At 39.9% G+C, this 144179-nt stretch overlaps 1 protein-coding gene across 1 annotated transcript; it reads right to left on the bottom strand.

Moving 5' to 3' along the window:
- Nucleotides 1–446: 446 nt before the first annotated feature.
- galnt9 (polypeptide N-acetylgalactosaminyltransferase 9) lies at nucleotides 447–77060 on the bottom strand. Its single transcript, XM_034541872.1, has 11 exons — nucleotides 76820–77060; nucleotides 67207–67387; nucleotides 55957–56123; nucleotides 49074–49248; nucleotides 39432–39629; nucleotides 29609–29726; nucleotides 11597–11782; nucleotides 9846–9983; nucleotides 7418–7513; nucleotides 745–912; nucleotides 447–593 (listed from the first exon to the last, which is right to left on the bottom strand). The coding sequence occupies exons 1-11, from the start codon at nucleotides 77058–77060 to the stop codon at nucleotides 447–449; spliced, it is 1815 nt and encodes a 604-aa protein (XP_034397763.1).
- Nucleotides 77061–144179: the final 67119 nt, after the last annotated feature.

Below are 144179 nucleotides of genomic sequence, written 5' to 3' on the forward strand. Positions count from 1 at the left end.
ATCATAACTTTTGATTTGCTCAGATGCACTCAGAAAAAAAAAAAAAAAAAAACTCTCTCATCTTCAAAGATACTGATCGCTTTACAGTAGAAACAACATAATTACAAGGATCTTGAACCACCTTTAAGATCTGCACTCAGGTGTTTTGTTACTCAGTTCTGTACATGAAGCTGAATGTAAGAAATGTGGGCCATTTAAAACAATTCAGCTTGCCATAAGGTCTTTGTGAACACGCAGCTCGGTGCAACACATGAATTGATCAGATTCTTCTTTAGGACTTAATGATGGAAAGCTCTGTGGCCGGAGAGGAGCTCAGTGTGCTGTGCAGTCTGCATAGTGTGAAATACCACACACTAGCACCACTGGTCGCCGCTCCTCTCTGAACCGTCCACATTTTGAGATCCAACTGCGACTTGAAACACTGTCTCAGAGGTGGTTCTCTGGCTTCAATGCCTGGGGTGCTTAATCCAGTTCCGTATCATCCACTTCTGACCGGAGCATCTCTGGACCACCAAGCGAAGGCCAAAGTTGGCATCCTTGGACATTTCAACCTCCAAGCATCGACCGCTGTCCCTGCTTATGATCGGGCCATTCTGCAACAAAAACACATGAGAATATGACCAAATTTGCACAATAACTCTCATATTATAATGCCTGTTGTTAGGGTATGTCGGGTATATTGTTGGTGTGTCTGAAATTAACTAGTGAAGATCAGTGTCAAAAGATCACATGTTTTCTCTTTACCTGTGTAAAGTCCCAAAGCCTCTGGGAAACCCTTGAAACAGTGTCACATTTTTTCAGTCTGGGAGTGCGTCCTCTGCCATCATCAACGAGGCATTTTGTGTCAGGCAGGAAGGTGGTCGACCCCAGGGGTCCTAGCTGGAGAAGCCCCTCAGTAGCGTAGCGGGCGAGCTACAACACAGAGAAAACCACTATGTCACACTGCTGGACTCACGTACTGTGGTATCAATCACAGCTTAAAGAAACACTTGACACCTTAGAGAGCACCTCAACATCTGTGGAAAGTAAATGAGTAGAGAGGAAGTGGTTTGAAGTGATGGTGTTTAGCTGTTCTCTAAAAGCAGCAGGGTTTTGAGTTGTCAGGCCGGTTGGCAGTGTGCATGACAGATAGAAAATATTAAATTCATAGACCTATGAAAATACATACATATTTTGAGACTGCACTCTGTTTTTGGATGATCGTCGCAGAATGTTAGAGAGAAACGCTATCGTCAAGCATCAACATGTGTTCTTTCAGATTCCTTGACCATTTCAAGTTTGTTAAAAAAATAAAATAAAACATTTTTTTTGATTATTTACATTTTCATTTTTTCTAGGTGTTCATTTTAAAATATATTATTAATAATAGGAAGTTTATTTTGAAAAGGGACTGGGCCGAAACTGATCCACCATGCCTGACAGTTCCTACAGGGGTACCTAGAGTTTAAGTCATAGTTTTTAAGTGGAGGGGCACTCACACTTCAGTATTGGATGAGTTGGGAGTGAGAATGTTCTTGTGCAAAGTGCAAATTTAAAAAAGCTAAATATTGCACCACATTTTTGTGGTGCAATATTTGTATATACTAGATGTCAAAGTCAGGTTTAGGTCTTAACTCAATTTAACCAAACATGTAGTTATATTTTACCATAACATTTACATTTTAGACTAGAAAACTTAATATATTAAAAACGCAAGACTGTTCTTCATCACACGTGGTATTGTAGAATATTTCAGTGTACAGCACTTCACAGAAACAACTGTGAACAGCTTATTAATGCCACAATATTTCCCAAAACAAAACATGATCCCTGACTGTTTCATCCTGCACATGAAAGGCTCTGTGGTGATATGTATCTATTACGTAAGGATACAATAGCGATAGCATTTATTATTTATGGGAGTGACTCTATCTGAAAGTTGAGATGCCAAAGATAGGGAGGTCTTCAGTACTTGCTTCAAGGGGAATGCATATACATGACAGAATCACACACACCTGTCTTCTACTAAAGCACAGGGTATGTATGTTATGTTATTCACAGTCCTGGATTTAGTCAGTTCAACAGAATGCCACAGAATCCAGAATAAACAGTGTGTTTTACAATGCAAAAACAATGGCAAACAAGAGAAATTCTTTAAAAACTGATTTGTGGGTTTGACTATAATCACGTTAGACCCATTGCAAAAGCAGGTTCTTTTAACTACTACCTGTAAACACTTCTGTTGAAGTTCGAAATGCAATGGTATGCTATTATTGTGTTCATTTCCTGTTCAAGTATCTTTTCAATCGTTTTTTAGTTAACATCTCTCCAAACTGATCTTTTCTGAGTGGAGGAATTCTGGAGCATGGATGGAGGAACTGGAGGGAGTGGCCTGTGTGGATGTTGCTCCTTGTGAGAAGAGAGACTGCAGGTGGTTTCATTCAGATGTTCTGCCTTGAAGAGCCACTTTGAACAAATTTAAAAATTATGACGAACCACAGTTCACATATTTCAAACTCTCAATCTAATGCGAGACACATAATGCAGTGAACTTGTGCTCCTTTTCTCCAGATGACAGCCTAAAGGTCAGTTTGAGAATTCTTTGTGGAATTTGGGATTTCTGTCTTGGGTCTTTCAGGGTTGTTACAGTGTAACGCTCTCATCCGATTTATCCATGCTGTAAACTATGACTGGGCAGAAGGAAAACCTCATATAATCCCCACTAATACCTGTTTACAGCTCAGTATGGCAGCAGTTTATATGCTAATACATTTAAAATGGGACCATAACAAATAATTAATGCAAGAAAATTATTATTCTACTAAGCCAATTAACCTGTTTCCTCATGCTGCAACATTAGCTGCTCCATTGCCTTCGTGCCATTGTAAAAGTTCAGCAGCCACTTTCTGGAGGTCAAGCTAATCTCAAATGTCTTAATTAGCTCATTAATGGTGCAACGCTGTGTCAATACAATATTCAGTGTTTGTACATTGCTTTCCTGTACCTTGTTTCACAAGGAAGTTAGGCACTGCCTTGGCACTGTACCTACGGTAGCACATTACTCTCCATATGTGACTATTGTTAGGCATGGAAATCTGAGTGAGCTTCCGACTTCAACACAAACTTCTAAAGGGAGCTTTGAGAGGCCCCACAGCATAAGCGGTGCAGAGGGTGTTCATCAGCACCATGCACATCCAAGTACATAGCAGGGATTCCTTGTGGGAGAAAGGAAGATTGCTTTTCAGTCAGAGGGCCCTGTTTTCATGGCGGCACAACAACTAGTACAAGCAGTGCTCCATTGTAGGTATTTGTTTTGGTGAACATTGCACTGGGAATAGATGTGTCAATAACAGCACACTAACTACTTGATGCTGGCCCAGTGTGATTATGCAGTATCCACTGTGTTTACTTTCATTAAATGACACAAGGTTGCTACAAAATACACACGACTCTAGACGCATCAGACTGATCGGCACTCTGGGTATTTATGCGGAAAATGCAAGATAGTGGACCTCACTAATTCAGTTGCAGCCTTTTTTCAAACATTTATAATATTTCTTTATTCATGCTGCATTTCTGTTTTATCGTTGAAATGCTTTATGGCACACATGATGCTCAATTGTGCTATGATGATATCATTTACAATGTGTGAAAGAATTATGACTGAAATAGTTTAGGATTGCCCAACATTTTTTTAAACTTGTATCTCAATTGTGTTCACATTGTACAAGTGGCACTGAGAGCTATGGGAAAGAGCAGATTATGACACAAAAATACCCCATCTGTCCTACATAGGCACATCACACAGATTTTATGATGTTTTTAACTCTTTTTTTATTGTTTTGCGTGTCTTTGATAGTCGTTACTAATCTCTTTGTGTTATTTGGTCTCTTTGAGGTCATTTTGTGTCTTTGTAGTCAATTATTTGGCTGACTCTTGGGGTCCTTGAGCCTTTGCCCAGCAGGCCAGTTCAGTAATTCATCCACGACTATGAGACCAGTGATGTGACCTGCAGAGAGTGTATTTATTAATCACCACTGCGTCTGATCTATTATCCACCTCTCCCAGTCCTTCGACACTTTGCGCTGCTGCACATACAATACTAATCAATATTTGTTACCTTGAATATGAATAGCCAAAAGGCTAAACAGACAAAGGCAAGAGCTCCACTCAAACAGAAAATCTATGGTAGTAACATGACTTACTTTAACAGACTGCTACTACTACTGCCGTGTGTGTGTGTGTGTGTGTGTGTGTGTGTGTGTGTGTGTGTGGGCGTGTGCGTGTACGTGTGTGTGTGTGTGTGTGTGTGTGTGTGTGTGTGTGTGTGTGTGTGTGTGTGTGTGTGTGAGATGCAGGCTTTGAAGCCCCTCCACCATGCATTCATTGCATTACATTACTGGACAAAGGTGTGTGTGTGTGTGTGTGTGTGTGTGTGTGTGTGTGGGCGTGTGCGTGTACGTGTGTGTGTGTGTGTGTGTGTGTGTGTGTGTGTGTGTGTGTGTGTGTGTGTGTGTGTGAGATGCAGGCTTTGAAGCCCCTCCACCATGCATTCATTGCATTACATTACCGGACAAAGGTGAAGCATTGTCCATGATTTAGATTTCCACTGGGAGAGCCGGCAGAGAGAGACCCATTCATAAGAAGCACAATGAAGAATTATTTTGGCCAATTATATTGTGTCCTAAGTAAACAGAGCAATGGTTAAAAGGAATGCAAAAAAATCACCAAATTGAATTCTGTCCAGCTCATAGTAATGTCGGTCATCACTATAATCAAATGATACAAAGACACAAAATGAATATCTATTTGTTTATTTCCCCCGGGGATCAGGATTAAAAAAGTCAGTGAAGCTTTACATTACTGGACCCCACTGAGCTCTCAGTAGAGGAAAAGAGGAGAGGCTGGTGAGCTGCCGGCCTCCTTACAATACCCCCTCCCATGACAGATAATGAACATGTCACTCACCAGCAAGAGAAGCAGTTTGGAAAGATGGGAAATGTAAGCAATATGCATGAATAGCATTTGCATGATTTGTCTTCAGGAATAGCTTTTGTTTCTGAGCTCAACAACAGGACAACAGCATCCCACCCCCAGTGTCATTTGTCCTGGTATCTAGTAAAGGTCATACTGAGCACACGTTCTTTTTATCAGCAGCATCTGCCTGCATATTCATAGAGCTACATGCAATCACACCTGGGAGTGGCCCAGTATTTTATACTGAGCGCTCAGAGAGCTGTTGGTGATGCCTTGTACTCAACAACAGTGTCTGTAATACGTTTTTCAAATACATACTGACATCATACAGTGTTATTAAAAACACATTTGAACTAATCATGATGCCGTGTGCAGAATTGGTTCATTGTAATACTTGACTCCCACAAGCCTCATCATCTGATTATTTTACTATGAAAGAAAAACAAATACAGATCTCAAGGAAGGTCTATACTGCTAAACATAGTGTGTCATTTGGGCTTTACATTGTCTGTGTTTCAAAGCAATATGTCCATATTTTCATGTGTCAACAAAAATGAATTGGTCTTCCTGTTAGCTGTTGTGAAAGCATGAGTGTTATGAACTTTAGATAATAGATATTTGTTTATGTTTTGAGCTTGAGTTTTGTTTATTTTCACAGGTTAAACTTAAACAAATAAGAATGAATGGACGGGGAGCCTTGACAGACTTATGGTTTCCTCCAGCTGAATAATATAAAACAGTCAAATATGAGGCAGAGATGAAGGTATGCTTTAGGACATTCTCACTGAATGATAAAAAGAGTTGCATACGTTTCCTTATTCAAATTGCATCATACACATACAACTCTATAATGGAAAGTATAAATACCCTGAATTGTAAAAAGTTTAATTCACAAGAAAAGAAAAGGACACAATGTGGTGCAAGAATTTAAGTGGGTTACGATTCTCCCAAAGTGTTTTTGAAACATGATTTTATGTAGAATTGTGTATAATATACTTGCCCACATTAGGTTGCAGCATGAGAAATAAGGAAGGATTAAACTATAAAAAAAGGGCATGAGGACAATGTCCACTAAATAACTTTCCAATTATACTAATATATTTGATTGATTTTTACTGACAGAATATACTCAAACTCAAGTTGATGTTAATGGTAATAAAATATGTTTTAGTATTTTGCACGTAGACCCAGCACACACTGGAGGGATAACATATCTCATCTGGCCTGGTAAAGCCTCGGGATCCCCCAGGAAGAGCTGGAAAATGTGGGTGGGGAGAGGGACATCTGGAATACCCTCCTAAGCCCGGTGCCATTGCAACCCAGCCCCAGATAATCTGAAGAAAATGGATGGTTAAGGCAGCCAGATTTCTTTTCTATTTACTTGGACCCCGAAAGCCATCCATAATTGCACTTCATCTTTCACACGATGTTCAGGTTTTATGAATGAAATTCAATTGAGATCTGCAGGGTTTGCTAATGCATTGCAGCTTTTATTACAGCATTTCATATTCTATATATCACTTTCTATGTATTTCTTTCTTATATTGTTATATACAGTATATATATATATATATATATATATATATATATATATATATATACACATTTTTATGGACGGTTTATTGGCGCCCGTTGATATTTAGTCACCTTCAGTCCAAACTGGCAGAGAAGTACGCTGCGCATTGTATACATTCTGAGACTCGAGTTGAGAGGCAACCTGATTGTTTTAGAAATAGTAAGTTAACAGGCTAATTTTCAGCAAATAAAAAGCCTAAACATGGTCAGACAATAACCGGTGGGTTCCGAGATTGCATTTCGGGCAACACTTTACCTGCATTCAACCATAGCATGCTCACATGTGATTGGTTACCAAGACATGTGACAGTAATCCCACATTTAACTTGTTGTCCATGAATGAGCATCCTGACATATATCTTTGGTAGTTACTATTCAACCAGAATTGACTATGTTTACAATGTATTGTTACCACTTCACTGGTGATTTGGTAGATAATGTTTGCCCTCAGTGTATCTTGGGCGTGTCCGAGCTCTTCATTTAAAAGCTTCAATGGGGAGGTGTGGAAGTCAATAGCTCTGTATTATGAGAAGTCGTCAGTCTATAGCACTGTTGCTACTAACTTATTGAGCAAAACTATATTGTACTTATATGGAACTTGAAGAGGAGAGTAATTACACCACATCATCCTGTGCAGAGTCCGCAATCGTTGAACTAGAGAATGATTCATACTTTTAAGAATGAATGTTTACATTTTCCAGGAGGGCAATACGAGGAAACCCAATATAAAAATCAGACATGTAATGCTAATTTGGAAGAATCTATACAATACATGGACTGACAGCTTAACTTATTGCATTATTGAATGGTTGCCTGATGAACATGGCTGCTTAATGAAAACAATAGTGGACATGGACACACACACAGTTCATGACTCTGGTCTGACCTGCGAAGACATGCCGTGGCATGGGTAGAGGATGGCTTTGTCATCGTCCTCAGAGCCCTGGTCCAGGCAGTAGCCGCTAGCTTTGCTGTTCCTCACCTAAAAGTCAACACAGAAGGTGCAGGTAGTGTATACATGGTTTTTAAAGGAGAGAGTATGGGTGGAGTTAGGAAGAGACAAGAGAGAAGGTTATTGTCTGTTAGATAAGAGATCTATTGGAATGACCTGTTGGAAATGTTGGAAAATGTGCTTATTCGTCTTGCTGAGAGTTAAATGAGAAAAGTTAGACCACTCTCCTATCTGTTAATTAAATACTGTATACATCTACAACCTACCAGCACCTCGCAAGCTCATTACATAAACACATCTTTTTTTTTTTTTTTTTTTTTTTGTTATATAACAGATACGACGTGTTAGAGATGCTAATAGGGGGATTTTGTTATTGTTGGAGAGAGACAGCCTAGCAGTTTTCCCTTGTTCAGTTTGTCTCCCTTGTTCGTTCTTGAGACTAAGCAATGAGAGTGTATTGATCTTCTCACCTAGTCTCAGCAAGAAAGTAAGGAAGCAGATTCATCAAAATGGTGCACTCTTGCATTAATTATAAAACGGACAATAATTGTTACAAATGATGATCAAGGCTTTTTAATTATTTTATTTAATTGATGTTGATGTGTTATGTTAGTTGTTTGCCTGTGTATATACCGTGTGATGCATGGTGTGCTGTATGTTGTTGTCACTGTTTGATACTATTTGAAAAAACGAATAAAAGTCAGAGGCCTCTGGACATTAGGCGAAAATGTTACATTAACATGGTGTTGAGGATAACAGCTCCTTCATGCCTACTGGCTGCTGTGGTTACATTTGCAACAATATCTAATCTGAAAGTAAACAAATTGGCAATTATTTATTTGTTTATTACCCTTGAATCGTTTTATTCTTGTCAACATTTTACACCGCCTCCTGTCTATCAGATCTACTGCAGCTTGTTCACACAGTCTTATATCATCTCAAAGTGATTGCCCGGCCATGACAGGATATTAACATGCTGTGACCGGTCCCTGTCTGTCTCTCCCTCTCCTCCAGGCTTCCAGATGGTGGTGTGCGTTGAGCATGAGCTTTAGTTCTGTGTGATTTGAATGCGTGTGGCTTCATTTCCAGGTTGTGACACATCCATCATGTGCTGTTGTCAGGGAAGGTTCCACTCGGCTGGTCTGGTCAGCGTGCCCGAGCGCGGCGCTGATGCTCAGTGACAGATGAGACTCACTTCTGCTGCGGCGGCGGTGTGGCAACACAAGGCTTGTCGACAGATCTGAAATAGTGCCACTTAAGTGGCTGCCGCTCTGAGGAATCCATTAGCTTGGTGCCAGAGCCAAAACAGGCGGCAAGGGTAGCACATTCACATAGTTTTGATGAGTCTAGAGTTTAATTTTGATGTATTCTGACATTGCTTTTGCAGAGCATATTGATTTGTCACTGTTTTCTATTGTTGAAATTGATATGACGAAAAGTGGTGCGTTTCAGCAAACCTCCAAATAGTGTCGGACTCTGGAGTGTGTTCAATTCTTCAACCTGCCATAATCCTGTTTTTCTTCTCCCACTGTGCTGGGTACAGAGCCAAGCCCAAAACAATCAAGTTGGAATGGAAAACTAATAAGTGTTTAATTAAAACTCATTCTGAGGAAATTGCATCTAATCCTGCGTGGTGATGCTATGTTGGTTATAGCAATAAGACACCTTTACCTTAGACTGGCTACAGTGAATTCAGAATTATTTTGTTTAATGTGGATGCTTCGAGCCTGTCAATGTTTTTTTATCTGCTCATATCAGTTTGTGTTTGACCACCACTTTTTTGCAAAGGTTTTCCTTTTACAACACATGGTAAATAGACCTGCACTTGTACAGCGCTTTTATAGTCTTCCGACCAATCAAAGCGCTTTAACACAACATCATTCACCCATTAACACCCATTCATACACTGATAAGAGAAGCCAAGCCACCTGTCCATCAGGACTAACTAACATTCACCCACATTCACACACCGTAGGCACAGCTACGGGAGCAATTTTGCCCAGTGTCTTGCCCAAGGACACATCGACATGGGCTAGCGGAGCCGGGGATCGAAACAACGATCCTCTGATTGAAGGACGACCCCTGCTCACCACTGAGCCACAGTCGCCCCGAATCAGATAGATAGACAACATCAAACAACATAAAAAAAGACACAAAAGTCACAGAACAGGTCCTTACATCTCATAAATGAATACATTCCAAGCAACTAACGCTCTGTATTTATCATTTGTGGAATCAAATGAGTTGTCTCAGTGTATGCTTCTCTTCAAACCCCAGCTCTGTAATATAATTACAGAAGACGATGATATAGCAAAACTAACGTACAGAGTATTTCAAATAATCCTGTTAGCAAGTATCTCACCTCGCCGTATGTGATGGTGTTGTTGTAGATCCGCATCTCTGGGTAGACGTGTTCAAGGTACCAGCGAAAACTCCGACATTGCAACCTCTTCCTCAAAGCCAAGCGCTCCGAGACATCCCCGAAATCAACCCCAGGGTTCTGTCAACAAATGGTACAAAACAAAAAGAAAGAAAAGCTCTTAGCCAGCGGGCACTTTACTTAAGAACCAAGAGAGAATACTAGCTGCTGGAGAAATGAAAGACGCAAGAGTGCTGAGAGGACGCAACAAGCATTTAGTTAAGAGATGGATAGATGTGCCTGTCATGTGGGACCATTATTGTTCTTTCATTAGACATGATCTGTGCTGAGCAAATTCTAATCAGCTGCTTAATTATGAGCCCTCCCGGCCCAGCCTGCCTTATGGAGGTGGCTTCCCCAATTGATTAGGGGGAAGCCTAATAACTGCACTGCCTGGCATGGAGGCCTGATCCTGATGCACGCACACGCGCACACACGCACACACGCACACACACACACACACACACACACAGCATTATGTGCATGTATAGTGCATGACTTAAATGTTTATATGCAAATAAAAAGATATTCTCTATTGCCATAGAAAATATACACATGCATATAAAACAGTCGTCTAAGTGCCATACACTGTTTCCAGGCATATTCTCATCAGTTTCCCCTCGCTGTAGGAATCTACAGCCAGCTGCTGAGTTTGCTTTCAACATCTGTTAATAATGAATTCCAGTTGGAAATGTCCACTTTTTTTTTTTTTTTTTTTTTTTACAATAAAGTGACATTAACAAATGCATTCAATTTCAGTGAGATGTTGTTTGGTGTTTGGACTTGGGGCTGGACACTGTGGTGAATCATGAAGCCTCGCCCACCAAAGTAATTCTGCTCTCAGCAGGAACCTCAGACAATAACAAGAATCTGGGATTGTGTGTATGGGGGTTAGGAAGGAGGGGCGTATATGGAATAATCGTAGCGTTAGGTCTTTGTACTGTACACAGAATCACTCTTAGCCACAGGACAGCTCAGGTAATAATGTGCCATGCCACTGTGTTTGTAATTATACTGGAGAAGGGATGTGGTCTGATTGGCTAGTTTGTCAAAGTCTGCCTCCCTCTACATGTTCTCAATGCTGCACTCAATGGTTACAACATTTCCCCAGCTGGTACTCTGCCTGCACTTAGTGAGTTCTCATATAATGATGTTTGTGCCAGATTTCCAGATGACATGCAGGCATCCGCAGTGTTTCAGACTTGTATGACTGCTCCACAGACAGTTATTGTTTGGTTATGAACAGCAGTGTGGTTGTTTTGGACAGTGCTAAGAGGCTTTCATTGACGCCCTTCACTGACAATCAACTCATGCATGGCTGAAGAGGCAATTAGGACTCATTATTAAAATCTTTATTAATAAAAGTGGCTGTTTATGATTTTGCAGCACATCTTTAAAGACTCTTGAAAGCAATTAAACTAAACTGATGTGTATGAAAATAGACTGATTAGACATGAGGCTCATCTCATTCACTTGGTGCTCTTCTCTCATCGGTTTAGAGTGAGACTCCACTGCTTCCTCGCTCTAGCTTTCCTCTGCTGCCAGTTTGAAGGTCAAATGGGATGAAATCTGAATTTTGAATTTCTATTGACTCGTGCCTGGCTGCATGTCTGAATGAGTAAGTGAGAAAAGAGGGAGCAAAGGGAGCTCAGGGCTTAAGAGAGGGAGTAATTTTAGATGGAGAAAAAACCTACGTTCATGGGGATGTTCCAAGCCATGTAGACGTGGGATTTGTATTCATCCATCCACACCTCAGCGGCCCTCAGGGCATTGCGCTTAGCGTAGTAATCTATGTCATTGTTGTAGGGCTTCTTGGTGCGCTCGATGTGAGCCACTCTGGCACATGGCAGGACTTCCATACTCCCTCCACACTGCCACACCTGGACAATAGCAGAAAAGAGACTTCATGTTTTTATCAAATGTGATTAGCACAGGTAAAGCTTTACTTTTCAAATACACATTAACATAGTGGAAATAGAAGATGCTTTATTTCAACAGTCTTGGAGCAGTGGAAATTAAACTCTTACCGGAAGTGTCACTCAACTCAAGTCACAAATCTAATAATTTAAACTCAACATCGCAAAGTTAAAAGAAGTCTTGCATTCAGGACTGAGGACTTCAATTGGACTCAAAATCCACCTTCCAAATATGAAACATGATGCCACTCATTTTTCTGGCTTATGAGGCATTCAATGACTTAGCAAGAAGGCTTTAGAACAGTATTTCTTTAAAAGGACAAACAATTACAGTCCCCTTAAGAAGAAACCAGAAGATCTGTCAGTTTGGTTGATTGAAGGATAATTATGGTTCATTACAAATTGGTTCTTACTTTCATAGTTTTGGCCATTACTCCTATCGGTCATGATAACATTGAACCTACATAGTGAGATCATGGAACACAGCAACAGTGCTGTTACTCACAACAAGAACAGCTGTTAGAAAGTCTGATAAATTGCAAACAAGCCTACAGTTTATGTAGATTTTATCAACTACTGTATTTTGAGGCCAGACCAAAAGTAGATACAGCCTTGCACAGGATGTGCAAGTGCTGAAGGTCAGTATTGACTCCAGAGCTTGATCTGTGAACAGTGATGGATGTTTGCAGCCTTTTTAAACAACCTCATCACATTTCAAGATCTTAGCAATTTACTCAGTGAGTACAATCTAATTATTACTAATGGGAAGGGTGTTTAAAACCACTAAAATGCAAACAATATAAGGCTGTTCAACCAACGTGTTCATATAAACTTAAACTGTAAAGCCTTTTTACAACACAACTCTCCTATCCTCTGTCCATCTGCATGGTTTTAATGATCTATTTAAAATAAATTCACATTTGCATAAGATTCTAAAATAAATAAGTCTTGCTTTAAGATTGACATGTTAACTACTCATCTTTGCGGCTCTGACGCTGAAGCCCAGGAGTTAAAGGAGGAAAATACACACACATTTTAATACAGGGATAAAAGGTCAAACATGCGTTTTCATTAATGTGTCAGTTGCATCCTTTTATAAATGGATTTGCTGTTGTCATCTGCTTTTTTATGCAGCCTACTGATTAACATATATGATGTATGCATGGACACACACAAATCTGCTACTAAATAATCCATTGAATACACAAAAAGGGAGCAGAGTGCAGCATGCACAACAACCAATACATGGAATGAAAATAATAAGAAAAAAAGCATTATTTACAGTAACATTTTACATTATTTTATCTTACCATCTTCCTTTTCGCTCGCTAGTCTTTCGTTAACATGACACACATGTGCTTGATGCTGAAACTAGGTGTTTCTGTCCACTATTTCCTGCTGAAGCTAGTAAAGAGTGGGTGATAAATGGCTCTGCGAGCTTATGGACCATAAATATAGAGTCCTCAGAGAGTTGAGAAAACCCTGATGCCATAAGTGCTGTGCGTATCGCATAGGGACAGAGTGATATATAAAGCCATGAGGTACATATTTGTCATATTGAACTGCATCCATTACAGCAAAAAGTATTGATTGATTGCAGATTTAGAGATGGTGTGACAATCGTCCAACCTACCCAAGGTAAGAAAATAAGTCACATGGTAGTAAAATGTGTATTTCTTGCAGCAAAATATCTAAATGTTAAAAAAAAGCTCTCTCCCAAATAACACCCTTCCAATGATATACAATATGCAAATCTGCAAATCTATACCATGCTGTGGGAGAATGGCCCAGAAGTCGCACGCTCGCGCAGCGCCATCAGAATGCCCCAGCATATGGTAATGTCCTTCGAGCTGTACAAACCGCAGAGCCACCACCACCACCCACAGTAACTTAATGATGATCACCACGATGTGTAACAGATGTTCTGAACCATTAACATCTCTCTGAACCCAAAATGGTACCCCCTGCATGGTGTTAAAGGAGGCTACTGCTACAAAACAATTTTCTGCCATTAAGTCCATCGCAGGGGTGAAGACTGTGTTGAGCTGACCATGTTTATTTATTGTCATGCAAGTAAATACAGCTTCTTCTGCTTTATAGGGCATGTGCACAATAATCAGGATTGTTCTACCATAGTTTGATACCCTTTGCCAGGCTAGAACAGTATCGTTGGACTTAGAGCAACACATCGCAACCTCAGGTGTGAGCCTTCTCATCCTCCTACTTTGCATCTATGTAGTTCAATTCAATTCAATTCAAACTTTTATTTCAGACTGAAGGTCCAGATAGTACAAAACATTAAATACATACAAAATCAAAAGTAAAATACATATACCTACGAATGCCTTATAAATAGACAGCTGTACCAATGTCTCCACAGCTGGGACTGGTAGTGCTTAGAACTGAACTTTATGTTTGATAAAACCATGATTATTTAATTTTACATTTATACATTTCTTAAAACAGCTTGTAAAATATTAACTCCTGCAGCCACAAACATTTCCCTGGCACTACTCCATCTCAGTCTCTTCAATAATATTCTCATGGTATCATTATAAACTATTTGAAGTCTCTGTAAGCTTGCTTTTTTGTAATTAGACCACAAGTGTGCAGTGTAGAGAGGTGTACAATGTGCTCTGAGCAGAGACATCTTCACTCCATCTGTACACATACTAAACAAGCCTGAGAGAATGTTTGCTTGTGCATACATCCTACGGCATTGCCTATAGATATCTTCCATCATCGGTCATCTGTTCTGTAATAAGATATTGAGTCTGGTAATAAGCCATGCGTCACAAAGCTGGTAAAACAAAGGGCAAGAACAGGAGCTATCCTTGGTCTAGCATGTTAAGGTGTTCCCCAGTAATATGGTCTAAACCACTTGCTTTGCCATCAGCCAGCTTATTTATAGCTTGGTACACCTCGTGTGACATGATCGTCATTGGCACATTACTCTTCTTTTTGGCCGAAGGACAGTGTATGGTACCTGTCTCATGTTTATGGCATTGAAGGAACATGTCATCCAGGGACAGTGTCCTTGACTCAGAGTTTTTAAGAATCTACTTTTTAGCAATTCCCCAGATGTAAAAGGTCTTTCCTAATTAATTTCTAACTCAGTCTTTGGTAACTATTAGGCACTCTCTGTTTTTCCTGTTATCGTGAAGTGGCGTGGCAGATTTGCAAAAGACTAAGGAAAATGTCCACAATTATTAGAAATTACAGAGGTCCCCAGGTAAGACTAATCCCCTGCAAAATAGGGCTTTAGATTTATCTGTTACTGCAGTGTAGAAACTAGCTGAACAAAAGACAGCACAAAGCCCAATATAATCACAAGTAAGATCCAGTGGGCAGGCAAGATGTCTGACTCAGTGCATGGAGCCATATTGCCAAGTGTGGTGCATTCATGTAAATGAGACACTATCAAACGTTTACCCAAGTTCCACTTTCCATAATTTACATGTTTCTGTAATGCTTAAGGCTGTATGAAAGTGTTTAATTAAAAGTTAATAAAGGCATCCACCCACTAGTATTCTCTTGTACCCTGAAGCACTTAATTGCCCCGGCTGTATTACTGGTGGAGTACACCGGGATGAACACCTCCACTGACTGGCTGACCCCTCATCTTGACTGCCAATGATCCATAGTGACCCTGGCCTAAAAAATCCATTTGTACTCTGGAGAAGGCTTTACCTGCTTTGCTGCTGCCCATGACAAGTGCTGCCTTTCCACAATAGTCTTTATGGATGGTGCATTCATGTGGGTGGAAGTGCAATACCAATTAAATGGTAAGTCTTTAGTCCTTGGAGATTTTCCCTAGCACCTTTTGTGTAATGCCGTCTTTTCTATGGTTTCCTTATCCAGGTTTACTGTTTAAAATCAATATGGAATGTACTGTATGTGTGTGAAATAAATAGATGTGTGTTCAGTGCTTGTGCACTCATGGATAATTGAAAATGTGTATATGTGTAACTGCAGTTAGCAGTTTGCCTGGCACTAAAAGCAAATTGAAGATCGATATTTTCTCCACCACCATTTCCAGAAGGTCACAAAACTAATAGCTAACTCGGCTTGTAAAACAAGCTTTAGCTTCTTTGCATCACATTAGATTTCTGTCAATGTACATAAGCAACACACAGTGTTTTCTCAGTAATGATGATTATTTTTTCTACTTTTTTTCACATGGCAGGTGTTCACTGCGCATCTGTACCTCAAGTCAGCTGATGATAATACTGTGTAAATGTAATCGTCTCAATAAGCATAATTTATTTTGATTATATATCACAACATGGTGTAAGACCAATTACATGCTCAGTAAATTGCGAGAAAACATTTAATGTATTATCCAATGTAACAAAATGCAATATCATCTGCCAATTAGGGTAGCTGTAGGTGTTAGTAGATCCATAAATGTTTAGGGCAGAAAAAGAAGAGTTATTCCAAGAGTATTCCAGTGCTGAATAAATTGAGCTGCTGTAGCTTTGTACATATACATACTAAGCTCTATTTGCCTCTGGGAAGAGGATGTAAGAGACTGTATATAAGCAAACTGTGTTTAATCTATCGGGTGTACCTTGTTAGTCAATATCCCTCAGTATAATTGGAGTGACTGATTATACAATATGTTCGTCCAGTGTGCAAGTTTCGGGTGAAACTTGCAGGTTCACCAGAAACTCCTTCATGTCAGACTCCAGCAGGGACCTGCCCACTGTGGCCTGATCCACAAGCGGCTTCACTGCCGCCTTCGACCTGCAGTCTGAAGCTCCAGCTAGAGGAGGAGCGCTCCATGCCCAGCAGCAGCATCTCCTCTTCCAGCCAGGAGCAGGTCCCAGCTGGGAGCCACCACCGAAATCACGCTGCTGGAGGCCGAATCGCTGGTCATGTTGGAGGGAAGGGAGGCACAAGAGACCCAGAACCAGGGCTGGACGGGGCAGAAAGGGGCAGACAGTCAGACCCTGCTGCAGTAAAAGGAGACGTTTTGTGAAGGGACTCTGGTGCTTGGAAATACTACCACTATTTGGGACTGCCCAATTTAAAACAAAATGAAAGTGTAGCTTTAAGAAAATAATCTGAGTAAGGGGAGAGTTTGGGAGATGGTTAGTCAATTCCTTCTTTGATATAACAACGAACAACCTGCTCCAAGACATCTGCAGGGAGCCAACTCTGCCTTTGAGGATCTTCAGTGCTGACGTGATCTTTCTCAACATGTGAGAGAATCACAGATCTGATGATTTGAAGGAAAAACAAGACAGCAGATTGTTGGCTCCAATAGTATGAGTTGCATTCCAGGACTGCTCATGACTATCATACAGCATGTATCTTCATAACCAGGGCTTCAAAGCATGAGCAAAACAAATCAAACCAAATGTTTGATATGTTTTTCCCTCGCTATAAATAGACACAGTATGGAGGCATGTGCTTTTGTGCTCACACTGCAAAACATATTAATGCCAAGCTGAGACCATCTCTGCTAAAGACACGGCACTTTTTATGTTGCTATAATGAAAATTATCAAACAATCAAACAATATCAAACAATATGTGCTAAATAATTTGAGTCGTTCTATACTAAGCCAAATGGGTATCTGCTGCACTTACTTAGAAATAATATTGGAATTAGCATACAATAAGAATCCCCAAACACTTTGAAACACATTGAAAACAAATGTGGAACAAAATCAATATGATGCTCTTGTACTGAGGAAACAGAGCTGAATATATGCTGCAGTTACAGTTGTTTCATTAAATAATGTAACATTATGTAAATATAATGAAATCTAAATACCAAATAAGATTGTTTTATTCTTTTACCTCTTAAGACATCCCACACACACTCACAGAACCTCAGGACTGCATTTTGCATAAGTTCATTTGGCACTGACCCTTCATAGAATTGCAGCCTGCATCATTAAGAGGAAGCACTTAACACAGAGCACTTTGATGTAGTGGTAATGTAATTGCTAATTTAATTTAATTGTCTCTGTACATGCAGTTAGTTAATTGCAGCTGGACCATTTGCGTGATAAGCTCCATGGGGCTACGGAAAAACATCAAACATAAAAAGCATCAAAGCTATTAACAGCAGTAAACAGGTTTCCATCAGCGCCATTACACAATACAATCAATAAACTGTGAAAATGCAGCATGTAGAGGCTTATAATGGGCATTCAGAAAGGCTTCAGATTTCAGATTTCGGCCATTTTAATGGCAAAAAAACAATTTCCACATGTGAGTAAAAAAAGCCACTGGAATAGTACTTACTCCATCATGGGCCATGAAAACTCTCCATTGAAACTGGATATTATTCCAAACTAAAAATGACGCATCATCAGTGTGTCATTGAAACCACTTTTTCAGGGATTGAATTAACCTTTAACCTGTCCATTTACTTTCAAAATACACTATAATAATACATACCTTGGCACACCTGGCCAGTCTGATACAGCTGGTATGCTGTCAGAAAGGTGAGGAGGGATGAGATTTCAGGTGTTTTTTCCTTTACTGGAACTGCAAGGATGATTTTACCATTTAGGCCTTTTTTCACCGTGAGTGGTCAAAATGGAAAATAGGGCAGAGGAGATGGAGCCACTGTGTAGCTCAGAACCCAGATTGAGATGATGAAAGGGAGTGCTAAGGTCATGCAGACTTAATATAATCCCTCATCTTGCCAGACAGCTGACATATTTGACCGACAGGGAGGAAAATTACCCTACAGCAACAAATACAGGACTACCCAGATACATGTAGCCATGTCCCGGGGTCAACCAGAGTGCATCTCCTTTTTTCAGCTATCCTGTGTATCACTAAAGCAGCTTGGATACAAACAGATAATAATTGGTGGGAAGATATACAGATTTCTAATTTTAAAGGTAGCGGAGAGAACCATTTTTTTTACTGCTCTCTGATGGACTGATTGACGGTTTCACTGTGTAGTGATCTTTTAAAAACAATGGAGACGCCACTTTCTGCCACACTGCTTAGTAAATCTACCAATGGACAATCTTACACAACAAAGTATTGACATTTTGGAGTCATTATGCTGGAGACACATGAGACATCAGTGTTAATGTCTTTGATGGACACGTATCAGTATACCTCTGCATCAATCCATTTATTGTACTTCTGGCACTACTGACAAACTCGGCCCACTTTACCAACAGTAATTATGAAAAGATGCTTGCTATTCAAAAAAGAAAAAAACATACTGAATGAAACTTTACATATTCTAGTGAGAAAACTTTTACAATTTCACAAAAGAACAAAGCTCTGAATAGTAGATGTCAAATTACAAAGTGAAATGTTGAAGCAGATCTTCTCTGGGGGGCATTAAATTGACTGGCAATCAACCTGCTTCTTCAAAAAACATCTTGAAAATAAATTAACTTCTCTTGTCATTTTTTTTCCTCCTTATGGAGCAGGAGATAATTACTACTGTGCCATAACAACATTGTTAGCAGGACTCCGGGAATTAACATTATATAACTCATCTCTTTAATTTCAAGCAGTTTCATTTATTTAGCATTGCTCTCGGCTAATGAGGTGTCCTGTGATTTAAGGAAACTTTAAGGAACTACACTGTCTCTGTTTCTGTCAATTCCAAAGCATTAATAATGTCCCTATGAGTGAATACATCTAAATATAAATATTCCGTATTATATTGAGGATATTCAACAGGCTCAGTTTGCAGGCAAGTGACATTTCAGAACCTCAACAGATGACCTTCCCGCAGTGTGACTGCTGCATTCGAAATTGATTGTGCGCATGCATTAATCTAGCAGCTCTCAGTGCTGGTACTTGAGTTCACATCCAAGCTGGTGTCCTATCAACCACTTAATATCATTCATCTAAAATCCCAGGTGTTGAATCAATGCCTGACGAGATGGGACGAAAACCAGAAGGGCTGTAAGACTTGAGGATTAAGATCGAAAGCCATTATACCAACAACATCAAAGACTACCTTGGAATTATAAATATTCTCTTATGTTGTCTGTCACAAATATGAGCATACAGTCTGTATTCTTAATCGGTTTTCTTTGGTAAACTCAAACAAAAAATAGATTAAACATTAAAACTATGTCTGCATGTCCACAAGCAAATAGTTTTCTCTATATAAATAAAAAACACACACATAGTTATGAACTGATATAGCCCATTCTGGTAGCTTTATATTATTGTTTAGTACATAATAAATGATGTAAAAAGGGGGATTGATAATATAAATTCTTATATATTGTCATAATGTTATGCTTTTGTCAGGTTACTCAAGTTCAGAAAAACACATAGAAGGTGAAATTTGTGTCTGGGAATGTCTGCTTCTCGAGAATAGCTAGCGCCTTATCACAACACACCCATATGTCATCGAATAGTCTAATCAAAACGTGGACTGGCCTTGCAAGGGCTCAGTCCTGTGAAGAGAGAGGATGAGATGGACTTATCCCCCTCCTTGTTCAGCACCAATTAGAAGTTAGGATGATGCCTATGAACCTGTGACGAAATCTGTGTATGTAAGGGCCGAACTTCCGGTTCTAGGAGAGAGTTGTTGGGATTCCGCTGCGATCGTGCGATTCTTCCAAAGGCTCTTCAGGCATACGATTCTGAACGACGCTAACAACATCCAACAACCAACAATAGCATTCATTTGAAGTGATGTTTCTATCAGATGAATGTAAGTCCAACGTTCACTCTACTTCCAGCTCTGGTTTGCTCTCCACTAGCTCCTAAACCCAAATATTCAAGTTGTGGGTCAGACAACCAAAACAATTAGCTGAAAGTTGATAAAATCCTCCCTAGACCGAGGGGCACTGCAGATTTGGGTGATATTTTTTCTGTATTTGTCACTAAGAGAGACCATTTTCACTCATCTATTCCATTTTTAGTAGAACACATATTGACTAAAGCAGCTTTGGGTTATATGTGCAGTGCATGCACCAGGATCCAGTGACTCTATACAAAAAAGGCTTTGCAGTATGTATTCTGATTAAATTTGATGGATTCATAAGCAGAACATTGTCACTGGACTACCTCAAAGTTCACACGGATATTTTCACAATTAACCTGGAAGAAAGCCATCCACAGACTTGATGTATCCATTTGTTTTTTATCTCATGTATAATAACTTTGAGCCACCTGTTCGCATGGAAGGCCTTAAAGTAGCATTATATTTAAGGACATTTCACAAGTCATGTATTTAAGGCTTTATTTTGCTTGTCATTTTATGTCACTTTACCGTGAAACGGATGCAGATGGGTTTCGGCAACAAAACCACTGGGTAAATTTAAAATTTGCAGTAAGTTCTGGCTTTTATTAAAAAGATAATAATTAATTCACACTTGTACAAAAACACAAACAAGCAAGCAAATTACTGTAGAACAGAGCCACAACAGCCTAACATATAGTAAAGAGTTTAAGAAGTATTAAAAAAAACTGTGCAGTAATAACCTTTTCTTTGAACATTAATGTGAAAGGCCGCAATCTGAGCAGCTAGCAAAGTATCTGTGTGTTAGGGGACATGGTGCCTGCACTTTATACATCTTATTTTATGCACTGATATGTTGCAGCCTGAATGAGCCTTCAATAGCCATATGACCTGCTTTTAACTGTTCAATTTAAAATAAAGACAGAGAAAGGAATCATTTTAAATTTTGGGAATTAAGCTAGTTTGATTTTTTTGCTGAGAAGAGATGCAAAGATGCATACCTCTGTCATGTCTGTCTGTATGCTAAATATGAAGCTTTAGTCTGGTTCTGCCAAATGTAACTAAATCTGCCTTCCAGCACCTCAACGCTCATTAGTTAAGATGTCATATCTTCTTTGTCCAGGAAGTGCAGCACAGACTTGTGCAGTTTGTGAAATTACAATAGATTACATAAAATGTAATCCATTGGTTTTCTTTACAGGAACAAAAACTGTCTGTATGTTTTGTGTTGCTTGCAATGAGTAAATTTAGACAACAAAACCACAACCACAAATCCACAATGCGCTGCTGAACACGTGGTTAAAAGTCCTGTTTGTTGACCCCATCACCTTCCGTCCCGCCCACCATACGCAGTCTTTTTGGATATTAAATACTACATCACTTGCTTTAAATTACTGCTGTTGTCATGTGAATGCATTTCATTTGTGTGTTCACCAGGAAAAGGGAAAATAGATGGAATGTCATGACTATATACTGGGCTGGAAGGTCACTGTGCAATTTTACTCCTGCACTTAGCCACTTGCAAAACCACAATGTAATGTTTTTACACTTTTTCTATGGATTAAAAACATATATTTTATGTTTTAATTAGTGAGCCTTCGATGTTCTGCTAGGTGTGTTTTGTTGTACCTTTGGATAGAGCCAAGCTTGCTGTTTCTCCCCATTTCAAGTCTTTCTGCCAAGCTGCACTACCTAGCTAGTGTTGGTAGCTACATCAGAGTACACTGAGACCTCTGTGATTTTTCTTTATGCTTTTCTACACCAATTGTTAATATGTCACACTGGACATAATCATTGTCATGCTAGCCTTCCCCATTCCCTTCCTCTCAAGTCTTGTGTAATGAACAGAGATGTTTTAAAGCGTTGGGAACTGAACGCTCCGTCATCCATTGAGCGGCTGGATATGAGCCACTCCCCACGGCCCATCACTTCAATGCATGCCTTATTTTCCCTCCTCTCCCGCTCATACATCCATAAAATGGAGGATGTTGATGGAGAGATACTCGATGGATGGAGAGGCCGTTTTAACTGTGCCTGTCTAAAGCTAATTTCATCCAGTTGCTGCCCTTCATCTTTGATATGTTGCCAATTTGCTGGTGCGACCAAATCACTGCTTGCTAGTACTCTTCAAATACGTCGGCCTTGTCAGATCATTTTAAAAATTAAACTTGCATCTGAGACATCTAAGAGAATTACGTGAACAGATTAACTAATGTTCAGATAATGAATGAACCAATCTGTGCTTGCTAAGTGTTACTGTATGTATCTCCTGGTAATGACACAGAGAGCTTTTGATGCTTTTCTATATCAATTGTAAAGCTTTTCTATATCAATTGTAGAGCAGAAGGATGTGAAATGCTCAGTTGATCTGAAATGATCTTAATTACCTTGTCAAAATGTGCTCAAATTAAGGTGGGAGTATCTGCAGTCACTCTTGAAAGAGGTTTTTAATGAAGTTTATGATTCGCATGGATAATAGGCAAGCTGACAAGGTCTGTCTAATTACTTATCCATTTGGCCCTGAACACCAAAGCAGCAACTCTCTGATGTATGCTGGTGCTCAGAAAGCCATGTCATCTTCCCAAAGCCATTACAGTAGTATGCTACATGTCAATGTTTAAGGGAAAACTTAAAGTATACTTTCCAAACACAGACTCCCTTAAGGCTTAAATTACAGCTAAAGCCTGGATGAGCAGGATCTGAAGTAAGAGCATGACAATACAAGTCCTGAATTATCTATGTATGGAACACACAGATTAATGAATGCAAATCACAAAAAACATTGTATAATGTCAGTTGATTGAATGACAACCTTACGTTAAAATCCACAACAACACAAAGCATATGCAGAGCAGCTCCAGTTTGCCATATGTCGGCAGCAAGTCCTTCAATAGCTGCAGTAATTCCTCTAAAACAATATCTCATCTGAGTCTTGTACACACAACTTTTACAGCTGCATCAGACTGGAACATACATTAATGAACCATGGAGTAAGTAAACCTGAGTCCATTAAGCCCCAACGGATGGATTCAGACACTAAATAATGCAGGCATGAAAAAGAAAAATGCCCAATCAATATCCAATGCTATTGTTACCTTTATGCGGGCTGTATTGATGGAGAGTAGATGGTTCCTCCCATGTTATAGTTTGACTGTGTTGTGAGAAAATTATCAGTCATGTCATAAAGACTACCAACTGGAAGTTAAGGCAAAAGTAGGACTGAGACCAAATAAGCTCTGGACCAAGTCTAGAACTAGACTGTGAGAAATTGAGTGTTCTCCCAACTTGAACTAGTCTCAACCAGCAGCCATTAAATTGAGTTTTTTCCATTCTGAGAGGTTAGAAAACACTTAAAAATTAGACCAGACAATGAGTTATATGCAGAGGTCAATAAAGGATATGTTGCGGCACCATATGTAACTACCAGATGGTTATACAGTCCCTTGTCCACAGGCTCCTATAGCATTCCTGATAATGGCATGCACCCAATAGTTCTCCTCATTTGTCTTCTACATTTGACAAGGTTTAATATCAGGATTCCTCAGAGGACTAAGATTTGTTCTCATCTTTGGAATGACTGACTCAGTTTATTGGAGAGGGCTGACATATGGTCAGCACCCAATGTCATTTGCTGCTTAATGGACGTGGGCATTCCAGTAATTTTGAAGCGACCAGAATGACTGGTGTCCACAGATGGCTGGGGATTAATGCCACCTCAAAACGACGTTCCTGCCCTTTTCAAGGTGATTTATTTTGCTGTGAAGGGCTGCGGCTTGTAGGAGTTGCAGAGGTTTTGGTCAGATGTTCTAAAAGAGCGCATGTCAAAAATGTAAATGTTGAAGTTACAAACTGTATGATCTGAATGGCCCTGTTTGCAATACAAAAGACGACCCACCAAAGCACACAGACAAACTCATACCAGCACAAGATAATTTGTGGTGCGGTATGCTATGAATGGGGGCAGAGAGAGTGCAGATAGCTTTGCTGTTCCCCAAAGGAACCGGGCTTATCAGGAAGTAACCTGCTCTGGGCTTATCATAGCAGCCCCTGATAACTCATTGTAGCCTGCAGATGAGATTAACATTAACTCTGTTAGTCCTGGTAAAGGATCAGTGTCACACCCTGTATTACCTTCATGTTGCAGCATCCTTTCAGAAAGTTGACAGCAGACCACAACAACAAAACACCCCAATGTCCGAGTTACTTTCTGAATCTCATGGTTCTGTATTTGAGATGTATGGGCTTGGCAGACTGAATGAATATGATTTAACCACTGCAATGAACAGCAGTACATCAACTCTCTAGGTTTCACTATCTTTGAAAAGCAGAGCCATTGTGTATTTGATGGTGTTAAGAGTTACTATATGTGTCCCGTTGATTCTTAATATATCGTTGATATATAATATTCTTAATATTCTACTTGATGCAAAATCTAATTGGAGTCGCAACCTAGACCTTTTTGTTAAGCTATTTTTCAGGCTGAACATTTGTTTACGAGAAGGCGCATGTCAGAGATTGTCATAAATGTAAATGTGAAAATGCTTTAGTTGACTTTAGCTTGTAATACTTTTTTTTTTTTTTTTTTAACAAAAGCTCTAGTTACTAATAAGAAGATGATGACCTTTTTTCATCATGCGTCAAGTTGTACTCACTCTGTTCAATGAGCTATCAGCATCAGTAGTATCTCAGCTACAGTGTAGCCTACGGCATAGCTTCAGAGCCTTCATATAAAGCCGCCACAGGGACAACATGAAAGGTATAAATTCAGCTTGTGTACCAACTCACTGCTCACCTCCTTTCCCCCTGCCCAACTCTTACTCATGCATTAGAACAAAACACAACATCAAATGAAAGTCACGCCCAAAAATTACAGACTGTACTTTTAAGGTAGTGAAGAGCCAATTTCAAAATGTATCGGTTTCACTCAAAAAATCATGTTTAAATGTAATATGACATCAACGCTTGTATCCCAGATTCATGAGTATCAGAAAGATTCAAGTAAAATGTTGAACAAACAGTAAATTGTATATAGACATGAGGTTGTTAGAGTACACTGTATTGTCACCACACATTTACCAAAGCAAAACATTTGGAATGTGCCAACTTCCTTTGAATCCATTTGTATCTGGATATCCAGGTGGCTTGTGAGGTTGAAAGTGTCCTGTGGGGCAGATGTTGAAAAGAACATCTGACTGTGTCTACCAACTGCTTTAAAGCAGCACCTGTTATTGTGCCGACTGAAATCATCCTTACTGGTTTCACTTCAGTTTGTTTATTAATTAATCTATTTTTTCCAGTCAGCAACATTACCATCTGAAAAAAATAGATGGACTGTGAAAAGGAGTGGGTGGTATAAGATGCAGCATACCGTAAAATAGGCTCTTGGGTTTATTCTGTGGTTGATAATTGATGGATCTTAGTCAACAGAAAATCTATCTTTTAGGTAAAGGTTGATGGAGTTAAACAATAATCAACAAGAATTGATTGTGAATAAATGTTCTCTACGACATACTCTATCACAATAGAGTGCCCCGTATGTGAGTCTGAATTTTTGTTTCAGTTCACTCATCTTTAAGTAGATTAAGTAGATACTTTTTTTTAAAGTAGGTTTTTGGTTCGAATTAAGGTCTGAGGGTAACACAAGCTGAAGATATTTCAAGGTTTTGTTCTAATATATGAAATATGTCAATATGTAGCCCTCTTGAAAATTGTTATGTAAGCATCATAAACTTATGCTTGCCACAGAACTTAATTTTTCCAATAATATGCCTGACCGGAAGTCTGGCATATTATACTCAAAGGTGGTTATGTCAAATACCTTGACAAAGGTATGTTTTAAAGAAGGACAACTTCTTTTGACGCAAATTGTGGGAATTAGATACTAAGGGTTTTAAAGTACCTTCACTGGCTCCATGGGCTGCAGCTTCCTGTTATTCAGAACAGTTCAGAAATCTGTCATGCACCTTTCTCTTTCATCTTTGCAGTATCTCTTTCTTGCCCCCCTTGGGAGGCATCTCTCACAGTTTCAAAACCCCTGCTCAATAGACACTGTACTCTTGAAATGATTAATTATGTACAGTGGTCAAGCTCTGTTTAATATATAAAACTGATGGAACATGCGAACTGTTGTACCATAAACGGTCATCCCACTGTAATAACTCTCCTTTGGATGCAGAGGGGACCAAGTGAAGTGTAATTATGTCCCACTCCTGTCTAGCTGTTGGTACCGCTTGACTTTAATTAGCTCCATTCTCCTGACAACAGAGAGATTATGACCAGATGCCTCGAGGCCCAGCCCAAGTGGTTATGAAGATGAGACTTCAATGAAAAGAAAAAAATATAATTTTTGGTTCATTACTTTTGAAAGGAGTTCCTGGTTAAATAAATGTCATTGAAACAAGCAGACAATGGCATGAGATCACACTTCTGTTTCTTGTAATTGGACTTAACTTATTGTTCTGAGAAAGAGACAGATTTCATCAAGCTGTTTGGATGGTGACCACATTGGAATATCGTGTGAGGTAAAGCCATCCAGACTCAAACCAAACCAAATTAGTACACGTCATACAGTAGTGTTAAGATTTTGTGATTATGAACAGATAATTGAAAAACGTGACAGAAACAGCTGTGGAGACAAACCTTTTCTGCAAATAATTGTTTTGATATTGAAGGATGTAGTTCTTATTTCTTCTTCTGTCGCGATTCAACATATACGATTTGGTAGATTTGTGCTTCTTTAATGGAAAGAAATTGAAAATGATCATACTGAGAAAAATCAAAAACTTTATTATTCCCTCTGCCAAAGAGATTATGTTTTATAAGGGGCCTGAATGCGTATTTAGAGGTGCATTGACATTCTCTCATCTATGCATAAATGTTAAATTGATAATATTAAGAACATTAAAATATATGTTGGATGGTTTCAGTCCACAAATTTACCACAGGATAAAACTCGTTGAAATGAAAGGCAAAGTCCCGGTCTCCTGAGAGGCTATATCAGCAAAGACTCAGCATTTCAGGAGGGGTGGGAGACACATTACAAGATAAACTCATATTGACACTTCTGGCAGAATTAATCATTTCAGTCCCTGACCATTTTTCTCTGTTTGCGAACGAAGCCATTTGGGGAAACAAAAACGTTTGTGTTCACACATTTATGATTATTTGAACGGTGGCGATATTACATGTCATTTAGCGATATCAAATTCCCATGTTAATAGACAGGAACAATTTGTTTTAAGAAACATTATTAGTGATTTGGCCACTACAGCATGCTGAAAGCTTCTTTTACATATCCATTTCCATTATTTGTAGTTTCATCTTGTCTCTTTTTATTTACAGGACCTACCCTAAATAAGTTTACATGTGAACAAACAGAAAACTTCAGTGAGGTCTATGATTTATTTCCCCTTCCCTTGGTTTTATTTTATTCTTTACCTCACGGAAACACCACATGCAGTACTAAGTACTGTATAATCCGCCCTAGCACATCCTAGCCTTTGTTCTGCCTACAAAGAGGCTAGTTCTTTAGATCCTGGAAGTCTTTTTACCCTGAGCAATCTACAGAAGCCGGGAACTCACAGTAAATAATAAATACGCCATAACCTTTCTGTGTGAACTCTGGGTTTCATCACCCCCTAGAGTCAGATTGTCCCAGGCAGGTTCAGCTATTGTGAGCTGCCCTGACTAATTGTTAAATATGTTCTTGTCAATCAAGCCTATATAAAAATGGCAACTCCTGAGGCGGCAGTACAATGAGCTTTGTAAGCTGCAGTAGCGCTAGAGGAGTAATTGCTGTCCACAAGCCAGAAGCCCATCTCCATTCCTTTTGTACAATATGGATGGTTGAAGCTGGTTGTTAACTGCAGCCCAATTCAAGCTGAATAGACCATTTTTATGTGGCATGTGTTTAATTTTCACACAGATAGGAGGAGAGGTAATTGCACCGGTGGTGGCATTGTGTTCACAGACAGAGAATATTCTCTTCACTTCATGAATCAAAAGGTTCCAGTAAATATTCATTGTGATAACAATCAATGAGCAGCTTGTGTGTGAGAGCCAACATAAGTTGACTGTTACACCATATTGCACTGTTCAATAGAGTTGTTCTAACTTTATTTAGCTGCTGCAGCTGAATTCATCTTCCTGACAAACTTCATCTAATCAGCTGCATGGTTTGTAAGGTAACTTATAAGCAGCTCTGCTGAATGAGAAAACACTGTAATCTGTGGGAGGCTTTTGGCAGTTGTCACATTATACATAATGCTGAGTTATCACTCTTTGATAATGACAAAAAAATAATCAGAGAAAGACCCAACAAGCTAGATGAAAAAAAGACATGCTCTTGATGTCAGGGAAAAGCCACTGTATGTGAAATAATGAGACGTTTTGAAATGGTCACCAACAACTGTGAACGTCTCAGGCTTCAATAAAGCACGGCAGCAAAAACTGTAAACCAAGATCCATTCTTTAGCCTCCGCTCAAGTGCTGTTTCAAAGGTGCCCATCACTTCAGAGGTGTTATTGAAGCTGTCTCGAGATTTTTAAATGGATGTGGGTATGACGTTAAATGAAGGAGTGAGATCTTTCAAGCATATCTCATTCCAATAAGCGGAAGGAGTGCTTTTGGATTCGGAATGGTTCCACTTGACTGGAGAGAAACATTTTCTGAATTTAAACGCTAAACAATTCTTCAGCAAGCCCTTCGCTCACATGAAGCGTTAAATTCAACTCAAAGCAGCAGCAAAATATATTTACATTTTACGTATACAGGCTCTAGAGCCTTTGGGTTGGTTGAAGATTAGCATTAAGGGGATTTTTCTCCTCCACTCCCATCTAAGAAACTTTGCAAAGTTTAATCATGGTTTCTGTTGACGCCCCTGGGTTTTGAATCTTTAGCTGTTCCCCCCTAGCTGGGAAACATTAAAAAACAACTTTTCTTGCAGCAATTCTCTGAGCAATTTTATCTTCTGTTGAACATAGGTGACTTTTAGTTGAGTTTAAAAAAGAAAAAAGGCTACATTTCATATTATTATTAAAAATCTCATTCCAATTTGAATGCAATTAAAAAGCAGCAACAGTGACAGTCTGTGGTCCTTACCCGCATGCCGAGCTCGATGTTCTCGCCTCCGTAGACCTCCATGCCAGGATCCAGTAGACCAATATCGCCAAAGTATTCCCGATCCACCACAAAGGAGCATCCAATCATAGCTGGAGTTCTGGATGAGCAAAGAGAGACAACATCGCTTGATTATTATCCAGCCACTAAACTAAAGGGCTACTAGAAGTACGTGCCTCTCATGCCAAGATGTGGTGCAGCTTTAAATCAGCAATACGTTATCATTTGGCAAACATCCATTTGGAAATGGGTCATGTCAAATATCCATCCCATTTTCTGCTCTGGTTTAGTCTCCACTAACTTCTGAGAGCTACTAAATGCTTAATTATATTGTCTGACTGGTGCTAGGTAGGTAGTGTAGAGTGGTAGATGGGTTTATCAGAGCTTTTTACTGAAAACATCACTTTCATTATGGAAAGGATGTTGACAAAAATAGAGAGAATTAACCAAAACATTGACGTAAAACCAAAACAATGAACTCCAATATGATGAAATACTGTACATCACTGAGGGAAAATTGCAGAGTTAGTGGATTATTGTCTGTGGGTTCATCTTCATGTGCTACACCCTTCATGTTGCATATAGTATTTTGATATATGGTTAATACAAAAATATTAATCGGTGTAGTTATAATAAATATAATACATTCAAAAGTATTATTGCTGTTCAATCAATCCAGGATGACTGCAATTGTTAGACTTCATTATATGAATTACAAATGTTTTAGTATAAAAACCTAAACAATACTGTCAGAACTAGCACAACTTAAAAACAAGTTCAGCTGGTAGAGCAAGACACGGAGAGTGTTTTTTTTTTACAAAACAAAGTGGTTACTTTCTACCTTTAGTCAAATAAATGCCCCCCCCCCCCCTTTTAGCTGATGTCCCCCCAGGGCTGTCAGGTCTTAAGTGCTCTGGGAAAAAGACTCACAAAAAGCAGGGCATTCATACCGAGTACTGAGCTGCAATATTTTTTACTCAAAGTGAATCTGGATTCGACGCCCGGGGTAAGTTCACCATATATTCTGACACTCATACTGTATAAAAGAGGCAGATGTGTGTCTGCCCCTTCAGTTTGAGAGACGTGGCAGCAGAAAGTACGAGTAGGAGAAAGCTGCATTATGATTCACTGACTCTGTATTTAAAGAATGCACTGAGCCATACCATGCGTGAGCCAAAGAGAAAGGTGCTTTTAGGTTTAGACCTCATATCTGTCTAGGCCTAGGGCATCATCATGGAGTGCTATTTTGAAAATCTCTGAAGCAGGGGTGGATGAAAACCAACTTGTACATTTGATTTCCATGAAACACTTTCCTACCGTTTTGCTGACAGAAATCACAGTGACATTCACAGTACATTGGGTAGTGCCAAATTATTATAAGTTGCTTAAAAATAAATAAATGTAAAGAAACATCAGTGTGACAGCATTATATATAGTTTTGACAAATACTTCATTGTGAAAAATATATATGCCAAATATATACGCCCATTAATGCTGAGAATGCTATCATTCTCAATACCGTTGCTCCAAACTGAACTTTTGTTACAACAACCCATGCTTGCTGACTTCTAAACTCTCATTGCCTGACGTAACCTTGTACACTCTCTGTTTTAATTCTAAGGTGGTGACAGGGAGGCTTTCAAGTGCCATTATTTGCACTCACTGTGCAGATAAAAAGACAGCCACAGCACATACTCAGCCTCGTTCACCTCATCCTTTCTCCTCTCTTGACAAGTGACCTACCTTGCTTGTCTGCTCAGTACAAACTTTGCGCAGCTCTCTTTGAGTGTTCTCTTTAGAATAAGCTTCCTGGCAATGTGAACACTGTCCTGTGTTTGTGTAGAGACTCAGCACCTTAAGTCAGATGCATGTGATGATGAAGCTATAACCTCTGGATGACCATATTTGTTGTGTTTCAACACAACACAAGAAACATCCTCACATTGATAATAGTCAAGGCTTAATTGGGTTATGTATTAGCTATGTTTATGTAGAAGATGTGTTGGCTCTCTCATTTGTCTGGTGTGCAAGGGGATCAAACATGCAATATAAAAGGCATGAAAAAGTAGTTCCCCAACTAGAGCCAATTAACTGTTAACTGAGGCTGAATACCCTCCATGTCCACTGTAGGTTTCAAGAATCAAACAGGCAGAGTTTCATTCCTGACCAGAGATTAGTATTAAAGATCTGTCAATCAAAGCCACAATTATTTTACATAACCATGACTGATATATAATGACAGGACTTAATCGAGACTTAAACAATTGCTTGTCATATATTTGTTGTTAAGTCTGTGTGCTCATTGTATTAGTTGTGTGTGTGCATAATTTATGGATACACTTATGTAAAGTGCAGGGGTGTCTTAGAACAAGTAATTTGCTGGTTCATATTGAACTTTGTTTTATCCATGTAAACTTACAATATACTCATATTTACCTGTTCATGCACTGCAATTTTTTTAATCTTTTTTAAAGTATATGTTTGAGAAAGATGCTTGGATTTATGTATTTTGTTGAAGTATCCTTTCAACAGTAATTGCAAGAGTATATATGTTGCTTCCTCATATTCTCACATTTTCTTTGCTTAAAAGTACCAGCCTCAAGAAATTACACAGATTTCTAGAGTGAGTCTTCCGATAAAGCACTACTCCTATCCAAATAGATGGCTTTCCACTTTGGAAACAAACATCTCTGTGTGATTTTTGTTGAAGATTTCAGGTTTTGTCCATATATCCAAACCCCTTGGTGGCCATTTCCACTACCTTTCTAGTTTGTACCGTCAATAATCGCTGTAGTTGCAGAAGAAACATATTTTTTGTCAGACTACAAAAATGGTTGCAATACTGTGGCAGTGTTGTGCCCATTTACACGCGTTGTGGTTGAATGTGTCCAAACAGCCAGAAAAGGCTTTGAGACTGAGCTCTGAATGGCCACAAGGCTTCTGTTGTTGATGGGCAGAAACCTTCAGGAAACAAGTGGGAGAATGATTTCCAATAGAAATCCACACAGCCGACACACTTCAGCTGGCCCTTGAGGCAATCTGTCCATTTGCAAGTGTAAATGGGGAAACGTGAACGCTCTCCTATCTTTCATCCATCTCAAGTCTAGCACTTTATGCTCAATAATACATGATTTTCATGAAGCTTTGATAAGACATCCAATATTTAGGTTTGCAGTATAAACTGTTATTACATTGTTTGTTTGTATGAGACCAACTGCATCAAATGAAACCGTTATTGCTTGGCCTACGCTGGACTGCGAGGTAATGAAACTCTGCTGTGGAATTTTGTTTTTATTGCCCTTGGTCAAAATCTGACAGTATGTGAGAATGTCTTTAGCTTTAGTTGTTTGAGATATCTGATGATATTCTGGCAGTAAGTACCAGTAGGTTTCATATTTGAACTATAGTTTTTTATTTATATCAGTGTAGCTTCGTTAAAATGCAGAAGCAAAGGCTTTCAGTCGTTTGATCTTTTGATCTAGAACAACCTGGTAGAGAAGATTATCCTACAGCAGCTACTTTACTGAAGTGAATGCTTTTACTTTTATTTTTGGTATGTCTCTTTATGCAATACTTCACCTTAATCATTATATTTTAACTAATTAATTCACCTTCTTGTACTATTATTTCACCTTTTGCTGAATGAATACACCAAATTCACAGAATCAGGGACCTTTTGATGATGTGTATTTGTGGCCCTGTTGGCAGGTTCCACAATTCACTGCAATAGCCTGGTACTCAGACAGTCTTTCCTTTAACAGGGCTATGATCACTATTCCTATAATATTGCAATGCATCGAAAGACAATTGGAAAAAGGTGCACCCACAGAGAATTATCATCTGAATCTGCAGCTCCCTTGCTTTAAATTTAGTTTCAGCAAACTGTTCTGCCCACAGCTGTTTTCAGAGAAAAAGCTCTAAAAACCTACAGTGCTCCTAAACTAACCTGCTCATCACCTAACAGCAGACAGACACAGTTGGAGACTAGCTGTTGAATGAAATGGAGCAAATAGCTGCTAACGTGCCAGATATTTCCCTCAGGAGTTGGTAGAGGCCATAAATATATGGACATAAACAACGCTGTAACTACTGGATGTGTAAATAAGCAATTTTTGTCGTTGCTGGTTGAATGGGCATCACTCGCACTTATATCTCGCACCAAGTATCAAATAAAGGTTTTGCATGTTTCTATTTCTCTTAAGAAGTTACCTTAGGTAACTTTTCATATGCCTTTATGTTTTAACTTGAGATCTGACCTCAAGATTTTACAAGACTAAAACTGCAGGGGCAATGCACCAAGATTCCAGCTAATTTGCAATCCATCAGTGCCATGAATATGGAAGAGATTAAAAACAATAGCTTAGCTACTTCATGCTGGCTCTGGCTCAACATCGTACAGTTGGCTCCTGCACCAGCTTTGGCCTCGCTACATTCAAACAAAGAACTACAGTTTCAGCTCCTCCATTGAACATATGACATGTTCAATGCGTCCTCCAATAGTTCCTAAATGCCAATATCATTCATCATATTTTCTCAGGGTGAATTGTTTCTTTGCATGATCCACTGAGATCCATACATTTATTCATGTCAGTCATCAGAGCTCAGGGGCAGCTTGTCGTGTTAACCCTACACCTGGGAGGCTGCAACAATGTTTAGTTCAAGGAACTTTTAATAGTCATAACCACATTGGCTTTGTGCATACCTGCAATTGTTTTCTCGAAGATCATAATGCAGCATGGGTTTTCTGGTAGATTTTTTATATGAAACATTTCCAGAAGGCATTGAGTTTCATTGAAGGTAGCTTAACAGCAATCAGAATGTTAGTATAAGCATTTTTTATTCATCAATGATTGTTAAAAAGCTAATTCAAATAGATGTGAAATTGGCATTGTGGACAAATACAGTCAAATCAAACAGCACAACAAACCATCCTTTCATGATTGCATTATGGTTGGATTTCAACAGCAAACATAAAGGATTAGGTCATCCGACGCTAACTCAACAGAAGCGCTGCGAAGTTTGTAATGATTGCCTAAATCTATCTTGGTGTACGGCAGATATAAAAGGGGAACAAGTTTGTGTTAATTTTCCCCAGTGCTGTCTCTGTGCTGTGGTGTTTTCTAAATCCTGACTGAAACTCCTCATTAAACTATTATGATGTAGAAAGTCACACAACTGATTTGCTATTACTTTCTCAAGGATCATAGAGAGGAAGGGGAGGTTAGAGATTGGTCTGTAAGTAGCCAACACCTCTGGATCAAGACTGGGCTTCTTCAGGAGAGGTATAATTATAGCTACTTTGAAGGAATGTGGTACATGGCCTAGCATAGCAAAGACCATCCAAATATACACCAGGTTATACAGCCATTCTCAAGGCCACAGCCGTTCTCAAGGCCTCTAATAGTTAAAATATTTTCATTGAAGAAGTTCATGAAGTCATTACTAGTGAGGTCTATAGGAATACACGGCTCCACAGAGCTGTGACTCTCTGTCAGCCTGGCTACAGTGCTAATGGGAAACCTGGGGTTGTTCTTATTTTTCTCTATTACTGATGAGTAATAGGCTGCTCTGGCATTACTAAGGGCTTCCTTGTATGGTTTAAGACAATCTCGCCAAACTAAGCGTGTTTCTTCCAAATTGGTGGAACGCCATATGCTTTCAAGCTTCCGTGATCTTTGCTTTAGTTTGCAGGTCTGAGGGTTATACCAGGGAGCAAACCTCCTTTGCCTCACTGTCTTTTTCTTCAGTGGGGCTATCGAGTATAGTGTCTTTCTCAGTGAGCCTGTAGCACTATCGACAAGATGATCAATCTGGGACGGACTAAAGTTAGCACAGGAGTCCTCTGTCACATTGAGACGTGGTATTGAATCAAATGCAGAAGGAATCACTTGTTTAAATTTAGCTACAGCACTGTCAGTTAGACATCTGGTGTAGAAACTTTTGACTAACGGTGCACACTCCAGTAGTATAAACTCAAAAGTTATGAGGTAATGGTCTGACAGAAGAGGGTTCTGTGGGAAGACCACCAAATTATCAATGTCAATGCCACATGCAAGAACAAGGTTGAGTGTGTGGCCAAAGCAGTGAGTGGGTTTCTGTACTCTCTGACAGAAGCCAATCGAGTCCAACAATGAGATCAATGCAGCACTAAGGCTATTATTATCAACAACCACATGAAAATTAAAATCTCCTACAATAATAACCTTATCAGTTTTTTTTGGATGTGAAAGACTAAGAACAAGGCTTTCAAATGAATTGTAGTTTAATTTAGGTCTAGGATTTATCAATAGGCTTGAGTCAAAGATGGCTGCTACTCCACCTCATTGGCCGGTGCCTTGAGTACCATATTAATATGACTTGGAGGAGTTGATTAATTCATTTAGGCTGACATATTCTTCATGACTCAGCCAGGTTTCAGTAAGACAACATAAATCAATGTGATTGTCTGATATTAAATAATTTAGTAAAACAGCTTTAGATCCACATTTAATTCTCCTGTTTTGTTGCACTGCTGAAATAGTAGTGTTAACCTTTATGAGGTTATTTTGTATGACTCCTCTTCTGGTTACTTTCCAATTAATTAATTTAAGTGGCCGTGGGACTAGGGTTGCAAAGGGGCGGAAAGTTTCCGGTAAATATCCGGAAAGTTTCCGGAAAGTTTCCACGGGAATTTTGTCTCGGGAATTTTGAAAAAAAAAGTTTTTTTGCAAAAGCATATAACAGGGAACTTAAATGTAGTTGAGAACAAGACTATGCACGCCTACCTCAGTTGGACCCTTAATGCAGCTGGTTGGGAACATTGTCTGCCAGAAACATAAACGTTTTTGAACGTCTTTGTCATCAGTGTTGTCTGAACGTTTCAGCCCATATATGCCTGCTAAGTGTGAGAGCGCCGAGTTGTGTAGAGGCCAAGAGCGGTATTGCAGACAGATAGTGATTTCAATTATAGCTCGCAACATATTGAAAAAAATAACTGAACTCAAAATTTTGAATTATGAACTGAACTAGTTCATGTAGAAAGTGAACTTTCCCAACACTGTTTGTCATTACCTAGCATATTAATTACTTGGTAAACTCAAGCCATGTTCATTTTAATACCAAGTTTATTTGTATACAGTAGACTAACTTTTTACAGCAGTGAGGAGGACGTTGATGAGGTCCAGGAAGAAAGCATTTAGACCTGAAAGGATTCAGGGAAAAACACACCAAAAAAAATTGGGTTGGGGGGTGGTGATCATAGGGAATACACCTTTTTTATTCAACGTTCATGTTTTGTTTGTTCGATGAAAGAATAAAGTTCTACTCACAAAATGTCAAAAAAGTAACAAATTTCATTTTTAAAAGGTGTATTACAAATGTTTGCATGCATGTCTGCTTATCACAAGGTAAATACAGTTAAATAACCCCCAAATTTCCAGTTTATTCCCGTTAATTCCGGTTAATTCCCGTATATTCCCGTGGAAAGTTTCCAACTTTGAATATTCCCGGAATTTTGCAACCCTGCGTGGGACAGACTCAGTCTCTATAGAGTTATGGGTGGGTAACTGCTCGAATGGAAGTATAGAGAAGGGTGTAAGACTTCAACTCTGCTTCTGCTTCCTGAACTCTTGGTTGTCAAGAGTTGGCAATAACACGCTCCTGTAGGTACATGCTGTACAACATCAGGAGAATACAACCCCTTCTCACTCAGAAGGCGGCACAGGTTCTGGTCCAGGCTCTGGTCATCTCACGGCTAGACTATTGCAACTCCCTCCTGGCAGGTCTACCTGCTAATGCCATTCGACCTCTACAGCTCATCCAGAATGCAGCTGCTCGACTGGTCTTCAACCTTTCGAAATTTACCCACACAACTCCGCTCCTCCGCGACCTTCACTGGTTACCGGTGGCCGCCCGCATCCGCTTCAAAACATTGGTACTTGCGTACCGTGCTACGAACAGATCGGGTCCGGTCTACATCCAGGACATGGTCAAACCGTACACCCCAGTCCGTTCACTTCGCTCGGCTTCTGCCAATCGGCTTGTAGCTCCTTCACTTCGAGCTAAACACTCAACAAAATCACGACTGTTTGCTGTGCTGGCTCCTCATTGGTGGAACAAGCTTCCCATTGACATCAGGACAGCAGAAAGTCTCTACAGCTTCCGCCGCAAACTAAAAACACATATTTTTCGACAATACCTTGAATAGGGAAGGTAGAGCCGTAGTAGCACTCTAGTAGCACTTAAATGTCTCTTACTGATAGCACTTTATTGAAGAAATTGTACTTGCTTGATTCTTGTTGTTCTGAGTTTGGACTCATGGTTTAATGCACTTATTGTAAGTCGCTTTGGATAAAAGCGTCAGCTAAATGACATGTAATGTAATGTAATTAAGTCCGTCAATCAACTTGGTCATATTTGCAAAAATGAGATCCAAAGTGGGATGAATGCCGTCTCTCCTCATCAGATCAGGTTTTGCCCAGAAAGTCTGTCAATTATCTACGAAGTCCACATAGTTTGCTGAATGACATGTGGTTATACATGTCATCATTGATCAAATTGGGGAGAGGGCCAGACAAAATTACGATAATTAAGACTTATTATAAACCCATAAATTAGTGGACAAAATGAATGGAACGAATGAAGAATATAATGAACAGTCCAATCAATAACGATAAACTGCCACTAAATGAAAAGGAATAAATGGTACCAGGCTGAATCAGTGACTCATATCATTAATGAGGTCATCATGTCATTGATTGATATGAGTCAGGTTACTGTTCAGCCACTGAGGGTGTTCAGATGATTCAACAAACTAAAATCATCCAACCAGTTGCATGTCCGAACAGGAACAGCCGCCCGCCATTGCATCCAGCGAAACCTCCCATTTGCCCATCAGAGCCATTAGGTGAAAAAATACCATTTCCAGATGTAAATGAGTTTGATGTAGACATTTCAGTTTTATAATTTCTACAGCGGGCTCAAAGAGTGGGATTTCCAGACAAATGTATAGCAAAGGATCAGAATCAAACTTTGTGGATTATAAATCGTGAAACTTCACTGGACTAGTGCAAGAAAAGACCCACCAACCAAACGGACTGTGGTGAGATAGCGTGTGTTCTACAGTTTACTGAACTCACGGTTTGGGGTATCATTTGTGAAAGTTCGGACATGAAAATATTTGATTTACACTAACATATGGTGTTATATGCAACAAACAGTGTGTCTTTTGTATACATATAATTTTTACTGACATAGTGGAAAAAAAGGGAGAACCTTTCACACATATGAGGGAGTCAGATTGCATTGTCTGTCCACACCAGGCATCAGATTCGCCGGTTCCCTTTAAATTAAAGTATATTCTTTTTCCTCTTCGGTTTTTTTGTGAATTGTTTTAAGTTTAGTGGAGGTTAAAGATAGTAGGGAAGGGAGAAACAACGCTCCACCTGAGTAAATTAAAGTCCAATATGGCCAAGGGCATATGTAATCAATTCTAGGATTATACAGAAACATGATATAGCCAGTATGTCCTCCAATCAGCGGTGTATATAATGGAAAGCCTGCTCATATTCAACACACAATTACACTAATGACACAGTATCGCTGTGGCCTCATGATCCTGCATCAAAATAAAGACATTCATTATATCATGGTAATTAGACAGCTTTGTACAGGTAGGCTTTATTTGTGTGCTAGGGGTGGCACAGCACCACTACAGAGCACCTTAATTTGATGGTTCCACACATGAATAAGTCATATCCTGAGCCTATCCATATTTCATCAAACATCTCATCTATAATGTACGCTGTATGCCAGCCGAGGACCTCACCTGATAGGGGCTGTCTCATCGCCCTTGTCCAGCCACTCTTGTGGTGGGATGATGTACATACACCACAGCCCCCAGTTGTAGCCATGGGCGGCATTGGCATATTGCTGAACCTCAAACGTGTTGTACTTGATGTTGTCTATGGCGGGCAGGATGATGCGGGTGTGATCCTCCTTCATCCGGGTCAGAATAGGTTCAGCCCTTTGGAGAAGAACAGAGGCAGAAGTTAAGAGCGGACCTTCTGAGTTAAGTATGCAGGAGCTCAGTTGCATAATTACCAAAGATGAAGAAAGACAGTGAGAGGAGAACAGGCTGCCGCAGGGAAGAAATAAAGCTGTGCATATTTTTATTCTGCCCTGTAGAGGTTTCAAGTACTAATATTGCAATGTTAGAATGAATATTTCTGGTCAAGGATGACCAGATGGGTCACGTAACAGAATGTAAACGTGAAGTAGTTGTGAATGTGTTTTTTTCACAGAAACTGAAAATAAACCCAAATATTTTTTAAACATGCTGAACACAGCGGGGTTCACTGTAGATCCTGATTCCATAAAACAATACCAGGAGCAGCTATGGATGACTGCAAATATCATCTAAACTTTCACTCCAGCATTACATTTACATGGATTTTCAGTCTGTCGAATCAGCATTTTTTTTAACATTCAAACCCGACTGCCAGGATGCGTTTCCTTCCACTGTTAATGAGAAGGTCATGCAACATTTCTTTTTTTTTGCGACACAACCAATAATATCCTAATATTTTAAACTGACTGTCCTGCTCATGAAAACGAAATGTCAACATTTGACAGTCATCCCAGTGAGACTTGATAAGAGGTCAACCCTGATAAGGTGAAAAGAGAGGCTTTAGTCTGCTCCTAGAAATCTACCCACTCCACTTTCCTCTATGTGAAGTTAGTTTCTGAAAAGGCCTTGCTCTGAGTGCTCACCAGATTCTTCATCTCATGGCTTTTTCTCAGAGGCAGCTTTGGCTGGCACATATTATTTTAGAGCACATCGTGAGGAGAGCAGAGGCCATATTAACAACACATCTGAAGGCTGTGAGTAGCTCTTAACAGGCCAACTTGGGAGAATCAGCTCTCGTCTTTAATGAAGGTTTTTGTCTCAGTTCATGGAGCATTTTAGCACCAGCGCCTAAGCCTGTGCAAGGTTAAGAGAAGTCAAGAGGATGACAAGTCACTGAGAACAAGTAACTCACAGGCCTGAAAGTGGCTGCTGCTGGTAGTCCATCCAGTAACTGGATCAATAGTATTGAAAGATTAAAGACATTGACGTGTTGAAAATACATGTATTTGACTATATGGATGAGAACAGAAATACAGTATGCTCTAGCCATTATTCGAATTAGAATTTAGAGCTTTGACGATTATTAGTTGACAACTAATAAATCATTCAGCAACTACTTTGATAATCGATTGATCGGTTTGAGGTTGTTTTTTTTCAAAAAGTAAACATTTGAAAAGTTAACTAAATATCAATATTGGACAAACCAAAACATATGAGGACGTCATCTTTGTCTTTGGACAACTGATTGACCAAACAACTGTGGCAATCTGTGTGCAACTGTGTGAATATCTACTTTAAAAACAGTAAACATTGATTTCTTTTGAAGTAAAACGTCAACATGTTTGGTAATATACACCTTCAAATCAAAATGATGCCAACCTCTTTCTATTCATTTAAAAGTTAACCTCCCTTCCCAAAGTAAAATCTGCTCTCAGAAGTTTTGTTAAAAGGTTTAATAGGCAACAGGAACTTTAATAGTAGGTCTTCTACTGGGAAGAACAAATAGTTGTTGGTGCCTGTGTCTCTTGGTGACTGGAATGGTTTTTCATCAATGACACTCTCCCTCTGCTATTTAAAGCCTTGGCCAAGGGCAACATGGTCTTGAGAACCATATGGCAGTTCTACAGCACAATGTCACAGTGCTGCTGGCACTGGCTGCATTTGTACAATCTTATAATGCTGAAAAGATGATCTCCACCAGATCTTCCAAAACTCGTAAAAAAAAGAGTCCAGTTATGAAATGATAACTGTATCTCTCCAGAACACTCGCTCACTTGCTTTCCATCTCCACAACCACTGACTTTTTTTCTCTCTCCGGCTTTACCCTTTACCTCTAAACACCCACACACATAACTACTATTACTTCTTATCACATGAAGGTAGAGGACAGAGCAGAGGGGAATGTGGAACCACATTGAACATTATGGAATGTCAGTAAAATATAAAGCAGTGCTGAGAAAAGGCATGGTAAAAGTACCACAGCAGTCATTCTGAGAAGCTGACAGATGGCTCTTTCTGTCTTTACTTTAAAGAATATGCTCGTCCTGGCTAACTGTTTTCAGTTTTTTTGCTAAGCTAACCAAACTCATCTAACTCTCTACAAAAGAAGGAATACACCTTCAAACTATTTCCTTAAAGTTATGCAGTGAAAGACTTGCTTTTTAATGGTCTTTGACCAGCTTTGATAAGAAATATGACCTTGTAAAATCTATTTCATAATAAAACTACACTTAGCAGGCACTTTATAGGGTTCACACGTACAATGTAATGCAATCATTACAGCTCTGCCATAATTCTATTTACAAAGGTTATAATGTTCAGTTTCTGTTGATATTGTCATAATGTGTAAATTCAACATGTGGTATAGCACTATATTGAGGTGTGTATCAGTTTGTGTCTCTACATTTGCACACATGACAACTCTGAATATACTGCAGGCCATTAAACCATCACCAACCATCACGATCTGAAACATTTATTAACTTGACAGTGTGAAAAAAATGGACTTAATAATGGAAGACAACCTTTATTGGATTGCATCAGATTGTGAAGGTGTGCCTAATAAAGTGGCTGGATGTATTCTACTGCCAATCACCAAAACTACACTGACTGCTTTGTGCGGTTATCAGCTGCTTACAACAAAACTCTGCTCCATATTATGGAATTCACTTTAATTTATTTTCAATAACTGATCACGTTTGCACTCCGAATGGAAGCGGCAACAATGATCAAAGCCAGAGAACTGCCTGCAGTGTGTGCCCCGTGCTGCATCTCGTGCTCCTGCAGCTGTCCAACACATTCTCATCCCAACATACTGATGCTTGATCAGGACCCATTGGTGTGTCTTTGTGACCACAAATCAAGAATGATAAACAAATGTTTCCCATTTCCTCTTTTTTCAAAATATTTGTTCAACATTACCTGTGAAATAAAACATTTAACTATATCAATTAACAAAATACTACTAAAGGATAAAAGGTTGACCAAATAAAATGATGTGCATTGATAAGGGGATGGATGTAGATGCAGTCATAAGAACTGGATATTGAACTTTAAAATGGCACTCATTCACTGTTAATAAAAAACTGCTCTTTAGGCTTAAAAAAAAGAAGCCCGCTCCCTGGATTGTTTCTGTGTTGTTTCCCACTGAACATTGTGGCATCACAAGGGGACAGGTAGTGGAGGGGCGCTACGTTCATGATCGGCTGCCACACCACAAAATGGCTCATCACTCACTCAGCTGCAGGTGCTTAAGACACCTAATTGAGGCAGGGCTGGGACACTTCATAAAGGGCATGAGGGAGCGCACATGGTGGAGAGGAGCTGGCCAAGCAGTATAGGAACAGAGACTGATGTGAAAAATATGAAAACATAGCCAATAAAAAAAATATATATATATAGCCTTTTTCACAAAACATACAGAAGATGTGCTGATGTCTGCCAGATACTCTCTTTTATAGAAAACAATCAAATTGATCTGACAGACAGACTTCATTCAGAAAATACGTTTATGAATATTTTTGTACGCATTTTTACTGCTGCCGGTTGCAATATAATAAATTGTGTTTTAATCCTTTTGGTTTTTCTTAGCTGACGGCAAATAGTTATGTAAATCAATGAGTAATTGTGTTTACCTGCTGAAATATAGAATTGTTTAATGTTGTGTTACTGACGTGGTTCGCTGATGTGTTGCTGCTACTAAATCTGCTTTTACACTCCCTAACCTCAAGGTGCTCTTTCTGCCATCACAGCATCTTCCATTCATAACCCTGAATCCTTGAGAACCCCCAAACATCCCGGAGCCAGCCAGCCGCTCCTGTACCTCAGGGATCCATGAGGCTGATAAGATAGAGACGTTTTGGAAATGAGGACACATCTGGCTTTGACAGACGAGCCTATGTCATTCCTCCTCCTGTATCTGCCATTTCATCTGCATAACACCGAGATGGTAATTCGTCCACATCAGCCCAAATCATTCTCTGTTCCATATTACAGGATTTTCCCCCCTTCCAGCAATGACTCATCCAATATTATGAATACATGTTGAGAACCTCCATTGCCGTCCTCCTCACCATAATATTTTTGTGTAAAGGTTCATATTGAAGCATGAGGTCCTTTGATTTACTAACTCTTTATGGCTGACTGTTTGTCTTTCATAATATCTGGTACCTTTGTTGAGACTCGCATCAGGCTGTGCACACATTTCACAGAATTAAACCAACAGAACCAGACAGTATAAATATCACTGTACAATTGCAATTCATATCTGTTTTACTCAGAATATTTCACTATCTGTCATACCTTTGTACAATGCTGATGTCAAAATCCTGTAGCTGTCCCTTTGGAGATTACATTTTTAGTTTGAATGTCCAGATCAACAGATACACAGTTATTGATTCTGAAGCAGGTAATTATCAGATAATGAATCTAACTGTGGTAGGAATTATACCCCAGAGAGCATGAGGTCCATCAGCATTTAAAATAAGATCTCTTAAAGCAACAGAAAGTGTGAGCTACTCATGCAGGGGGAACTAGTAGCTTTCATGGATGACTCAAACAATTTATGTGAGAGCATGCAATCGTGCTTGCTTCAATTTGTTCCAGCTGGTTGTATTGTGGTTGAACGTGTCTCTTTCATTCTTTCTTCCACTTCAGGAAGTTGTTCAATGTATTGCTTCAATAAGGAAGCAAGAAAAAACAATGCTCTCTTAACTCCGACAAATACCAAAGATACAGTGTAAGAGATACAGTATAAGAGATATTTAGTGCTTAAAGCTAACTTGCTCTAAATATACTCTAATGTATACAGGTGGTTGGCGGCCAAAGCAGAGTTTGAAGAAAGATTTTAAGGACTATGGAGCAATAAATTCAACAAATTAACCATTAATCACATCACGCATTGCATGAAGTAAATTACTATTGACTGTTTCAAAACAAGATGGGTTAAATTGTTGAGCTGCGTAAAGTGAAATCATGGAGGCAATGAATAAAATGAATCCTGGAGATTTAATTTGGGTGGATTTGTATTAAGGCTATTCTCGATTTTTTTTTTATTAATGCTCATACAGATTTATATCTTTATACAATAAGTAAAGTTAATAACACATTTTTACTTCTCCTTTCTCTTTATTTCTCTAAATTAGTAATTTATGTTTTCACACAGACACTTCACAACAATGCGTTTCAATTCAATTAACTTATACACCTTACAGTTTAATATGGAAGCTATACCTGTACGGTCCACAATGATATTGTTGCGGAGCTCATTTCTAAATGCACCCTAGTGTTGAGAACAATAAGACATGTTGACATTTACATGTAGAGCACATATTGCAAAATCTAAAGAAAGTAAAACATATCAGCGCAGAATCTCCATTCATCATGGAGTAGAGATGCAGAAGCATGAACTAGAAAAGGGGTCCACACTACTTCTAAATGCATTTGCTGATGCATGATGCAGTTGATACGATACAAATGTAAAGACGGTATAAATCTCTGCCTGCCTGGCCTGCGCTCTCTGAAGCACTAAGTATGGCTGCAGCCTTCTTTCTCCTCTCCAGACAAACATAAACACTGAGCCACCGCCAGACACAGGGAGCGAAAGCTATATCACTTACTTTTGCTAAAAAGTATTTCCTCAGCCTTCAAGAACTCGGGAAGTTACATACCAATTGTATTTATAATATTAATTTGTCTGCAGAGCATTACAAGTCAATGATATTTTAACAATATTAAATAACTGGTAAATACTATATGGATATTGCAGATATTATATATTTCATAATTACAGGAGGCAGAGGTTGGTTGGAACTGTTAAGCCTTGTTCTTAGATAAACTCACCATGGTCAGCAGCTGAACATTCAAAATGCATTAAAGTGTTGTTTTCTGGAGCATGTATTTCATTACCACCGGCCTGCAATGACAATCTTATCTCCAGCGTACACTCAGCAGGGAGCAGCCGCTACACTTCTAATCATTATGTGTTAATAACCTGAGATTGAAACTGTGCAGAACAAATACATATAAATGTCCTGCTCGTCCCACTGCAGGTGTATGGTAGAATACAATAGGTCCCGATTACAAAAAGCTCCCATTTCCTGTCATTAATCCTGTTTATTTACAGAGCATGCAGAAGGAAACGGGTCCTGTTTGGAGCAGAATGAACAGCCGTTGTCTCAAGGATGGATGGATACAAAGCATTAGAGGAGATGGATTATGAACATTTAGCTGATGCAATACTGCCTTAATAATCGGCAATGATTTCTAATCCTCATATTAAAACAGCAAAGCCGTGGAAATCTGATTACATTACTCCTCTGGTGGAAACGCTTCTCACTTATTTACTCCTCATAAACCAACATGGTGATAGGAAATGAGAAACATCTGTCAAGTGCACTGTACAGTGTGGTACAATTATGTCTGCTTTTACAGGAATGCCAACCAGCAATACATTTCAGCTGCAAATGTACAGCATACCAGGTGGAATGCCTTGCCAATAAATCACAGCACTGCAGCTGAGTGTTGGCAGCGTTGTCTCTGGCTCAGTATACACAAGCAGTGTGTCCAAGGTCATTGTGGGAGACTCACCTCAACATCAAGAGGAACCATCCATCTCACTTATCACTGGATGTGCAATGGTGAATAATCATTGTATGATAAATGGGGAGCTTCCTCCATTCAAGCAAATAGATAGCGTAGATACCACGAGTGAATGGTATCTGGAGTAAAGGAGCAGCACAGAATGTTTTCAGACATACAGTAGATAATAAACACACACACACTCACAAAAGATACTTAAGCAGCACAAAGGAGATTCTTGAAGATGCCCGTCATCTCCTACGTTGCAATATCGCTTCACCCAGTATCTAAAGATCACAGAGATTCTGCTCTACTTTACATTGACTCCTGTAAATAAAACCTCACACAAAAGCAAATCTGAAGCAGAATAACAACAAAAAATAAAGTCAGTCGGTTATCAAAGGAAAATGGAGGCGCTTCAGTGGGTGAGGGTGTGTGTGTGTGGGGGGGGCAGGAATGGCAGCATGTGAACTAACTCGAAGGAAATTCACCAACACGGCCTCAACATGTAGAACATTGGGGGGGATGGCATAGCAAGAACGCTGTGGAGGAGGAATCTGAAGCAGAGGTGAATGGGTTATGTGGGGGTATGAAAGGTACGTCTATTTTTGAGCAAGAACAGATGGGAAAACAGATGAGGTATCCACAGGGTATCAATTATCCTCAGTATTGCACCTAGGCAATGATGCTACCTTCTCCCTGAGTGCCTACAGTTGACTGGGCTGCTCGACTTGCACATCCTTCGGGCCTCAAGTTTGTATTCATGCTACAAAACAGTGCTGAGAGACAATGATCAAAGGACATTAAATCCCTACAAGGGTTAAGAGGTCAATGTGTTTGGTGGTGAATGGCTGAAAGAAGCTTGTTTTTACCTGGCATGTTAGTACCCTGTTTTCATGTCAGCATGGTAGTATGACATTATCCTACTATCTGTGTCTGTTTATTTCACATAAATATCTATATTATTATTGTATTTGTATTTATACAAGACGTGAGCAAAGCCTACACCAGGAAATTGTTCAAAATCATCCAGACTGCATGCTTTTCTATGGGAATGGCTTATAATTCAATTCAATTCAATTCAGTTTATTTTGTATAGCCCAATATCACAAATTTGCCTCAGAGGGCTTTACAATCTGTACACATACGACATCCCCGTCCCAGGACCTCACATCAAATCAGGAAAAACTCCCCAAAAATAACCTTTCACAGGGAAAAAAGGGAAGAAACCTTCAGGAGAGCAACAGAGGAGGATCCCTCTCCCCGGATGGACAGAAGCAATAGATGTCATGTGTACAGAATGCCATTTGTACTCTTCATACCGGCCTGGTATCACAGAAATATGTGAAAGGACCACAACCTCGTAATGTAAAATGATATACCTCCACCACGGAAACAATGCTGATGGAAAGTCAATTAGGATTTCTCTTTCCTAAACCTAACCAAGTTGTTGTGTTGCCCAAAGCAAAATGAATTATCTAAAGCTGAGCCCAGTCACCTTACAGAGGAAGCTCATCTTGCCCACTTGTATCTGTGATTTCTTTCTTTCGTTTACTACCTAAAGCTCATGACCATAGGTGATGGGGTCATACATAGATGGACTAGCAAATCGAGAGCTTTGCCTTCCAGCTCAGCTTCTTCTTCCCAACAACAGTATGTTACAATGCCTCACAGCTTCACTGTGGACACCACAGGAAAACACAATCTCAAGCTCCATTTTACCCTCCCTCGTGAACAAGACCCTGAGATATTTTAACTTCCTCGCTTGGGGCAGTGACTCACTCCTAACCTGGAGAGGTGATCAGTTGGCAGTTCCGGTGCACTCTTCATCTGAGTGTCCAAAACATACAGACGCAGATATGACCACACAGTTGATCATCAGTCTTTGGACCACGTTGTTCTGGTACCAATTACACCAATGAACTGCTCTATGTATGAACACGGTGTTCGTTATGGACAATCTATGACTAGCACATGACTAACTCTCCAGGAGTTTGGTTCCAGAACTAGTGCTACGTGGAGGTGAGCCCAACTATAACTAGTTTGTATTGCTCCATACAGCTCTAGTAGAAAAAGTATAATTAACCATTTCTCTCTGCTGTTCTCCTCCATCCCTCCTGTTCTTCCTTCAACCCTCCTTGTGAACCAGGGAACAACAGCTACACTTCATCTTCAAACACTGACAGCACGGCACTCTAATTAGGTGCCAATTACATCTATTTGAGTGACTTGTTTGCTGTTAAATTTAAGCAGCAAGCAGCATTGGACTGAGACCCCCAGAAGTAATTTCATATCTCAAAATAAGTCCACAGCCTGCAGTTACAATGATGTCAAAATGCTCAACATTTATTCTCTTTAATTACACTCACTTTTGCCTTTCATATTGTTGTGCTCTCTGTTATCATAAGTGTGTATTTGTTGGACAGGTAGTGTCATTTAAATCTTAAATCTTTAAGTCTTTTTATTCAGTTCTAACCAAAGCCATTATTCACAATTTAAAAGGAAATGCCAGAGAGGAAAGCTTATTAATGATAAACCCTTACTAATAATAGGGGTCATTCTGCTAAAAATGCTGTATCAGTTAGAATTGACCTGGCACTATATCAAAATGCTTAGGGCAGAGAAAGCTGCATATTCCAACGATAATAATCTTACTTAACATCCTTCTGTACCGAAAATATGAAAAGCAAACCACAACGCAAAGGTGACAAAGGACAGAAAAACAGCTCAGACCTTCTAATGTTAAATAAGACTTTTTCTTACCATCCAGGATTGAACTCGACGTGGGCATCAAAGAAGCCAACGACAGGAGCCGTGGCCGCGTTCCAGCCATGTATTCTGGCTCGGATCAGGCCCTCCCGCTTGCTGTTCCTCACAATCTTTACCAGGCCTGGGTAGCGTTGGTTCACATACTGGTCCAAGTTGAATTTCAGATCCACTGAAAGAGGGCAGATAGAGAAATTCTTCCTTAAAATTCCATCCAAATAAATGTGTAAGGACAGCAAGTGAAAATATGTTTCCAAGATGGTTTTGATCAAACTTGCCATGAGTCTTGAGACTGCAGTGAAAATTAGTGTAATTTTTTTTCTCTAATTTTTTTATTTTTGTATTGCATAATGCTTGTAACTTGTGCCAGGCACTGGCAAGTTACTCATTAAACATTTCGCATAACTTTACCATAGAGCTGAGCCTCGTCAAAGGCACCTTTATACTCCAACTCCAAAGCTTCGAAACCCACACAACACCTCTTTGGTAACACGTGTAGCAATATAATGTGAGTCATAATGGTTTAACAAGCATAATGGTTTAACAAGCAGCCACTCTAAGGTTAAGTCAGTATTTACTGACTATCAACGTTATCTACCTTAACGTTAGTCCTGCATGCAGTCTTGTCTTCACAGTAAAGCCGTTAACTGATAACACCGACACATCCTCCAATTCCGAGTGATTCCTATGTGTAGGCTTATGAGTGGCTTATGTTAGCAAGCCAGCTAAGTCAACAGAACATGTAATAGCCTTTTTCAGTGCAGACATTTTGACAAGTCATGGTAGGAAAAGCTTAGATGTATTTAATAACATTAATAATCATGACATACCACTTGGGGTGGGGGGAGGTATTGCGTATGCCTATCGTTGAGTTTTACTAGGTAAGTATAGTCACATGCTATTTGGCAATAGTTCAAACTACAAGTAGTGACTAGTAGTATAGTCAGAATGTGTAGGGAGTAGATTATGGTGGATGACAGGGTCAAACTCAGAATTTATACCTGAAAGACTTGGGATTGAGTCCAACGAAAAGCCTAATCAGCAACACCGGGGCCTGGACAGCTTTGCTTCAGGCTAACCAGGGTTAAGACTTTTGTATTTTCACTACTTTAGGCCATAATCTATGCATGTCCAACCAAAATAAATTGAGCCCCAGGTTAGCCCCGGGGTTGCTGGAGCCGATCCCAGCTGACATTGGGCACATATAACATCTTTGGCAACTTTTATTAATAAAGTAAAATCCAACTAAATCAAGAGCAGTGATCATTTGTCACAACTGAGACAATCTTCACTGTAGAGGTTGCGGTACAGAGTGACTGTCTAATGCATTCCACCAATTACATCTTTATTCTAGCTGGATTACAACATATCTCCTCCTCTGCTCTCACAGACAAGTTTGGCTGTCATTACTGGAAAAATTTTGCACGATAAACAGCCAGTTGCACAAATTGCTGTCTGCATTTCATTGGAGGATAGATGGCTGTTTGAGCTTCTCCTCTGGGTTTCTGCTGAGCGTTCCACTTTCTGAGGGAGAGATTAATAAGGACGCTTGTGGCACACTGGCTCTGAACAGCATCCACACCTAGTTTGTGACTGTAACTCGCAACATAAATCAGCCAGTGAAAGTAGAGAAATGGTAGACAAATCCTCTGTCTGTGTGACTGAGGAGACACAGTGGATGGATTGTCAGGAGTCTGTTTCTAGGTTATGGTCTTCAACCTTTTTCAGGCCAAGGACTCCCAAACTGAAAGTGATGGAGCAGGGACTCAACATTTTCTGTCAATTGCATGATAATCATGCTTACGAACTATTCAAATTTACGTTATTGTTTTTCAACATAAATGTGGAAACGAAAATTAGCGATGGCCTATTACTGCCACTGACATTCATAAACATACCTGTTATCTTCATACAATACTGAACTATTCAAATAATAGACAGATTCATGTTATTTTCTTTTATAAACATAGGCCAACTTATCTATTCTTGGATGGATGGAGGTTGCCAGGCAGAGGGCCATATCAGCCACAGGCTAGTCTCGCACTGTGAGTGAACTGTTACCCAGCTTGAGAGAGCGTCAGTGTGTCGCTAAATGTGTGCATTTCTGGAGAATTGTTGGAAATAAATATGAACAATGGTCTAAATCAACCAAAACTTCCATGACCCCTTTTCATGATTAAAGCAAACATTCATGGGAACTTTCTCAGTTTGTGACTGTCCCTGTCTGTGGATTTCTTGTTTTCCATTTCAATAGTACTCTTAAGTTTAACATCGACACATGTCCAGCAGTAGGTAGTAGATTTCATCTCCAGCATTTCCACGTGGTCTTTCCATGTTCTCTGTATGTCCATCTCTCTCCGTCTGTTGGATTTGTTCTCCTCAATGTAGGTGTCTAATATCACTGATGGAGAGTAATTATTACATTATATACAAGTACTATACTATGCTTTAACTCTATTATATTTCAGGAAAGTAGCTATTCACTTTCCTGATTTAGTTTTCTTTTGCTATACTCCAAGTACATTTTGCACATAATTCTTCTGTAATTTTACTTTTAGTAAAGTTGAAGTAAGTACTTCAACTACAATCTGATAAGATATAATTTTAGCGCATTTCGATGGCCAAAGTGCAAAACCTCCTGCAAAATGATCCAGCAAAAGTGGAGAAAACCCTCCTATGTGCACTTTGTTTTTTTTTGGGTTTTTTTGTATTATGCATTTGGTATTCATTTTTCAGATAGGAGGTTTTGCTCTTCGGCCATCGATTTCATTCTCACGAACTGAGACAACCTTTCCTATTTCATCTTTGCTATAAAGCGTCTCAGAGCAGCGGATACAAATGAGCTTGCTGTTAGCATTTAGTACATGTCACATAAGCTTATTTAGGAATAACGAGGTTCATCTTTACTGCCTTCCAATTTGGATCAGTCACTGTCAGAAGCTGCATTGCTCCTCTTTGAAGGTCCAGAGACCTTTTCAGTTTGGTGCTGTTTGCACTGTTGAATATTTCTAACCTATGCATTGGGTCTCCTTTATCATCGACCTGCTCTGCAGCTACAATATGATAAAAGCTATTAGAGTGCAATAATTACTGGGCTTTGCTGGGAAGGAGAAAATATATGGGCCTCCCCTTGATCCTAGCAAATAAAACATTGAACTGCATCCATGGGAGGAGAGTTATGGAGCAGGGAATACATTTTAAAGGAGTAGCAGTGAAACATAACTGGGGATAAATAACTATCCATCATACCATGAATTTAAAATGAACGCATGGTGTACTGCGCAAGGAGCACCATGAATTCCTTTGGCGATATGGGAGATTATGGAAGCTGTTGTGTTGAGGATAGATGGTAGAGAGTTATTGAACCTGCCTTTGATTATTTAAACTGGGGCAAAGCCTTAGAGTTCACTTACAAGCTGCAAAGCCTGCATTATATCCTTCCACATACTGCCTCCTTTGTGCCCACTAAAGACAGGTACACCCACATTCAAAATAAGCCACAGGACTTTTTGGTTTCCGATCCAGTAAGACCAGCCTCAGAACAGGCATCAGTTGAGTTTCTTTGTGCGTTTACAAAGGTCTGGTCTCTGACAGACCTTATTCTTCTAACAGTGGATTGATCGACTTGTATTAGACACAGAAACAGAAACGGGTCACAATCGATCACAAGCAGACTAGTGGAGTTGGTAAACTGAATCACCACAAGTAATTTGTTGTTCATTAAATATTCAAAAACACCATTGCCAAAAGTAAAATGATACTCCTCATCCTGGGGTAACATCTAAATGCAGTGAGACAGTATAAGCCCTTCACTAAAGTGGGGAACGTTTTGACAGTCGGCCTGTGCATTGTGGAAATAATCTGTGCGTCAGCAATTTGGAGGTTATCCACCTCTGACAGAAACAACACAATGGTAACTTGGTTCATGTGTTAGTGACTCTTCACACATCCACCTCATTTAAAATTCTTCCCCGGCAACATTAGGCTGTTTTTTTTGACAGATAAATTCTGAAAAAAACATTTGCTCTGCTTTCTGTCTTTTCATCACCTCTCCTCTTTGTTTTTATTACGATGCTCGGTGATTGCATTACCTGCTCTATATATGCACCATATAGTAGTGACTGAGTGCAGTATGCGAGTGTCGTAGTTAGAGTGCGAGAAACTCTTTCCCATTAATAGTTTTTTTGCAACTGGCTTTCAATTAAACGTAAAGTCATGGAACTGAGCCCTTTCAAACCAAATTAAGATCATTATATAGGAATTAAACAGTGTCTTTTTTTAAATTGTTTTTTGCAAGTGTCACAATGTGTCAGACAAAAATTCTGTTGCGGGGTAATTTGAAAATCCTCCAATCTTTAATCAGATTTAATGAATGTAATGTTAAAAGTAATTCAGCTTCACTTGAAATTAATACTACAAGCTGTACTCTACTGGTCCTCAGTTTATACTCTGTTTTTATTATATGAATCATTAAGTTATCAATGTGATGGTGGTATTTGCTGGGATTAAATTATATAAGGCTCATTAAGCCTTTCCATGCTGGTACGCTGCTAACATGGCGAACAACAATACATTTGAGTCCTCCTGCCTATTACACACACACAGCCAAAGCTCATCAATTGGAATGTGAGTTTAGTTTGGACCAGTGCTGTGAATAAACCTTTCAGCCTCAAGGCAAACATGCTTCCGGTGCTTAATTTATTATGCCAGAAGTGAGTGTGTCTGTACCTCCACTCATCTCACTGAGCCTTGTTTACATGAGAGGGGACAGACAGAGCCATCCAGAAAAGGTCAAGCACACCAGCCTGCATATTAATTGTCTAATGTCACAGCAGAGCGCCTCCCGAGAAACAGCTCACACTTCTGCACAAATCATCATCACCGTTGGTAAACATACAGTAAGAGCCACTGATGGACGTGTCGGTTTGCAGGCAGTGACCTGGATTTGACCTCATAGATGTACACGGACACCAAAAACATCAACACCTGGTAGTCATGTAACGTGATGTCAGTGAACTGCACACAGCACACTGATGTTAAACACCAGTCTTCAATGCTTTATAGCAAAGGTTACTAAACAAGTGACAGAAGCCATAAGTTTAGCCTTGGGTTTTGCTCCTTGCTGTTTTGGACAGTGCTTGTACATCAGTTTTAATCTGTCTCCTCCTCTGGCTGGAGACAACTTCATTCTAACAGCTCTGATGAGTTTTCATGCCAGAGGTATTATTGTGGCAAATTAGGGGACTCTATAGGGATTAATTAGTTGGAATGCGTTGGGAACTTTGTGGTTTAAATATCTGGATATCAGACATGTAATTTGCTGACAAAGATGTACTCATTGTCAAATCCATTTTAAAACTTTAAAAAACTAATTTAAATGTTGTTGTTCTTCTCTTACAATAATAAATAGATTATTTGGAAAGCTACATGATAAAGAATCTATTCTTTAAAAACAAAACTCCTGTTGTTTACCATAAAATGCCATATTTCTCATGTTTAAGTACTGTTTCAATGTTACGAAGGAGGTGGACAAAAATATATATAATATATACATCATTCCATATTGATGCATCATTACAACCCTACATAACACATAATCTGTCCATATGTAAATATATTAATTAAAGCTGTCTTAAAGTATTCTAGAGTTTCTGCTGGTAGATAAGTCATAATATTATTAATTATTATAATATAATTAATATGGAGTTACTCCAGAGCCTTTGTGATCATGAGAGTCTAAATGCGGTTTCTTTTCCACCCTTGCTATAATAACATTTCATGGGAGGGAGTAGACGTGAAATGCAATACATTTAAATGCTGTCAGAAATGTTGCAGTCTTCATAGTAAAAATAGGGTTGTCCTCGAAAATGTATTCCAGGAAAACCTTTGCGAGAGTCAAAATGCGTGGGGCAGACCGACATGATGAGAGGAGGGGTCGACTTCCATTTGTATCTGTTCATTGGCTGTTAACGGCTGCCTGTTTAATTGTAGGCAGTTAGAGCCTCAGCGGGGAGCAGAGATGTGCCAGAGTTGAGTCCTGCTCGGCCTTCTTTCAGTATGTTACTCATGCGCCCTTTTCCACTGCCAGCCTGAGGGAGGCAGGCCTGTTACGCTGTGCCAAGTGAAGGAGGGCCAAGTGTCGTCTGGAATCTAGTTCATTGTCCCTCCCTCTCCAAACGGAAAAGCTTTTGGGATGTGGAGCCGAGCATCGTCAGCTGCTGTTGGCGTCATGGTGTGGAGGCAACTGAAGCATTTGCCCACATCGCCATGGAGACAGTAGTAAGCAACAGCAGTTTAGCAAAGGACGAGACCAATCCCATCCCTTCTCTTCCCTCTTTTTTTAAGCTATTTTTAAAACATGGTGTGCAAGAGCCCACCCTCAGGGGTTCTCTATCCCTTCAACTGTTACTCACAAAACCAAACACCCAGAAAACTGACTCTGACACACACACACACACACACACCAACACACATAAGAACCTGTAGCATTAGAAGACTGATCATTCTGGCTGGAGTCCAAAAACATCACGCTAACTCAGTTGTGTATGACGCCTTAAGTTTGCGTTCCACCAGCAACGACAAGAGATGATGAATAGGGTGACTGTCTCAACTGAATAGCCGAACCTTACGCATTAGACAATGACAAACTGCAGGTTCTACAGGTTTCATGATTTTAAGTCTGAGCACTTGTAAATGAGGAACAATTAAATGTGCTGCAAAAAGGAATGATCAGAACGATATTGGATCAAACCACAGCAACTGACAACATCTCAGTGACTAACATAAATGAATTCCCTGCAGAGCATATACATTAAGTCACCAGGGGTTAAAGACTTTTTTATTTTTTTAATCCAACTAATGAAGCTGTCAAAGGTCTTACCACTGTCACTGTTGTCGTCCACCAGGATGATCTCCTTGAGCACATGTGCTGGTGTGTGGTTGACAACACTGTGGACGGAGCGCAGGATCACTGACAGGGCCTCGTTCACAAAGATGAAGACCACGGAGATCTGAGGAAGGTCTTCTGGGTACGTCAACAGCTTACACCTGTTAAGATACATTTAAGATTATTAGCCAGAGCTAAAATTGCCTGCACTTTGTTTGCATGTCATTCCCTGAGAAATACATACGACTTTCATATCCAGGTGTAATATCTATCTTTTGTCTCGGCAAAACCTATTTAGGTGTTTAAAGACCTTCTATACAAAAGGATTATTGGAAAGCTCTGGCTATATAAAGCAGAGCAATTATACAATTTAAAAAACTCAGTCATAAGAAATAGCTAATTCATTATTTAAATAAAAGAATAATGGTGTGTAATTCTGACAGAAGCTTTAAAATAGACAATGTAAAATAGGCATTTTGACTTTGCAGAAAGATGTAGTGACAGTGAGCATGTGCAGTAGCAGGGCCCTGGAACCGGCACACCTGCGGTAAATTGGATGCAGACATGATTAATGTGATTACACCTGTGGTTCACCTACACCTACACACCCACACTAACGTATTATGTGTTGAGAAATCAGCCTCTTCTTTCTACTGGTTGGAGAAGCTTTTACCTCTTTGAAATGTAATTAAATGTGCAGTACAATAGATATGTGTATCCAGCTTCATATTTCTGTTAAAAAATAAAGGGATAACTTAATAAAGAGATAACCTTGTTCTAAGTGAATCAAACGAACAATGACAAAAATAGCACTCTTCTAAGATATAATTTGAAGCATCACATCCATTTGATGGTGAAGCTGCAGCTCCCAGACCCGGATCCTCTATAGTGTACTGTGACTAATGCTACAGTATAGCTGCCATACTCTTCAAACCTGAATATGCTGACTGGAGTTCTCTTTTTGAAACCCAGATTCTTCGGCATGCTAACAGGCTCAAATTGCAGGCATAATGTTTACCATGTTCACCATTTTATTTTAACATGGTAGCATTCTAACATTTTCTAATTTGCACATAGCAAAAAGTGCTGCTGAGGCTTGTTATTAATTGTGTCTGTATTTTGTCATATTCCAAAGTATTGGACAAATTAAAATGCTGTGACGTGATGATGGTTAGATGATGGCTTTAATCTAGATTAAAGGTGAGAGGATCTCTAAAGTGATTACAGTTCATCCTGAGGGGGACAGACCAACACGTCCTCCCCTTGAAACAAACAATACTAATTGACGTAATGATGATATACAAGCTTAAATAAAGTGTGACTTTGGCAATGTCATGGATAGACTGCATCGCCTTGCATTAATGGTTACACATACTGTGTGTGGAGCAGACCAAACCGGACTCCTTAGTTATTGTCCTTGGAGACTTTAACAAAGGAAACCTCAGCCATGAACTCCCTAAATACAAACAGTTTATCAAACTGCTCAACCAGAGAGGGGAACACTCTAGTCTAGATCATTGTTACACAACAATAAGTGGAGCCTTTCACGCCGTTCCTCGCGCTGCACTGGGACACTCTGACCACGTTGTGGTCCATCTGATTCCTGCATACAGGCAGAAATTAAAGCCTGTTGTCAGGAAATCAAAGCAGTGGACCAGTGAAGCTATTCAGGGTCTTCGGGCATGCTTGGACTGCACAGACTGGGATGTTTTCAGGACTTCTACCAACAGTCTGGATAAGTACACAGAGGCTGTAACCTCATACATCAGCTTCTGTAAAGATGGCTGGATACCATCACGCATCAGGGTGAGTTATAACAATGACAAACCCTGGTTCACAGCGAAACTCCATCAGCTAAGGTTGAAAAGGAACAGGCGTTTAGGAGTGTGGACAAGGACTTGTATAAAGAGTCAAATACAGGTTTAGCAAGGCGGTGAGAGACGCTAAACGACTGTACTCTGAGAAACTGCAACACCCGCTCTCAGCAAGTGACTCTTCTTCTGTCTGGAGAGGTCTCAGACAAATCACCAACTACAAACCTAAAGCCCCCCCCACCCCATGAATGACCTACAAACCATCTGAACCAGTTCTACTGTCGCTTTGAAACACAATAGAGCAGTCCCATGACCACCAGCTCCCCCTCCCTCAGCTCAAACACCAATCCCTATGTATCTATTAGTGCACAATGTTTATTTTTTAAATTATATTTGTATTATTTTATTTTATCCTATGTCTGTTTATTTGTATGCACCTTGCTTGTATGTGCAACGCACTTGGCCAATAAATGATTCTGATTCTGATAGAGAAGCCAAATCTTGTCTGAGACTTCTGGCAGCTAAACTGGGTTCATCCTCAAATGCTGTGGGAATTCATTCAGTACAGAAATAACAGAGTGTGGCTGGATGTGGAGAAGGCAATCACATGCCTCTATTGACAAAGACAATCAGAAGCCTGGATAATGTCAGAATTACCGATAGAGGGAGGTGAATAACCAAGTATCTCTATGTAACATGAGCCCAAATATGATCAAAACCAGTGAAACGCAAAACTGGGTTACAAGTATCCTTTTAAATGTGGTCAATGTCCTCCATCTCTTAACCTGTTAGCTGTCACACCACCCGTCATGCCTCAATGTCCAAATCTCAAACATTACATTGACTCCATGGTTACCTCTTTTGAACATCTGTGAACACTTACACTAGTATAATTAATAAAATGTACTGTACTCTCACACAACAACAGCCCAGTTACTATGCTTTGCTGATACTCTCAAGACTGTCACCACCAGAAAAAAATTGTATTTTCTCACAAGCATGCTGTGGTTTTGAAGTCAGAAATAACCGTGTTGACTGGACTGACACACTTAGATGATTCCTATGGCAACTGTGATCACACACACACACACACACACACACACACACACACACACACACACACAGTCAACATCTTGTGAATCTTGCCACTTCGCAAAAACTAAGCTCCAAACGCAACAGCTGACAAACCCAATTCACTCGCTCCATTTGTTGCTCCATGTTTTCACATATCTTATTCAGCAGTGTTGTCTCATTAAGTAGGGATAGTGACGTGGCTATTGTAAGGTTGAATTATTTATAAAAGATTTTGACTCCAATGAATTTTATATTATTCCATATTGGAATATCAAATTGACATGAATCAAATATAATGTAAACAAATCTATGAGTTTTGTTTAGCTTCAGCAAATCTTGCTCAGCTTGAAGTCTTTTGCCAAACATTCCCACCAGGATTGTGTTAAAGACAGTGAAGTATTGCACAATGTATCAGCCTCACATGCTACCACAGATCATTGGATGTGATAGAGGCAACGAGTGAGGTCGAAATTCAGTCAGGTTAGGGCGTTATTTTAAAATAATTGTCTCATCGTCCTGAAACACAAATTAAGGCTGCTAGAAAAGAGATCTATTATCTCAACTAATAAGACACAGTGAGATTATGGAGCTGCATACAATCACTTGTGTGGTGTTATACTGTGTTATTTCTGCATACTGAAAAACACATCAAATTAAAACCTCATCGTTATCACAATGTAACCGCTTATGACACTGCTAATGTTTTTCCTTGTTCACTGTGTGGTCGTATTTTTAGATATAAAACTTGGTAATGTTGGTATCAAAGTCAAAATGCTGCTACCTTGAGCGTGTTTTGTTCAAAGACAGCACGTTCCCTGATCTTCCACCCTTACTGTGAGCCATCTGAGCTCTACTGGAGCTCGGCGCACTGATACCCCGGTGAACTGCGATGTCAGCCTGAGTCAGCAGCATCCGTGGGGTCAGTCCGCTGGGGCACGGCCACACAGCAGATGGATCCCAGCATGATGCTATAGTTACATCCTCTTTTCTCCACCCATTGGAACCCTCCTTGTCCTCTACAGCCGCTAGTTTGTGTGAGTATTTGTGTGTGTGTGTGTGTGTGTGTGTGTGCGTGTGTCTGTCAGGCATGTGTTTGCAACTTCTAACCTTTCAACAATGAGATTTGGCAAGAGAGCAACTAGCAATTATGTAGAAAGACACAACAGATGGTATCTTTTTAGGGCCCGAGCACTGACAACGGTGGGCCAGCGAAGGCCCCATTGAAACTGTAGTGTTTCTTCTTTTTCTTATTGTGCCAAATTAATTGGCTTTTTGGGGGCTTCATCATATCCCAAAACTCCCCCAAGTTGACATGCATATCAGGACTGGTGAAACATTATATATTTTAGGGGTCTTGAATGTTGTTTTTTAAGGTAGAAAGGCCACACCAATCGCCTCCTATGACCGATTGACTTGAAATTCAACACGCCATCATTCCTTTTCTGCTGCAGAACAAGCTCTCCCAGATGCACGTGCCCGACTCCACCTGCAAACGGATCACAGAGTTCCTTTCTGACAGGATGCAGCACATGAAGCTGGGTCCATCAGCACTGGTTCCCCCCAAGGCTTCGTTCTCTCCCCTGTGTATATACCAACACTTGCACCTCCAGTCACCAGTCCGCCAAGCTTCTGAGGTTTGTGGATGACACCACCCTCTTTGGACTCATCTCTGGTGGGGATGAGTCCGCCGACAGGTGGGAGACTGACCATCTGGTGTCCTGGTGCAGCGAAAACAACCTTGAGCTCAACGCTCTAAAGACAGCAAAGATGGTTGTTTGATTTACAGAAGAACGCAGCTCCACCCGCAGCCATCACCCTGTGTGACGCCCCCCCCCCCCCCCCCCCGTCAACGCTGTGGAGTCCTTCCGCTTCCTGGGCTGCACCGTAATCAAATGGGAGCAGAACCTCAGCTCCATCACCTCTGCTCAGCAGAGAATGTTCTTCCTGAGGCAGCTGAAGAAGTTGACCATGATGGTGCACTTCTACACAGCCATCATATGAGTCCATCCTCTGCTCCTCCATCTGGTACGCTGCAGCCTGCCCTTGTCCTTGGCAGTGGCTGCAGCGTATCATCCGCTCTGTTGAGAGGGTGATTGGCTGCAATCTGCCGGCCCTCTGTGACTTGTTCGCCTCCAGGACCCTGAAGCGGGCAAGTATGAATGTAGCCACTCTCACCCTGGACACAAAGTGTTCCGAGTCCCTTCCCTCTGGCAGGAGGCTGCAGTCCATCAGGACCAAGACCTCACGCCACAAGAACAGTTTCATTCCAGCTGCAGTCGGGTTCATCAACAAAGCCCGGCACCCCCACTGACTTGACTTGTTTTATTCTATGTCTATGTTTAATTGTTATGCATTTTTTTCCCCGAGTCAAATTCCTTGTATGTGCAATGACTCTGATTCTGATTCTGATTTATACATCGTGGGTAAAGTACACTTGTCACATTAACTTCTATTGTTAATGATTACCTTGCAATTTGAGCTGGTTGCTTTGAACATAACTTCTTCTCATGCATTCTGGTGTACTCTATTTTGGAGTAAACAGACAACATATATTGGTACAGTGTGTTTCTTACAGGTACTGGCATACAGAGAGCACATAATTAATCAGACAATATTTCTTGTTTTGTCTTTTGTCCCAAATAATTCTTGTTATGTCAAATTTATTTTAGACAAAAGGAAAAAGAAAAAGACATAGACGTACAATTCCAAGCAAAATAGCAGTTTGGGAAAGTGTTGGAGCAGATAATGCAGTTGCATTTAAAAAACAATGAAAGTCAAAGTAATAACAAAATTAAGAGATATAATATATATATATATATATGTATATTTTAATTAACTTACAACTTACTTTTTAGCAAAACCTTTTCCGACATCTAACAGATACGAACGTTAGATGTTATGTGTTAGTTTACTAGTAATTTGTCATAGTCGTGTTTGTCACCACCTGATGAATGTACGAACATCTGCCTGAGTCTTACTTTGTGTGACACTACTGCAACAGTGTAAGGTTCATCCTTAGCTATTGCCACAATGTTTAAGGTGGTTGTATTATAATACAGGAGCTTGAGACGCACTGAAACATCGTGATCCTTTTTATTTACTTACGTGACTCTTGAACCTAATACTGGCATCGATTGGTGCATCGGAATGACAATCTACTGCCAATAGTCTCACTGTGCAAGTAGACTAGGGCTCGCTGTTCTGGACTGGGAAAGTTTAATTTCATGCACTGTTATCAATCACTTTCATTACCGCATGCAGTCCACATGCATTTGACAGCAGAGGTTATAAAAGGAAAACTAAAGCACAGAGTGTTTATGATGGAGCACGTTGCGTACACCTATTTGTACTTCAAGCCCTTCTCTTGTGCTTTATTCCTAAGTGCAGAAGTGTTTTGATTGATAACCCCTCTACTGTATCATTTCAGTCCTTCCCTGAGCATTTATGCTCTCCCTCAGCAACTCCTTTGTTCCCTTCCACAGCTTTCTCTATTACCTCTCTCAATCAGCCTTGCCAGGTCTATAAATACTATGACAAATCTGGCAGTGAGTTTGAATGGAGATTTTTTAATTTTTTTTGCACCGCGGCACTCCTTTACACAGCCACAACCTGGCCAGTGTGCAAAACAACTGGAGAGGCTGCGTTTAATATACATTACCACGGTAATTTCTCGAAAAATGTCAGAGGGGGCAACGCAGCCTCATCGCTTCTAGTTGAGATGTGGAGGGAAGCTGGATTTCAGTGTTGAGATCCTAAAGTGATATTGTAGTTCCATTGCCCTAGTTACTGGATCCAATTTAGGGCATTGCTCAGACTTAAATTTGTACCTGTCTGCGGTAGCGGGGGAAGCCTTGTAAAGCCGTAACAGGATGAGCGATCGACTCATCTGTTTGTAATGGGACTGAACTCACTGGCCAGCGCTCATAATTTGACCCGGAACAAGCTTTGACAGAAACAGAGCGCCTGATTAAGATGTATTCCAATCACACCTCCCCCTTCTCCTCCTCCGCCAGCCGGGTGGCTCAGTGCTCCCTCTGACTTGTTCCCCACTGGCGGCTCTTATTTGCTGTGAAATTTCACATTAACCTCCTGCAACCCGTGCAGTGCAAGCAACACCAAAGCAACTTTCCAATCCGCAAGCACTTCTCTCAGAAAGATAATCGTTTGCCTTGTCATTCCTCCAACCCCCTCCGCCCCCCCCCCCCCCCCCCCCCCCCCAACCAGGAGATAAACTGTGGCACTGGAAAGAGCAACAATTTGCAGCAGAAGATCCTGCATCGTGGAGACCTTGCGATCCCATTCTGCAGTATCAGAGGCTAAAGAGATGAGGTAAGCCTGTTTCTTCAGCACCCCTCTCTGGTTATCACCATCCCACAGGCAGACACACACAAGACAAGGGTCCTTGGTGTTTTGGGTTTAACTATTTTGACAAAATATAAATAAACCTTTTGACAATGTGAGATTGGAGATACAGGTGCGTTTGAAGTAATTGAATCTGAATTCCTTTGCAGGAGAAAAACTGGAGGGTAAAAAAAACAGGTAGAATGCGGTGAATAGCATTTTTCTATTTTCGAGTGACACTAGTCACATTTAACATATTTGTGTTTGTTTTGTGGGCATCAGTTATCTTTCTAGCTAGTATGCCTTTTATTATTTTTCACTCCACAGCCCAATGAGATGTTATCATACCTAAACCAAGGACAATGAATAACCATAACACAGAACCTACTTAAGTCCCTTGGTATCTCAGTTAAGAACGTCAAATGCAAGAAGTGAGGGGCAGAAGAGAGAAATTCAGGCTGGTGGGCAGTGAAAGAGGATTACTGTTTTGTTTTTTTTGTCCGAGAGACAATTGCGACTGTAATATTATGAATTGATTTTGCAGCAGACTGGCAGGTTTGAAAAGTGAGCGACTTGAGAACGAGTGGCTCGTTCAGTAATGGGCCATGGTGATGGACTTTGCTTCCCTGTAGTCATCATAGTCCTCTGCTTAATGACTCCTGTTCAATTAAAAGCCCATTAAACAGGAGGTGACTGGTTCCCACTTTTAACCTCAGGACATTAGAATTAAAAATCAGAAATTCCTAACAGTTTTTTATGCTGCATGAGGCATATATTTGCTTCAAACTGAACCAAACAGGTTACTGTAAGTGTGAAAGCACCCTAAAAGTACTCACTTGTGCACATGAATCCATTTTCTTTTTCTTGCAGTTCTTTGATGTTTCTCTTTAAAGTACTGCTTTGGTGATGTAACCAGAAAAGATATGTTTGCACATTGCACTGTATTGATTTCCATTGAGCCTCACAACAAATGGACTAAGTCGTTATCATAGAGTGTACCTATTGGATAGCTGTCATGGGCTGAAGTTTTACCTTGTTTAACACAACATGTTTTCTTAGCGCTCATAGAGACGATGTGCTTGTGGATATGTGTGAAAAAAATATTCTGGACACGGAGACACAGATCAAGAAGTGTACTGTATACACTGCAGAATTATTTCACAATCTGTGAAACGAGTACTAAATCTATACACAAACACACCGCGACGATATCAAACCAGAAACACCTCAGCAAACCCCCAACACTCACTCCCCTTTCATCTTACTTTCAATTTATTTAAAAGTATAAATAGTATACTAGTAAAAGTATTTATAACAAGTTGATTGAAACAAATTTCATTTCCTAAAACCCCTCCATTCCAGAGGCCCTCAGCTGACATTATTAATTAGCAAACTCCTTTTAGCTTGGCCCCTCCTCCCCGTTCCACTCTTGTCTTATTTTTCTGGGCGTGAAAAGAGCTGTGAACAAAGCAGCGTGGATCAAATGAATTGTTATCCCTGCTAAAGCCCTCAGAAACCTCTCTTGGCCGTCAGATTTCCGCTCAGTGTGTCCGCCTGTCGCCATTGTTCTTTGACACTGTGTGATACGAGCGCCACTGGCAGCCCTGATTACACACACACACACACACACACACACACACACACAGCTGTAGTTCATTGGTTTAAAGGACCGTTTAGGGTGCTTTCTGGGTGTCCACTCAGCGTCTTTCGTTAAAAAAAATTAACTAATTCCCAATTCCTTTGAGTGCAACATTACAACACAACTCTTCAACTGTCACTATCATCTTCCCTTTTATGGGATTAGGCGTGACACAAGTCATTTTATATTGTGTAACTCCCCATGGCAGAGGCCTCAAGATGCTCTGTGGCTAATCTAACTGTACTGCAGTGACAGAAGAGACAAGGAAGGATTAAGTGGAGTCAAGCAAAGAAGATGAAAAGTATCAAACAGGAAGTAAGGATGGCTTTTGCAGTGGGGAGGCACGCTGCCATGTGACAGCAGGATACAGCTGTAGGTGTCATTACTGTAGGCTTCTTGCTCGCTTGCTTGACTTGTAAGAGGATGTTAAGTCAAGAAACCCCTGACACAACTGTTCTCGAAAATGTTGTAGAACTCAGCAAAGGAAGTAAATGCTGTACGGCTTGTTAATCAGCTCATTTTACTCTTCTTTCGTCTCTTTTTGGTTTTTGAGGCAGTACCTTATTACTGGGATTCAGATGTAATGAAAGCGTTGCCATTCATTATTCACTTCAACATAACTTTTACAGTTACTGTATTTTCACAAAAAAATCTGTCACCGATCTCTGCTCAAAATGTCTCTGACTGAAGAAATAACAGAAATTGAAGAAGGTACAGGTCGATGCCTTTGTTGGAAAATAGACAACGTCGGATTCAAAAGAAATATTCTTACTGCAATATGTCTCCTTGTATAAGTTATAACAACAGCCAGTGTTGGCAAAAGGATAACGCTGGAGTTGTGCAAGAACATTAGCTTGCTAGCAGACCAACAACTTGCCGGTCGTAGCCATCCCCTGAGAATCTCCCTAATGAGGAGGCCCAGAGGAGGAGCAATGTCTGTGAAGTGAATATACATACGCACATTTCATCTGGGATATTGGAGCCCAAAGGCTGCTCTATAGAACACTGCAGGGGTCACAAACTATTTCAGCGTATGAAAATACTGACGTCACCTGCTAACAACATTAATGCCGACAATTGGGAAATGAATGCCAAGCAAGTGTAGTTGTTTTTTACCATGAATCTAATAATTCATATTTGTACTGACTTTGGGTTGGTGCAAATTAACAACGTGCCATTGGGAAACTGGAGCGGCCAGTGCAAATGTTCAGAAACCGGAATTGTCCCCCACTGGAAGCCAACACATTTACACGGATGACATTCGCATGTTTCTTTTCAATATGGAAACCAACGAGAGGCCGTTTTTGATCAAAATTACATTCCATAAATCTCATCAGCACCGGGTCCAGTGTTTTAGTCGTTAGTCTTGAATAATATGAAAAAATACAACTGTAGATTAAACTAGAAGTAGAAACGCTACGTTGGTATTGAATGCCCTTAAATCCCTCTACTTTCACAAGATTTATGTTTAAAAAAAAAACTTTTTGCACCACCGCTCTACTTCTGTTTTGCAGAGCCAGTAAGCCCAAAGTTTCTGAAACCAATCGGTCAAGAGTAATGCCAGATCAAAGCAATGCAAGGGCTGCAAGTGTCTGCTATTGTTAGGATGTGATCTGTGAAGTCATTGTGAATTGCACAGTATTCAGATAAAAATAGTAATTTGCTTGATAATATTATCACCTTGCACAATTACATTATCCTTTCAAATGACTTCCTTTAATCATTGTAGCGTAAATATAACTACGGGTTCTGTCACTGCAAGAGTTGGGCACTTAAAAGGGCTTTTTTTAACATAAATATTCTGTATATAGAGACATGTAATGTCACTTTTAGCTGTCCATATGTTGCTGATGCCATATTGCTAAAGTCCTAAGAGATCCATCCACCAGTCGGTCCCTGGCATCCATAGAGGACACATTAAACTCACAAATTAAGTCTAATTTACAGCATGCTATAAGAATAAAAGCATAGAAATAACATGAGTATTCAAGGCACTTTTGACCTTGTCTTAAATTGCAGGACATTGTTGTACATTATAATAATCCTCAACACCACCATCTAACTACACAGCTTCTAATGAACCGTGTGATGCAAATCTGCTTTTTTTTTTTTTTGGCAAAATATTTGTTCTGGAATTTCAGCAAAACACAAATAAATACCAAAAAGAAGAAAAAGAGAAGAAGAAAAATTAAAATGCTAGTTTCCTGGCAAAAGGTCCTGCCGTATATTTCAGCAGGGATTAAAATGGCAAACCATCCAGTTACAAGTCTGTCGAACATTACACGACCCAGCCAGGAGGAAAAACACTTGTAGAGCTCCAGTTGGAAAGAGAACAGTACATGACAGAAAATTAGAACGAACAGAAGGTGGACATACTTTTTAGGCCTGTAGTCTGGGATGCTCCTGTCCAGGGAGATACGATCACTGAGCTGAGCGTTGTAGCCATACTCTTCATATTTCCCCTCTGCATCATGGCTGTCCTCTCCCAGAGTGGCAGCAGCTCCCCCCTGGCCAAGGCCTCCGGGTCCCTCAACTAGCCCCATGGGCTTCGCCAAACCTGCCAAGAAAATGACACAACAGAGAGACAGTCATACAGATGTACATGGCCATGCGTAGTGAGAAGAGAGACGATGCGGAGGGTGATTAAGATGTGTTTAGCAGTGTGGGGAGACAGATCTATGGTCTCGGAGCTGCTATACACCAATCAATGAAAAAGCTGCGAAACACCCAGTGGACACAGACGTCATAGAGGTGAGCAGAGCAGACCAGAAGCTAAGAGACACAGCTGTACAATATCTACAATAGAGATTAGAGAGAATTCATATTGCACAGCTGTAAGCAGTGGTGGAAGTAATTACGTGTTACTAGAACAACAGTGTTTTTTGTGTACCTGTAATTTGTTGTTATACCTATTTTTTTAAATGTTTTAATATTACGACGACTTAAGTACATTTTTTTTTTTCAGGTATTGTACTTTAATACATATCACGTCGCATTCATTACAGAGTAAGAAAGTCACATGAAAAAGTGAAACTGCGTGAGAATGAAGCTAGAGAGGGAATGCTCTTCTTACCTCCACCAAGTAGGTTATGTTTTCTAAACGGATTGTTTGTCTCTTGTCAGCAGGATGTCAGAAAAACTACTGGCCCAATTTCCATGAAACTTGGTGAAGCTTGTTACATTAACTGAAGAAGGGACCCATTACATTTAGGAGAAGATCCGAACTACGAGGTGGATACAAAACATTATTTTGGATTTCCGTTAACATTGCGAGATTTTGCCTTGGAGTGCCCTTCTAGTTTATGATGGTATACATTCACTGTAGTGAATACATTCAGTAGTAGCGCAGCAGTTTGTGGACAGTACAAAAATACAGAACGATGTCACTGAATTTATGTTTTTATTTGATAGAGTTAGCATCATATTACATTTAGCTGACACTTTTATCCAAAGCGACTTACAATCATACACCATAGACACAGCTACGGGGAGCAATTCAGGGTTAAGTGTTTGGCTCAAGCCGGGGATTGAACCGCCGATCCTCTGATTGAAAGACGGACTTGCTAACCACTGACTCACAGTCAAAAAAAAAGAAAAAGCAGCCTTAATGAAAAACTAATTTAGTGCACCACCCGGAAAGAATGCTAAGTGACCAAAATCAAACACACCCACAATATTGAGTCTGATAATAGTCTGAGTAACATGCTCATCATGGGGCTGAATGAACTGGTTATGTTATGCAATGAGAATGATGAAGCATATATTCTGAACCTACAGCAGATTGAGGAGGACTTCCCACTGCTCTCATATCATGTGTAAAAATTCTATATGCTCTTTCTTTACTTTAATATGATGCAGCAACGCGCTGCCTTGGCGCATGCCCTCATACCTGACCTGACCTGATTAGTTGGTTGTAGCTGCTGTGGCGTTTATATTGTTTTGACATCTCCATGTTGGCTGTCCTGGTCATCCTTTCCTCTGTTATTAATTGTGTAAAAAGTGGCACATTATTTAATGTATGTAGCTTAATAGTGCTTGTTGCACAGCGGTGGCGTCATTGCCTCCATTTATTTACTGTCTGTCTTTTTTGTTTCAATATCTTTACTGCTATATAATGCTGGCTGTATATTTATATATATACTTCTTCTCTGACATCTACAGATACCATTAGTCCAACACAAGGCTACCATATTTTAATTGAGCCCCTAATGGCTCCATATGGCTGATCCTAAAAGCATAGAACAAGTGCGGAGCAACGCCACAACTATGAAGTGGTTATAATTCAAACAGTGCTTTTTCCATGCAGGTCCTTTTATCCCACAAATAATCATCCCTGAAGAAAGGCCATCTTTTATAGTGTGTGTGTGATTTAATGGTGAATTAGGGCCAGTTCTTGGCCAGCCCTATCATGCTAGGCTTCTTTGGTCTCACAAAAACTAAATTCAGCACTGGATTTAATGTGTCAGACTTAAAATACCCCTCTGCTCTCATTAAAATGACTCATGACTGTGATTTAACAGAATGTCGCGTTGGTGCCGGGACAGTGACATTTTCAAACAGAGAGGGAGAAAAATGTGGTACACTGTCAAAATGAAGTCTTGGCTGATGGAGAAAAAGACAGTTCACTGACCCAGGGGCTAAACAGACATGATTAGGGAGGAGAGAAGGCATGAACCTGATGTGTATTTCTTCTTTTAAAGAACGACCCTCTTTTTGTTCTCAGTATTTGGTTTGGGCCCTCCACCTTTGACTAATATCATTTATATAATTATAATTTATAATCAGTTTATTTACTAGTTGTTGTTTCTTACAAATTACTTATTGGTTCTACAGCTTCTTGAAAGGCTGGACTATTGTCTGACTTAAAAATTCCATGAAACTGCAGGATAATGTTATGTGAGCCAAGCTTCCAGTGTGGCCCCCACAGAAAATGTGAGCTGCGTCTGTTCTCCATACCAACAGATGGACCCACAGACAGTAAGTAAACAGTGCATACCAATGAAGAGCTCAGCTCTCCGTTTCAACCCTCAAGGAACTGCGGAGTAATCACCATATTTGGATGGCCTCAAATCCTCGGGTGCTGTTGAAGATTTGTAATTGGAGCTGAATGGTTGCAAACTGGCTTCTCCCACAGGAGGGATTTAGCATGTCCTGCACCAGCAAATGTGGTGGCATTTTGACAAGTATGGGTGGGGTTTACGTCACGAACGAGCCATCTGGCATGGTGGCCCGTGTCACACAATAACACAGATACCCTCCGGAGCTGGAGACTCGAATCTGGAGGGGCTCTCTGTCTATGCATGAGTCTTGGAAGTAGGACAATGCCCGCCAGCTTTGTTTTTCGGGTCCCAATTTACGTCCCCCTGCCTTCCACTTCCTCTCCCTGATTGAAGGAAATTCCATTATGAGATGAGAGGCCTTAAAATCTGACCCAATCTTTGTAACACTTCAACATAAGATGGAAAGTTTGTATTTGCAACATTAAAACAGCACTGTAGCAAAATGTATGCTGTTTAGCTTAACTGCAAACTTTTGAAAATATTTTTTTAATATTGTTTTGTAGCTGCTGACCTGTTTTGATAAGGCCTGGTGGCTTATTTGAGGTAGTTAAATTACTCCGCCTGGCTCTGATTTACCTTTTATGTTTCATCCATTTGATCTTTTCTTGTTGGGAGATATGTTTGGAAGAAAGCAGAGTAATAAATTGAATATGCATACAAGTGTGCTCCTTTGACACAGCAACATTTATTTCCAAAAATGGGTTGCTTACAAACAAAAATAGAAGCTTTTAAAACATTTCTTTGAAGGACAAATTGTACCGTGTATTTCTGTGGGCAGAGCATAACACTGTGGATTAAGAGCTCTATTTCCAAGGCGACTGCACGTACACATGATCCTGTGAGGCACTTCGTATAAAAGCATCCAGCAAGTGAGCCGTTATGTCAAAAAAGGATGACAATGACTACTTTAGTCATTGCCATCTCACGCTGCTCGCTGTAATGCTGTAACAAACACAGCTACAAATGCAAATGCACAATGAATATAGAATTAATCACGTAAAAACAATTAGCGTACGTGAAGTATTTGACTACACAGCTTTAAGATGTCCGTGTTTTTTCTCTGAAGTATTCCTTCATTCACTTCTCCCGATGTGAGCAACTCAGCACTTTCATCATCCCACGAGGAGGCAGTTACAACATCTGCTTCTTGCATCCGAAGCAGGATGTGGTTCCTCACATTGTCAGGCACCAATTTGAATCTCATTATCCGAGTGTACATCTGTCTCTGTGCTTGTTCCTCACAATCCATTTGTCCAAATCCCCCTGACATGATATGTGAAACCCATACCAGCTATAAATCATACAGAAACCTTAAGGATGTGTCTGGTTTGGCCTTTATAAGACAGGGCCTCAAATTCAAAGATGACCCCATTTTTAATGAATGATTTAAGAGCAAGAGTGGAGTTATGCGAGTACAAAGTGATGCAGAGGGGTTCTAAATATTGATGGTGAGGGGCGGGTGGGGAATTCCGGGATTTCTTCAAGAAGAGGAAAATAACTCGATCTAGAGAGGCTTAAAGCCTTCAAAGGCCAAAACAAATCTATGAAATATTGAGAGCTGGGAGAAGAGCTGAATTAATTCTACTGTTGCGCTGCCACTCATAACAGCAGCAGGCATGTCAGGCGGATAACAACTCTGATTTGGAAATTGGTGGCACTCGACCCCTAACTCCTCTCTAAACAATGGGTTGTTATCCTTTTGCAAGCCCAACAAATATAGAGCTGCTATCTGTATCTGTTCATTTCACATAAAATATTTACATTCTGTTGTTGGGAATCATCTTTTCTTTAAACTCTTCATATGTGTACGTGTTGAGCTGTTCACAGACTTTACAAAACATCGTCATATTTAAAATATGCACCTCAATTAATTAATCGAATTAAACAGTGCTATAAAACATTTTAACTAAATGTGCCATATTGCCTTGTTAAAAAAGAATCAAGGTGTGCATGCAAATGGGAGAAGACAATTTAATGTAAATGTAAATTTATGAAAAAAACTAATAAGTTACTGACAAAAGGGGCTCGCCATTTGCTCATCATTATTCTGGACGCTTTCCAGCCAGGCTCTTTCTATTTACATTTCTGGCAGATCTGCACCGTGTAAAGTCATGCTAGACTAACAACCATCAGTTGGTCAAGTCTGTAACCGATGGCAATGGGGCAAGTCCAGCTATAAGAAGCACCGTTTTCTGTGATTTCTACGCAAAATGAAGACTAATTTTGCCAAAAAAGTGATATTAATGCATACGTTCTAATGCTGTTTGCATCTGTTCAGTGTGCGTTATCTGTTCAACTCTGAATAATGCATTTGTATTTTGGTTACATTCTTAGTTATGGTTATCGCCAAGACATTTGTTCCATTTTGTGAAAGTTCCCAACAGAAGATGGATAAACAATCAAAATTCAGGAAGGCAATGGAACCCCATTTACATCATAAATTATCCAGCCTGGCGTACTGATCTCTGTGTCCCTCCTTCATCAAATGTCTTCATTAAATGTTGGTAAAGTAATCACTGCATGATTCGAGGCCAACAGTGTAAATAAGATGAATGCTCGCTCCATCTGAGATTGCCATTATTGTCTGTGGCTGACTGCTGATTGTCAGGTTAGCTGCTGAATTCATTACCATGATTCCTCAAGGCTGAGCAGAATTGATTCTTATCTGACTCTGAAACTGTTTTGTCGACCAGAGCCTCATCTACATATCGTTATTGGAATATATTTCAATTCATCAAGCTTCACTGTGCTTCCCTGAAACCGCCTCCATTACACACCGCACAGCCACATATAGGCACACGGCGATGTGCATCATGGAGATACAGTCAGAGCATCACGTTTGTGTCTGTGTGGAAGAGAGCGAGAGGGTGACATTTGCTCATTTCTCATCGAGTCTTTGCTCCAGCAGGCTTAGCATATAAACAGCGTTAGTTTCTTTGTCATAATTGGGCATTACAGATAAGAAGCATATCTGGTACTGCAGCTGGGCCTGTGAGGCTGCCATCCCATCAGCACCTACGCACTGGGAGAAGGCCGGGAGTGACATGCATGGCTGATGACAATAGCCTCAGTAGGACCGTGAGCTGAGGGACAACAGCCGAGCTCAAGCAATGAGTAGTAAATTATGAAATGTATGTTTTTCTTATTCATTAGATGTTTTCTTACTAGCCTATATTTGCATATCCAAGTCTTGAAAATGACCGTTCGCTATACCCTAGTCAACAGGTCACATTAAGAGTCAGCATAAGACATGTTTTCAATCAACTCATTAGCGACCCAGCTAACGTCAGATGACAAAGTCTGTACCAACAGTTGTCATTTCAACCAACCAAGTTGAGGGTTGCTAATGAGAAGCCTGCTTTTATCTACCGCTGTCTGAAATCAAGGACCCATTGTTTCAAAAAATTACTGCAAGTGCTAAATCTGCCACCATAATTTATCAAACGGTGGATACATTTTTTTTATCATATTTTCTTCACACTACTTGAACATCAAATCATTATGTTGGATTTTTACAGGGGCTGCACGGTGGTGTAGTGGCTAGCACTGTCGCCTCACAGCAAGAGGGCCACGGGTTCAATTCCCGGTCGGAGCGGTCCTTCTGTGTGGAGTTTGCATGTTCTCCCCGTGGCAGCGTGGGTTCTCTCCGGGCTCTCCGGCTTCCTCCCACAGTCCAAAGACATGCTGCAGGTTAATTGATCTCTAAATTGCCCATAGGTGTGAATGTGAGAGTGAATGGTTGTATGTCCCTACATGTGCCCTCGATGGACTGGCGGCCTGTACAGGGTGTCCCCTGCCTTCGCCCTATGTCAGCTGGGATAGGCTCCAGCGCCCCCGCGACCCTAATGAGGATAAGCGGTATTGAAAATGGATGGATGGATGGATGGATTTTTACAGCTTAAAACCTTCCTATTAATACTGATCTTCAAAATCCTTAAACGTCAAACCCTAAAATAAATGCATTTCCATCTTTTCTAAAATAATTGCATTCGTGGTGTTCATTTAGGCCAGAGAGCCTCACTGGTATGTCAGCTGGTAAGTAACGACGAGGAGGTATTTGTTGGTTTTAATGCAGTACTTAAGGTCAAAACGTTGCGTCATAAGCTTGTTAACAAGCTTAAAACCCCCTCATCTGATTACCGGTGGCAAGAAGACGGTGGCAACCACAGCAGAGCAGTGCTTCTGATAAACCTCATGTTTCTCATTTCTGCGCAGAATGAGCTGCTGATAAAGCTTGACCGTTGTTTTTTCTTGTTGGTCGTCCATCTGACCATCCATCAGACTACTATAAAAAAGGGATTTCGCGACTTGTTTATGTCCTTCAAATCTAATTGGACCTTGCTGTAGCTCCCGTGGCATGCCATTGGTAGGCAATAAACAACAGAGGGAATGGGCAATTACTTCATATCGCTGCTGGACATGCTAATAGTTATTGGCGCGCTGAGTCCTCCCCTCACCATAGTTATTCCCAACAGCCACAGAATACAATTTGTGGTCTGTGCACAATTTAGAAAAAGGGGCAGTGACCTGGGATATGAGGATATGATTAAGTATGCCATTAAAGAGCTCAAGACAACGCATGGAGGGATTGTGACAGCCAGAGAACGTTTCCAGCTTGTGAGCACTCCTGGGTACACATTGCCGCTGTCAAAGAAAGATTACGTAACTGCAACTGTTTCAGACTTGGATTGTTTATATCAAGCCTTAGAGAAAGTGGATGCAGAAAGTGGATGCGCTTGAGCCAAGGCTCAGGGGGAAAATAAGTTAATTACCAATTACACTTTACCAAAATATTTAAGTTTTAAAATCCACCCACTCAACATTGACGTGAGATAAATTGAAATAATGCATATGCAGTTTCGGCTGGGACAACTCCAATCTGTAATATCATATATATAGCGCCTAGATAAATCTTTTTTTCCCTTCAGTCCTGCAGACCCAGTGTGTTTCTGTCCTACAGTGAAACGACGTGGGGTTGCCTTGTCTCTACATAAAGCTAAGTGACTGAGAGGATGCATTGTATTTTTTGAGAGGCGATGACTGCTGGCTGGATGGCCAGATGCCAAGCATAACTCAAAGTGACAGAGTGACCGTCAAATAGCTGCCGATGCTTTGGAATTTTAACAAGATCATGTGGAAACAGTCTACGATCGCACTGGTTTGGGGCTGTGAAATGCTGTGAAACCTCCTTAACGACTGACTGTTGAGCAAACTGTCAAATGGACTGTCAGGGCACTTTTTCTGGATCATTCGAACATTACGACCAGTTAGGAAAACGCTTACTTTCTCCATATATTTTCTATTTCTTCTCCATATATGTTTAAATGCAGGGTTTTTACAGCTTTCACAGGGCTGTATTGTAGTTAAAGGGGTATTTAGATATCTGTGACCTCTACTGGTGACCAGCATGAAATGCAACAACACAAGCATAACCTGCATCCCCCATACCTCACAGCCCTCCCTTCAACTTGAGCTATGGTCGCCTTCACACAGATGATGAAGTCACAATTTATCAGGAGAAAAGTAAGCTAGTGAATATGAATTGACTTTACTGATAAATTAGAAATCAATCAGTAACACCGTGCTGAGGAGGGAAAACATGCAGATTTCTCCTTTTTTGCCTTTGGGATATGACGTTTCGGCTTTTATAGTAAGTTCAAAACATGGCCCTCATCACCATAAAGTGAATAGTTTGGAGGTTTAAATTGTAGCAATCAGTGAGTCATTGCTACTGAAACCGATCAACCATCTGCACATGCATCAGGACCCGTGTGTGTTGTAAACTGGAAGAGCATTTCTGCAGCATTCTCAACACTCCTGACTTTGAAGTATGTCATCAGAGTAGTGTAAGAAAATGTTATTCATGATCCCACTTAGCCTCAACATCCTGCAAGTGAGCACTGAGCAGTCCAAGAATTACACTAAATTCAAGAAAAAGGTTTTTCAATGAAAACCTGTCCAATATTTTATAATAAATACAAAGTTATTGGCTCTTTAAATCCGTAGAAAATAATCTATGAGAAAATAGTAGCTCTTGGTAAAGAAGCTGTTGTAAAATTATTTTACATGCAGCTGAACATTTTTATTTTGATAGCTCAAAAATGTAATGATTTGGTGCTTCTCTTGCTATATGTGTAGTAAATAATATAATTCGTGGTTTTGGACTGTTGGTTGGGCAAAACATGACATGAGAAGAGATTTACTCAACCAAAACCAGTAATCAATTAATTGAAATTAATTGGCATATTAGTAAAAACAATATTGATATGTTATGTACCACATAAAGCCCATATATGTAGAAATGTTTGTTTTTACAGTAATTGATTGAATATTATTTAATGCATGCTACGTTTATTTGCTTCATTAAATGTATGTCACACTAAAGTCTCTATATTAATATGGTGCTGACATACAGACTCCCTCTATACAGAACTACAGACATTAACATAAATTTATGTGACAACTCAATTATGGGTTAGGGGTTTTGCAATCTGATAGGCCATTAAAATAACAGCCTTGTAAAGTCTATCAACGCAATATAAGCACATATACCATTAAGTGCACTGTAGAACACCATTCATTAGCTTATAACAGGCAGGGTCTGTGCTTTATCACCAACTCACTACAGGGTGTCATGTGTAAACTCAAGTAAATGTTCACTGTTTTATCAAATGAATCAGGCTACAGGCTGACATACAAATATGCATGAGTCATGCTTCAGATCTACGGAAAACTCACCCCAGTGCATGCAGCCTTGGCACCTTATGTATTCTGAAGGACAATTTGGCACCAATCAAACCAGACGAAAGTGCTCTACATTGCACGTGGTCTGCCTATTTATAGACACAATGCATGAAGTGATTGGCTTGCAGTGGTCATTATTTGCTTCATTATTATGATGACTGAATGGCAGATGTTGATATTCCTACCGTTTAACTGATTGTAGACCACATCCTCCAGTCTCTCCAGCCGCTGGAGAATAGACTGCCTGTCCACCAAGTTGGAAACTTTGCCATTCCTGGCTCGCAGCCTCTGGTCAGACACACGCCCTATCTGGATGAGCTCCTCGGATCGGTCCTGGATCCTGCAGTACACCGAGAACAGGATAATTCCCACAAACACTAAAATGTTGACGGTCAGCAAAGTTTTGATTTTGCGTGCCACGGCCATGAAAGAGAATAGTGTCTGGCTGACTCAGTCAAGCCCAGCAGCTGTCCATGTGCGGTGGCCTGTTGTGCCACCTTACTGTGTTGTTGTTGCAGGAGGAGGATGCTCCGCTCGGGGAGAGAAGGTCAACTCGTGGAGACCCGCGGAGCTGACGGGTCCGTTCAGCACCACGGACAGCTCACGAGGCTGCGCTCACTTCTCAAGGTGGGGAAGGTTGCCGCTGCTGCTGCCGCTGCCGCTGCCGCTGCCGCTGCCGCTGCCGCTGCTGTTGCCGCTGCCGCTGCTCCTGCCGCTGCCGCTGCTGCTGGTGGCCGCGGCGCTCGCCTCCAGCGGTCGTGCGATGTTTTTTTACGGATTTCACGAGCGGAGAAACAGCTGCACGCGCTCTGCTGCCGCTTGAGCTACATATTACAAGATAGAAAATGACGCCGTGGAAAAGCATTAATCCCGAACAGCCCACGGCAGTTGCGAAACATCTTTCTCCCCACAACGTGATAAGTCGCCAGTTCCTTAGCCCCAATATGTCTCGCCCATCTCACAGGGGATGCTTTGCACTAACCGCTCGCATCGACGCATCCTTCTGCTATCGCCGCTTCGCTGTGGCATCTCCCTTTCCAGGCGCTGTGGTCACTCGATCCGCTCTGGAGCTTATGTCCAGAGAATATGTGCATGCTTCAAAAACAAGGCGGCGTTTATCTCTCTCTCTCTCTCTCTCTCTCTCTCTCTCTCTCTCTCTCTCTCTCTCTCTCTCTCTCTCTCTCTCTCTCTCTCTCTCTCTCTCTCTCTCTCTCTCTCTCTCAGTGTTTTTGCTCCGTCAGTTCATTGTTGCTTCCCTTGTCGCCGGTGCAGGGCAGGTTGATGAGAGCAGATGCAGCCGGGCTCTGGCATGCTGTCTCTCCATCCAGCCTCTCCGCTCTCTGTCCGGCAGGAAGAGCCACTGCGTCCTGACGTTTAGAGGCTCACTCATGAATATTCACGAGCTGTGTTGGGCTCGCAGGATAAAATAAACAGCACGACTGTGGAGGCATGCAGCCAATACTTCCACTAAGTAAAGCAACCGTCCTATCAGTTAGTGAACTGTGAAAATGTTAAGAAGTGTGAAGAGATTTCTTTGACATTTGATCCGTAATGCAAAGGTTACTAGTTTCCACCTCACATCCGATGCCAGCAGGAGCAACTTAAGTGCATCACATACAGGATCCAAATTGCATGCTATGCAACTGACTCTATATGCATGGTCAACCTCAGGAGTGTAATCATTACATTAATCACATGCTTGGATGGTGCTTCAACTCCAACATATTATAACTAATAAACATACCATGCACTAAATAAACAGCCTATTATTAATCTAAACCGTTGGGAATTGAGGTAGCATTCCTTTATTTTTCTATTTGAACCGCCTTCAGAACAGAAGCTCAACATTTCAACATACAATCCGCCTCACATAGCAGCCCACGCTGGTGACTGGACTCTGTAAAGAGAAGCAGGAACCCCACAGCTAAAAATAAATATATTTAAGGACATGGAAAGCCACAGGAAAACCACAGTCATGCAATATGGATTAAAACCATCAGCAGACACTTCAAATCACTTTCTCCTACTAAATAGACTGTAACCTAATGCCATTGTAATCTTCTCACCTCCAATTCCAAATGAATTAGCTCAAGTAAATTACATATAAAGATATTTAGTCTCACTGTGTATTTTTACTTCACTAGTCAAATATAGACATGGAACATAGCACTTTGATCCCTCTTCACACCCACTCCACGAAAATCAGGCAACGGCTGTAACTGTAAAAATAAATCTCATACAGATCTTCATATCTGTCTATGGTACAAATGTTATCCTGTTAGTATCTTCATACCTTTTTAAATTCCTCAAGATGAAATACATTCTCGTTTTCTGAGAGCAGATGCACAAGCTTTTCTTTTCAAACCTCTCTGAAATCAGTTTGAGAGTTGTAGAGAAGTGGTTTGCTGTGGTGTTGAGGTCGCTCACAACTTTATTTATTTATTTACTTTAATTTATATTAACACACAAACGCAGCATGCTCAAGAGCGCTGAGAGCCTCTGATTCATCAAAGTTATTGCAACCCGGCACAACTGTGTTTTAAAAAAAATCGTACAAAAACTCCACACCGGCCATACTAATCTCTGTGACGTGTTTTAAAGTGTAGCCCATATGCCCCCTTTGTAGCCCTGCACGCTCTTGTGGTTCTCAGCTCTGTATGACAATTAAGTTTGAAATAACTGGCTTTGTATGCAGTTTTTAATTAGAATTCCTGCTGCACATGAGCCCCACTGCAAAAGGTGCTGATTTAATTCAAGGCCTGCAGAAGCAGACAGACTGTGGGGAAATTACTGATACAGCCACCTCAGCCACCATGCAGGCCTCAGGACAGCTGCTTATGCACCAGCTACAGTATCACTGCCCCCTACGCTCCTCTAAAAGACTCTCTAAAGACTTCTGTCTTCTGCATTCAGCACCCTGAATGCCCTGTTCCTCTGTGACTGAGACTTCAGACAGTGGCACTCAAGTGTTTTAACCATATTAACCTGGGTCACTGCCAGCTGCAACTTAGTCACCCCACACTATAAGCCAATTGAACATATTCAGTGGGTGGACGCAGGCTGCACAATACTGTATGCATCTGCTGCAACATCTCCAGCCATGTGTTCACCAGATCTGTGCTCACATGAAACTTTAAGTAGTAATGCAAGCAGTAGATGCCTCCAGGACCACATTGCTCCCTGATGACACACACACACTAACTCGCAAGGTGAAAATAATATCAACCACACATTTAGCATGTAAACAAACACATCTGGTTTTAAGATGTCAAATGTGCTATATAGACTGCAAAAATAAATTAGAACTTAACGTTTTCCACCTTGTTTGCTAGTTTGTACAGCAATCCAAGATGTGGGACAAGACATGAAGCTGGGTTCACACTCCTTTTATGTCATCATGTCTAAGGATGTTATATTACTGAATAAGAGTAATTTCCAAAGCCTGTGACAAACAGCCTGTTTACACATACAGCAGATATGGGGCAACATTAGTATACATTTGTAATCGTGGTTCAGGAGACTAATGAATGTAGGTCACTCTTTTTTTCATAGCTTGGTTTTGGTCCCACCAATGCCAGTGAAAAATAAGAGGCTCTAAGCATGCTAACTGCTCCGATATGTTCACCAGCAGAGCTGAGTAACTGCACTGTCAGTTTCATCACTATGAGCAACGCATGTCATGTTGCACACAGACGTTGGATTTGTTCTTCATATATGCATATTGGTTAATGCAGCCTTAAACCATGAGCAAAATATACTATACATGAACCTTGTAGTAAATACAAGCAGTCAGGAGTTTTGGCCCCAAAGAGGATATTAACTGCTGTAAAAACCAAGGTAGTAAGTGCTTTGTTGGGCACCATTTAGTTTGCTACACTCCAGTGGTTTTAGTATACCGGGCATTCTCGTCAGCTGAAGCTGCTCCTCACTGTGTGGTTCACAAGAGGCCGACTTGGCCTGGCAGAATGAATGTGTTCAGACAAGTTGCTATTAAGCAAAGGCAGCCAGAAGTCAACAGATCATACACATTCACTGCATTGCAGGAAAAAAAACTGCAGAATAAGAGCTCAAAATAACATAAAATATTTGCTTTTTTGTCTTTGGTTGTGTTTATTTTTAACATTTCATCCAAGTTTCATTTAACCACATGACAACTTGTGTGCCCTTGTCATTCTAATATAATAAAAACATGTACTTGTATGTGTTGACAGAATGTAATGATAGAAAGACCTTGTGGTGTCTTTAAAATAAAAACCATTCCAGTATAATACAAACTTTGAGCTGCTAGCACAGAGAAAATATGCCATATATAAAATTGAAATTATAAAAGTACTTCAGTACACGGACATTTTTCATATTTAAAAAAAATATGCAAGGTTGTTTTTTCCTCAGAGAAAGAGTTGTATCCTCCATTTGTATTCACACTGCCTCATATGCATAACGTTTTGGTTAGAACACAAATGATCTAATTCACCACAAGATACATCAAGGTCACTGAAAAGGAAAAAAACAAAACAATGTGATGCAGTAGGAACATCGGTGCTGATGTAGCTCAGCAAATTATTAATGCTTGTCTCCGATCAGCTGATAGGCAAACTTGTGTGTGTGACTTTTAGAATAAGGCACCCACTGTAAGACACGCGGTTGGTCACTAATGTAGTGCTGTCTGCTCGCCTGCCAGAGCTAAGTTCATACATTATCACGTTGACCCCAGGCTAACAGCTAAGCCCCAGTTCTGTCTGCCTTAACTTAGCTCATTCACATTCCACCTCCAGCCAATTCTCCCTACTGCGCTGCTGCGGGAGCTGTTGATTTGCTAATGCCTGAACTAAATTTAAATAATAACCCAGACTGGAATATGTGGGGTTCAGCTACAGGTACATTTCTACATGTTTTGGGGTTTTGTACAACATCGATGAAGCAACACTGGGGGCCAACAGCTGAATGTTTATCATTAAGACACAATGTGCTCCTTGACCTTGGCAGACAACTGTGGCTGTACACATAATGCATCACTCAGTTGCAACCTAATCACAAATGCAAAGAGCTTTTTTCTCAAGTGGGGACAAGCGACATCTTGATGTTAATGAGACAAAGACCGAAGCAGCATTGCTTCCGTACACAACAACAAAAGTAAAAGAACTATAACACTGTGCTAGAGAATGCACATCAGATATGAAATGTCAAAATGAATGATTGGATATGTCAATATGGATGTAAGAATGGCTTTGCAATGTGTTTGTATTAATGGAGAAGGAGCTCTCCGGACGCCCCCAGTTTCTTGATTTATGGCAGAAGCAATTACATCTTGCCAGTATACCGATGCTTGATGGGCAAATCGGTGCAGGTAATTAGAAAGAATAATGAAACAGGGAGTCAAGGGAATGAATCCCTGCATCAAAAAATCTAATCAAAGATAAATGGACTATCCATATTACCTAGTTATTATGCGGAAAGATTATTGTTTTAAATCGCTGTGTACAACAGCTATGGACTCTTTCTCAAACAAAAGCCATTACTCTGCTGACACCTTCGACTGGTTTGCAGATTGATTGATATTCCATGGCTTGTGAGCTTTCCTCTCGTTTATGTTTTCAATTTCTTGGGGAGACAATAGATGTGGGTATTTCATACTGTGGGGAAAATACAGCTATTCATGAATTTAATAAATAATACAGAAATGTTATTCAAAGGTATCCAAAAGAACACATTTTCACTCAAACAGAGGCACACATATATACTGTGAACAAATACATGGACCTCTATAAGTTGGCTAATTTAATTGGTGCATTACAGTGCATTGACGGAACTGTTGTTAGGATTTCTAAAGTGTCAACGCTAAACCCTTTAAAGCGGAATCAGCTGTAATTACAAGCAAATCCTCGGCTCAGTTCTCTACTCTCTCTCTCACCATATTGCCTTCAGTTACCTGCAATTTTGAAACATGTTTGAGATCCTGTCTGTAATTTCAAAAATAAATGTTTATGTAAAAACGGTGTTGCTTTATTATTAATACAAATACGTTTGCAACCCGTGCTCAGTAGAACTAGATTGCATGAGGGCTGAACTGGCACGTCAGATCTGTTCTAATATAGCAATAACTATATTGATGCACAGAATGCCCAAAAGGTGTGGTGCTCACTAAATAATAATTCATATCTCTTTTGTTTAATCTGTACAAAAAATGAAATGTTTAAATACCAAGTTGTGGTCTAACCTTATAAGGATAGAGATTTTTGTTCACCTGACTATAACATTGTGTTGTGTTCTTATCCAATAACATGTTTATAAATACTAAGAAAAACTTTCAAATTGTCATCAAACAGTGGCATGGCGTGATTTGTGATGAACACACAGGGAGGATATTAGGTCGCAAATATTTTCTCAACATAGCTCACACCACAGCTATAGATAACCATAGACATTGTTCAGCTTTCATTTTGTATGCTTTATTTACACAGCAAGGTTCATCGGGTTGAGTTAAGGGTATCAGGGACATAATGTGGCTGGTTTCACTCACTAGAAAGTGGCAGACGCAAAGCCACAGATACAGTCCAGTTTTGTGTCCATTTGTGTAGCCAACATCTCAGCCAATGCTCTAATCACAGGCTCACAGCAGCAATCACAGAGCTAGTCACTCATCAGATGCACACACAAATAAGCCTAACTGCATGCGCATGAAATAATGATGGTGGCTCCTCGTTTTTTTTCAAAAGAATCGTCCAATTGCTGACGGGAATTTATTGAAAGAGACACATTGAGTAATTTGCATCAAAGTGCTCAATTTTAAAAGCTACTCTATGTTATTTTTGCATAATGGCAGTTTTGATCTAAAAATATTGTCTTTCAAAACCCATAATCATTTTTCTACATATATATTTTGTACATAAACCCATAATCAGTTTTTGTAAATATGCTTACACTAAGTGGAGACACTCCTCGAAACACACGGTACAGGCACACAGATCCACAATCTCCACACACACACATATAGGCTAATATTCCCGCAGCCAACACTCACTACAAAAAGAACAAAGTAGTTGCTGGCAGCATGGATCAAATGATGCAGATGGTCGGACTGGATTGGAGCAGAACAACACTCTGACCATTGTTAAGCTAACGTCACAGCCCGAAAACCAGCCCCAGATCCAAGCATTCGCTAGCTGCTTTGGATAAAGATGCCATGTTACAGTACATCGCCCGAATGCCAGAGAGAATATGATGCTGTGAGGCCAGAATGGGGTTGACATAAAAGTATTCTGCCATTTGCCGGGGAAATAAAAAGAGTAGGCCTAAAGTGGAACGAACACACATCAAAGTCCCTCCTGTTAAACCCCGCTTTTTCTTAATTGTAATTAAAGATAGAGGCGCATGCAAGCAGTATGTCTCCCAGAGAAAATAATTATGTGGCTCTGCTTGGGAAGAGGGCATGTGGGTTGGTGTAGAGAGGAGGGGAGGGGGTGGAGGTGAATGAATGTACGATTGTGCGATGGCTGAGGTGTATGCGTGGAGGGAGGGTAAGCCACAGGGGATTGCTGAGGCTGAGGTTAAAGCGGGTGCAGAGGACTGCGGGTCATCGCTTGTCTTTGCACTGCTCTCTATTCAAAATCACTTACACACACACACAGACACACACACTCCTCGATGGCTGATTAAAGCGCAGGAAGAGAGCAAGAGAGTGTTATCTTTGAGCGAGAGGTGGCATGAAATAAGGGTCCACCAGCTTTATTTATAATCAGATACTGCAGCTGTGAATCTGAATAATACAGTTTTTTTTTTTATTTTGATAACGCTGTCAGTGAGCAGGAATTGTCTAATTGGCATCAACTTCATGTAGAATCACAACACACACTGAAGCTAATTTCATGTGTTTGTGGCTTTGATTTGTCATTTGATGTATTTGGAGCATAACAAGATAGTGGTCCATGACAGTATCCATAATGAGAATGCAGCCAGATAGTGATGCATGATGGTAACCAGTGAGCCAGTGGAGCCGGATGGTGATCCATCAGGCAGACACCCTCCAACCAGGATCAGTAGAGAGTTGAGTTGTAGCATTTCATATTGCATAAAAAAATAAATAATAATAAGACTTTGTAAACATACAAACACACAAAAAAAAGATTAGCTATGACAAAGTCTTGCCTACTTATTCCACTAAATGTTTTGTTATTTGTAGAGACATTCGGGAATTGGGTACTGTAGTGTAACTGTACAATATGCCAACTATTGATGTAATTTCTTGATATAGATAACATAGGTTGCATGCTCCTGTAATACATGTAGTGTAATCTGCATGTATGCCTCACATGTTATGTTTACCTTTCAGGAATAGTGTGACATTTTGGGAACACTTGTTCATTTTCTTGCCGAATTAGCTGAGCAGATCGATGCCCCTCTCATGTCTGTATGTTAAATACAAAGCTACAGCCAGCAGCTGATTAGCTTAGTTTATCTTAGTTTAACACAAAGACTACAAACAGGAGGGAACAGCTAGCCTTACTAAGGTAAAAAAACAAAACAAGCAAGCACCTCTAAAGCTTATGAACAGTTAATATCTTGTTTGTTAAATCCATATATTAACTGCTTTCACAGCTTGAATGAAACTTTATATTGATTGAATTGATGTTCCTGTTATTTCACTCTTAGCAAGAAAGCAAATAAGTGTATTTCCCTAAATAACTATTGCTTTCAATGCCTCCCTGGAAATACAGCAATTGGAATAAAATGGCCATTGTAGGCGTTAAAAGAAAGACAAAAGTCTAGCACATGTGCAGCTGTCGAAATAGTCTGACAGAATCAATAAGAGAATCATCGCATGGAATTGCTTTTAAATCTCCATTAAAATGAATGCTATTGTCTATTAAAGGATTTTAAGTGGAAAGTCTGATTTGGTTTTGTCATGAAATTCAAATGACAATAGTTTTCTTTGGATTATTATCAAGGTTTATTAAATGAGGGCTTAGATAAAAGGAAAAGACAAAGAAGGTAATGGCTCTTCAGAATGTACAAAAATCACAAACCTGGTAGTGAGTCATTTAATATGCTGCCCATTGTTAATCGTCATGAAATGAAAGCACTTCTGTGGTGTAAGATTGACTCTCAGTACTTTGAAACCCAAATGAAAGTTGAAGCTCCTCAGTTGTTACTTTTTTCATCTGTCATGACAAACCATGTTTGAACTACAAATTGGTTACTTAGCCTACTCCATTTTTCAGCCGTGGTATAGATTTTATGCGAAAGGGTCAATTTAAAGTTAATTCCAATGTGTTTGATTAATGGACAGGATGCAGTCTAATCTGTGCACTGTTCAACTGTTTCAAGCAAAACACGGGTAATTAGTCCCTGCTTTTGCCTGGAGTAAATGTTCAGCAGATATAAACTATATGCTATACAGACATTAACAGATCATGGCTAAAAATATCAGACACCATTTTTTGTTTAATTACATTATTTAATGGATTTCGCACACAACAGCAATTAGTGAAAGTATAATATGTAAATGTAAGAGATATTGAAACTGAATAATCACATCTGTGGATATTGAGCTGTGCTTGGTGTGCAAATGTGCATCTTATTTCAAGGTTCAAGGTTCAAGGTTCAAGGTTTTTTATTTGCCATCTGTGCCTAGACCAGCAGTCCAGACACATCGGAATTATTTTTGCAGGGTTCTCAGAATCAACAGAGGTACAAAACAAACACACTATAATAATAATAGAAATATGAAGAATGAAAAATATATTTAAAAAAAACACTGTACAAAAGACACTGTACATAGTGGTAAAGTGTATGCAGTATTTACAGTATTAAGTACAGGAACAGGTTATCAAAAATAAACATAAGAAAGGAAAGGAGAGTGCAGAGATAATAAGATAGGTAAGTAAGTAAGTAGTATTTAGTCTGGGATGGAGTTTACTTCAGTTCACATCCTCCAGGGTGTCCTGGCTTAGCTCTCCAACAGAGCCATGTCTTTTTCACCCATTTGCTAATCCTGTCTGCATCCCTGCCATTGATGTTTCCACCCCAGAACTCTACTGCAAAGAACAGAGTGCTGGCCAACACTGATTGGTACAGCATGTTGAGCTGAGTGTTCATGAGCCTCCTAAAGAGGAGTTTATGTGGAGGACTGCACCAGCTTGATGGTCAAGCACCGCACCGGCGGTCAAGCACAACGAGAAGAGATGGATGCTTCACCAGCGGAGGAACGCCTAACCCCGTCGTCAATCAGTTTGGTAGCCTGGTGGAATCTAAAACCAAAATATTGAATGTTTAAAAAAATGTAATTGGGGTCTACTTATGAACTCTGATCTGTGTCACTAGTCAAACTCTAAATTTGGCTTTGAACAAGTCAATCAAATTCTAGTTAATAATTCTACAATTCTACAACTAAAGTCAGAGATAGAGCTGGAGAGAGGAAACACTTTTTACATAATTTATCATTATTTCTATTCAGTCACGTGAGGCTGATCATTCCTGAGTGTCGGGTTTGATCAGTTATATAATTTAAATTTCACCGGAATTATTGAGCCTGAAAAATGAATTCCAGTGCTGAAGAGACACCATCATATTGTGGGTTATTTTATGTATGTCACAATCAGAATTTCAAAACATACAGACGCAAATAATTAATAAATAAGACAAACGCATTCCGCCGGTAGAAATCGATATTGTGCGTGTTTAAACTGAACTGTTTAAATGCCACACACTGACATTATGGGGGCTAATCTAACATTGAGCTGACATCATATTGTGTGATGCTATCAAAATAGTTACAATATATTTAGAACTTACCACTAACTTAGGTTCCTTTATTTGTTACACACTAAATGGAGCCTTGTGTGTCAATAAGAATCATACTATAATGTCACAGTAGGACACAATTGTAATAAAAAACATTAGCTTCCTTTTCCATAATAAAGCACCCTGGATTACTGTGATACATGCCTGACATCAAGTGCATTCATTTGCAGAGTGGCATATATTCTATTCTATGCTCTGTCCTGTTTTTAGTACATGCATAAAATCTGTACATGCATAAAATCTGTGGAAAAACACAAATTACCTTCTAGCATGATGAATAGATCACTACCAAGGTGCAGGATGTTTAGAGGGTAATTGTTTGCTGCTACCACTGTGAGTAAACAGAATACTTTAAAAGCAGAGCAGTAAATAGTGTAGGATGGAAACCCCCATATAAAATGCCTCTTAAAGTGTGATATTTGTTTCCCCTTTAGAACATGTAGCATTTATCTCAGCATGAATAGCTTAGTTAGAATTAGATTCCCTTAAAAAGCATCTCCAGAATTAAAGCTTGATTACCTTCAGTGTTCAGCACTCTGGATAAGAGTTTAATGCATCATAGGGAGATAACTACCATTTGTACATAATTAGATCGACTCTCAGAATGATTGCTCGCATGAAAAAAAAGAACATTACAGATGAGCAGCGACCGGGCCAAAGGAGTGGCTTGGGCTGGCCGTCCTTTGCCCAACCCCCCTACTTGAGTAAGGGGGGGTGGGGGAGTAAGTAAACTTGAGTTTGTGTTTAACTGCACAGGGACATAATGCTAAGCATGACCAGGACACAACCTGCTATTTCTCTCTCATCTCCATCAACTTCTATCTTTCTTCTTTTCTCAGTCTCATCTCGTCCTGTATCTCTTCCCATCTCAAAAAGACACAAAAAAAGAAAAGAAAATGACAATACAGTGAAACGCAAATTGACCTCCAGTAGGTTTTGCATCACTCGGGCTCATTTGAAGGAGGAGGGGGGGGTATTTACATGTTTATGTCCATGGCGACTGGCTATTTGGAGTTACAAATAGTTATTTATTGATATTTAAAGTTGTTCATCTGGTATCAGTGTATTAAATAAATATTGTAACTATTAGTGATGTACAGTTTATGAGATGCAATAACAGGCATGTACATAATAATGAAGTGCCCCACCTCAGTACAAATAGTCAAGACTCACTGGGATGTTGCATTTTTGCCATCACTTCCTACTCAGACCAGGTCAAACATGTAAGGTGCGCTTGTGTGTTGTGCTATTTTTGTCACCCTGCCAAGTGATGCAGTATGACCAATTTTACTTAGATTAGAACACCTCAAGCAGAAAAGAATATTGAAGAATAACTGCATTTTACATGTTAACTATATGCGAAGAAATGTGTTAATCTGCATGGATGGGGATTGTCTAGAAATGTCAGGGATAGTGGGTGTTCCCTGGCTGTGGTCTCCAGCCAGTTGCTCATAACTCGCTGTCATTAAACTGTTTCTTTCTTTGGACAGTGCATGTTCTTGGACCAAAAGAATAAGCTAACCAAATTGGGTATCCTCCCTAAACTAACTTAATATTCTATATCCTGTATCTGCTTGTGGTGATGCTGCACCTCCCACACAAGGACACCAGTTTCCTCTTTGGTGGAGCTTTTGTGACAGAGCTGCTCTTCACTGTCTTTTCTATCAGGAAATAGTCAGAACACTGTCAATGCAGGAACATTTTGATAGGGATTGTATTTGTTTATAATCCTGTGCACCCACATTCTGGGGCATGCATCACAATGAGTGGCCCACATGTTGGCATTAACTGCTTGCTCTCTACATGGAATAGGATTTTGACATTGTACATTTCCCTAATGTTTAAAATGAATCTTTCTATGAATGTGTAAAGAACTGCAAACTGCTAACATACTTGGTACAGATATAGTGGTGGATGTGGAACTAAAATAGAAAACCCTGAAGCTTTACTGTGTTGCAAAATCAGATTAAGCAATACGGAACTAACTATTGCTGAACCAACTCCTTTAAATCCTTTATAAATGCTATTTCTTTTGTGGGGTTCCTACAAAATGCCAATGTTAACATTTATGATATCAAATCTAGGCATTATTTAGTGCTCCAAGCCAAGGTTGGTTCCAGCCAAATTAGAGCGCATATGTGTGTGTTTGATGTTGATATTATACATACATGTGTTGAGCATCACCACAACAACAACACACTGGAAGTAATTTGATTGGACAATCTATACTAAAGACAGACACATAAAGTTACTCAATTACAGTATCAAAATGTTGAGAGCTGAGCAGTGTGCAGGTGTTTCCAAAGGAGGTATCACTTAGTGCACTGTGGCAGGTCTCTTCATGCATCAGCTGGACAACAGTGCTCTGCCTGTCTGTAATGTCCACAACAGACCAACGGGACGTCACCAAGGTAGTGGTTGAAACAGCATTGAATGCCCTCTCAATCTGATTGAGTAAAGCTCATTATCTTCAACCGCCACAGTGAATCCATTTCATCAGTGCAACAGCTCTCTATATCAACTGTCGCGACTCATCTCATCTAATTTAATTTCACCCAGGCCCCTTTTATCGTTGACAACCTTGATGTCGCCGCAGTCTCTTTTAAGCAGATTAACTTAACTTAACTTAACTTTCTCATGAAACCTGTCGTGTGGTCTCTGCAGTGGCCAGTGTTGATTGGCAGACTGGTAGATAACACCAGCAAACTAAGGAAATTTACCTTTGAGGGAACAGTATATAATATTCAAGGCATAAATTAAAGTGATACACGTCAATTACTATGAGATTCATTTTGTAATCATGTAGAGGAGCTGCAAGGATATACAATTATAGCAACAGCTATTATTTTTACACACTGTAATACCACTGTATAATCCTGCATTGTGCCGTTTACCCTGAAAGTGACATTCATCCATTCTTCATCTCCATTTCTGGGGGATCCCATGATGTTTCCAAGCTACATTAAGTCACACGTTCTGGGTCTTCTCTGACATCTCCTCCCAATTTGAGGTGCTCAGAATATCTCCACAGTAAGGCCTCCAGCAGGTATCTTAATCAGATTACTCAACCCACCTGAACTTGTGCTTCCTAATTCCCCTCAAACTGAGCTCCTCCTAATGACAGAACACGACATTTGGAAAAGCAATTCATTTTGGCTGCTTTTATCCCTGATGTTTCCTTGCGGTCACTACCCAAACGTTGTGACCATATGGGGAGAGCGGGAATGTTTGGTAAATCGACAGTTTCACTTCAAGTTCCAGCTGGTTCAACAACAACAGCTTCACACCTACACTGTCTGCTCCCATCTGCCTGGCTGTCTCACACTCCATCTTACTCTCATTCCTAAACCAAAGAAATACTGAGATACTTAAACTGAACTCCCACAACTCACTCCCAATGCAATTCCCTGGGGGGCAATTGTTATTATGGCCATATATTTAAAGTGATTGCCCTCCTGCTAACTGATTTTGCATTTAGCAGTAAACAACTTCACTAAGAGATCGCCATAGTGAGAAGAAGAAGGGTAGATCAAAGTGGAAGAATTTTTCTCTCTTTTAGACTCTCCGTCTCTCTATTAAAGGTCAACAATCTGAAGCTGACTGACTATCGGCCAATGGGGGACATTTGTATGTTGAAATATGTCACCTGAAATTACCTGAACTTAATCCCCTGATCACAGCGATTAAACTAAAATGAAGTCATTTTACTGTGAAATGTAGCTGTTTTAAATGGTGGTGTTATGTGGACATTGTCTTATACAGGAACCAGGCACAGGTATAGGTATCTAGATAAATTCCTGCCATTTTTTGCTTGCCAATTGCAGTGGCCTGCCCCAATATTGTTAATATTGGGGGATTAAAGCTGCACTCTGCATTAAACCTTTTTCATTAACATATAATGGACTATAGCAAATGAACATTCAGGAGACAGCACTCATGTAATTTCATTTGTTTTAGTGAATATACCTATTTAAATGGATGAACTGCACCCTTGGCTACGGGAACCAGGAAGTGGAAATGCCGCTCTCATAGCATCATAAACAAACAGGTATTGATCTGTGGACAAGTGTGCCACCAAAACCAGATACGGTCAGTGTTGCCCTTGATTGATGGCCTGAGTATAACAGCTTGCAAAGAGGTGGTTGTCTTTTGCCTAACGGTGACAATGTCCTCAAAGGTCTCCATAAAATTCCTGCATCATAATTGTAAGCAGGAAGAAGAATATAATAACAGCACTCAGACTTTATTTCCTACTTTGCTTGTGTTCAATTGAAACCACCTATCAGGCCCAGGAGTTCAAAGAAAGTGGAATGATGGGTGTTATTGAGGTTATGACTATTTCTAAAGTTACTAATCTGTCATTAAATTATCTATCACGAAAACACAGCTTTATGATAAAGAAAGGTAGCAGTATAAATAAAAGCTATTTTTTAAATGTGATGTCTCTTAACTCATAAAATAAAAATAACCATGATGACAACCTACAATAATTGTTCACAAACAAGTTTTAAAATAACTGAGTTTTCACAATTTCTGAATAAATGTATCTTTTCCCTCAGCGTACCAAATGCTTACGCATGATGCTTGAATGCAGTCATTTCTTCCTTCACTCTCTCCATCTCTTGTAGTTGAATGCTCTGTATCCAACCAAATAGAGACTGGAAGCATTAGGAGACAATACATAATGAAAAGCAGACTCAGATTCCTTGATGGCTGTAGAATAAATGCCCATTCTGGGCTTGCTAATGAGTTTAACTTGAGTGCTTACTCATCTACATATTATTTTCATGCCAATTGTTATTCACCACAGAGGCCCATGTGAATAGGAACACAACATGATTTCTACAATTTAAATTTTCTGTTATCACAATGAAACATCTAAAGCGTGTTTAATGGCTGTCCATATAACACTTGACATGCAGCGCTGTATACCCAGGATGCATGTGTTATAGATGGACAGCCAGTTTGTCTTCATAGCTTTTCTGCAGGCTGATTAAATTCTGCCAACGCCAAACCCTCCACCTTTACCTGTGCCAATAACACATGTTGACAGACAGCTAAGCTTAATTTCCCAGAAATCTAAAAAGGTCTCAAACTGGCCAAATCTGGAATGCTCCGGGCCCACACCGAGCTACATGAGCCTGTATGTGCTAATAATCACCAGGTAATGTATGCCTCTTAAAAAGAGAAGTCAATGTCATTTTTACCAGAGTAGATGTGTCTCTATCTCTCTTGTAAAGCCTCCGAGCAATAGAGGCCTAGGCTCTGGAGGGTAAGATCAATAACCCAGGAAAGCCATTGGATTTCTCTAAGCCTCAGTGTCGTGCTAGTCTTTGATTGGTTTGTTTTATGGGTTTAGTGGGATGAGAGGTTGTAAACTAAAACATCCAAGCTGCTAAATATTACTGGTAATGGCAGAGATAAAGACTGAAAGCTCCAGAGTGCAGATTTAGCTGTGGATGGCAGGTTTCCACTCAGCACACCGGGGGAGAAACCGACGACCATCAGCGACAATCCAGAGGAAATGATATCCATGGAAACGCATGCTATTGATTGCCAAGGGATACACAATCACACACACGTCCTTACCATGTCACCTTAGGGATAAAAACGCTGCTACCCTTGTGGAGGTTGTTTTCTTCAGACGATATGCTGGGGATAATAATAACTGTGGTCATTAGAACATTAATCCATTTTCTGTAGAGATGTGAAGAGAAGAGTTATTCAGGTTCTTGATGGTCGGCTCCAGCTATCTCTTTCTTATGTTTTGCTTATATTATTCTATTTCTACATCATATATGATGCAGTGGACTAGTAGAGCAATGTAACTGACCACTCATTTGCACCACCTAAATCTTCTTGGACACATATTTACATTTACATTTATGTTTACTGTACACCTTAGAACAAATAATGACATGTTTATTAATGATTAATGACATTTGGAAAATGCTTTTCAAATACTGCATTTGTTCAGTAGATAGTAGATTATAGTTGATCAAATATACAGAAAGGTATCTTTTTTAGGATACAAGTTGGCCATTGTGTTGAAAAAACTGTAAAAGAGTGCATTATTATCAAAATGAATTAGCAATAAATCATATATTTACGTCTTAGCTTATCTTCACTTTGTCCATAACTGTGTCCTAAGTTGTGTCTAAATTTATGTCCAGTTCATGAGAAAATACAAACAGTACTGTTACTGTCTTTGACACATAAACATACTGATGATTCGGTACTTTTGACCAAGATAAAACACTCCGTATGTGATTGGATGGTTCAATAAACCTATTTTAAGGAATAGTTATACACTATTCTGTAAAGAGTTGGATGAGAAGAACCCTACCACTCTCATGTCAGTACATTAAATAGAAAGAAGAGCCAGCAGCTTCATTTAGCGTAAATAATGGAAGCTCAACTAAATCACCTTTTTTCATAATCAAAGGTTTCAAACAGATAATCAGTAATCTGTGCATAGGTTGCAATTTGAAAGTCTAATGTCTGTTTTTTTGTTTTACTTCTTTAAAGATACAGGTGGATTGTAGTTCATCCCAGTGCCTACATACACATTTTTAATAAATGTCTATATTAATGTAAACAGTGCATTTACATCTTAAAGATATATATGAGGCTTAAAATGTGAATATTTTTGACTTCATTCATCTTGTGCCTCTCCCACAGAATAAATGTGCAGCGTTGGATCTGCTGGTGGACTTTGTTCAGTGGTGCGAGAATTCATTTTTGCAGCTTAGCATCAGGACGTGTTGATCGATTTCAGATGCCAATGTTGTCAAGGGCCAAGCTGTGGAGCAGCTTGACAAATACAAATACCTGGACATGTTTATTGATGGCAAATTGAGCTTTGACCACTAGACAGAAGATTTGTAGGAAAGGACATTACATATTGTTTATATTACATAAGCTCAGCCACTCTCCGGTCGATACCAGCTTTACTCTCATCTTTTGCACATCTTTTATTGAGTCCGATTATTCTCAGTAAGATGTGAATTGAAAATAAAAATAGTCCTAACGGGGATCAAAATCGTCTGCAAAACCATAGTTTGACTGCAAAAAAGCTTTATTTTTTCATTTTACCATGTGCCATTTATAATATTTATTTTTAAAATCCATCAGATAGGATTTGACACATTTGCCTATGTGAAGCAATATTTCATCACCCACCATTTAGTGGTGTTTGCAGATATAATGTTTTTGTTCTCAAATAACTTTGAGCTGAACAAAATACATTCTTGGAACAGCCACATTTTTTCTTTTTCCTGCAATTTGGTAAACATCATGTAAGAGTTTGTGAACCCTAAAAGATATGACTTTGAATACTATTTCAAGGTGTAAGCAGGAAGACTTCCTCAGTGTAGCTGTGAGTAACTGCCTCTTCTTGTGTAAACATTTACTTTTAAAATTTAATAAAAGTGATAAAAAACAACAAGGACTTTAATCTAATATATTGCTGATGTTCTCCAGATGGTCTAAATTATGTTTTTAGGGAGCATTTTCACACAGTCAACATAAATACTGACTGTTCCTATTCTCTATTTTTAAAAATGCTTGCCTTCTACAATGGCTGCAAATGGCTACTATGGTATGGTAGGGAAAGATCATTGTTATGGCACATTGACTATAGGTATGGTACGGTAAAGGTTACACAAATGAAGCAGCTTTTTAAGGTTGCGGAAAACAACGATGAAAGGATTAATAAATAGTAAAATGTTAATTGCACGCCTGTGCCAGGATAAGGCCAACTCATGCATGAATGATTGATGCACTACATGCCCATGGACCACCCTTTATTTGTGCCTGGCTCCATAATGGGCACACAGCGTCCTGCATTGGCACTGGAAGTTGGAATTGGACATACTTTCAGAAATGTGGAACTGCCAATATGGACATAACTCTTCTAATACTGTTAACCAAAGCTGCTGTGGTGGTATTGCGTGTAATTGGTTGTTACTCTCCTTTAACGTATTATACTCTCTGCCTTACAATACTTCACGTTCAGATTTCACCTTCAAGTTGGTCTCTCTCTCTCTCTCTTCTCTGTCTCTGTGTGACCAGTGCAGACCAGTTTCTCATTCCTCTTGCAGGTGTTCCAGTCACCAAATAAAATATACCAACGTGCTAAGATACAATAAATCATTGGGGTAATGATAGAAAGTGATGAAATGGAGAAATACAGGCACATCTAATCAATAACAACTCTGACGCCTGATTTTCTTGTTTTTGGTTTTAGGGGGAAACATATAATTCTGGGTCGTGGGATTTATTATGTGTGTGACATGAAAAATAGATATTACTTATGCCCTGTGGCCTCTGAGGGCGTATTATTAATGATGGTGCACAATTCAGCATTTGCAAGAGTATGAATATACAGTATATGTGAAAGTAGAGGACCACAGACAGTGGAGTTGGCTGCATATGTCCATTATCTTTCCTTTAATTATTTGAACTCCAACATAACTTAATATTTTGCTGTTTGGAAACAACACAATACTTATGAGTACGAAGTATGTATAGTTGGTGCATCTATCCTACTTTTATCCTCCCGCATCCCTCTCTTCACCAAGTCATATAAAGCAGAACTGAATAAGAAAATTGAAATACAAAACTCGTGTTTTTCAATCAGCTGGCTGCCAGATCTCCCTTTGTACCGTCTGACAAACAAAATCAAAACAACACTGTATTTTTCTGAATAATTTGTCATGGGTGGGTGGGGGTGAGAAAAATGCATAATTCAGCCTCTTCCAATTGCAGTCATAGTAACCTATACCATCTTTATACTATATTTAAAATATCAATGAGTACCTCTAGCTTTCAGGCTCTTGCAAGGACTGTTTTTCTTGTGATCGAAACTTCTCATGTTATTCTCCGGGTGTCCCAGTAGACACGGAAGGTTTTCTTTTAGCAGCTACAGGCACGAGAGGAAGGGTTGTTGTCGGCTAGTGTCAGAGAGACTGGGAGGCTAAAAGCGCAATGCAATTCTCTCAGACGGCATGTGGGTGTGACACGTCACTGCTCCAGGAAACCTGTCTGTCCATGTGCAGGCACATATATGGAAAATCAATAGCATACAGGTATACATGTGGACATACAGAAGCCTGCATGCACATCCTCATCCTGACACACATAGGTGCACACACAGACCTGAAGCTGGGGCCTCCACGTAAAAGACAACATGTCTGACAGGTGTCGATGGTGACAAACAACTTGAACCCTTCACAGCAGCCTGGCGGTGTGAGACAAGATGTTTGGCCACTAGGCCACAGCTCACCAAATAAATTGGAACTGAAGTTAACGTTTGAGCTAAAGTTACTCACTGATTTCCTGATTGATCAGCTTTTTTGGATATCTCCAACATAATAATAATGACAAGATGATTTAACACCTAATATTATGTAAAGATCCCAGCAAAAAAGTCTTACCTTTGCTCTGTTAAAAAAAAGCTCACTCTTTGCGTACCGCTTGTCACAACCAATCGTACTGTTTTTATTTATTATCTCAAACTGATGGACTTTTTTATGTATTGTGCTATTGTATGTAGATTAATTATTGACATGTGTTTGTTTTTTGTCTCCCAGGAACAACATATGCAAAGTAGCTGCTAGCTAACTCGTTTGCAAATAGATTTAATCTGCAAAAAGAACATTTCTGCGAAAGAATATAACACCAATATATTCCACAGTAAAATATATTTTATGTACTGTGCACTTTTGGTATGCATGCACAAAGTACATATTCAGGAGTGAAAGAAGCACTCTCATCCTTTACTTAACTAAAAATAATTACAAGTAAGAGATCAGAAATATGTATCAACAGCAAAAGTATCCATTATGTTGAATTGCCCCAATTAGCAATTACTGTTATTCTATACAGTATTTGAGTGAATTATTATTATTAATGGGCTAGAATGTATGCAACGTTTTAATGTGGAAGCCTGATTATCCTCTGTAATGTATAGTTCAGAGATCTTGCACCCCACAGGTGTTTTCACTTTATCTGATTAGAACTCTGCTCTACCTGTGTGGGTTTGAACTGACTGCTTGGGCTGGATTGACTCAAGTGCCCCTCCCACTTCCTGTTTGCGGGTGGCTAATTAGCCATTTATGCTGTAAAAACGTGCTGCTACCACTCACATACAGTAATATTTCATGAGAAAGCTCGACTGCCAACAGTTTGACCATGTCGCTTGGGGACAGCTTTGCGGAGGAAATCAATATTTTTGTGTCTGTGACTTGTCATTGGCGGAAAGAGCTTGGACTATGACGTCAGGGCTCATTACCCAGTTAGAAAGGCTGACTGCTTTTCCTCACCAAGTAAGTCTTTTCTACTTCTGCAAATGGTTAAAATTACTGACTATCTTGTTTCTGTTTAGATGGTGTGTGCATGCTTGCCTATCAGTAAGCTAAGTGCTGGCTGTGTTGTTAGTGTGCCAGGCATAATTTGTATGCATTTCTGTTGTTGTTAGCAATTTTCTTGATCATCTTAGTTTATTCTTGCACATGACTATAAGCCATTAGTTCAATCCTGCTTCAGAATAATTATATTCATCATGGTGCTTTGAGTAAATCTGGCTTGCATTCCAGCTAGTGCTTCCCCAGCTGCTGACCATCCAGTTATGACATTCAAGTCATCGTAGTACTTTCAGACTGTAAAAGGTATCATTAACAAGGATAAGTGTAATTTCTGTCAACTAACATATGGAAATGACCATAGATTAGCAGAAATAAATATTTGTTTGAACATTGGGTACATGTTCAATCGATATTGATAAAAAAAATGTATTCATATTTTGCATTTGAATGCTAGACTAAGGTCACCCTTACACAATTTTACTGACAAATGTTATAGAGTGCTGACCTCTCTATACCTGTCTGTATAGCCAAGTAAAATAGTGATGAAGTGTGCTATAAAAAACACATAACCCCACTTTGCTGTCGAAAATATATAATCGTTTTCCAGCCTATCGTGTCCATTTATATCATGTATGGGGTCTTTTGTTCCATTTTTTCCACTGAACACTTCATTTGCTTGAATATAGAGCAGGAGTTTTTATTTCGTTGCCTTAGTTTATGTGGTAGTAAACGTCAAAGTGGCTTAATTCTCTGGTAATCGAGTTTAACTAGGACAGGTAGCCAGAGAGTTGCAGGAGTTGGGGTAAAAATAAGGAAAGAGTTAAAGAGTAACTGCAGACCTGTGTGTATTTTATTTATCTTTTAACTAAAAAAGATGACACAGCACAGCTAATGTTGCGGCCAGCTATAGTATTTTGCTAATCCCGCCATGTTATCATGCTAACGTTTAACTAGTTACAAAAATATTCTGCAATGTCTTGTTTTGACATAATCCATTCATAATTCCGTCAAATAGAAGAAAACAGAAAGTCCTCACACTTATCCGAGGATAATCAGCATTTTCAAATTTCTAATTAAAAAAAAAAGGATCTACAATACATTTTGACTTGGTTTTGAACTTCAACCAATACATTTAAAGTTGGTGGAGAAATGATAGAAATAGACAACACTTTGGCTTTTCTATTGCAGCAGCAATAATCTGCTGTGGCTCTTCATCTGCAGAGCAGTGTCCCTCTCCTTGTCTCAGGATGCCTCAGTATCCCCTCCAACTAATACAACTCATAGTCAGAGCAGGCAAGAAGTCCACATGGACCACCATACTGCTGAATAAACCCCCGCTTATTGATGGGATGGGGAAATTGTGTATTTCTAGGCCTACTGGAGATCGACTGTAGAAGCCGCTGCTGGATTAAGAGATGGCATATAGGGTTGTCCTAGTGAGAAATTACTTCAGATTACCTGCACTGTTCGAGGCTGTCTATCAGTAATATTAAGAGAAACAATATATCTCTCCAGTGTGTTTTAGGGAAGGAGCATCACAGCTTTTTTTCAAGATGAAAACGAGGCGTTCTCATGATTTTCTGTCTATCAATGGCATGATTCAACATTCAAAATGATGCTGGCTGAGGGTTAAAATGTGTTTAAGGGTAAAGTAGCTATTTGATTAGTAATCTTAAGGGCATGCTACAGACCTTGTTTCATCTCTTCTGCACACTACACAGAGTGCAACAGCGTGTCATTATCCCTCACATGGATAAGAAAGGGAAAGAAAAGAGAACGAGATGAATAAAGAGGAGGAAACAGCGATGGTCAGAGGCTTGCAGGGTCTACAATAGTTTGCAGTAATGGTGCAGTGCTTGCAATTGGAAATCCATTCGCGTTGGAATTCAATCACCACAAAACTCTGAGTTCATGGCAGAGGAGGGAAAGGAGAGGGAGAATAGTTTTCTATCTCCATCTCACTGTCACTGGACCATTAAAAGAAAGCAGTTGGTTTTCCTCATGGCTCCAACCGACTCAGCCTCAAGCGCCCAGACATCAGGGGCTGTCGGGGTCCTGTTTTCAAGGTGTGTGCGTGTGCGTGTGCGTGTGCGTGTGCGTGTGCGTGGACTCACCACAAAGTCATGTTTAGTCAGTATTCACAAATAAATGGCAAGTTATGCAGCTGCGTAAAACACAATTCCGAAATAGATGCAGCGTGATTTGTCTGTGCCTCTAAATCACAACTCGTAAATCACCATTTATAAATACACATACAACAGTTGTACAAATATATTGTTATATTTTTAACTTAAACATTCTGATTTGCATGGCTTGATAACTTTCCCAGTCCTTGAATACATTTCTGAATCTTCAACATTCAGCATTCTAAGATGGAAATTGCATTTCTGAATCTTAACTGATTACTGTGGATTCATGGAGACCGTTTACCGCGTCGTTGTGTGTCACACAACATTTCCAAGTGCAGAGAAAACCCGGCACTCTCTAAGCAGCACAGCCCAACTTGCAAAAAATGTGCATCAGTCAACTGATCCCAACCCGCAAAGTGTCAACCATTGCAGGTCCATGCGGGACGAGGACAATGAGCATCTTGGTGCCCTCTGATGCGCTCCTTAGCCAAAGCTGGAGTGGAACTGAGTGCTCTCTTTCTGCCCTACCCACAGGCTAGGGGACAGAATTGTTAAAATTTTTGTTGTTTTTTATTGTTAAGTAACAACAGCAAAATACGTATCCCGTTATTAAAGATGGCTGTGTGTCTCTTTCTTTTCTCATGAACATGCATACCTCCCAACCCTGAAATCAAAATGGATTAAGAAGTAATTTTCTTATTATTAAAATAACACGGTGCACTAGTGTCAAATGTTTAGTTGATTTTGTTTTCAGTGAAAATATTGAAATCAGGAGTTAATTTTATTTATTGTTCTGAGATACTTCAATGTTTGTTTAACATTTCAATTTAAATGTCTGAATATCATTACGTTTTTAAAGTGTATTGCTCCTTGAAAAAGTAGTTATTGTGACGGGCCTACTCATAATACATCCATGGAAGAATTCCAGAGCTTGAAAGAACTGCAGAGCCTACTTATGGCTGGATGGTTAAGTCATGATCAGACAATCGCTCTTCAGGGGCAGGATTTTGCAACAGTCAATTGATCGGTTAGAAAATTCATAATCCAGACGTGTGATCTGTGACTAGACGAGGGGTTAACCAATTATGGTTTGTATTTATTCAATCACACAAAGCAGTGGTCATTGCAGAAACATCAGGAGATCTGCACTCTACTGATGGCTCCATGCTAGTTGATTGTTTGGTTATCCCATTTAGTAAATCACGGAACTTCATCTGAATTTATTATAATTTTTCGGGTTTTATTTTGAAAGTCTCTCACTGTCTCCATTGCTGCAGTATGACTTTGAGCCTAAACTTTCACTGATGCGCCTTCCAGGGTGTTTTAAAGAAATAAGCCTTATTAAATTATTTTTAATAAGTGATATCTGGTTGCAAATACATCTTCTAAATAAATTACATACTCAAGTAAAGGGAAATCAGCATAATGCAAGACCTTTTTTCAATAAGAAACAAACATTAAGTTTCACGTTCTGTCTTCTATCATTCCAATACTGTTCCTGATGCTTTAGGTTCTTTGGTGTAGTAGCGTATCGGTATTTTGATATTTATATTCCAAAATAATATTTTCATCGTCATTGGGATATAAACGTGCAGTAAAACCTATCCCAAAAGACTGCCAGAAATGCAATGAATAAGAAATAATTTAATGTAGGTTGGTTTCAGAAACTCGCTTAATTGTGGCTCAAGGCTAAAGATCATGTAATAAAACCAGCAAGTATAAAGCCAATACTTTATTAATCCACCTTTTCAATAAGTAAACATTATGTAGAAAAGCAACATTTGAATCCGCCTCTCTGCAGTATTACACAAGCACAAATTCCTTCTGAGACCAAACAGCCAATTCTCATCAGCAGAGGGATGGAGAACAGGATGAATGACATTTCTTGATTTTTTTTTTATTGCACTGACATTTTAGATTTGTTTCCAGTGTGGTATAAAGAGGACTATATAGTGGCTTTGTTGTTCCAGAAACAACATTTAGTCTAGTTATGTTTAGGGATGCATTCCGAACTCCATTCTAAACTGGAACCGTTTACATATCCCGAAGTATCGATAAGGTCCTGAGTTAACGGTTCTGCTCACGGAGGGAAATCTCCATGGGGAAAAAAAGCATAATTGCAAACCTCCTCTCCTGTCGTTGTATGATTTGGTATCTCAAATATTTTCTAATTGTAGAAAACAGATTAGAGTATCGATAAGGAACCGAACCGATAAGCAATAATATCTTAATGATACCCAACCCTATTCATATTTAAAATATTAAATTTGAATCTGGTTATGAGCCCAAACGTACCAATCCGTAACTAACAGTACTTGGTAAATGAAGTCGACAATAATAGACAACCATGCACCCGATAGTGTAAAGTGTCGAACATATTTTTCAGAATTTTGTAAAGATTTTTACAAAATCAACAGTACACACTACTTTTCGTGTTCATGGCATTACTGTGCATGAAGTGAGAGTTTCCTGCTGAGCCTTCAGTAACAGGGTTTGTACTTCTTATCATATCTCAGTATGTGTGCAGAAGAATGTCTCTCAGTTGCATCAGCGCTCTTCATAGCGAATGTGTGGCTCCTGAAGCTTGTGGAGACGATGAGACATTTCTCAGATCCGCAAAGCATTCAGCACAGCTAAATGATAATAACATTGAAAATTATTATTTTGTCAAAACACAGTTACAATCTAAGGTGCTTTCAACAAAATGGAAAAAAAATCTGTATTAAAACCAAGGGACATAAAAGCGACACATCGAGGCAAGGTTATAAAATATTCTTACACGAAAGAAGGTCTTCTAAAGGATGTCTGTAGCAGCAGGGCTGTGGCAAAAGAAATCCACTTAACTCATTTTTAATAAGAACTGACCACCTTTTTCTCGAGGCAGTCAGACATCTTTAATTGCTTGAGCCCAAAGTTCTTAACGCAAAAGTGAATTTGTTCATAATGTTATGTTAGTTTATCCTTTCTTTGGAATTGCCACCACATACCTAAACATGATAACACCAAAATCATTGGCCATCGTATGAAGTACAAGCTTAAATTATTCACTCAGAATTCCCTCAACAAATGTATTATATTTAATTTTGTAAAAACATATTATTAAAATATGGATTATAATTACTGTGCTGTAGCAGCAGGTAGAGAAAGATCAGATATGACTGTATATACTGCTTAGCCTACATTAATACATCATAATTTATTGGTTATTTTAATATTTTGTGTTTAGTAATCTCAATCTGCAAAGTAACAAACAACTAAAGCTGTCACATAAATGCACTACAAGTACAACATTTGCCTGCATTATGTAGTGGAGTAAGAGCTCTTACTCCACTACATAATGCAAGCAAATGGAAATACTCAAAAGTAGCTAAACATTGTACAGTACTTATAGTAATATACTTGTTCCATTCCAAAACAAATATGTTATGGTAGAATTATTGTGCAGTACATTGAGTATCTACAAGGTCATTATGGCCAAGCATTAATGTTGTATTGGAAGTTATTTGGCATTTATTAAAGGTTGTCCTTGATCGACTGTAATTTGATGTGTGGCCTTCGGGGCCTTTCAGTATTTTTGGATTAAAAACTAACTGCCACTTTATTTCACTCAGCGTTGATTTGCAAGCTCTTGGCACAAAAAACCAAGAGTCTATCTTGTTTTATCCCAAAGTGAGGCTGGCATCTTTGTTGTAGCTAAGCATTTTCTTTCGCACCTCGAGAGAGGTTTTTCAATACGTTGATGCCATTGTATGTGCAATATACTTCTCTGCTGTCAAAATAGTCTGTTGATGAAGGTAGGGTGTCTTCCCCCATGTATTTAGTCCTTACCACAATGGCCTGCCTTTCCTGTCTCTCTCTCCAAGCTTTCACTATCAATAAAGCAGAAATGCAAAAAGTGTGTTGATGAATTGTTTTGCTTGCAAAAAAAAAGCAACTGGAGTGTGTTCAAATCACGAATCAACAGTTTTGTTATCATTATCTTCATAAGAGTCAGGTAGGACTGAAGTCTACTTTTAATTAATGCCAAGTGTGGCACTTTAGTTTATGTAATAAATATGTCACCACAGATCAATAAGGACTAGCATTAAGTCTTTCCAGAGATTAGCAGCATCTTCTTGTTCATGGACACTTTTCTTCAATCTCAGCAAATGTTGTTGTTCTGTCATTGTTTATCTGCTCCATTAATTATATCTCTGCAGTTAAACGGGGGCCTTTTCGTTCAGCGATTAAACCAAACAAATGGTCTCCAACCCTTTTTTATTGGTAACATTAAATGAGCAAAGGCATATTTTCCCATTGTTACACATCCATCAGTGCGTTATGCTCCAACTGACGCATCAGTAGTAAATTCAGATTATAACAATCTTGTATCAGGGAATACTTGGTATAATTGATTGGTTCCAATAGCTAAAGGTGTGTTGCCTTAACTCTGTGCTCCAGTATACTTTGGACCAAATCTCTGAAGTTTCACCTAAACCAAGATTTTCCTATTCTGATATTCTTTCCGAGGTGGTTAAAGCGCGTCTAAACTCCTCCTACAAATTAGTGCAAGTTGGAAATAGCACCACATACTGCAAGTAGCACAGAGATGATCAAAATGTATAGCACAAAAGATAGAAAAATCCACAGGTACTAATATCTCACTGACCTTAAACGTGTGACAGGAGGTGGTTAGCGGTTTTATGCTTCATCATAACCTAGCAAAGTTTTCATTATTAAATCAGTGCGCTGATCTCTTCCTTCCTGCAGCTGTCGGGCTGCACAACCAGCTGAGCTCCAAGGAGACCACAAAAACACTTAATCACTTTAATCACCCCCAACCTGTGCAATATTAATGAACGGTGGGAAATAACTATATTTATTCTGCCTGTGTGTGTGTGTATATAAATATAATGTTACTGTAGATTCTTACTGTTTTTGTATTACTGTTTTACTGTTTATTGTTTACTTCACTTGTTTTTACTATATTTTTTTTACTACTTACTACATCCCTTTGCTGCTGTAATCCTGTAAATGTCCCCACTGCAGGACTAATAAAGAATTAGCTTATTTTATCTTATCTTTCTAACCAATTTCTGAGAGATGTTTTCTATTTGTTGGATTTTTAGAGAACGGCATGTTTCTAAATTAAAGCAGATGACCTTCACAATGAGTACAAAAGGGCAGTAATGACAGAACATGTAAGCAAATGCCCTCAACATTATTTTAACTTTAAACGATATACATCTGGTAATAAACAATTAATTCAAAATGTGGATAGCATATAAAGATATTCTGATGGGGTAATCATAAAAAGATGGCACATTTTGCAATTTAAGTTTTGTCTGGCATGCTTGGTGTCAAAAAACATTGTGTAATATAGTTTATATTACCCAGACGTAGTGAAAGAACATGCAGAATGTATTACTTAAAAAAACAAAATGAGCATAATGAGTTGACCAGACTTGGTAAACTGCGAAACGGCAACATATTGAAAGCGTGTTTCTGGATAACAAATTTAACAGCCACTTCGGGACTATCACGGTCTTCTAACAGCCCTAAAATGTGTGTGAACCACCTTATTGGCAACATCAAAAAGATGGAGTGTCCTTAGTTTTAAGACTTGCCATCGTCTCTGACCGCATCCTCTAGTTGAAAAAGCACCGCAAGGACTTTAAAGGAAAAGTGTATTTCCCGAAGAGACTTAAGGGAGCACGATTCCTGCAAATGCTCCTTGAGAACGTTTACCAGTGTCCCAGCATTTATGCGCTGCATAACAGTATGGCACTTAAGCTGCTCCACTGCAGATAAAACGGCTCCCTTCCGTGTTATCAGGAGCAGCCAACATATCAGTGGATCATGACTCCCAGCATCAGAGGACATTTACACAACTTCTTGCCTCCAGAAAGCTCTCAACAAGTCCAAGTAACCCTCCACAGCAAATGCTTGTCTGTATGTTCTACCTTGGCTACACCAAAAGCACATATTTTTCCCCGAGGCTTTACCTTCCATAACGCGTCACCCATCATAAACCAGGCAACCCTCCTCTCCTGCACTCTGCACCCCATCCGTAAAAACTCAAATCGGAAATGGGGAAGAGAATTACAAAGCAAGTTTACATGTTATGTACACTTTGGAACCGAGATGCAACATTCATCTCAGGACACGGCGATACACTACAACCAAACCAAAGCTAAAGTCATGGAGCTACTGAGGAAAGGGTGGAGGATGTGAGTAACTCGCTATGAGTGGACATCCGTTGCTACAGAATCTTTTTTTTTTATCATAACCGAGTACTTTGTAACTGTATTGTTTAACCACATGTTTCAGGGAGCATTATTTTGAGCTGAATGCTCATTGCGTATGAAACGGAGAGAAGTCTATATTATTTATTTGTTAATAAGGGCAGCTGAATTGCGTTTTTACTACAAGGATGCTGCTACAGGCCCAATTTGATTTATTTATTAATGAAAGTAAATTATTCTGTTTTTGTTCATTAGGATTCATCACAAATATGCAGTGTTTTCAAAATGGCCGATAGTCACAATGAGGAAAAATAAATCCTGTAATATGAAAATTATGTATCAGGATGAATCGATCGCATCGTAGGCGGAATCAAATCGTGAGGCGCAGAGCTTCCCACCCCAAGTATTAGGCGTTAATTATAACATTATCATGATGTGTTCAAAAAGTCTTGTAAACCTTTTTTTTGGCGAAAGACTTCAATAAATCCAGTTGTTTGAAGATGTTTTCATAGCAATGTTAAATATGTTTTTTCCTGTTTAACAGGAGCTTTAAGCACCCCATTATACAAAATAAAAATGACTAAAGTTATGATACAAACTTATTTTCCAATAATTTGAATTATGTATTCGTACTATCGATGACGAACAGTAAAAGAATAACATTGCATTTTTGACAGTTCTAACTTTTGTGTAAAAAAATGCAGCTGCTATAAGAAAACATAACTAAAACAAAATCTGTATTATTAAAGTAAAATATATATATATATGTGTGTGTGTGTGTGTGTGTGTGTGTGTATATATGTATGTATGTATGTATGTGTGTGTATATATATATATATAATATATATATTATTTTTTTAACCTGCTCATCTGTTGTGTGGTCAGTTGTCCCCCTAGTGACAGTCCTTGTACTCCATTTAGCAGGGAATTGTGTTTATTTTATTTGATGAAATTGTATCTTTTGTAATTATTGATATTTCGTTCCCTCTTCTTCAGTTTTCAGCACCAGTTGCTTGATTATAATAAACTTATGATTGTGCTTAATGGTTATAAAAGACCCTTTAGGATTGTGTTTGTGTGTGTGTGTGTGTCAGGCTGAGGGGCATTGTCTCTCTTCTTAGTGCCCTCCTACCCTCCATTGGTCATCCTGGCAAGGTGTTAACAGCTTTCTCTGTCTCTCTTTCTTTCTTGCTAGAAACATGCTCAGAGTGCAGCCTTGGGTTCAGGGAAGGGAATACGTGTGTTTGTGCACCACAGGAGGAGCCACAGGCGTTCATAGTCAGATGTCACCATGGTCCACACACCTTCTCTCTGGAGACTTCAATGTATAAAGTCTGAGAGAGAGAAAGAGAGCGAGCATGGTCTCCCTCAGATCAGAGGGTCTGTGATCATCCAGACAGAGCAAATGACCGTTGTTACATAACCTTTTCAACTTTAATTCTTAAACTCAAGTTATTATTCTAACTGAATCATCCTTTATTACTCCCTTGACATGAGTTGGGTCTAGCCGTTTTGGCTTCCTTTTTATACATTTTTATTTAACCTAAACTTTCGAACTGTGGTCAATAATTAATCAGAAATTTTTTCTAGACCTTGATAGCAATGGCTGGACCTAAGTGGTGGACTAACAGGCCCATAGAAAATCCCCTGACTTTCTTTTGCACGATACCGTGGTGAACTTTCTGGTTTTTAGTCAAATATGTCAGCAGCAGGTCAAAATGTGTCCAATACTTTGGTTTATGACCAAATAGATGTAAAAAAGAATGACATTCCCATCACACTCAGCTGAATTCAGTGTTTATTGTTAATCAGCAAGTGCTGACTGGCTAACACGCAAGACTACGATGGTGAACATCTGCTGAATCTAATCTAGTTCACCACCTGCTAAACATTTACTTTGCAAGCCAGTTGGATTCTTGCGATGTCGTGGAGATAATACGGTTATCTCAGGATAACATGGCACAGGGGAATCCATCTCGTCAGCGCCCTGTGAAGCGCTGCTGGCATCTACAGGTGTAGCTCAAGTGTGTGAGAGACGACACGGAGAGGAAACTGTTTTTTCTAAACAACATTGACGCTTCCTGGTTAGCGTAGGTGCGGCAATAGCATCGGGTAAATCAGAACTGGAGAGTATTGTAAGAAGAGTAAAGATTGGTAGTGAACTGGCTTTGACAAGAGTTTGATTAACGGATAGTTCATCCAACCACCTGCCAAGTGTCTGCCCTTTTCCAATAACTGCTCTTTATTTATTTATGTATATATATTTTTTTTTACTATTTTTTTTTTTTTTACTTGTTTTTCTAATGTGAGAAATGATGATGGACATAAAACCATGCGACCAAACAAGTGAAAATATGCATTTCCCATAGCCTATGTTTGGTATCGCCTTGAAATCATGTCGAGGCAAAATGTCCTCACAACCAACATTGTCCTGATAAAACTAGGAGTCCGTCCTGAATAACTCCTCACAGGTATAGCTAGAGCAAACACCACCTACACACACACACACACACACACACTTTCTGTTTTTCCCCCACCTGGCCCTCTGCCCTCCCCCTCTCCCAAAACCCATCAGCTCAATGTAAGCCCTTCTCCAGCATGGAGCCAAAGAGTTCAGTGATGCCAAGCTGAGTCCCTTAATAACCCCACAGCTCTTTTGCCTGTTCCCAGTGCCAGCCCTGCTGCGAATGACAACTAATATGATGGTGGGCCCCGCCGAGACATTTGGTTGACTTCCTGTATGCCTGAAGGAGGTGAGACTGGTCAGATGTTGGCTATCAGATCTACCTGTGGTGAGGAAAGCCATATAGAGAAGACCGGGGATCATTTATAAAATGGTGTGTAGGATCTACACAAAAAGTGTGTGTGCGCACAAAAGCTGAAAATCCTTGCATATGCACACCTGCAGGCAATGTTCCCATCATAAATGGCGGTCCACAAGGACATGTGCACAAGGGTAACAGCCTCGTACCCGCCCTCTACATGCCCACAGTCAACCATAAATACACAGGAATATTGATACATACTAATAAACCTGCTGATCGATGGTTCTGCACAGTAGGGGTTCTCAAACCTTTTGGGGCCAGGTACCCCTTACAAGAGAGAACAGTTTACATTTATGAAACCACAAGAACCCATTCTTATTATTTGTTTAGGGTGATGACATCATAATATAATATAAAGAAGAAAACAACATTCAATAGGCCTGACCCATCCATAATGTTTACTATTTGTACGGAGCGAAGAGCAGAGGTTTGGTGAGCAGGCATTTGGAGAATGGGGATGTAGTTTGAAGGACCTCCTCTTAATCGAAAAACTAATCAAGCGTATGCTTAAAACTGTTTGTATTCACAACTTTTTAACCTAAATACTTCAGACCGGTTTCATTGAGATCAACAAAAACACATTTACATTTGAATTATGATAAGATCAGATAATGCATAGAAGAGTGGAGATGTGGGGTCTATCCATGGAAAAGAGACAGTAAACATGGTGCTGATTAATGGGGCTCAGCGGGCCGACATGCTGCTCCACCAGAAACGTCTCTCAATGCACAGTGGGGCGCAGATTCTTTCATTATTGTTATAACCTCTTAGTTCTGATACTCAGTTAAAACCGCCTTGACATAAGCATGATAAAAAAACAATCAGCGATCATCCCTTCAATCATCAATATATGATCCGATCCCCAATGGGCACAAGCATATGAGTTACCACTCAGTCTGGCCTCTTCTGCGCTCTGAGGGTGAGGGAGGTGATGGTGAGACGGCTTATATCTTTTCAAATTTAAAGGTGCTTCTGAAAGTACAAATAATACTGATAATGAGAGGCATCATTTTACAATCTGCTTTCAATTCACCACCTCACCGTCTGTGTCGCCAATTTGTTTTTATGCATGCGATAGAGCTGGACGATTTTGAAAACCATATCTCATTGTGATTGTTTTGACTAATATTGTCATTGAGATATTATTTATATTATTGGAGAGAATAATCATTTTTAAATGAATATTCTCCTTTTCAGAATAGTTCTAAAATGTGTTCTTAGATCTGTAGAACAGGACGTGAAAGACATCTCGGCAGCGCGACAATGTCATTTAAAATGGTATCGTGACACATTTTGCAGAAGGCCATGTTACAATATTTATAACATGTTGATTAATTGTGCAGCCCTAGCATGGGACAGTGTCCATACAGGTGCACCCATCGCAACTTTTGCGTGGGAAGTGGTGAACACCTCTTTCGGGTCTGTTTTCTGAGTATGCAACGGTTATAAACGAGACCCCAGGATGTATATCTCTGATAGTTTAATTCTAGCCAATGGAACAAAATGACCATAATATAAATGTATATTTGAAACTATTCTAGAGTACAGCGAAAAGAGCTTAGTGTGATCAACCAGTTTAATTATATTTTAAGGAAAGCTTAAGAAATATTAATGTCCTCGCATTGTGTTATCTTGGCACCAGATCTTTCCGTCACATGCTAATTTACTAGCTGATACATTGTTTGACAAAGTGAACCTATAAAGTATTTGTCAGCTACATTTGCTTATGCATGTAATACTGGTAATGTTTGACAGCTGAATATTTCTGCATTAAGAAACATTATTATTATTATTATTATTATTATTATTATTATTATTATTATTATTATTATTATCATATACTTTTCTTGGTTTCAATATCTTGGATAGAAGCTGGGGTTTTATAAAAAAAAGTCAATTTTGTTGCTAAATATTGCCTCTGGGCAGCAACAATAGTTAAAAACTCAAACCTCCTCTCTGTAGGAGGAGTGAGGCCGTGCCTCTGTCCTCCATGTCCTCCTCCCCCTCGCTCCACATCCTGTAGAGCAGCAGGGCTGCGTGGTGATGGATAAGGCCGAAATGCCTTACAGGCTCTGCGGAGGCTGATGAATTCACCTCTCCTCCTCTGTCTGGTCTGACCCCAGGCTCAGCGTGAACTACTACATCTCCACCGAGTGTAACATCCCTTCACACAGGACCACGTAGCCCTGTGGCCAGTACACACGCATCTCCTGAAACATGCGGAAACATAGTTTTAATGGAGCAGTTTTTCTTACTTTCACTTAACGTTCAGGCAGTTACTCTGAGATTAAAACTTGGCATTTCAACCCATGCACAATTTGAGAACCATGCACAGCATTTTTCATTGTGTTAATTGTGCGTTTTAGAAAATGTCTCTTGCTTTTGATTTCCATCAGTGATAAAAATAGCAGTGCAAAGCCTCTGCATCAAACTAAGAGGGGCTTTAGAAAACGTCGCCATCAATTAAGTTCCAGGCTGCTGTGAGTTCAAAAAACTTTCAATGTTTATTCTCAGTGTGGCAACATTATTTAATCAAGATAGATGAAAAGAAACTGGTCTGCATTTTTTATTTTTTTTTATCCAGTATCTGCAAAATAGGACTGTAATACTGTACACATCTAAATAAACAATGATCAATACAATCTTGACAAATACAAAAACATGTTTTTTTGTTTGTTTTTTTACATACGCCAGTTATACCCCAATAGTTTTAGTTCTAAATATCTATGTATTTGTTACTACCGTACCTACTATGTAACAGCACCTCCCCTAAGCTGGTAGTAAACTGCTCCTTTCTTTGAGGGGCACAGAGTAGTCTCACTGGTTTTATAGGTGTCTTTTAATTTGCCTCTAATGAAAAGCGAGCGGAAATGGTTTCACTGATCAATTGTGCACATAATTAGATCAGGGTTTTTATAGTGAGAAGCGTAAGGGAGCAGGAGAAGAGACAGAGGACGACCACATGCAAACGGTGGTGTTGGAAGCCCATTAGCTGTCATATTCAGGTTCAAGGGCGTCTCTTCAGCTCCGACCGGCAGGTTAAACGATCCAAAATACAACCAGTCTGATTGGGGATTCGGAACTAAATAGATCCTGTGAAATAAAGAAATAACATGGCTTCTATGCTCACCAACACCTAAATGTAACGTCTCAGCAATTATGCTGTCGCAGGAATTCCAGATTTCATTCATGTGGAGCCCGAGTTTTATGAGATCTATCTATCTATCTATCAGGTGGTGCACACAGATGGGATATGCTTGTTGTAGCCATGGTTTGTCTCTTATGAAGACAGCTATCTGTCATTGTGATAGCATTGTATTTAGATGTTATGATTATAAGCAAAAAGCTAACGCTAGGTGTACGCAGATATCAGCAATACTATCTAAAACACGCCATCACAATGTTAAAACAACAAGCATCACATTTTTGTACCTCCTGGAAGCCGTTTCTTTGTCAACGCCGCGCACGTGTGGTCAAGTTTGTGAGGAAGTTTTCTAAATGCTGTGAATGTGTCAAGTTTGTAAAGATGTTTTGTAATTTGCTTGTGTTATGTCTACTTGCATGCATCACTGTAGCGTTCTCACACAGCAGCACAGAACAGTGCGGTTGCAGATGTCAGGATGACGATGATTCACATGAATAGATGCTGCCCCCTGCTGATCCTGCCTGACGGTTTTGTTTTATTGCCTTTGCATTTTGCCTACTACATGTAATAACATTTAACATCATTTACCTTTTTTTTAAAAACCTGCCTATATGAGTGACAGGAAATAACTATAAAAATAGTTTAGTATAAGATATTTGGTCGGTTTGATGAAAGTTCTCATCTTCATGGCCAGTTTCCTCCCCCTTTTCTTTCAGCCCCAACAGCATTACTTTAACACGAGCATACTGATAATGACACCAAATTGGCATCACTTTGGTCTCACCTGATCTTCTACAGCAGGGCACCGGAGAGTTTGATTTGAACTTAATACGGAGAATACAATGCTGCAAGTATTAAGGATGGCAGATACCAGTTAATTTAGTTAGAGAGAGCTGCCACCGCAGTTCATAGCAGTGAATGCATTAGTGTAGTTAGCGAATTTAAAGCACCCTCAGACTGCAGCAGATTCCATCCATCCATTTTCAATACCGCTTATCCTCATTGGAGCCTATCCCAGCTGACATAGGGCGAAGGCAGGGGACACCCTGGACAGGCCGCCAGTCCATCGAGGGCACATGTAGGGACATACAACCATTCACTCTCACATTCACACCTATGGGCAATTTAGAGATCAATTAACCTGCAGCATGTCTTTGGACTGTGGGAGGAAGCCAGAGAGCCCGGAGAGAACCCACGCTGCCACGGGGAGAACATGCAAACTCCACACAGAAGGACCGCTCCGACCGGGAATCGAACCCGCGGCCCTCTTGCTGTGAGGCGACAGTGCTAGCCACTACACCACCGTGCAGCCCCTGCAGCAGATTAACTCTCTAAATCTATTTCTACTTATGACTTCAAACTTCTTTGCTTGTTTACCTGAAATTATCACTTACTTGTGTTTTTATATTTTTATATTCATGAAGTGATATGTAGGCACAGCATAATAATATTTTTTTACAGATGGTAGTTGTAAAGAGATGTGGTGTGGAAGAGATTCTGGAAAGGCCATTTATGTGGCCTTGTTGATGCTATTGATTTATTGTGTGCAATTATTTCATCTCAAGGGGCTTACCCTCAATTTTAAAGTGTTTTAAAAAAAGGATTTAAACATTGTTAAATTGAGCTGTAGTTGGAGTGTTGCGTAACCAAACCGCCACTTGAGGTCAGTGTTTTGTTAAAAATGGTTGGACTTGTTATGAGGAGTGCAACCTAATGAAACACTCTGTCACAGTATATTAAATGGATAATATAATGCATTTATAATTTAAGAGAACCCTATATCTGAGGTGGTTCCAGTGTCTGCATGTGGTTCCATCATATCTTTGGAGTTCTCCCTAACAAGACATTGAACCTCTATTGAATATGGAGGCTGATACACATTTGCTTTAAAGCCGATGCTCATTTTATTGGAGCTCAAATTAAGAATTATTTTAATTTCTTCTAACATAAGTCACACAACAGTTATCTGGTTCTAGCTTCTCCAATGTGATGATTTGCTGATTTATTCAGTTGAATGAAATATGACAGATGGATGGTTGGTTGGTTGGTTAAAAAATGTACCCTGGAGAATGGAAAATTGTCATTAGCATTGGTAATATGTTTGGTCATTGTACACACTTAAGAAAATAATTTAGGATTAATTAATGGTGAAAAGAATTGGTGGATGCAGCGATATGGATAAAAAGTAGCTGCTGCACACTCATGTGGCTCTTTAGTTGGATGTAAAAAGATAATGTTAGCAATATTAAGTAAAAAAAATAAAAAACATTGTACTTCTATTTCTTTGACATAACTCATTCAGTACACGCATTATATTGTCTTTTTAATATGGGTGGCCCTAAACAAAGAAAAACAATCTTAATGCTGCTCTGCTCATTGAGTTGCTGACATCAATTCCACATAAATTGAAATTCTAACAGATGGAGCCCAGTTGAACAGAATGGCCAAATGTCACTAGTGTTTCGAACAAATCAAGCAAATATTACAAAGGCGGATAGTAAATGATCTATTCTGTTGTTTTTGTTTGTCTGAATGAAAGTCTTGCAGATGATAGACGGCAAGGTTGTTTTCATTCCTAGCCTTATTAAATTGCTGTGGAAGTATCTGCTACACCCCAATACACCTTCACCTTCCATCAAACTCATCCCCCCCAGTTCCTTCCACCCACCAAGCATGCAGTGCCAGAAATGCTTTATTCACTGTCATGCACAACGCTGGCAAGATCTGCCTGCATGTCTGATGTTGAATTTGAATATGTTTGACACTATAATCTGAATGATTTAGGTTTAAATGAGATTCGATATGTGATGCCGTGCATAACTCTCTGTGTTGCCTTTTAAAAACTGTTTGTTTAACTCACTGGAATGTTGTTTTCTTCTTTTTTCCACAATTGATTTATTTTCCAGTAAGGTGTGTGTGGATTTTTCAATTTGCCATTGAGGAGGTCTAGTTATGGCACACTCCCAATGCAAATATGACTGGGCTCAGGCTGGCCTGCAGCTGCTGATGTGCTTTGGCTGTGTTGTGGTGAATGTGCCAACATCAGCCAAGATTAACATTTTGGGATGGTGGAAATTCCCTCTTGTGTATTTTCTGAGTCCAAAAACGGGAAAATCTAGGCAGTGATACAAGGCTGGAGAGGGACCGCCTGATGGTCAGAGGCCTTCCCTTGATATTTCAAATTAGAGGGGTTTAGTTACATTACCATGACACCGCAGTATACTCTTGTGGCCTGTTACTGCGGTGGGTCCTCACATCGATGCTTCTTGTTTAGCTCAAATTAGCCCCTGCTAACACACAGGGCCACATATAGCATCGGACACCACACATACACAGGGAGAGGCTCACACACAGCCACAGGATGTTGTTCTTCTCAGTCAGTGATGATTTCCTGGAAGCTTAAGCAGCGGCTGTGCAGTGAAACAGGACTTTATAGGACATCGGGGAAAGGGAGACATGCTCGACTTGTTCTTTCTGACGCTACTTTTTGCCACGGTTCAAATGCAATCATGACCGCAGAGAGATGGCACGGAAAGACAAACAAGCAGCCACTCATGATTGGCTGGCATGATGAGGTCGGCCGCACAATGGAGTCGGCAGCTGCGGTCCCCCTTGAAATGAAGCGTGCACTGTTTGGATAGTGTTCAGCAGCAGGAGCGACAGTGGTCGAGCCAAATCAGTGTTGGGGATACTGAAAGGAGAGCTGAAGCATGACACACCAAACTGCCCTATGTTTCCAGCAGACTCATTTCATATTCACATTGAAAGTGTTTGGATGAGGCTTTTATTCAAATAAACTCACCTTGTAGTAGGGAGAGCGAACGTCAGGGCCACATTACCCAGACTAAACGCATGACCTGAAGTTTAGTTTATTAACTGGATCCCCATTAGCTGACGCCTTAGCGGCCGCTAATCTTACTGGGGTCCACAGAAAGGACAACATGTAATACATACAAACATGCAAAACATGACGTGAAACAAAGAGTTAAAAAAATAGTACAAACAGAATAATAAAAAGTAAATAAAGTACAGTCGAGGACTAGGATGTATATTGTGCAGTACATCAGTAATTCATACAAAGAAAGATCAGATGACTACAAACGTGATGGAAAATGTCAAGTAGTTAATGTCAAGTGGTTTGCCTGTGTTTCTCAAATGATTGAGTTATGTTGCATGTATTTTCTGAGGCATACACTATGCAGACAAATAGCCACAGTGTCAGTCTCACACCGGAAACCACATTTGTCATAGAATCAGGAAGTGGAAAGCAATTTCAAGCATCCTTCTCTGTATCAGAGAGGAAGTGGGTCAGACATACAGTACAATATCATGGAGACGGTTTGTTACTGCTGCTGCATGAGAACTACAATGCTGAAACATCTACGTGAGCTAGATAGTCTTATATCTATATCTATAGTCTAGTTTGGATCAAATATATTGAGTCTAAAATAGGCAAAACTATCTACTAGATGTCACTTATATGTCCATTAACTTTTTGCTTTTGGTTAGTATTAATAGTACAAAATACATGTCTGTTTTAAGATCCACCTCAAGGATCACTTGAAACAATTCTGTTATTTGCTTTCAATTGTTTCATCTTCTCTACTAAGGGAGAACATATGATACGACAGGATATACAGTATATATATCTTTTATGAACTTCTTTAATGAGTTTTCTAGAAGGCTTACATTTCAGCGACTTAAGAGAGTGAAACATTTCCCTGACATGACATGTCTTCTAGTTTCAGAGCAGGTAGATAACTGAGCTTCATCCTCAGTCAGTTTGTAAGAACTTACCTGTTGTGAGTCAAAACATCTCCAAGTACAACTGACGTTTATATTTTTGAGGGTTTATGAAGCCAGAGTTTTGAATACATTTGTCTGCATGTGCTATGACTATAATAATTCTTGTGAAAGTAGCATGTTACTTTCAATGGGCAAATGAAGTCTTGCCATAAAAGAAAATCATCAGTGTATATACTTTAAAATGACACAGCCTGCAAAAGTAATCTTTAGTTTGGCTTTAATTCATTGGGTCATAGTCAAATGTATCAATAACTGAATTTGCCTAATTGAACCCACGAGATAATTTCTGCCTTTTAGGTCAATAATGCCTCTTATAAATGTGGTAGAATAGAAACTTCAACCAGACAATCACATGTGTTCTGTTGTACTTTACTATTTGATCCCATATGTTCCCTGGTATAACGTTCATTTAATTTCGTTCTCCCACATAGTGAACATTTGCCATTGCACCATGTTGCTCTTTATTCTTCTGCACATCTCTGTCACGGAGCAAAGAGAAAAGAACAGCACCAATTTGAGCTTAAAGGGGCCACAGCAAAGCAGAGCATATAGAGTCATCACAGCACCAATGAATCTCGGCGCTTCCACGGTCCTCACGAACGGGGAGCGGCAGAGTGGAAAGGACAGCTCTTTTCTCAGCAACTGGAATACACCACTGTGCAGTGAGATGCATGGCCTCCCACAATCCACTACAGCTCCATTACTTAGCCAAGAGTTCGCTGGGACACGACGTCTCCACACAGCATGTAGACACTCTCATTCCAACCCTATAAACCTGTGGAGAGGAGTCATCAGCACACACAGAGATTTACAATGGCCTAGCCCACGGCCACAGACAGATATAGATCCCTTTACCTTTCAAGAGCAATTTCACTGCAAATAGGATTAAAACTAATAGCGTTTGACACCACCAGGTCTAGCACATTGAATCCATCAGGTTTTATCGTGCTGACATTTCTAAAGGTTGGCATGTGCGTGCGGCAGGGGGCTAAGAGATGCCGAGCTGGATGACATATAGAGGACCCTTGCGACCGAGGCTTTTTACAGCCAGCTCTGGAGATGTTGCCCCTCCTCAGCCGTGCCACCACCCAACCAGTTCCATTACAGCAACTTGTATAGACATTAAAACCCAAAGACGACAAATCATAACACACCAGTGCACATGTCTCACTAGTTTACCGATGGGAGATGCTGTTTTTCTTCTATATTCCACAAGTTCAGCCACTTTGTCGGACCATGCACTGAATATGTAAGCAGTCCTGTGAGTGGAATAATGCTCATTATCTCAGTTTGTGGGCAAATAAATAATCTCCCTGTGTGATCTGTTTACTTCATGAAGGTAAATTAATCCAGGGAATCATTTTCTTCCTCTTTGCCGTTTAATTTCAATTTGTATAAACAAGACTCTTCAAGGTCAGTAAATTAAACCACCGTGTTTGGAATGTGAAAGGAGTTTGTTGCCTCGGGGATCCTGCGCTATTAAAATGTGCTCATTCAGTAGCATAGTACAGTACTTGACCTGAATAACAATTTTAGCGTTGCCTCACTCAATGCCAAGACTGAGTGTACTCTTCTGAACTTTTCTCTTTGTTCTATTTTTATTTTATTTGTTTAACCACAGGATTGCAATAAAACAAAACTGTCTCATACTGTGATATTGCATCAGCTATTTAAACACCACTGTCCTTGAAAATATACAATATACATAACATCTTGAGTTGTGTTGATACAGAATATGTTCAAGAGCCTGTAGAGGAATGAAGCGCCCCAGTCATACTCCATAATAGTTTCAGTTGAACAAGATACTGTAGGATACAAAGGATTTCCTTAATTTGTAGCCATGTTTGCTGTGAAACATAAATTACATGGCAGTCATTTTATTAGGATGTCCAGGCTGAAAAAGGGGCAGAAATCATCAGCTGAGATTGAAAGCCTAATTAAATTTGCATACAGCTTGAAGGCCTCCCTCACTCCCATTCAAGCTTGTAAACACCACTTTTCAGAAATCATTACGATGGCACACTAAACACTTTCCACCCCGAGAACAAAGCGAGTCGGAAAAACGGGAATACATTAGCAACTGAAATGAGATCATAAGCATGCATTGCGAGGTGGCTGTGAAATCACAAAGCAAGGATGAAATATCTCAGCCTGCGGAGTGTTCAGAGCTGGCAGTTAGCCACTGTGAATGATTGAACTAATATTTGGAGTTATTAGTTCTGCTACATTTTCTTTGAGAATGAGCAGTGTAGCAGGTCCAGGACGACATGGTTTATGCCGCTGCTGGGATCTCTCAACCAGTAAGTGCTTAAAAAATATAAATGTGATGAAAATCACTTCAAAACCACTCTTGTGTGTTCAAGAGATAATCTTGCTTTTACATTTCAGACGGGGGCTAAGTGCAGGGCTGTGGACTATATTAATATAAAATGTTACTGGCAGGTTCAATACCCCCAAACTTTCTGCACATTTAATACATTTTAAAGGTTCAGTACAACCAAATTATGTTTCGCACATAGCACTGGTGCTACAGAGGTTAACCGTTTTAAGAGTAACATTCTGTGTTGGGGGGCATGGAGCATATGAAAGTAATTTTCCACAACATATTAAAATATTGAACAGAAAAAAATGCAGACATTGTCTTTATCATCCTTATTTGCTAGTACAGTGCCTGTGGAAAACATATGCACCTTCAGAATAGTTAGTTTAAATATATATATATTTGCCTGAAAAATTGTTTTTTAAGTATTACTTGTTTTACCATTGTCAATAACCTGGGGTCAACTGTATACTACTTACTGGGTACTTCTACCGTAGACTAAAACACTGTAGTACTACATTTACCTGAAAGAGACATTGTAGATTCTGATTTTGCAAAAAGAAATCTGTCATTGAAATCTGATTTGTTATTATTCATTAAACTATCCAGCATTATAGAAAGCTCCACCCCAAACAGACTTCAAGTATATTGTGAATGTAGAAACAGTTTTGAGTAGGCGTACTTCTTCCACCACTGCTAATACCAACACTCCCAGTTAGAGTGTTGGTATTGGCAACAAAACGGTGGACAGTCAAGCAAGACACTGTTTGCCCAGTGTCCCATATATATATATATATATATATATATATATATATATATATATATATATATATATATATATATATATATATATATTGCTGTTACTGAAGGTGAGAAACATGGGTAAAACATTCTTAGCAGAGGTCATCTCCATAATTGTTGTTTTCAACTCCTTTGGCTCCAACCAAACCAAGGCTTTTCTTTGAGATATATATGGCAATGAAAATGTTAATTGCAACAGGAACTAAATGATTAGTAGTTGGGGGAAATACGAGTGCCCCTTGCAGACTCACACTGAGGTAGCAGTCACCATTATTAGTTTATAAGTGCTATTAAGAAGCTGTTTGCAGTCAAATAGGGAGCAAACCTCAGAACAAACACATGGAGAAACATGTTGCCATCTCATCGTCAGACAAGGCCTGCAGGCTCCCTCATGGCTGCACACTGCAGGCCCTTCAGAGATGTGTCCACTTGAAGGAAGAGTTCTAATCCCCAAGTAATGACACACATTAAACACAGCCCTCTGCATCATTATGCTGTAGCTCAGCAAATACCACACGGCTGTCTAATGGCAACACTTCAGCAAAAGGATGTATGGATGCAGTGTAAGCACCATTTGCCATGCTCTCATATGGAAAACTATGGTTTCATGTAGCATAGCGGGAGCGTTGCTGCTGGTAATTCATGCTGCACGTCTGGGAGGACAAATGTTCTCATTCAGCAGCATCCACAGGGAGCTTTGTTTCAGCTTTGGTTTTTGATCGGAGGCCGTTGTAGTTGGTGAGATGAACACCAGGTGGCAGTCCTAGTCCTCGCTCTCTCTCTCTTTCTCTCTCTCCTCCCCACCTACATCCCGAACAATGATGTAATCTTTTTCAGACCATTATATCACATTGCACAAACAGGGTTTTTGCTTCTCTCAATAAGGGTACACTTTGATTTCCAGCGATTGTTGACACCATCGTTGTGGTTATCTCCTGCTCCTATACGTAGTTATCTCGTGTTCACAAGAAGCCTCACAGGGTCTCTTTAATGAAGTCAAAGTCAAGGCTTATTCTGCAGCGCGGCACCGAGACAGGCTCTCCCATCTGGCCACATATCCACTGATGCTGCTTTCTCATGGATTTTAAATATGGCTGTGACCTTAACAGTAATAAAAAGCAATTCTCACAGCACTAATCCTCTCCTCTGGTCTCACTAGCTCTTAACCTTTTCTGCCACCGAATAAGTGAACTGAGCTGTGAAGAGGTGAATATGCATCCCCCCTCCCCCCCACCCCCACTGTAAAAATCAGAGCCTAATAATATTGGCTCAGTGGCGAGATTACGACAGGAGGAGAGCATCTGCTGGAGGGAGAAACAATATGACGGCTTCCTCCCCAGGGAGCAGTGGCTGTAAAAGACAATCGGAGACAGAGGGATGGAAACAACCAGGCTCTTTTTGAAGAAATGTGTAAGCATTAAACCGCATGTCCCGCCGGAGAGTATATATAGACGGGGACGGGATGGTTATCTTTTTTCCACAGGATTGTCAGTATGTGTACTCATTTAATATGTATGCCTCTCATTCGCCTCACAATACCGATGGAACAATGATGTTTTAGTTAATGCTAATTTGATACAAAAGGGATGTGATGAGGAAGACTAATTGGAGGTGGCCATGGGTCAGGAGCTGGAGTCGATTGTCCTTTAATTACTAGGTTGCTGGGCTGATCTCCGGCTCCTCCTATCGGCATACCAAAGTGTCCTTGAGCAAGACACTGAACCCCAAGTTGCTCCAAATGGGAAGGCCATCGCCTTGCAAGGAAGCTCTGACGACCACCACTGGTGTGAATGGCTAAATGAGGTGCAAATTGTAAATCCCTTTTGTCTGGTAAGTTAGAAAAGTGCTTCAGTTGTCCTTTTTGTTTAAAGGACAAATGGACTGCAAAGTAGATCCAAGAGCAAGTCAAAGTACTTCACTTTGGATTTTGATGACAAAATCACCAATATAACCGGCACTTAACACACCAAAATCAATAAGAACATGTCTGAAAACTGCTAAATGTATTTTGACCTTTTATAGTCTTTCAAACGGCAGTAGACATTTTGATAGAAAAAGGTGAGAAATAAGCTATGTTTAGCTGCTAAATTAGAGGTGAAAGGTCAGAAGGGAAAAGAGGTTCCTGTTTCTACTTGGCCTGGTGTGGTAGGAGGATAGTATGAGGCTCTAAAACCGGGCATAATGCCAGCTGGTAATGGAGAATGTTATGTCAGAGCCGCAGCTAATGCACTTCACACGCTTTTATTACTGTTGTCGGTGCACAGAGATAATCTGTTAGTGACTTTGAACGAACGTACATTCAAACAGACACTTCCACTAAGAGCAAAATATGAATAACAATTTGCTGAAGAGCAAGCTGTACAAGAGTATTTGTTTGTGTAATAAAATGACGAACTCAAACACATTGAAAAATACAGATGCAGTCTGATCTGAGGCTGTAGAACCGTACAGGCTCCACTAGCTTGTGTTACCTTTTTGAGGATGTGTCTTGTGGTTTTCACCTGTGAAGTATATTTACACCCTGGGATTGACACCATTTTAACTTCTCCTGCCGACTTCTTACATGTTCAAGATTTGACTGGACTCAGTTCAACGAAACAAATTTCTTATTATTCCTGCATTATTTATTTTTTGCTAAAAAAATTCTTTTGATGCCAAATATGAAACAAACACAGTGCATTAGTTAATAGCAGAGTGTGCTATTATGACTTATTTACTCCGGCTTGGGTTGAACCTAGGTTCTAATTACTCTGCTGTGCAGTCGACCGTTCCCTAACCCCTTCCCCCCGAACAGCAATTGTCCAATTACAGTTTAGCAGCCACTAGGAACGTGCCTGTCAACATTCCTATGTGTACACATGGTGCTGTGGTAAGAGCAATACTTCTAGCCTTCCAAATAAAAAAAACACAGCAGCTAAAGTATAAGGAATGGATTAATTGTGCGTTTGTCTGTAAGGCACAACTGTTAGCATGAGCTACTACAGTGGTACACAGTGTTTCTTCCAAGGTCAAGGAGCCCCACATCAGCTGACTACATTAGCTTGGAGGGTTAAAGGTTATGTCAAAAAGAAAAGCCTAATTTGCAACTAGTACATCCACTGCGTCGTACTTCCCCACTGCATGGAAGCCTGTTCTAGATGCTGTTTAAGTATTTTACATTGTTGCAACCCTAGCCAACTCATTATTCAAACGACGAGGCAGGTGTAGCTTTAGTTTCAGTTTTTCAGTCAATCAAATGTTTTATTAACACATTACCATTAAAAGATGTACATTCAATAAGAGAGTAAAACCTTAAAGTCGGCATAAGGGGAAGTCAAGTCTTTTTTTAAAGCTAAAACAGAGATTAGTTTAGTTAGTAGTTTACATTGTGTGAAACAGCCTTTAGCGTTTCACAGCGATGAAGGATTCAAGTCCCCAAATTCCCAAACAAGTATTTTTGACTATAATTTGCACAATGTTAATAATTTTAAATCACTATGTGTTTGAAGTGTAAAAGAACCTCCCTCTTAATGTCTCTGCCTGTGTGTCAATGGCTTTCCCTCTCAGTGGGACTCACCACCCACAAAGGTTAATGAGCTTAAACACAGCTCAGAGTGAGCTCATTAAACAGACCACAGAGACTGCAGAGGGGAGATGAGAGGGAGGACGAACGGGCAGGGAATAGGAATAGGTATAAAGGTGGATTGCTTCTGCCACTGTAACTGGGAAGATGCCACTCTGTTGGTGGAAGTGGTCAAGAATACAGCCTGAATTAGTTTTTATGACACAAAGACAAAGGTAACTGACATTTCTTTGTGTACATCTGCCCTAAACGAGACATAAGCTGAGGTGGAATCCTTCATAAATAGACAGGTTGGACTATCACAAACATATAGAGTAATATTCCACAAACTACAAGTATCCTACAGATGGGATCTAACAGGACGTAACTGTTTCTTTGACTTCTGAAGGCTGCTAAAAATGTTCAGACCTTATTTCAGCGTCCCCTGCTGTTGCCGTCTGCTTTCGCTCACTTTCCAGGCGAATGTGTCTATTCTAGTGTACATCCTGTTTCACGAGAACCGATGCTTTGGTACCATGCCAATATTCTGATGACGGTACTCATTTTTCTACAGTATTTTCCCTGATAGCGCGATAGTGCCCCATTAGCAGTGTTTCAAGTCACATATTTTTATGCGCATTTTGAAGTATTGTATCTCAAAAAATAAATCGTGAAAAATGTTAACGGCAAAATTAGAATAAAAACATTCTCAATTGCGAAAAAGTATTTAGGATTACTTGAAGTGGCTTTTACCTTTGTCCAAGGAGAGTTTATGCGCTTAGTGGATTATGGAAATGCTTTGCCAAATAAATTATGACGATGCGAACATTAAGCCCATATGATTGACCGGCTGTTTCTGCTGTCGGCTTCTACTCGGATATTCCCATAATGTGCAAATGCTGCTCTTCCTCTCCGGACAGCATGAAACATGGCCAATACTAACTGACCAAACCAGTTTATGGAAAAAATGTTGCACCCCAGGGCTGAATAATTGAGCGCCAAACATACAGAGTTTGCATTGAATTACATGTTGATGTGTTCAAGCTCTATTCAGTAAAATAATTATTGGACAAAGGAACATTTTAAATGTGGTCATTTTATGTTCAAATTACATGTCGTAAAATAAAATAAATTCACAAAAAAACAGTGAACTCCTTTTAGAATAGTTTGCATAAAGTACATGGGATTTATTTAGTTTTTTATTTATATGGTATCGAATTGGGTATTGAGAATAATGATATTGTTCTGGTATTGGTACCGACTACTACATTTCTGGAATCGTGACATCCTTAGATTTTGTACAGGAAGCAGCACTAAGAATGTTCCTGTTGTAAGACACAACTGAATTCACATAAAAACCTGTGTTGAAAGGACATGGTCGGGTTTTTAGTTAACATTTGTGACGAATGAACTTAAAACCAAAATTCCATTATTCATTACTCGACTGTAATATTTGCATAAAGAACACAGCATGAACGGCAGTAAATTGCAGCACTGAAAAATGTGAAATATATAAGTGGAACTTGCATTAGATTCTGATTTTGACCTATACCCTATTGACGAACGTGTATTTCCAGTAATAAGCAATGAAAGAGTCTGTAACCTATTTTAAACACACACTCAACAAAATAAATTTGAACCACTTACAGTGGTGTAAACCGAAGAGACTTGGGATCTAATTATTGTTCCACTACAAGACAGGCGTTGTCCGATAATCAAGGATTGCTGAGCGAATCAAATGAAAGAATGGTGAGCTTAGTCAATACACGCTTGTCACTAACCGGTTTGCTTCTGTGTTCCTGCGCAGTGTACTTAATAAGTCCTCTGTGTAATTGCAGAGCTGTGGCTTCTGTTCCAACTGCCTTTCAATACTGCTGGCTTCATTTATGGATTGATTACTTTAATTTTGTGCACAGCAGCTGGCACAATAATTGTTTGCTACTGCTGAAAACATTTGTAAAACATGATGTTGATCACATTTAAAATGACTCATAGAAAAGTATTTAGCTGTTAAAGAGACCTACATTTCCCTCAAATATTGGTTGAGACTTCAAGAGCGTAAATATTGAACTTATGTTCATCAGGAGGCAAAAAAAAAACGTGGAAAGCTGTATGGACCTGAGCCAAGGATTGGCTGAAAAGAGCATAAATCAGCGGCTGATTCAAACTGGCGAAAGGTCTCCAAAATGCCAATTAGCCCAGTGACCCCTGTGAGGCATTAATAAAGAATACACATTAATCCTTCCCCATGACTGACCCACATGTGCAGGAGCTATGGCCATTCTTGTCCCGCAAATACACAGAGACAAATGTGTTTGTAGAGACACATTTGTTCAACTAACAAGCAAATATTCTATTGACAAAAAGGTTTCAGTGTCATGCTGAGCTGCAAATGAGATATTTTCTCTGCCTGATGCTTTGACAGGATGAAGGTAATTAATAGGAACATTACTGCACTAATTTGAATTCCATGATAGTGTGATTTGAACTGAAGGAGTTCAAAGTGGCAGTCTAAAATGTTGGGACAGACTTGAAAGTAAATGTTCAGAGGATGTAATTCAATATTGAATGTTGGTATTATGTTGTCTTGTTTTCTCATAATGGACTAAATATTGTTCAAAGAATGTGTAAACAAGCATGTTTGTTGGACGAGTATGCGTCAGCTCGCTGGTGTTACAAAACTGATACATACAAATAAACCTCAATAAAAAACACCTTAACATAGGGCTTTTCACCCCGACAGAAACAGAATTCATGGGGAAACGATGAACACGAATGAACATGTGCAGACACCATGACAGGCAGTGAGTGACCTTCTAAGTGCAGCAGGTGAAGAATGCCAAAGCTGGCGGCTGGGCGGCCGCCAGGGGTTAAAAGGTCTTAGTGTTTACTGGTCCCAGAGATAACCTGCGATGTGATGGCTTGCTGAGGGGACCTCACTGACACAACCATAACAAAAGAAAACCCTAATGGCCCGTGTCAAGTACTTTCCACTCGTCTGAATGTTCACTGTGGTGAAGAGCTTCCTCACTGGGTTTTTTCACAGACAACACACAGTTTATTGACTGCTTGGAGATGAGAACACATTCACAAATCTCAGTACAAAAAAACATGAGGCTCATTTTTAATTTTTCTTGTAATTAATTTGGAAAATACCTAGTTTTTATTTTAAAGAGCAATGGTTTTTCATAAATAATTTAGGCTAGTGTCAACAATTAAACTGGTTTAAGTGTGGACATAGTCGTCTTGGTGTCACCCATAGGTTTCTCAAGAGCCAAAGTCATGGTCAAACCGTGGCTCATATCGTGTGTGTGTGTGTGTGTGTGTGTGTTTTCTGGTGTGTCTATTAGTATGTGTGAGTGTGCGAACGGTCTCTTTTGATCACGTGTCCTTACTCTTTTCTGAATTGTACGGAGCCGAGCTGGAATGAGGCCTGGTTGCTGAAAACAGCCCAACCATATCCATGTGCCCACCTAGCTGGGCGATGGACTACTCTTTGTTACTAGCTGGAAAATTTAACCCGGTGGTCCTGTTGCTCCTGGTGCTGACCTATATCTGAAATAATACTGATTGTACTCACCCACTGGACCGCAGCCTTCTTCGCTCAATCAATACATTTTTCACATGAAATAGTTCAAGGTTGCGTTCCAACTCCAGTGAAATGAAATCCCGTCAGCTCCTTCAATTTGTGCAGCAACATAAAGGATTCACCATAAAGGTTAACTTGCCTCCTCTTGTCTTTTTACCAGCATCTCATGAACATTACAGTTACAGACAGACATAACACCAGGACAACAGGGCCTCACACTGCCTAAAGCGCAGCACATCGTCCATGGACTGCAGACTACGCTGTTAAAGACAGGTTTACTTGCAATGAAAAGTTTATTGATCAAACACTTGATGGTGCAGACTACAACACCATGTTCCTCACACCATCTTTCCTGTTAAACATTTGCTACTCCTGCATTTGTTATGATCATCTTGTCTGTACAACATCAAAGTGTCAGAGAAGACAAGAGAAAATGCCCGGGTTGGAAAAAACGTTTCCAAGTTGAGTGAAACCCTTTCAGAAAAAAAACCTAAAACCTTACATGTTATATGTATTAGTGATCACTCCATCGTGAGCACAAAGAGCTTTTCATGAGTTTATATTCCAGGCATGCTCCAGGGGTTTGGAAAACAAGGAGGAGTCCAACCAGGGTGCAATCAATAATGGAGCTTTTATATGTTGGTGGGTTTTCGTTGGGTAGTAATGTCTTTATGGATTCGTCAGCTGTTGCTACAGAGACAGTTCTCTTGTTGGTCTGGTTTCCACAGTGTGGACACATACAAAGAGAAGCTGAACAAGAGGGTGGTGCTATGATTGAACTAAAAGCTGCAGCACTCCCCAGCTCTAACACAAACATCAGCACTTATTCTGGGTTCAACTGTTCGGTGGTCTGAAGAGAGCAGTATTTCAAGTCTCGGACAGACTTACGATGGCGACAGCGGAGGTATTTCACTCACAGACTGAAGCTGGATGTTGACTTTGCAATAGAGGGAGCCGTTAACAACCATCGACATAAGGGCCACAGACTCAAGGAATCGCTCCCTAGAAAGCCGCACTTAGCTTCGCTCGACCATTTTTCAAGAGCAGACTGAATTCTGGCATCTATAAATTTCCCCATAAAGGAGCTGTTGTGCGTGTGTGTGCTTTTGCAGCTACTACAAAAGCATGCTTTTAACATACAGAGTAATATTTTCATCTAGTCGTTTTACTCTTATGCATAACACATAACACAATACAGAGCAGGTGAACACACATTTCCACTCATGGTAGCATGTTCTGTAAACTGCTAGGAGAGCTCCACCGGCATTCATGTACATATAGTCCAAAGAAAATGTCTGCTTTTGTTACGGTTAGCAGTGTTAAAGCTCCGGGGAGAGGAGAGGTCAAAGTTCTCGAGTCTCTGTGGGGATGAAAGCGCCTGTCAAGAAAGCACCAGGAGAAGCTCATCCATAATGAATGCAGTGAGGAGGTAAATCACCAATGCAAGAAAGGATGCATCTGGTAGCATAACTTACCTTGGTGCTCTTTCACTGTTCTTCTTCACAATGTGGATTGAATGTGGACAAAATCTTGTCGCTTGAAGTGCATGCCAAGAGAAGGGCCAGTATTGACTCTATATTGATAATAGTATTACTAATACTGATAGTAATACTTACTCTACTGGTTATGCTGGAAACAATTGTAATTGTCACCTTTTCCCTGATCATTATGTTTTGCCCTGAAATTTAAACTGCAGATGCACACAGAACTTTTACTCTGCTAAATGGTGAAAAAGTGACATGTCTCATGGTAGTTACAAAGCAAGCAAATTAAGTGATGAAATAATAATTCATTGAGATATTACAGAATGTCTTTTATCAGAGAACAGACTGAATAGGCTCAAACTAGTTAAGCAACATGAGCTCAATGCCCATAGGCCTTTTTCACAGCAGACACAGAATGTACTATAACAATAACAATCGAATGTCCCATTTAGTGAGCACCATGCATAATAACAGGACCCTGAAACGGAAGCAACTCCATGGAATTAAGTCATTAGATTAGTTGTTTACGCCTGTGCTTTTCCCACTATTGCATGTCAAAATGTCTCCTGTGAAAAGGCCTTTTCTTTTATATCAGGGTTGTCTGCACTGTTTAGTTTCATAGACTGATCTGACATAAGAAGCATCTACAACGTAACATTGCTTTCTCTCTGTTTTTCTCCCCCCCCCCTCCCCCCTCCCAGTTCATTTAATTGCTCAGATTCACTTAATGGGATCCAATCTCGATTTGTATCAACACTTAAGCACAGCAGAAGAAATGTGGTAACAACTGTTTATTGATTTCACACGTTTTATAAACCCTTTAACAGTTAACGCGGATCATAAAAAAACCAAACTCTATTGGATTAACTGTGGGAGACAAAAGGAACGAATATAGTTGCAGCTGATAGAAATTGCTTGAATAATGATTAATCTCTAATGCACCTGTGTGCAACTTCTTTACCCAACTCTTGAATCAGCAATTGAACCACTGAGTTTGCATCGTTGACAGGTGGATAAGGACTGACTTGGTGAAATTCTTTATTATAAAGAAAGCTGCACCAATGACTGTCCGAATGTGTCTGGTCAAGGTGTTTACTCTAGGTCTTGCAGTCACTGACACAAAAAGACCTGCACTCCATAATGAAATGCATGAAGACAACTTCTTAGAAAAAGTCTATTTTGAAAGTATTTCAAACTGCATCTCAAAAAGTGTAGAAATTGCAGGTGCGGCGTGCTCTACTAAAATCCTCTTTGGAAACAATCTTACAATTCATGTGATGCTTCTTTGGGCACATACTATAACTATCAATAATTGGCTCAGGCATACAGCACACATTAAGGTTGAGCCGGTTCATTTCTATAGCTGGAGTTGTTTGTGTAAAGAGTAATTAAAAAAATAGGTCTAAGCTAATTTCACTAAGTTTTGTTTTGTGCTGGAGCATTTTGCAAACAAAATCTATCTTTCAGTTTAGGTGTGTGTGCGTGTGTGTGTGAACTGTTTGAAAATGTATCTTCTGAATGGACAAATGTTTTCTAGCAAATGAGAATAACTGTATAGCCTATTGTAGTTCTGTAGAGCGTCCATATCTCACATTAATAAAGGCCAGTAATAACATTGTATCATTTAAATGTACCTGATCCCCATTGACATCAGGATAGCAGAAAGTCTCTACATCTTCCGTCGCAAACTAAAAGCACATCTTTTTTGACTATACCTTGAATAGGGAAAGTAGAGCTGTAGTAGCACTTTAGCAGCACTTAAATGTCTCTTACTGATAGCACTTTGTAGTTTAACTTTATGAAGAAATTGTACTTTCTCGATTCTTGTTGTTCTGCGTTTAATGCACTTATTGTAAGTCGCTTTGGATAAAAGCGTCAGCTAAATGATATGTAATGTACATGAACAGGGCTTCTCGCCAGATGCATCAAAATAAGGGTTCATTACAGGCTGTTCTCTGTTTTTAGATTAATGTATTTTTGTTTTTGTATTTTTGAGGTAAGAACTCTAGGATACAATGTTTGGTCTGCCTGCAGCTTGTTTTCTCATTCAGTGTTTTCCACTTACAACTTCAAGGCCTCTACCAACCAGTGTTTTTGAGGTGCATTTGCTACCCTCATTGTTAGCCACAATTTTCCCCAAAAGGTTATTATTAGCCGCAAGAAGGATGATTATGAAAATATGTTATTGTAGGGCAGGAAAGCCCTGAGGACCTGTCAGTCAGTAGCAGGCCTGATGCTGTGCTGGCTGGAGCACAGCTCTGGGCCCACAGCTGTGTCATATCGTGTGTGTTTGTGCGTGTGTGTGTGTGTGTGTGTGTGTGTGTTTTCTGGTGTGTCTATTAGTATGTGTGAGTGTGCGAACGGTCTCTTTTGATCACGTGTCCTTACTCTTTTCTGAATTGTACTCATGTGAACCCAAATTAAAGCTCAGACACAAGGAATGTGGCCCAGCTCTAATTTGGGTTGGAGTTATTTCAGAGAGCGTAGCCAGCTGATTGGCTTCATCTGTTCTGACATCATCCCAGGCTCTGAAGAGCAACGAGCTTGCCAAGATTTGATTGTGACTCATGCTCAGTCTACAGTCTATGTGCCAGTTTACTGCACACAGTCAACAAACACTGGGCTTATATGATATAGCTCAATGAAAGAACACATGGAGGGGGCAACAAAGGGCCTGTGTTGCCCATCTGCACATTGGAGTTTAGTTATTCCAACATTCTGAGCAAAGAGATGCTCTCGAGGCAGAAATTATTTTGTTGGTTGAGTTGAACTTTAGTGGGAGGAGTCAAAAAGTCTTCTACAAATTCCATGAAAAGACTAACAATGTTTACAGCATCTGTCCATATTTACAGACTTCCCTTCCCTGTTTGTGGCACTTGGTTCCAACTGAGGACAAACATCTTTGAAAACAGGTCACAGATCTATAGTTTCTGTAGGTAAAACATATACATATTAAATGCTATTTATGAGGAATATTGTCAGCCGTGGATTACTAGTGTGTATTTCTAGCAGCAGGACATTGTATGAGGGTTGACTCCAAGTAAACTACAGTTTCCATGTTCATGATTAGGAAGAAACACGTCAGTGCAAGAGTGAGGCTCAATTTTAGAAGTCCTTGCACAGAGAAATAAAATGCTTTGTTGATCCTGCTTGTCAGTAGAATGAAGTCATTGCCAGCCTTATTCTTTAGATTGTAAACATCCTGCAAATAGATAATGATATAACATCATTTAACTAAATATTTGAATGACTGGTCATCCACATTGTTTCGCCTCTTTGCCCCCATAGGTGGGTCTGTCGTCACACTGCTTGCCGATGGATTCCTAGATTGCAGTTCAATTCCACTAATGAGGTTATTTTTGTTTCCATCAGAAATGGCTTTGACTCTGTGAAATGTTTGTAGAACAACTCGGCTCTCAAAAACATGTTTGTGATTTGAAATTATTTTTAGCTTTAATGCTGTTCAGTTTAGCTCTTTGTACTGCACCATCTGGTTGCCTTAAATCAGACATTCTTGGAAACTTGGGAAGTTGGTTGCATGTCCGACATTTGTTTTTTATGTTGTGATAAAACTGGCAGACTGGAAGAAACCAAATTGTGCGTAATAACTGTATGATGCACATTTTCATCTTTTTTTCACTCTACAAATGATGTCTATATTTGTCATGAAAAACCGACTCTCACTCTAAATTGGGAAGTGTGACGATTGAGTGGATGTAATGATTTGTTTACATTGCACAGTTAAGAAACGCCAGTAAATACACAGTCAGTGATGCAAAGAGCAAATTTAGCTTCTTGGTATTTCAGAACAAAAATAATTATCTTGTTTATTATTTCTGGTATTTCATTACATTTCACTGACCCTTTTATCCAAAGTGATTTACAATCATACACCACATGCAATTTGGGGTTAAGTGACTTGCTCAAGGACACAATGACTAGGGCTAGCTGGCGATCGAACCGCCGAACCTGATTGAAAGACGGACCTGCTAACCACTGACCCACAGTCACAATATATCAAGGCTGTCTTTCAAGGTGCTGGGGTCACTGTGCCAGATGTGTGAGTAAATGTTGTTGAAGTTGTCTTACCGAGAGGAATTCATGTACAGGTTATTTCTTTGGCAGAACATCTACTTTACAAACTACGTTTCTTAGTGCAGATTTAGCTAATTACATTCTTATGAACTTATTGAGAAGAATTGGACATTCTTGTTTATTCGTGTCCGGTTGGATCCTTTACAGCCACGATCTAAAGAAAGACAGCTGTTTTGCCACTTACTAAAAACGTTGTGCTGGCAGGTGAGTTTGTGTATTGTGTTTGTGTGGTCAGCTTCGTGTGGCTGTCTGGAGGCTGCGTAGCTGTTGTTGTTGTTGTCGTCGTCGTTGTTGCTGCTGCTTGATAATGAGCCTCTGGCACTGAGCTGCTGTCAGTCAGACAGACGAGCCTTTGGCCCGGTCACTGCCGCCTCATGCCATCTGGGTCCCTGCTCTGAGAGGGTAGGATAGGGACATGCCAGTGGGAGGACAGAGGATAAGGTCACACACACTGGCCCACTGACTGCCTGACTGATTGACTTGCTCTGGTGCGTCTCTGTTTCAAGGCTGGATTGCAGGTTTAGTGTGTTTGAAAAGGCCAAACTGCATGAGCGAATAACAAAAATCAGACATTTGGTATCTGAGGTGTTGCTCATGACAGAAAGGTCAGAAAGACTAGTAGTCTACAGCCATGCTTGCAGCTTTGTGAGGAGATACTTGTGCACAGTATTGCTTTGAGCTAAATGCTAACGTCAGCATGGCGACATACTCACAGTGATGATGCTAATGTGCTGATGTTTAGCAAGTAAAATAGTTTAACATGCCTAACATGGGCTAATTGGGACAAAAGGAGCTGATGTATCTGCCATTAGTTATGTTAATCAGAAACAAAAGTACTGGGGAACTTAACACTTTGGCCTGATGATGGTGCTAGATGAAATTTTAAAACACCTCCAAAGTTATTATGGAATCAATAAATGTCTTTTGGTTGTTTGAAAATTATTGGAAGCATCTCCATAAAAATTGGTACACACAAACATTGCCGTTCCTAAGAAAAGACACACAAACCTGGAATGATCCTTATGTTTTCTATACAATACTAAGCCTTGTGGGGGTGCTTCCCCAAACTTAACTCTAACCTTCATAAGAAAATGAGCTGACTGGTTCTGATGATCATCAATCTTTGGTCCGGGCTGTGCGCCGTGTACCGTGTGCTGTAGGAAGGTACAACATTAAATGGCAGAGTGAGAGCAGTGGGGACCAATACAGTAAGCCATGTCCTATTGACTAATTAGGCTTTAAACAACTCCATCTGTGATTATCTACTAAGTTTCCACTAATGTGAACCATATGGAGCCATAAATCCAGTCTGAGATACTCTGCCTTATTTTGGGCTGCATATTTTCTGAAAGCGTACCACAGCATTGACAAGACATTCCACAGTTCAGCCCCTCCACGTTCACATTCATCACATCATTATGCAGCCGGTCATGTAAACGGGCCTGTCCACGTAGATATAGACACCAACAAACTGACCTCCGATCTGTCATTAAACAGGGTTGTCCCCCCGAAGCCAACCCCCACCTCTGCTTAATTATGCATGTGGGCTGAGCCATCGGTCTCCCTGTACGGTACTGTACACTCTATCGTGCTGCTTCCTTGAGCTAGCAAGCTGATTATAGAGCTTTGGCAGTCCAAGCACTTTGAATTATTTAAATCTCTGTTAAGCCCGTCGTACATATATCAATGGAAGAAATGGATTAGGGGTTGACATGTTTTTCCACACGAATCATAGCACAGTGCCTTTCAAGGAAATGGCAATTTTTCTAACTCTTTATTGAAGCATGTTTCCCAGTAGATGTTGCTTTTAGCCGTATTGGGATTGCGATTACACTGTGGGATTAAGGCTTGAAGTTCTCAGTCTGTAGAAAAGTCCAATGAGGGACATGGAGAGGGCTTTTGTGCACCCAAAAGGGCCCACCCTGGAGAACGGGGTTTGACCAAGGAAATCCGTCTCTTGGGTGGGCTGTGGAAAGGTGATGGATTCCCTTTTCACACAAAACCTTGGAGGAAAGCACACAATCAATATCCTGCTGTCTGCCCCAGTGCCAATACATTAAAAGAGGGTGGTGTGAAGAGATGAATAAATAAGGGGGGGCACTCTTTTTCATATAATGGGCGGGATTGTAAACAAAGCCGAGCAGATAATACATTTAGATGGACTATAGCAGTCTCGCCGTCTCTCAGCGGGGCGCTTGCTTCACATTTATTGTGTGCAAGTGCAAGCTGGCTCAGATTTGTATTAATGTTTCAATTAAGCTTTGTAAAAATGGATGCAGTAGCATTGTCTGGAGATCCTTTCCACAGGTTTGCTGCGGTTGACAGACAGCTGCAGCTTAGGTGTCACGATCGGGTGTAAAATGTGTAAATAGGTATTTTTCCTGTCAACTGACATGAAATTACAGTTGGGGTAATAGAACAGAGGAGCCGTCTGTCAGGTGAGAACGAAAAGGAGGCCTCAAGAGAGTGATGTGCCCATCAGGGTGGATGAGTGACAGGGGATGAGAGAAGCTCTTCAATCCACTCTCAGGCTGCCACTGAAATGAATGTCTATCTCCTCAATTGCACCACTACTGGAGAGAGAGCAAAGGGAAGGCTTTTTGTGCCTGTTATGCTGTCAGGGGAAACCAGAAGTAGGGCTTGCTGTGTTTTACTTATCCTTAAGTGCTTCATAATGATGATAATACTGTATGTCTACTCAGTTGTATGACTATGTTAATTTCTAAAGTGAGATATCTCTTGCAGCAAAGAAAGTCTGGCAATCAGTAAAATCACACAATTGCAGTCAGACCTGACACTCTACAGTTCCATCGGTATTAGTGCTCTAGGTTTCACCAGTTGTTTGACTACATTTGTATGTTGCTGTCAAGCGCTAATGAAGAAATAGTTGCAGCAAACAGATGGTTGTTTATGGGTTTTTTTCCAACATTTTGATGTGCAGATATTTTTGCAGGAGAAATATACGTTGTGTTATTGCCAGGGGTCTACCAGACACCCATCCGTTGATATTCAGATGTGAACATGCCAAAGTCATTTTATCTCTGTCGCCTCTATTATAAGTCCCAATTTCGGCAAATAAAATGAAGTAATTTCTGTGCCATTGTTGGCAGATTGCCCTAAGCATGTGACTCTTCCCTGTCCTTTTCTGCACTGACAAGTGACAGGTGATCTATGGCTGTTTGTAGTCGGGGATCTAAATCTGAAATGAGCTTAGCCGCGGCTCGTGAAATGAGAATTGATAATCGAATGATGCTGAATGAGGGGGCCTGTCAGTACATTGTAAGGGAGCTGACGGGTTTAGTTAAGGGAGAAGGAAGGCATGGCGGATGAATTTTGGCAGGATAAAGAATTGCTCGGCGCAAAGAGAGAAACAGATCCCCCTGCAGCTACTTGGGATTTTCTTTGAGTGTTTACATGTTGGTAGTGTTCTAGACGAATAACTGAAGCATATTATGATCAGGTCTTTATAAAACACAACTGGATAGGGTCATTTTTGTATAACCTTATCACAAGGCCTCTACTCTAATTTTACTGTATGCGTTAATTAATTGATTCATAAGGGAGACTGTGAAAGTGCCTTTCATGTGGAAAAAAACCCCCACATATTCTCTTTTTCAGTCAAACCTTTGGTGGCATAAATTAATTGCCCACACAAATACTTAAAATTAAACAAGCTTCTGGGATAATAACACTGATATATTTTTCCTGGGAGTCAATGAGAGAGTTGTTGTTTTTGTAACTACAGGTGCATAAAGAGTAACAGAAACTATTACAATAAATATTACAAACTACACTATATGTGAAATACTGAATCATAGCTTTAACGTGCTCATGTGCATGCATATGTGGCTTTATCCTCCACCACCAGATTATGGCTCGTGTTCAGATGTTAATGTAGCTTCTCAACCTGTTGCACTAATAAGCACCATCTTGCATTGGTAACATTAGGTCTCTCTCTGCCCTTAATATTACATGAACTAACATTTCTTACCTAACATCAAATGACTAAAATGTGACTAAAACTAATATAATTTTTTTATTTTAAAGGTAAAAATAAACAACACTCAGGTGCCGTATAAACACAGCATTAGGCCACTATAATTCCACCCCTTCTTATTTCAGCTGGCTCACGAGCACAGATGACGACGCTCACAACTATCTCATGTTGCATGACAACGCTCACAAGACGCTCATGACTCATGACACACTGTGTGTATTATGACTTCCAAGGTAATGTGATATGACAGCCCTCCGTGCTTCAGATAGTTTTGCTTTTCTTGGACCACGTTTCACAGTGCCTTTTAGTGTCATACTGGCTGCACTGTAGAACATTTTGAAGCGGCCAGGGAATTAATTGGAAACTGTGCACAGCTTTGTGAAATCACATTTGAACCTCTTAAAATCGCCCCAAACTCCAGTTGAGAAGGGGAACTCTCTTGATATATTGCTCATGATAGTTGAGGGACGTTTTCTCCCAAATCTGTCAGAGCTATTACTTCTCAATATCAGTTTTTCTGGCAGAAAACTCCTCGTCAAGGCCGGAAGATTTCCCACGAATACTGTGTTTGTACTGTGATTGAAAGTTTACGGTGGTTTACGGGATCATAATGCAAGACTTACTGCAGTAATCACAGTGGAGTCCAAAAGCTGTTTGAAGCAGTTATCCATTTCAAAATCAGATATTTACATTCATTTATTTTAAATTTGGTTTCTACAGTCTACTTTTTCAAAGGAGCCCAGTTTAGTTTGTTGATTCCAGAGCCATTATACTTACTGTATACTTTTACATTTTAGGTCAATAAAAGGTTATTTTCTCTTTTCAATATAGTGTTGGTTGTTAACAGTTAATAATAATATTATAATAATGCATTCTATTTGTAAGGCACTCTTCATCCAATAACCTCAGAGTGCCACAGAGCCAGTACATAGTTAAAACTAACAATAATAAAAATTTAAAAAAGGAATAGTTGACATGTCATAAAACTCAACTCAAAAACACCTTCCTGAATAAAAAGGTTTTTAGGCCAGTCTTAAAAGAGTCTGTGTTGCCCTTAGATGGTCAGGGAGACTGTTCCATAAGCGGGAACACTAAATACTAAAAAACAAGGCCAAAGATAATGACAGATGTCTGTAGTATTTCCATATGTTTTAGTACAGCTTGAAGTGTTATGAAGTATGCAGTTGCCGTTTTAAACATTACAAGTATTAGAGCTATTTGAATGCTAATAATTGTAAAGCAATTCAAAGAAGTGATTCAAAATAAAATGAAACAAAATGATAAATGAAGTCTTTCACAATGCCTGTAAAGTAAGGCAATGGATTCAAATTACAGATGTAATCTACAGTATATATGAAGTGTTACAAGATAGTTATTATGTCCAATGCAGTGATGTTCAGTGCGGTGAAGTGCCATTATCTTCCCCATCATTCCCATTCCATGAAGTACCTGCTCTTATCAGGCTGCTGGATGCGGTCCTGTCCTCCTCTGCAGTGTCGTTACCAGCACCCATGTGAACGCCCGATCAATCCACCGGGGCTAGGAGGCTATCCCGGCTAATGGCTAATGAAAGGTGTAATTACAGCAGGTCAGCGGAGGCATTCAGACACAGAGGGGAGAGACAGTGACGAGTTAATTTAGATCATTAGAGCTGAAATGTGCCTGCCTCATTAGACTGCAAGTCACCCACATTATCCTCATGATCTTCCCTTGTTTCATTTAGGTTGAGTGGGTGGCATTTGATGGTGGAATAGATTGTAGAATTATGACTGGAGAAAGGTGAGTTGATTTAATTAAAGGGAGTCTAGAGTGGAACAGAATAGAGCATTATAATACATTTAGGAGTCATCATGATACTGGGAGTATTTTCAATCTTCTATATCACTATGATTTTTTCCTAGAGCCTGATAAAGAGCATTACTCTCCAATCAATGTGTCTCACTGATGATCTCGTGAAACGCATAGCTCCTGGCACACAAGCTTTCACATAAATGCTCATATACTGTATGTCACTTGGCACAATGTCTTCAAACAGGGTTGCACTTTCCTGCCATCTCAAATGCTGCTAATAGCAGGAACACCTTGCCTCAGAGGGCCCCTGCAAATAGACCTGCAGCTGTATTTTTAGATGGCTATTAATACCTCTAGCTAATTCATTTTAGCTCTCCAGGCACCTAGCATGGCCTCTCAATTATGGATGAGGGGAAAGTCATTGGATTCTCGGCGCTGAGAAGAAGCTGACGGGGGTGACAGGACGTTCTCTGCAGACGCATGATAAACAGGCAGACAGCTGAAGGACGGGCAAGAGGATAAGGATAAGATGATCTGTGGCACAGTTATAAAAGACTGAGTTATGCTTCAATGGCTATCATTAATAATAATAATAATAATATAGAACTCAGCTGTCTCACTTAAGCAGGTTGCTTTTTAATCTTAGGGCAATGCTACTTCAGATGGCGACTGGCTCAGTGGTGAGCAGGGTCGTACTTCAATTAGAGGATCGGCAGTTCGATCCCCTGCTCAGCTAGCCCATGTCGATGTGTCCTTGTGTCCTTGCTCCCATAGCTGTGAATGTGTGTGAATGCTAGTTAGTCCTGATGGGCAGGTGGCTCCTCCCATCAGGGAGTGAATGGATGTGAATGGGTGAATGATGTCACGTAGTGTTTAAGAGCTTTGAGTGGTCGGAAGACTAGAAAAGCACTATACAAGTACAGTCCATTTTCTATTCACCAAGAGTGTAAGACATACAATGGATGGCAGACTACAGTAATTGTCTGTGAGCGGTCAAATGTTCCCACATGTTTACTAAAATATTTGTTTGATTACACTGAAGAATTTAGATTTCTTTAAAGAAATTACAAAATCAAGTCAACAGTTCTCCCCTTGCATTAGAGATGACAAATATGTGTGTAATTTATTTCAATTCAATTTTAATTTATTTAAATATTTAAAAGTTGCATTCAATTTAGAGATGTAGTTTTCCACTTAACGTTATATTGACAAGCTGCTGCTAAGTCACATCTTACCATTAAAACTGAAGACATCCGATCCAAATCTGATCCTGCTGACAGTTCTCATTCTCTCCGGATGCTTTGCTAATGTTAACTAACATGATAGTTGCTCAAATGTTCTATCAAATAATCAATCCATTATTTTACCAAATAATTGAGTCATCCTGTCCCTGAAATAGTTGTTTAATCCTTTGCTGACCCCCTCAGTCAACTTGAAATTTGTGGAACCATCTGTGGCTAAAGGACATCTATGAAAAACGCTGTGCTCCTCTAAACAATGTAATTATAAACACACTATTGCTTGTATGGATATGAGTGGGTATCACTCCCCCAAAGCTTGGTAAACAAGACGGGGTTTGTGTTTCAAGAGGGGTCGGGTGGGTTGCTGACAGTCCAGCCGGTTTACAGTTGTGGCAGGAGCAGCGGTGAGTGCTGGTGTAATATAACATGAGTCTGTAGTGCATTATTTGAAATATGTATCAATATAATCTCTTAAAACAATATATCATCATAGAATAAAAATAAATAAAAAAGTCCACTAACCCCTGTTGTAATCAGAATGGTTAGACTCTGCTATTAATTGGATCTAGAGCAGCATAAATGTTCAGAACACACCGGTCTGACTTCATGCCTCAGCGCCGACCCCCGTGCCCACCTGCTCAGAACGCACCGGCAAAGTCTACAGACCTTTCCTGGTAGTCGACCTGTACATAAGCTCAGACTTTTACTTGGCGCCGCTCGGACCTTCCCTCTGTGCACCGATCGGGGGAGCTCCGGGCGCTGAGGTACGGAGGGAGATTGGGTGCCTTTCTTCTACATGTACTACCCCCGCTCCAGTGACGAAGAGCTGGTTGAACATTGTACAAGATGTCAATTTATCAGGTTACTGGCAGGGTATTGTTAAGACTCATCAACCTGTTGGTCTTTGATAATAGCAAAAACATGCAATCCTCGCATACTATTCAAATGTTTAAGCAATGCATTGGAGCATTTCATTAAATATCTGTGGCCGAACATGCAAAAAGTGGCTTGTGATGTATATTTACTACTGTAGGTAACAGCCAACAGACGTTTTTGTAGTTTGACTAACTCACAAAATAAATATTCACAAAAATGTAAACATAACCTTCCATTTAGGCAGTCTATAGTAATCTTTAGATATGACTGCAGTCAGATTTAAACTTGAGATAAAGATGCACAGCGAGATTAAAGGCCATATACTGTATTCTGTATATGCCTTGTGTGTGTGTGTGTATATATCTCACAATATCATATGCAGCCAACATTCATTTTCTGCATGCTGATTCATTTTCCTAAAACCATGTAACAACAAAGGGTGTAGCTTGTTGCATTCCGTTGTCTTTCGATGAATATTAAAGCCTCTTGACATCAGAAAGCAGCTGTGTATCTGTAACTTCAAACCAAATCAGAAGAGGATTATATTTACTCTGCATTCACTTTCATCTCCTCTGCTTTAAGAAGAATACGAACACGAAAGAAGAGAGTATGGGAAGCTAACTACAGAATAACGCTGCCTCCCTCCCTCCTGGGAAAGAGTCAGCCTCAGATGAACCATGCTAAATTTTTCAGTTAGACGAAATCCCTCTGAACTGTTTCTCAGCTGGGCTCCTCCTGGTTCACCAGCAACATATTCATTACTCTGTGAGCGACAAGGGGAGCATGCAGTTAAATTGGGTTTAGCTCTTGACCTTTGGGGTTTGAGTAATGGGCCGCTCTATAGCGGAGGTCCACTGAGCTTCTGGGTCTTGAAGGGGAGAAGTGACAGGCTAAGAAACCCGGCACAAACCCATACATCCTCCATCCACTTACTCATCTCGAACTGAAAGGGCTGGACATAGTAAAGGGCTACTGACCCAAACTGAAGTATTGCTTCTGGCTTTAGAATGTATCAAACCAGCCAACAAGCCTTTGGTAGTATATATATTGTTTTATACTTATCTCTGTTCATCATATATGACATATATTTGAGAGATTATTTCTCTCCATGGTTCAGTGTTAAATCGATTTAACAGACTTCAATAGCAGTTCAAGTATTGTGATAGGCACAGATTATTTTTGCAATACACATTATAGGCATGATTAAAAATGTTGAATATGTTGATTTATTTTTTCTCGTGTTCAGGAACACACGCATATCAGAGTTTGACTGGCGCAAAAATTAAATCCACCTGACAGCATGAAAGAGGAAAAGGCAGAGGGCCTCCTTAAATAACCTTGCTTGGCTTCAAATGGTATCTGCCACACACGAAGGAACAGAGACCAGGAGCCAGATAATCAGGTTTGCTTCCTCTGCCCTCCTATTATGACAAATTAAAGAGGTCTGGAAGCCATATTTTTCCGAGCAGCGGGTTCTTAGCTTGTCATTAGCTAACAGACTGACAAATTGATTAGTATTGATCGCAGCCAAAGCCTTGCAGCAGCCTTGGAGCAGCCTGCCTGGCCTGTGGTATTCTACAAGGACCTGCAGAAAAGGTCATAACGTGTTCAGAGCAGACTAAAGGATTTCATGTGGCTTTGGGGCCGAGGTGGAAAATCCGAGTAAAGATGTCATGGACTAGTTTTGGCTAAAGCAGTAAGTGAGAAAATGATGCAGGTTAAGCACTAAGTACAATTAATCTTCCAGCAATTATGTATGGATGCAGAACACCTATTGTACAAATCATTTTCCTCTGAAAAGATATAACAAATAAGAAGCCTTATCTTTACAATGTACAGCTGTGGTCTTTTTCACTTCTTCTGTGAACAAACACTGCTTAGAGATTGCTTTATTATTGCAGTACATCTTTGAATTTCATCCATCCTTGCAGTCTCATGCATGTTGAAATGAAACTAGACTGTCGTGGTAGAGCGAATGGTCCAGTGAACAGTTTCATTTCAGTATGTGTGTGAGATCAGTCGTGAGCTGTCGGATCATTTTACATGAAACGCATCGAGCGAAGAACGAGAATGCGTAATGAGAAACAACCATCTCATCAGGTATACATACACATCTGATTTTCACTGTCACATATATGTGTCGGAGCCTTCCAACCAACTAATATCATTATCATGTGCTGTGTCTTGAGAGCCGGCTAGTTAACAGAAAAACAACTGAGGAAACGCTTCTTAAAAGACTTGAGAGTAAAGACTTGTAGTTTCTTCTTAATTGGCTGCATCTAAGTAAAAGCATTACTCCGATCAGGGGTGTCGTTGGGTCTTGGTGCCTTTTCTGGAGTTGTATTTTGTGGCTGCTATCCTTGAGTCTCCATCCCCCTCACTCATGTAAAGCACAACCCAAGGGGCCTTGATAACATATGAGTATTTCCATTGCTTGCTGCTTTATACTCCCACTGCAATACATATCAAAGGGAAAGATTGTGCTTGTTACTCCACTACATTTACACTTTGGTAAATACAAAACATGATGCTGCAATGCTGAGATTATTGTGGCCAAAACTATGATGTTAAACGCTGTGATAACGTCGTCAAACTTTCCTAAAATACTGTTATTTTCTATAAAGTTATGGCTCAAACCCCAAACTGTGTGTGCCCTCTGAAAACAACAGCAGTCACTTTAATGACCGTAATGGAAATGTTCCACCGTGTTGTTACCATGAGTATGTTTCATCAAGACATACAGCAAAACTGGTATACAGGCACACCTCTAAATCTTTTTTGATGGCTATTATGTTGCTGTAGTTGGTTCACTACTAATTCTCAAATGACTTTTCTCGAGTGTGCATTAGATATTACAGATGGCTGTTTGTAGAGGTTATGAGCATGTGTTGTAGCGATGATATCAGTGTGCACATCCACTGTTGTGGTTGGAGTGTTGAGTGAAGTTGTTCTGCCAAATTCCTCCTCAGATTGAATTACTGAGTAAGTTCTTGGACAGGTTACTACATTCTTGGACAGTAGATAAGCAGCTCGTCTGACAAAATTCAAGACTCCAGATTATTTGTTTTCTGTTGTCGATTAGACTTAGTTCAGACAACACATTCTCCAGGAAATAGCAAAAATAGCAGTGCTGGCTTGTTGCAGGTGCAGCTTTCATCAAGCTGACGATGAGGTTCGCTGGGCAGGTTAAAAAAAAATCGAGGGAGGCATTTTGATCCGGGTTGGGCTTTGTTTTCTTGTTTTTTTTCCTCGGAGGTTGTCATGGCAACAGCAGGAGCAGGGCATTTTAGGACGGCGTCTCTGGCCAAAAAAACATCTCCAGGGCTAGTTTTAATACAAGAGCACACACAAGGAAGCATCAGGCCTTTGAGTGTAGTGAAGCTAAACTATGGTGCTGTCAGACTTTTGATCATTGTACAGTACTAATAAAGACAAAGTTATCCTCACTGACAGAGTGGAGATGTTTTTTCTCTGTAGCCTGTTACCTGTGTAACAAATTGAGCATAGAGTATCT

This window comes from Cyclopterus lumpus, chromosome 9 (genome assembly GCF_009769545.1).
Source record: "Cyclopterus lumpus isolate fCycLum1 chromosome 9, fCycLum1.pri, whole genome shotgun sequence".
Taxonomy (NCBI): Eukaryota; Metazoa; Chordata; class Actinopteri; order Perciformes; family Cyclopteridae; genus Cyclopterus; species Cyclopterus lumpus.

Bases quoted from the DNA above. Each gene is read 5' to 3' on its own strand.
- galnt9 (XM_034541872.1), bottom strand. From the start codon at position 77,060: ATGGCCGTGGCACGCAAAATCAAAACTTTGCTGACCGTCAACATTTTA. The intron at 56,124-67,206 runs GTATGTCCACCT...GTATCTTAACAG, and splicing joins CCAGACTACAGGCCTAAAAA to GTGTAAGCTGTTGACGTACC. The intron at 594-744 runs GTAAAGAGAAAA...TTTTTGTTGCAG, and splicing joins GGCTTTGGGACTTTACACAG to AATGGCCCGATCATAAGCAG.